Source organism: Tachypleus tridentatus, chromosome 6, assembly GCF_004210375.1.
Source record: "Tachypleus tridentatus isolate NWPU-2018 chromosome 6, ASM421037v1, whole genome shotgun sequence".
NCBI lineage: Eukaryota > Metazoa > Arthropoda > Merostomata > Xiphosura > Limulidae > Tachypleus > Tachypleus tridentatus.
The window spans coordinates 63,716,925-63,853,488 of NC_134830.1; the positions used below are offsets into that span (position 1 = coordinate 63,716,925).

The window sequence follows — 136,564 nt, forward strand, 5'->3', positions numbered from 1 at the left end:
TCAAAAAAAAATTTTTTTTTTCTTATTTTAATCAGTGTTCTGTCCTAACACACAAACTATTCATTATGGTTCAAAAATGACAAATAGTGCCTTAGATCATTTTTGTCTAATGTAGATTTGCCAAAACTTCTAGTGTTTGAAAGATATCAAGAACCATAATAATAAAGAAATCAAATTCTTACGAGTTGTAAAAGATTTATTCAAAAAGACAACTACCAAAACAAGTGTTGTCATTTCTGATCATTAGTTTTTATTGTAGCACAAGGTGAATAGAATAAGGTTAGTCATCCTGAATTTAAAAAAAAAATCCATCTCTTCATTAGAGCCATCCACATCATCAACAGTACTCTTACCTTGAAGGATGGAGTGGTAGAATGGCTTGCAGTCATCTGGGATGAGACACATTAGGTCTTTCAGATCATCATGCTTAGCTGCTGATGCTTTTTCTTCTCAGGCCACAGCAAAAGCAAGAGTTTAGTGAAAGGACAACTAGGGCACCTCCTAATACAATGTGCACTGTTGGGCTGCTGGGTCACATTTTGAAACAAAGAGGTTCTCAGGAATATAACACTGAGTTCAACTTTCCTGAGCTGTATATCACATGTTTTAAGCAGTTAACATTTTTAACATCTGCCTACTTTTCTTTGACAACTGCTTTTCACATTGGTAAAAATAAAAGAGCAGACATCTACTGTTAGGAGGAAGGAAGACATCAAAGATATACCTGATCCTCACTGGTCCAACAAAAGTAGATTTAAAAATATGATACAGTAAATGATGATAATATTTTGCAACTGATGTTAAAACTTTGCATTGTGTAGTGCTATTCAGTAGTCAGAGGGCAAACCTGCATTGTATTTTGTACATTTTCATAACCGTTATAATAACTTGATTCTAAAATAAATACTGTTATGGAACTTGCTTTCAGTCACCAATCATTCTTATTTGTAAACTCAAACCAGTTGTACAATATGTTAGGGTTAAGGGTACTTGAAAGCACATTTTTTCAAATTTGAAAAAAGTTCTCTTGAACATTGAATATAAAGATGGTACTGAGATGAGAAAAGTATATAAATATCTACATACACATATAAACTTTTACAAAACAGTTCAACACCTTACCTCTTACCATTTTCAAAGTTGTTCTGCAAAAATGATCTAACTCACATAATGTCATTTTTGCATAACTGGTACCCAAGAGTGTGAATTGGAACTTTCCTGTCTGTAGCAGCAGTCTAAAGAGATTGGGTTTAGATATTTTTTTTCACAAAATTTACCAACACTTGTTAGCTCAGTAAATATTAAAAAAAGTTTTGGGGATTTTGTGGGTTAGACCACTTTTGCATAACATTATCCATGTAACCTTAAAGTGTAACTAGTAATGTTCTTATAACATTATTTTTTTTGGTCTGTAAAAAAAAAAAAAAAGTGTTACACAAAATAGCATCGTAGGTAGATATGTGATTTGTCTGATATGATTACTAGTTTTGTGTGAATGTTTCAATGACAAGACAGTCCACTGTATGTTCAAGATTGACTCGTTCATCCATGTAACTAATAAAAGAAACATTTGAAACCTGTGTTGCAGTATTAGAAATAATTCTGTTTATGTCATGTGAAGTATATCTTTAGTAATTGCATTAATTTTTGCATGTGTTCTTTGCAAGTAACAATTTGTGTGAAATTTATTTTTATTTTAGTGTTAATTTTTTGATGGTAAGTTTGGCTTGTTTGGGTTATCTTTTATTGTGTGTGATAAAAATTAATATGTACATGGTGGGGTAAATAGAAACTATTATGTTTTAAATAATTGATTTATGCTTTTTTCTCAACTTTTAGAAAGTAAACACTTTATTATTATCTTGATATGAGTTACATAATGTATCTGGGTTATAATGGTGTCTTTACTGCAATAACTGTGTTGACCAGAAATATCCTAATATCTGTAATTGTATACTATCCTTTCTTGAACAGCAAGACTATTGCATTGACTGCCTCTTTGCTTACCAATCCAAGCTTATTGTCAGCTAGCGTACAGCCTACTAAAAATGACGGGGCAAGTACTTCCACTCCTTCCCCATAGTAAATCTTAATCTCAACTTTTATAGTTGAAATAAATAAATTTTGTGAAATCAAGCTTTACAAACAAAGAGGCAGAAAAGTGCAGTCAGGGTAGTCAAATGTTGGTAAATTCGTTTGTGAGCCAATCAAAAGTAAGATCATTCACAAAATGAATTTGTGGTGCATTCGTGGAATAATTATTGATAAAAATTAGTTAGAATAACAACTTCTTATATACAGAAAAGCTAGTGTGTCTTGGTAATGCTATGTTCCATTTATGGCTTTTATGTCATGTTTGTTAACAAGAAAAGTATAACTTAATATTGTTGTTAGTCTGTGAATTGAAAGTATAAAATGAAATGTATATACAACAAAACTTGGAAAATATTTGTTGATTTTTGAAATTTAAAGTCTTCATTGATTAAAGAGATTTATTTTTATTAAAAACATTGGTGATATAACACAACATAGCTTAATTCAGAAATGATATGTTTAATTAATGTTTTTACTTTCTTGATAAATTTTATGCACTTAGCTCTAGGCTAGGTGATGCTACTCTGTCTTTACTGTAGGCTTATTACACTAACATTCTACACTTATAAGGTTTCCAGCGCTACCACCTCTCATGGTCCCCTTTGCATCCTCGTCACTAAAACTGTAAAGAGCATACAATGATCTGGATAAATGTATTTGTTTTGATGACTCCTCCTATTTTGAGAAATCAATTATGATATGATTTGACACAAACTAGATTTTTTACAGGTTAGATTCTATATCTTTCTCTTTCATGTTTGTTCACTAAACTCAGTGAATAATCAGATTTTATTTGAAATTATTATTAGTTGTTTTTACACTCGCTTCTTTCTCAGTAGTACTCTTTTTCAGTATAGATTTTTTCATATTGTTCTTCAGTACTTTTAAGGGATTTTTTTAAACATAAAACATCTGGCTATGTGTACAGTTTAAAATTCTAATACAATTTATGTTAAAGAAAAGCTGTTGAAAACCCTCATATTTTCTTTAGTGATGTCATTGCACAATAATAATATGGTATTATGTTGCAATTTTCTTTGTCTACCTAAATTCTCTTTATTCCAAGTGTGAATCTTTATGGTAATATGTTTGAATTGGACTTAGGGTTTTTCATTCCATACATCATAAATATCTTTATGATAATATGTTTTAATTGGACTCAATATTTAAGGTCGTTACTTTCATACCATCTTAAGTTCTCACATTGATTTCTATATTTGAGGTGTATCAGTATAAGATAAAGCATATACTATTTTAAAACAACAGCATAAAGACAAGGAAATAAATTATATATAAATCATAATGTTTCTAATTTACTGTTGAGAAAAATTTGAATTGTGTGTTTATTTGTTTTCTAAGGGGGAAAATACATGAATGAATAAATTAGTCTTAATGTATAGTCCTTTACTCACCAATTATAAGCTAAAACTCTTTAGGTATGAAATCAAAGAGTAGATTAGGCTTCTGTGTCATCTTTCATTCACTTAAATTCATGTTTTGGTTTCAAAAGAAGTTGGTAAATATTTAAAATAATTCACTGAAAGCAGAGAGCAATAAAACAAATTCTGAAGAGTATCTCATATTCTTAAAAATAAAAGCAATTTAAATAAATAATTAAACAGATAAAATCAACCACAAAAAGAAAAGCAAATCCTTGCTACATTAATAACAGATAAAACATCCAAGTACTGTAGAAGTTACTGAAAAGGTGTGTTTGTATTGACGTGAGTTCATGCGCATGGCTACGAAAATATTAAATATTATTTGATTATATATCCTTAAGCAGTAGTCACCATTATGTATAAACAGCTTTTAACCTGTAATAGTCATACTATTTAATTTTTGTTTTCAGTAAGGGTTTAATCATTCCTACTAAATGAAGATGATTTTCTTTCTCACATGATCATATATCTAAGTGTTAATATGTGCACATGTTGGAAAGGTACTTTGTTAACATAATGCACAAGAAAAATAGTAGATCACTGTTACACAAAAAAATTAAGTGTCTGTGCTAATTATATATTGTTTTCATTACTGGACCAAAGTTTACACTAGCAGTGATACGACATTCTCACCAGACATGGAATCTCACTTTTTTCTTCTTTTCCATGTTTCCCGAGGCAGTTATATCACTGCTAGTCCAGTTATGAAAGAAAATTTAATTAGTAATTAGTGAGTGTACTCATTTTTTTGTTCATCAGTGATCTGTTGTAACATTCTACTCACCCATATCCATGACAGTTAGTGTTACCATTGGATAAGGAATGTCATTATGTTTTGTGAGTTGTAAGTAAACTGATATTTTTAGTAAATGAAAATGAGACATTTTGGTGTTAGGAAAATTATTTTCAAACTACAATGGGGGACAACACTTGCAAATGCATAATTAATTGCAAAGTGTTCATTATGTATGTGTACTCACATGATATTTGACACGTATTTATCTTTCAAACTTCATTTAAAAGTTTCAACAAGTTTGCTTCTGTATAAAGAATTTCATATTACTTATTGTTCTAGTAATGTATTTCAATAATTTGTACAGTCAGTCATATTATCATTACTTGAATAATGCTTTGATTATTTCACAATATTTGAACTACCTGATGACCAAAAGCAACATCTGATTATACATTATTTGTTAATTCAAAATCCAGTGATATTTTTATTTTAAGAGCACCATAATATTAGTTATTAGTTTATGGTATATTATTCATTAATATATGTGAAACCCTTTGTTTGACAGCACTTATCTTAAATATTTAAAATGTTTTAACTGTCTTGTTGAATCCTAATGGTCCAATCTTTGAAACTTGATGTTTTACTATTTGTATCTTTTTTTAGGAAAAAACGTTATTGGAATTAGTTGGTAAAGCATGGTATAGATACGAGTGCCTTTAAGAACGTATAAAAGTTAAATTTTTTATGTACCAAACATGTTATGTGGATGTTGATTGTTTAATTGTTGCAAGTTTTTGTTTGTATCTTCAAGTCTTATTTTGTGAGACAATGAATGTCATGCTCAGAAGAAAAAAATTAAATGGGATTATTAATGTTATTTAGTCCATCTTGAAAATACAAATTTTTTGCTGTTGATTTAATATTTAAGTTCTTTAAAATTTTTAGACAAACACTTAAAATTAGTTATGAGGCTACTTTTAAAATTTTAGCTTTTTGACATGGAGAGTTCATCATTTGTGACTTCTTGTTTTTTAAAGCTCCATGATTGAATAATGTGTTTCATTTAGTGGTTTGTTATCAGAGTATTGGAAGGTATGATTATTTAACAAGCTTCTTCTTCCAAGATTTTGGAGAATTCAGAGGCAATAAACTTTGTGTATTTGAACCAGTGCAAGGGAAAAACCTTTTTCACATGAGTGGCTTGTATAACCAGAAAGGCTTGTTTCAGTTAAAATATTTTCTGTTGAAGTTTGGTATTGTATTTTTGTTGGTGCTAAGAATAAATTTTATGATTAGTAATCACTTAAATTTGTATTGTTGTTGGTATTTTTCAATATAATGTACAGTTTATACTTTTAATTAAACAGGTTGGGTAGACATAACTATTTTTTTTTTTGGGGGGGGGGAGGTACTGATTCTGTACTGTTTCAGTGACATTAGATAAGCTGATACAGATTTATATTAGTCCAGAGTTACTCTATGTATTCAGAAGTATGTAATGTGAATCAATCAACAACCATCTGTGAAATACATGTTATATTAAAATGATTTTGAAAGTGCAAGCCACATGATAATGATAGCTGATTATATAAAGTTGCAGTGGAATGAAATGTAGCTCAAGATTTTAACATTGTTTGGTGTTATGAAAGTAGTGTGAAGCCACCAAAAAGTTTTTTTTTTTTTTGGAAGGGTAAGTTACAGCTCTTTCCAGTTCAAAAATATTTTCCTCATTCAGATCATAAAGGTGTGTTCAGATTGAAGGTTTTTTAGGACTTTTGCAGAGATGAAATTTTAAAAGGCAGAGTCTGTACTCTCTTAAATGTTTTAACTACCTTTAGATTACTATAAACTAAATGTGGGAAAAAGAAATAAAATTCATAGTTTTAACAATCCAGTGATCTGAAATACATAACTTGACATCTTAACGTGCTAAAAATAAATTGCATTTTGAGAAAAATGTTTAATGATATAGGAGCTTGATATTTATGTTGATGATTATGACTGTGATTTTCCAATGCATCAAGAGAACTTTAACTTTTTTTTTTTGGGGGGTATGTGCATTTTATTTCTGTTTGTTGTAGAAGCAAAAATTATGATTACAGTTTTTTTCCATATTAACAGAAGCTACTAAATTATCTTTCTTTTACTTGTAGAATTGTTTTTTAAACAATTTCAAAATTCAAACTTTTTATAGTATTAGAAATAATTATGGAAAATATAATTGCTAATGCCATGCCTTTATTATGATAAATGAACTTCATGAAAATATAGTCGTATTGGTAATTTATATTGTTGTAAGCTGCCATGCAACCAAGGAAAAGTTGATACAACAATATAGATTCAATAAAAGTAAAAGCAGTCATACTATATTCAGTAGTAGTTTGTGGTTCCAATCATGACTCCCAGGTCTGAAAAGCTAGATGAAATGTGTGTAGATATCAGCTGAACGATAATGTGTGTGAGAAATTGTTTCAAGACTGTGTTAATAGTAGCTTTATGTAAAACGGAAGAGGGTATGTGAAAATGGTACTTGGAGAAGAAAGCTTCACCATTACAAAAGTAATGTTAAATATATTTTTGAGGTAGATGACCATTGAGTACAGATTACTTTGTAAATCAGGTGTGACTGCTAGTTCGTGAACAGCAAAACACACACTAACAAAAAGTGGTTTTAATAGATGTGTAGCTACTGGACAACCATTGCTGAAAACTGACCAAACAAAGTGATTGATAGGGGTATTGGATTACAGTCAATGGAATAATCAAAGTTGATTACATATGTTATTTACAGATAGATGCAAGTTCAGATTGTTTTCCAACAATCAACAAACATTTGTTCATCAGTGTAGAAAAAAATAGTAATACAGTCAATGTAAAGTATTTTAGTAATGCAAGGTGGTGTATCATAGGAAGTTTGGGGCTACATTTCAGCTAGTTGTGATATACAAAAAACTGATGGCACCCTGACTGCTGACTAGTACACATGGGTTCTGATCCATCATGGGATTCATGTCTTGGGAACATGACTATTTTGGTAAGACTTTGATCCCAAACACATAGTACACCCAGCCTGCAAGAATCTCAATATGAATATTTTTATGCTATGTGGGTTTATTTTAAAATTTATAATTGAAAATACTCCAGACTCAAAAATTTCTAAAGTTTGTGGCAGCATGAAAACGAGTTTTAATGCTCTGTGAAAAGCAAAGTATTTGCACACATTGTATAAGTGTATTGCACAAATTGTTTGATTTTCTTTTGTATTTTATTGTGGTAATGTTTGGACCATTGATATATTTATCACTTAGTTTCCATGATGAATTTTTGAAATAATCATAAATATTATAATCTATAATATTATTAGGCCCAACATGGCTAAGGGGTTAGCATGCTCAACTTGTAATCTGAGGATCACTGATTTGAATCCCTGTCACACCAACTATATGCTTGCCTTCTCAGCCACTGGTGTTTTATCATGTGATGCTAAATCCCACTATTCATTGGTAAAAGAGTTGCTCAAGAATTTGAGGTGGGTGATGAGGCTTTCCCTTTGGTCTAATACTTTTAAATTAGGGACGGTAGCAGTGCAGGCAGCCCTCATGTAGCTTTGTGCAAAATGAAAAAAACAAACCAATAATATTAATGCAACTGGCCAAGGATAAATCTTCATTTAAATATTTAAAGCTATCATTAATAATAGATACCATAAACAGCAAAGGAGAACATCATTATTTACATAACATGCATGAAGGTTCAATCAAATACTTGTATGATCTTCTATGGGTAAACAATGCATAAAAGCAGTACAGAGAAAGCAAATGGTTGAGGGCAGCAGCAAAAATAAGTGTTTTTCTCTTTCATTCTCTGTATTGCTTATCAAACAAAATAAACCAGTAATGAAGACCAAATTTATGGATTAATCAATTGCTCCTATCAAAACATTATAGATTGGTAAAGATACACCCAAAATTTGGACTAAGACAATGGAAACAATACACTTTTGTGCCAAAAAAAGAACAAAAGGAAAGTTCCCACACCCTATATTTTTCAGTTCTTTCGCCTAATCAGTGCAATACACAGCTCTGCCGGTAAAGATTCTTCAATCATTCTCCACTCTCATCTCTTCAAAAACGTTTTATAGACAAACTGGCACATGGAAGTAATGTAATAATGTGCACCTTAGAAAAGATTGAATCACACAACCAACTTTATAAACATCTCATTAGATAAACATTAGTGTTAGGACATTGAAATGTTTACTTATAACTGTAGATTTTGTTTTAATATTTAACTAAACTATGCTTATTATGTTAGTTTTTCTACATAGAATTGTAGGTCACTGTTTATTGTGTATTCAAAATTAAATGGGTGATTTCATAAGCTCTTTAAAAGTATACAGACAGTAATATCATCATTCTGTGAGGCAATGGTCTTTCTTACTTTCAAGGTAAATGTATTAAAGCTGAGCTGGGAATGGCCCATTGATTAATGTACTGTGGTTTTGGCCAGAAGATTCAATTGTTGAACCACAGTTTGCTACTGAACACACAATGTAATTTCAACTTTGGAGTACCTAGTTGATGGTGAAGGCTGGTGATTAGTTGTTGTATTCTGATCAACAGTTCTAAATTAGAAATGACTATTCCTGAATATTAGATGCATCCGGCCTGATTATTTAGTCCATATGTTGTATAAGGCACTATTCAAGGTGGTATCTAGCCAAGGGCATTATTATAAAATGCATCCAAAGATGTGTCATTATATTCTTGACACTGTAATAACCAACATGGAAGGCATCTGCTGCTAGGAAAAATAGTGGTTTTTTTACAACTAATTGAATGAATGAAGGAGGATAGAAAAGTGTTGTACATGTCAGTTTGAAACTTAATTGACTGTTTCCTTCAGCAATGCCAAAATTTGACTATCTCCAAGAATGCCACGGAAAGGATATTTCAAACATTTTCCTCTGGCATATGAAAAATTTGGTAACTGCTAATCTTGTATGAAATGAAGAAAGAACAGCTTAGATTTTGCAAGATTGAAAAATTTGGACAATGTGCAATAATGTGGTTTGATAAGCCACTTTTCATAATTTACTGACAATAATGTAAACAAATATGAAGAAAATCACAATACATTTAATATTGCTTTTGTATTGTTCCAGTAGTGCAATACAATTCAGGTGTTAAAATGATGTATATTTTTTTAGTTCTGTGCTTCTTTTAGAAGAGATAATAATGAGTAAGAGTACACTGTTGTCACTTAGGCCTACCCACACAGTTGCACTTCAGTCCTGATGAACAAAGATATTCAAAGGTGACTTATAATTAACTGCAACTTTCAAATTCAGTGAAATTTGTTCAATATTTTGGGATAGAGTTAGGGGGAACAAAACCATCTAGGTGTATTTGATGTATAACCCTAAAAAGATTGTGAAAGGAAAAATGTTAAAATGATGTAGGCACACTTTTTGCTAATATTGTGTTTCCATCAGACAACTAAATACTATTTTGTTTCAAATCAGTAGAAATTATGTGTTGAAAAGCCATAGATTTGAATAATCTTGCCATAAAGCATAGTTTACCAAATCCCAGATAATAATAATACATTAAAAAAATTAACCTGACATTTGGGAATTTTTAATGATTTATCGTTAAAAGCTGAGGTTTTGATATAGATATATAGTAATACTTGTAGTATAATTAAACATCACAGAAAAGACTGATACACCCTTGTAATTTCTTATGAACATTGAAATTCTGTAAAGGAAGTCCAACATTGCATTATTCTGAAAAGACATTTGGGTTTCTGATATGTTACCACTAGCCAATAAACACTTTTCATAAGTGGGTTCTTATATGCCAAGACATGGCTTAGATGATTTGTGATGAGAATGAACATATACAAAATTAGTATTTAGGTAATACATTTTGTTGGAGCTTCACCCATACTTCTCACTGAGTTAAGCTACTATACTTGCTCCTAAATGTCCTGTTGCAATTACAGCCATAAATTACCTTAAATATTATAGTACATGATGGTGGTATGTGTTTGCTCTCTTCCTTAGCAAAAATATAACATTTTTCAAAATTACTAGGTTTTTAGTTTAACTTTGGGGATATACCAAACTGATAAGAGCTTTTGAATAATACTTACTTTATTGTTATCAGTTCAACATGCCTCAGCATTTTGTTTGTTGTATAGTATTAAACTTTTGATTGTGAAAAAGCATCTGTTCCTCATGTATTGATCTATATTGAGTCTTTTTTTTTCTAGACAATTCAGTTTGTATATCAGAGAGATTAATTCACTCAATAGTCTGGTATTTTCCAAATTTCCAGTCAGTAGGTGTGACTGACTGCTCTGTGAGAAAAAAACCCTTGTTCAAGAAATATCACAGTATTGTTCTTTGGTGTTTTTTCCATCTTCATTATGATTCTATGGTAAAATACTTAAATATGTTAGTACAGTTAATAAGTGAATAAGACATGAAAACATTTTCTATTAATTACACTATATAACACAAATTTTGTTCCTGGATAGTATGTGTTATTTCTTTATTGTTTATGTTGTAAAAGTGCAGAAAATGGTCATTATTCCCTTCAAACTTTGTTTTTGTGACCTGGATAATGAAATTTAGAAATTAACCTATTTTCTATGCAAAAATGGGCAAATTTGCACATTTTCATTTACACAAGGACTGAGTAAAACAACATATGAATCAAGATTTATATGTATTTATACTAAAGTTATACAAAATGTTTAGAATTGAGTAGTTTTTGAGATTTGCATCTGTAATGTAAATCACTTTCACGTATAAGCCCCAAAATATAGTGTCCTATTATGTTTTTGTTATACTATCCTTGGTAGCAGCATTCAAATTCCAGTATATCCTGGTGGAAGCGCTCGCCTTGCTCCTCTGAGTATGCTCCCATGTTCTTCTGGAATTTATCAAGATGAGTGTCAAGAATATGGACTTTCAGGGACAACCTGCAACCCATTTTGCGATAGTTTTTCACCAGAGCCTTGGGTTCCAATTGCCTCGCACAGACCAGATACATTGTGGCAGAAGCAGAGCCCATCCTGAGGAGTAAAAAAGCCTGAAAAATGTCAGTGATACTTCCTCTGACTTGTGACTTGCACACTTTCATCTAACAAATTCCACTCTTTGAGCCTAGATGTCAAAAGCTTGGCATTCAACTTTGTTACACCAAGATCTGTGATCAAGTCATTGAGGTCTCTTTGGTTGGGGTAGTATGGGTTTCCCTTACCAGCTGCCCCTCGGTGTGGATTCCTGTACATGGTGAGGGGACCTCCCAGGGAAGGTTCTGTTCTTTCTGGTTACCTCCTCTGGGATCTAAACATCCACCCACGCGTTTGCCATGGGTAGCGACCCGTGAAGGGGAGGAAAGGATCCTGGTGGTTGAGGGGTCCAACCCTAACACACCACTTTAGACTTGAATTCCTGTAGACGGGCAGCCTTTGGGTGGCCCCCTTGGGTCAATCGGCTGGTCCACTTGGGCTAGAGTCAACCAAGTACCAGTGTTGGAAGTTCTAAATGGGTGTGTTGTGGACATTGTGTCTGATGCTGGTGTTTGGGTATAGTGCTCACGAAACCCTGGCGTCGCTGTACTGTTCTTGCATGACATTATAGTGGGTCCCCTCGTAGGGCCCCATGGTGGGTGGGGTCAGTGGGTACCAAAATTTTCCTTTTTTCCTGTGGATCCTCCTATGAAAATTTTAAATGAAATAGTGAAAAAATTAATTTAAAAAAATTAATGTTAAACATTAATCTCAATTTATGACCTGAATGTGATGAAGAAAAAGGAAACTAGACACAATGTAAGTGTATAAATAAATTATTGTTTCTCACAGGCATGGTGATAGCACAAAATACAGACGTGATACAACTCTCTAAGGACAGGTGAGATGCTTTATCTTATTAAAAAGTTGAATGCAATTTGAGTAGACCAAGAGACACGTAAAGCCATCTTATTTACAACATATTCTCCAGGTGGTCTTCAACCTCCAAATAACTAATCTTAATGAAAAACACAAAGTTATTGTCCAGCAATATCTCATGTGAGAGAGTTTAAATATATCAGAGGACTGATCATAAGCAGTGTGTAACTAGTGCAAGAATAAGGTCCAGATGTGATTAAATGTACAACGGGTCAGTACATAAGCTTAGTGTGTCTGTGTGAAAAATTTCAAAATTTTGATAAACTAAAATTGCTCACTTTACTAAAAAAAAACAAATAAAAAAGGTATCACTTTCCTTTGTCTTGAAGTTAATCTGGTCATCAGAAATTCAGATTTTAAAACCAGTGAATTACTCAAAAAATGAAAATGAGAAACTGGTTATACATCTGTCATGTTTTATTCTTATGCCATACGAGTGCTTTAACAGTACTTCATATAGATTATACAGGCAAGAAAACATCAAGTTATTTAACACTGATAATTTAATTAAACAAAAAATGCAGAAAATACACTCACGATGATAAAAACATCCCACCAAGATACTCATTGTCACAGAATATGAACTAGTTGTTGTGAATCTGAAGTAAACATTTTGCTTCCTTGGATTTACGTGCATTTATTTTACTGTGACATCAACTAAAGCAAGTGGATTGACTTGATATGACATCATGGTTCTGGTGGCTGTCCAGGACAGTAAATGTATTTAGCTTAGGTGGTTCTAAATATATATTGATACACATGGTTGTGATAATACCAGTATTAATCCTGTTTAAGAAAACTTTTAGTTTGATCTGAAATATACTGGTGAGTATTTAGTTCATGTTGACAAGAAAATGAATTTACTTTATTGGTTCACAGATTGTACCAAACGATGTAGCCAATAAGGAGAGAGTTAAAAGTACTTGACCATGCATAACAAGTCAGATGAAATGTTAAATTTAAAGGCAGGAGATGGCTCCTATTGTCACCTGAACTGCTATCAGTAGAATGACTAGCATATCAACAGTTTCCACAATTGACTATGATAGCTCATACTCGAGGAAAAGAGTGTTGCAACCCTTGTTTTCTGAACTATTCTGCACTATTGTACAGTAAAAATGTATGCTCTATATCATATGATTACCTTTTGATTGTTATCTGGTTGGAAAGTTATGCCATCAAAAGATCAATGATATAAAGGAAGTGGTGGTCCATGCTCTCAGTGCTACTGGATGGAATGTTTTGACAAAATGTGTAAACTGCATTTTGGGATTACCACTTGATTATTTGCAGGAAGAATGGTTTGTTGATCTTAAAATCATTCAGACTGGAAGGGTTTAGTGACCCTTTCTTTCAGAGTTATTGAGCAGGGTTTCACTACAAGAGATATTTTTAATATACTTGATAAAAGCTGCTTATATGTTACACAGTTTACAATGATTGGTACTAATGGATGTAACATCTAGAACATCAACAGTTTCCACAACTGAAGATGAGTACCAGGAGATCAAAAACTTGTAAAGGTATAATGTTATTTATTTTCTGAGCAACTGAAGAATTTTCTGTAGCAAAATGTAATCTTATATTTTATGAGAATCACTCCTCAAATCTGATTGTGTGGTGGGAACTTCACAAGGCACACTGCACAATCCTCTATAAATTCTGTTTAATACACTTAACTATATATGATGTCTCCATATGCAGTACAGGAGTTATGAACTTCTGAATGTCAGTTGACAGGTTTCATGGTAGAAGCAGGCATATTAATCCTGGTTGGCAAGAATTTTACCTGAAAAAACTTTAGTTCCACTCCATTCTAGTTATTTATTTTGTGATGGCAAACAATTGTATCGAGTTTCATGGTTCATAAATGGCAACACAATATGCTTCTGCAGCTATTGAGACAACTAGAGAAAATTGGTGGCAGTAATTGTGCACAAATCAGGGGCACATTGGTGATGCATAATGTTAATAAATGTGTGTAGTAATATATGTGTGTATAAATATATGTTTGTGGTCTTGCAGTCATGCATGAATGTTATGGTTTGATTTGATTTGTTTGGAATTTCACACAAAGTTCATTGAGTACTATCTTTCCATAATCTAACAGTGATAGAGAAGAGAGATGGTAGCTAGTCAACACCACCCGCTACCAACTGTTAGGCTACTCTTTTATTAATGAATAGTGGGATTGACTGTAATGTTATAATGGCCCCATGGCTGAAAGAGTGAGCATGCTTGTTGACAGGTGTTCGAAACTATGACTTTTAAATTGATAGTTGAGTGCCCTAGCTACCAGGCCATGCAAATGGATGTAAATGCAAATAAATGGTTTGATATGAATACTAAGAACCAGTTTACTGTGATTGTTCCTTTGTTTTTTGCATTAATGCTAGAGAGAGGATATTTCAGTTTCATTATTGGAATGCTCAGCAGGTAGTGGAATTTTTTGGAAGGACATCAGTAATGACAAGTTTTGCACTATGTATAAGAGAAAGAACTGTCTGACCTGGAGTTGTGCATTATAATAGAGCAACATTTCTTGACTGGATTAAATTGAAATATTCATAAGTAGGTGAAATTATTTACAGTAAAATAAATTTACTGACAGTTACTTAAATATCATATCAAATGTAAATAAACTTTGCATACCCAGTGTTTTATTTTGTTATGATGAAGTATTTTCTGTCCTGCAGAACAAAATATTTAGCAAGCACCCAGTTTTTAAAAATATTTTCTTAACATTGTTTTAGTACAAGGTATAGTTCAAATGCAGGCTGTAAGTCTACTGCTAAAGGCAGTAAGTAACATCCTTGCAGTGGTACTTTATTGTCTTCCTGGCTTGTACTAAACTTGTATCTGAGAGAAGTGCCAAGGGAAAAGCTGTGTGAGTGTTGGTGAATTTTCAGTCTAAGGTTAAGACAGTAGGGTTGTACACTGGCTAGCTTTGGTCAGCTATTGTGTGCAATAACTCATGTACACAGTCTCAATCCTATTTATTTCCTACTGGACATGGAATCCATTTATTTAACAACCGTATTGTTGCAGAGGGACTGTGACTGGGTTAGAAGTTGTGTTACTACTGTCATGGCAATGATGACAGTGGGCATCACAGATATACACTGCTGGGCACAATCTTAAGGCCAATGAACATAAAAAAAAAAAAATGCATTTTGCATTATTATACTCAATCACTTATTTAAGTAGAGCTTCAAAAGATGAAAATAAGAAAAGGGAAAATAAAAAACTTTTTTAGCATTTAATAAAGAAAATGTGAACACTATGAAATTAGTCTAAATACTAGCTGATCAAAAGTTTAAGACCATACCAAAAAGAAGTCCTGAACAGAAGCCCTTGTTGGGTATTTCCTACCCTATTTAGGTGAGAATTTCCTACCCTATATTGTGAGAAATATTGCCGTAATTTAAAAAATACTGTACATAAATTGACAGCATTTTTATCCACTGACAAGTCAGATTATACAACTTTTTTTTTTTTTTTAAGTGAGAGTGACCACCAATCACGTGGATAGTGCGTACATCCTGAAAAGAACGGTACTGTTGTAATTTTTTATATATAGTTCCACGTTTTCAGGAACACCTCGGCATGGCCTGGCGGTTAGGGCGTTTGACTCGTAATCTGGGAGTCGCAGGTTTGATTCCTCATCACATCAAACATGCTCACCCCTTCAGCCGTGGGAGCGTTATAACGTTAATAAAAGAGTAGCCCAAAAATTGGCGGTGGATGGTGATGACCAGCTGCTTTCCTTCTAATCTTACATTGCCAAACTAGAGACGATTGGTTAGCGCAGATAGCCTACGTTTAGCTTTGCCCGAAACAAAAAACAAACAGTCTGGAACCGTATTAGATTTAACAGATACACTTGATTTAAAGTAAAGATTCCAAAAAATACAATTTTCTTAGAACTTTAGTTGTTAGGCTGAAATAAGTATTTTATGAAAAAAGGTGGTAGTTGTGGCTGGTTAATATCTTGTTGTGTACGTACTACATCGGACTATGTGCATATGTATGTATTTTGTGGTTCATGATACAAAATGTAATATCGATTGCTGTTTTTAGCCGATTATGATAGTTTTGCTTTTTTTTTTTTTTATCAATGATTACTTTTATGATATTGTTCAACTTAGAGTAGGTGTTTCGTTCGGCACGCGCAGAAAACATGACTGGTGATGACGTCGGTCGCCAAGAGGACCAGTCTAGTTGCTGAACATTTCACACTGCAATGATGTAGCAATGTATTCATCGCTGTGACAGTCGAATGTGTTTACCTGCCACATATTTAAACCAGTTAATGTATATCCAATTATGCATTTGAATGTGACATATATACATCTTCAAATAATGAGATGTAATCGATACTTTTAGTGAGAAATGTGGTCGTTAACTTAAACTCCACTGAAATATAAAACACAGAACTTGCTTTCTTAATGCACACAAATAATATAGACAGTTTGCTCCCAAATTAGAACGAGCATGTATAGCTTTCACTGAGACAAAGACGTGTAGTTACTGTTGTACATTACAGAAACACATGGTTGTTTGCTATTTTTACTGGTATGATCAAAGGAATACCTTTCAGTTTTGGTGACTGAAATATTTTTATATTATATAATTCTGTCTTTGTAACGTAATATCACGATCTAATAGCCTGTTTGTTCAAAATGAAAGAAATCATAATATCTGACAGTTTTGATTTGTATGACCGAACAAATTCTAAACTTTGACAAATAACTGTTTTGTTATTTTTATTAAACAAAACACTACTAATTCACAAACTTTTACGTTAACTACACTTAATTGTAGTATTATTAATATTATTTGTGTTTGTTTGTTTTTTTGAATTTCGCACAAAGCTACTCGAGGGCTATTTGTGCTAGCCGTCCCTAATTTTGCAGTGTAAGACAGTAACTAGTCATCACCACCCACCGCCAACTCTTGGGCTAACGAATAGTGGGATTGACCGTCACATTTATAACACCCCCACGGCTGGGAGGGCGAGCATGTTTGGCTCGCGACCCTCGGATTACGAGTCGCACGCCTTACGCGCTTGGCTATGCCGGGCCCATATTATTTGTGTGTAGATCAAATAAATATAATCCTAGATTTATTTGTAAAATAATATATGATTTTATCTGTTTATTCAAATCATGTCTAATTGTGTTAGAAAACAAGATGGATTTGTGAAAAGAAAAACCTTCAAGGTCAGAAAATGTTTATTGCTTGTGAAGTAGTTGGCTTAACATCAGTTATCAATGTATCTTATTTTATTGTACTTGAGCGAATTTGACAATTGAAACATGACTAATGGTTCTACTGTGCTGTTTATCCAATCCTTCTTTTTGGTTCTGAAAGTTGAACAATATCATCAACTATGAAGAAAAGCATCCATGTAGTAGAAATGTGATTCTTAAGACGAATGCTTAACATATTATGGAACACACATGCAAGTAATGAAATCGTTCTGAAGAAGGCCAAGATAAAACGAATGTTATAGGAAAATTTAACAAAAAGACAACGGAATTATTGATGACGCAAACCACTTGAAATAAAAATGTATCTCAGAAAGGCTGGTATGGGTAATATAAAACTTTTATTGATAAAGAAACAACGTGCCCCCCAGTGGCTCAGCGGTATGTCTGCGGACTTACAACGCTAAAAACCGGGTTTCGATACCCGTGGTAGGCAGAGCACAGATAGCCCATTGAGTAGCTTTGTGCTTAATTCAACAACAAGAAACAACGTTTCGACCATCCTAGGTTAACGTGAAGATGAACTCAAGTACTAGATAGAGTCCCCCACTACTGACACAGCAGAATGTCTGCGGACTCACAACATTAGAAATCGGATGTCGATACTCGTGGTGAGCAGAGAACAGGCAGCTCATTATGTATTTTTGTGTTTTACTTCAAACAAACAAACAAACAAACAACCAAACCAGACCAGACAGAGCCGCCAGGTGTAGTGATGTTTACGATGTCATTCGAGAAAGTGTTGTAAGAAAAACAAGTACCAACACAAAAATAAGAGTGAACTATGACTAGTGTTGACTCAAGGAAATGGTCTGTTTTTGAATTTCGCGCAAAGCTACCCGAGAGCTATCTGCGCTAGCCGTCTCTAATTTAGCAGTTTAAGACTAGAGGGAAAGCAGCCTTCATCACTCCTAGCCAACTCTTTTACCAACGAATAGTGGGATTGACCGTAACATTATAACACCCCATGGCTGAAATGGCGAGCATGTTTGGTGTGATAGGGATTCGAGCCCGTGACCCTCAGACTACGAGTCGACTGCCTTAACCACCTCGCCATGCCAGACCCAAGGAAATGGAAGTTAAACGAAGATAAGCTCCGGACGAGTCATATCCATTAAAGTAATTAGACCATTTACTGGACTTAGCTCTGATACTTGAATTTTCGAAGTCGAAGCAAGCATCATATTCTACTTGAAGCGATCAGGAGAGAGGACAGACTGTGGTGGACCAACGAAAATTGGAGGTGTACACTTCGTAGGATGTGTTGATTGTGTACGTGGCCTATACAAGTTCTGAAACAAACAGGAAAAGGGTCAGAAATCTGCACCGAGTAGCCTAAGTTGTGTTTTGTGAATACCCTGCGCACATTCTTCTCACTCAGATGTACCAGTAAATCTTTGAGAACAGGGAAGTACACTTCTTCTTTCTTTTTAACCAAACAGGATCCCATTTGATTGGGATTTGCGACCATCTTCAATCGGGAGTTCGGGTACCTTGCACCCTCCTAAGGGCCGATCCTGCCTTTACAAAACAAATTACGCAGTAATACTGTAGAGCCTAAAAACACATTTTGAAGAAGAGTTTTTAAATGTTTCACATTACTGCAAATTAAATACATTGGTTATGAATCCAAAGCCATTGTGATGAATTTGGTTGTATATCCTGGTACCCTTAACATAACCGTAAAAATAATTTAAAAAATGATAAAGCTAAGCGTTAAGATATGTTAGTTAATATCCTGATATTTAATCTTTAACATTCAGCTTACCAATTATATGTTTTAGCTTGTTTCTGAATCAGTCTATAAAACTCGTGAGAGTAATAATCCGTAGAAATACACTTCACAAATGCAAAGTAAATTTAACAGTCCAAACTCTTGGAATAAGTTTGTTAAACGATTCAGGCGAACATGTATTACGACTTGCATCGATAAATATTGCATATTCGATTATTTCAAATACTAGCTTGGATAGCACTTCACTTTCGTTTTGAAAATAGAACGGATCAGCCAAAAATGGTTTTTCGGTAAGTCTGACAGCTTAAAATTCTAAAAACAATTTTGATACTCGTGGTTGGTACCGAACATGTATGACGATTTAAATTCAAAGTGTAACAAACGTATTAAAAGTTCATAATAATAATCTTTTACATTTAATTAAAAATAGCTTTTAGTTAAATTGAATTTTTTTTGTATATGCAAACAAATTACTGCCAAATCTCGATTACATTTACAGGAATAAGCAGTTGCTTGAATATTCATTTATTTATTTGTTGTATTATCATGCCTAAAAGTATGCAATATTTGTTGCCAAAAAAAGTTTCAAATCAACAAGTAACTATTATAAAACAAATAAATAGTCTCTCAAGGGAACTGTTCTCTACTGACGCCTGGTGAAGGTCATTTAAACAAAGTCTTAACAGTATATCAGTATTATCTTTGAACATTACGTTTCTTCTTTACCTGCCATACAAACCTACGTTTAGTAACAATTTCTGAATAGTACAGTGAAAGTAATATCACTTAATGAAGCAGAGCATTACTGGTAGGTGATTAAGCAAGGGATATTAAACAAAATATATTCTCAATATCTGACAAAGTATTTTAATCAACAGAGAACAAAATTTACAGAAATTTCTGGAACAATCGCTTTACGTTATTATTTTTTCAATATTCAAGACAATACGATATTTCAATATTGAAAAATTTGTGAAATTTAGTTGCAATTTTGATTCTCGTTAAACAAGATTTGCAGCGATGAAACAAAAGTACGTCCTTTGAATAAATAACCTGACGAAAAATGTCTTGTTGATGAAAATCTGTCTTAATCTTTTGAATAAGAAAGGTTTAGTTAATGAATCCAAATAAAAACACAATAATGGAACTTTGTTTTCTTTATTTTTCTAATTTTAGGACAAACATTTAAGGCAATTCTGTTAAAATAACATTTGTACATCATGTTGCTTCTGCATTACGCAATCCTCTAACTGCTAAAAATCTACAACACATTCAGAAATATTCTTTTATCATGTAAGTCACCGGGAAACCAACACACACACACTTAAAAATATAAATCCACTTAACTCATTAAAGGATTTTAAAAAAATCAAATATTCACTGTAAAACTTTGACATTTCCAAATACTAAACCATCTGCGACAGTTTCTTGCTATGGGCTCTTCCTCCTTTAGCTGTATGCTAAGGGAGCCTTCAGGTTTATGGTGTCTTAATGGTAAATACAATTTAGAAATAGCTTGTTCACTCAATTTATTTTATAAAATTTCTGGATATGAGGACCTGTAATATCATAGTGATAGTAAAAGTGTAAGTGTGGGAGTGATGATCGCTGGTAAAACGTCTTAAGTTGCCCGCGACGTTCTTTTCAGACCTGAACCTTTAAAACGTTCGAGATTAAGTGAAATAGTTCCAGTGATAAGCAATATATACATACGAACTGTTTGGCTGCATATTTAAAAGATACTAAATTCCACAGTTCATTAACAGAACTTTGCCTAAAAAGCAACTAATTAGATATATTATTAATATGAACCACTTACTCATCTTACAATAATAATAAATATAAATACATAACATCATCAAAAGCTGCAACGACTTTCTTAATCAGCCTATTCACCTCACACAATAGTCTGCACAAAACATATAATTATACCCAAATAACTTTTATCAGCTGCTAAATATACCACACTATCTTAAAATGATCACATGATTAGAAAACGTTTGTATATTCTCAAAAGTTAAAATACAGAACCTGCAAATTTAAATGTTATTCAATACCATGAGCTTATATTTTCCTGGTGCTTAAAAACTACACATTTTATTTCCTTTCACCTAGTTCATAGTGTTGAAACAAATTAAATATTTTTGATGTTCCATTTGTCTCATAATATGCATAAATTATTTCTTGGAAAGCTCAGTTTTCAGAACAAATTAGAAAAACATAACAAATAGTTCTTTAAAAAAATAAATGTTTTCAGAATATATCTTTTAAACCAGTTATAAGGAAGTAATAATAACAATAATAGATAACATTTCAACTGAAACAAGTTTATTACAAATCTGAAATATGTTTTAAAGTGGTCGATATGTATGTCAAGACAAGTCAATAGTTTTCTCCTTCCTTGTCTTTTCTTAACATTATTTAATTTACAACAAGCTTTTGGCTACATTTTCAGTAGGGTGTTTATGCCCATATTATCTAAAATTGTTTTGGAAAGCTCATGACTGAAATAATACTAAAAATAATGTAAAGAAAACCTCAATGTTATGTCATAATATACAAGTTTATTCCACCAGGTGTTATTATCACTTGGTTAAATTATTTAATAATTAAAATTATATACGTGAAAAACAAAATAAAATAATCATTTAGAATTTTGTTAACATAGGTAAATACCTATTTATTAGCTATTTCTATTTTAAGTAAATTATTTTATTTTTGTCAGTTTAGTGTACCTGACTCAAGACCTAAAGCTGTGTACATAAAAAGGATTAAAAAAACCCTAAAACATTACTAACTTTTTTCACTTGTAGGTCACTAGTTCACTGAAGATCGAATTGATATCCATTATCAGATATGGTATTTGAGCAACATTATTAATTTCTTGTGTATGGATTCTGAAATTGTATTTGATTTGTTGGAATATCTGTACAAATTTCTGATTGCAAAGGAAAAATACAGTCATCACAACAAACACCTGCACACTAACAATACAAACCTATGAAACACCAAGCTAAGTTTACTTAATGTTATCTGAAGAAATTCTGCAGATAATAAGTATACACAAACTTTATATACAAAAACTGCATTCTAAGTTAACGTATTCATGGTCTTAAATAAAAAACATCTGTTCAATTAATTTTAACATATACTTTTCTGAAGCTCAGTTACCTTCTTTTTCTTTATTAGTTATCCAGCTTAATTGAAAAACATTACAATCTAATAGGCCATCATGAATACAAGGACATTGATTATTGCAGTATATTTTTTTATCAAACATTGTAAAAAATATTACATTTATTTCACTTTGTTTGAATGTTAATTACACAGTGTTAAAGTGACTAATTTATTTTGTATCTCACAGTAACAAAACAGTTTTTAACCAAAGTAACTACTAGTGACTAACTGTCTTAACTTCACAGAAGTCAGAACTATGATTTTTGACCCCCACCATATTATTACTGAGGGAGGTTTACTCTTCTAAGAGAAATAATAAAATCACTGTCCAGCTTGATATTCTATTCTTTGGAATATAAACAATTTAACAGGTTTAAGTGACAAATTAAAATCCTTCCCTTTAGGGGAGATCTAACAAATTCCTTCATGATGTAATAGTTACACAAATTTCAGCATAACATAGAAAATGAAACATAGCTTGTGCTGATTTCAAGCCTTATTGGATGAAAAATATAAATCAATATTATTAGGGAGATAAGTTTGAAACATCACAGCATGATAGATACTAAGTATAATGCTATTACTCTGAAGTCACCAAACTTGCTAATCTTAATGTTTCAGAAACTTTGTCTATATATATACCATAAGTCATATTACCAAAATGAATTAACACTGTGAGAACACCAGAAATGTGTGAGAATACCTTCTTGATATAGATGTGTATTGTTCTTTGTACATCTATAAAAAGAATACAAAATCTTCACACCTTAATGCACTTCTCATGAATAACACATTAAAAGGTTTCACCTAAGCATAGTTAGAATATATTAAAACCAGCATCTTTCACACATTCTCTGAAGATTAAACAGCTTAAAAATTGCAAAACAAAATATTCAGCAAATTGTTTTATTAAAAATAACTAGATAATTACTTCTATACTAGAAATGAATAAACAAGCCTACAGATAGATTTACAATTCTTGAAGCTTCTTTTACACAAACTAGAGTTTCACAAGAATGCCACGAAAAATAATTAAGAAGTGAATCATTATCACAATTTCATTTACTAAAATATTTCATCTGCATTTCCTCAGATTAAGGTAATACTGGAATTTACACAAATACCTTTGAAGAAAGAATTTTAAATCTTGAATCATTGTTACTTTTTATATAATTACACAATATCCAATGATACAGTGAAAATGTTAATGCAGTTTCACAGTACTAGCAATATCAGACTTGCTAGTTCTGAAACAAATAAAACTAGTATTGGAAGAGCAATGCCTCTGGAGAGGAACATTATTGGACCTCTTAGTAAGCATTCTATATAAACCATTTATCTGCAGACTTGTTTTGGACTGTAGTAGATTAAGATTAAGGTATACAAAAATACTTTCATTGCACCATTGTATAGCATATTTAAAAATTAAGAAACAGTGAAACAGCACTAAATGATTACTTACTAGTGATATGTACTAGAATTTGTTTTTGCTACATAACTAATATTTGCAGCTTTTACTGCAACATATAAAATTATACTATACAAAAGTATTGCACTCAGATTTCACTGAAAGCAGGATAGAAAGAACACCTTTATTCTTCAGCTGCAGCCTTAAATTTGGGCATTTAATAAAATTTCATAGATTTAAATGCATAAAGATATGCAATATACAGTAATGAACTAACACAACTGAGCACAAATTACTTTCACAAAATAGAAAAATTTCTTAAAAGATTTATGTTAAGGACTTGCAAACTTAATTGAACTTTCAACTGTTTTTCCTTTTGCTTAAAAATACAAGCACAAGTAACCTCTAATTTAGTGTGGACTATTTTCACTAAAATTAACTATTCAGTCCAACCAAATTAAACTGTTAAAAAACACCTTAATGACTAGTTACTAAACTCTGTCTTCTCACAAACAAACTGAATATCCTTTGATTTAGTAAAGTTAACCTGAACATAAGAAAACTGATGGTCTTTAACTTATCTAGATCAAAAGGTTGGCTAGAGAGCATGGATAGATTCTAGTGTTTTATATAATGCTATGGAATAAGAGAACAAAGTCTGAAAAAAATGTAGTTCAACTCAGATTACTACCTACTGATAAGGAGTGTGTGAACTATAAGTAGATAGCTTCAGCTACATTTTATGAAACTCTTGCTTCTTTTGTTAGAGAAAACTGAGGTGATACTGGTACAGGAATGTTGTTTCCAGTACTATTTAAAAAAAAAGAGAGCTTTCCAAGAGGTTCAGTAGAATTGAACTCTTGTGAGAGAAGTGATTTGCTTGTTGAAACTTTAGTGGTTGATGAGTGTCTGTGCATGGATCAAGTCGAATTAGTACAGCAACGAACGTTATCCTTACAAGAGGGAGAGGAAATAGTTGCTGACTTTTGTTTTGTTATGGTTAACTGAAAATATATTTTAGGTAAACCAGAGCTACATGAAATCTAGTTCATGGCACAAAAAGTATGAAGAAAGGCTGTGGTGCAATGTAGGCCATTCATTCACAGTTGTTTGCAATTTAGTCATAAGTGTGTAAAATTTTATTGACCGTGGCTATCGGAGATGAATTCTTAGGAGTAGCAAGTTAAATGTTCACACATTTTAGAATTCTGTCTGGTTTGAGAGAAACAAAAGGAACAATAACACTGCATTTTATGTACCAGTGGCTACAAAGCTTGTGACACAGGTAGCACATTCCATGCCCAAATTTGTACATTATTCCTGAGAGTTCTGTGAGTATACCAAGCTCAGATTTGACCAGACTGTTATTGTTTACTGGTGTAAATGCATGTCCAACAATCAAGGCTACATTTCTGTTTTCTAACTGGCTTACACATTCATTCCAAACTTCTTAAGTTCACTGAGTCTTGAGTATTTTTTTCTTTACCTTTTTTGTTCTTAAGTTCAAATATATTTTTCATCACAGGACTCTGTATAATGTGGTAAGTTTTTCACAGTTTTGTAATCTAATGAAATATGCTTTGATTTTAAAGTTTGTCACTTGCATCAGATCTTGTCATTTTGAGATAATCCGAGATTCTGTTCTCTGCAGCCACTTCTGCATAGCTACCATTATTACTGTCTCCATAAGACATACAAACATATCCATTTTCATCTTCACAAAATCCATGCTTTACTTTGCTGCAATCCAATGAGTTTCTTCTTTGACTAACAACATGCAAAGTGTTGCTTTTTCTGGATATTTCTTCACATAACTTGGAATCTTTACGCTCTGGTTTTTCAGCAAGTTCGGCTAATGATGACATTGGTGAAGCACCAGAAGAAGAGCGACTGTTGGATCTCTGTCGACTGCTTCCAATAGAGTACTTTTTAATAGGTTCAGTTTGCTCCTGATCTGTAGTTACTTCTACTTTTGGTGCTGGATTGTAGTCCATTTCCATCAAGTCTTCACTGTAACCTTCTTTGTTAGCAGAAGATTTAGTTTGCCAAGGCATACTAGGTAGAAGAGGTGCACTAGAGGACTTCTTTGAGACTATTTCATTTACAGATTTTAAAGTTCCAAGCTCAGACTCAGCTGTTCCCTGATTCTTAGATGCTACTCTTGTGACTTGACTCCCAAGAGAAAAGGCACGAACTCTACACTGGTCTAGATGGGCTCCTAGATGACTCTTCTGTAACATACATGAATGGTAAAAAACAAAACAAAAAACATTTATTAAATCATTAAATTCCTGTTTACAAATAAAATGAAAGAATAAATTGAGATTTAAGACTATTTCCCATTTTTAAAACATGCACGACAGTTTTCATAATATTATATTTAAAATATTTTAAAGAATTACATTATTTGCTGATAACAGCCAAAAAAAACAACAACATATTCTATTTAAAATAAATTGTTAAAATGCAGATTACATAATTTGAAACAGTCAATTAAACTTTTCATGGAAATGACTAGCTAAAAAAATGAGGAGAGGTTTTGTAGAAAAATAATCCATGCAAGTTGTAAGTCTGAAGCAAAGGATTTTGCTTTATGAAAGCATACATGTATAAAAAAATGATGTGAAAGAGATATTACATTGAAGATTTTTATAAGAGAATAATGAGAGATTTTGTGATTGTTAGAGGATGCAAGAGAATGTTTCATTAAAATTCCCCTTCAAAAAGTCTCAAAAATACAATCGAGGGACAAGAACATTGTATAAATATTAATGTAACTTGTAAAAAAAAAAAAAAAAAGAGTTTGCAAGAACCATGAAGTTCCAAGAAAATATGAAGTGTATTACATAATTCACTAACTTTGTCTAATTAATTCTTATTACAATGTATTTTTTTTATAACATTAAATTGGCTTTAATGAAGATGATGAATGAAATTTATTATTTAATTTAGAAATTCCCTAAAAGGCCAACTTACCACCTCTGGTATGAAAGAGAACATACAGAATATTGTATAAAATAAGTAAATCAGTTCTTGTATTATGACATTTAGGCAAATGACAAAGTTTTCACTACATGGAACATTGATTGGTTGAGTTTTGGATATTCTCACAAAGTTTCACAAGCCTAACCTAACTTTTTAACTGATGGACTAGAGGGATGATAGATAGTCAACAGTACCTATGTCACTTGTTTGACTACTGTAATCAAATAAAAATATTTCCCCATCATTCTTATTATACACTCATGGCACTCAAGTGCAGAGGGTAATTTTGAGATGTGGCTCATGGACCATTGGATTCACATTCCAGAATACTAACCTCTAGACCATTCACAAACCTTTTTGTGGCAGTGACACTGTTTGAGGTCACACCATGGAAAACTGTGAGATGAGCTAACCATATAATGTGAATGTGTAGAGAGTTCTCATGGTTGAATATGAAACCATGTATCCATTTATAATTTTTGTTTTGGTAAATCATCTGGTTCTGAATCCAACAAATTAAAGTTTTATTTTTGCATGTAAGGGAAATGATCCAGCCATTACTCAAAAATATTTATTTATATTAGTACTGTGCATTTATTTCATATTATTTTTAGTATTATTAATTAAAAACAACTGAATGTTGAGCAACTTACTTTAAGAATTTTTTATCAATGCCCTTTTGTTAATGTTATTGCATTGTGTAATGGGATGGTTTGATTAATGATAGGTTCAATTATCATTTTTTTACACAGGTTACAAGGTTACTAGACTTTTACCGTTTTAATATAATCTTATAAAAACTCAAATTTATCACCTAATGTCATATGCATGATTTTTTACATCTCACCTGGTTTACTGGATGTTATATTTCCAGTGAGAAAAAACACACCACAATAACAATAACTTATTTAAAATTGCGTACATGAGAAAGACTGTACACCACTAACTCATATTATAATAAACACAATTACTGGATTATTTCATCATAGAACAGGATGATTATAAATAAATGGCTTTGTAAAAATTATGCAATTCATCTTATGTGAAGAATTTTCTGGTGGATAAAACTAAATCAGTTTGATAAAATTATTAGACATATCTTAAACAAGAGCATTTGTCTAGTAAGAAAATTATATCAGACTGATAGAAGAACTATTATATGAGACTTACTGCCTTTAATTTAATAAAACCTCACAACTCATTTTCAGAGAATTACGGAATAAATTCAACAAGGGCTAGTATTAATGGACCAACTTATCCTGCCTCCTGAGCACAACTGCTTTTGGAATAAGCTTGACCTGGCTCAATATAATAAGTCATTTAACTGAAGGACAACTGCTATAAAATAAACTCAAACTAGTCACCTCCAAGAACCAGAACACAATTTAGATTCTTTATTATAGGCTGTGCCCTGGTGATTTGTTCTAGTTTTGCAGTTTTATAATTTCATTAAGACTTGTTTCTTATTATAAATATGATCTACTTCATCATAGGTTTCATCTTGCTGTTTTTAAGGCAGTCCTTTCATTTGATGTAAATATCAACTTAACTGTTTATATAATGTTTATGTTTACATTACGTATATAGCTTGATGTAACAAAATCTTAGAGTTATATTAACTTGAGTGGCCAGTAATTAAATTAAAACTGCTTGACATAATCATTTAAATTATCTTACTCATGTCTGAATAAGCTTGAACTGCTTAAAGCTGGGATTACCTTACAGATACTTTCAGACTAAGAAAAAAAAGTATTTTAAATGTTATAATCTACTAAATTTACCATATGATGAATACTTAATGGAGTGACTTCAATATTGCTTACAATAACAATCTAATAGACTTTATCTGACCTTAGCCACCTAATGAAAGAGTATTTTATTAAATAAGGTTGACTAATCAAATTTTTGAATATCTTACCTGAGGCCTACTGCCTATTGAATAGGCTCGAACTGGCTTAATATAACCATCCAAGTCATATTCTGATGGAGAAAAATATGATCTAACCTAAAATAACAATGAACATTTGAAATAATAAATACATTTGTACATTCACAATATAATTCCACTTAAAGTAGTGTTGAAAACTAAAAACCTGCAAGAAATGGGCTTACAGTTTCAATAACAGTAATGTAATTAAATCTCACTATTCAGAATATTCAAAGTTAACCTACATTCAAGGAACAACAAATATTCTCTAATTTAAAACACAGTTTCTCTCTGGTTCCGGATTACCTGGTGATTCTGAAGTCAGTTGTCCTTGTTGGTTGATCACAACTTTGCTAAACATAGAGTCAGGTTTTGTATCAATATTAATATATTCAAACAGGAAAAGTGTACTTCCAGATCACTTTAGAACATTCTTGTGTAAAGGTTTTTGTAATCTCAAACACAAATGTTTCAAATAACTATTATTTTAGCATAACAGAAGAAAAACTACAATGGTACTTGTTAAAACATAAAGATGTGATAAGCCTAATTTTTTTTTTTTAATTGTTGTACTGCACTAACAAGTTCACCCTCTAGTATCTTGTACATTTTACCAATGTTTTGTAAACAGGAACATTTAATAAGATTAAATGTACTGAATGTAAGAAATGTGCTTTAAATTTCCAGATAAAATTAGACTCAAAATTCCACAAAGATGTATTTTAACTGTTTGATACTGAATCACTACTGGATGAAAGTACTAAACACTGTGCTGGTTTAATTTATAAAGATTATGATGTAACATGCAGTAGATCAAAAAAATGCATGTTTATTAAAGTAATGAAATGTGTAACTAGTTATAAAAGTTTTCTATTACATGATGAGACTGATAAAGTAGATAGGGATTCTTGATTAGTTTCTGTTTTATTTAATTTAATCTTTCTCTATGCCTTCTTTAAAAAAAACTACAAACATTGGTTAAAAGATTGTATTCACAATTTTAATCCTTTGTATTGCTCTTATGTTGATGACATAAAATTCTGAACATATCAACAAGCTGCTGAACCACATGAATGGTCATATTAATGGACTTTTCTTGTCTGTTTCTAAAGTGAACAATGTTTTGACTTCTATGCTTGACTGGTACCTATTGAAAAAATTTCTGAAAAAGCAGCATCAGAGATGTTGTTTCACAGGTAGTTTATGTAGCACAGACAGATTTAGTTTTAAAAGGTTGCTCTGGGCTATTTATAGTAGAGTGTAAAGGAAGGCCTCAGTATATAAAATATGGACAGGAGCTGTCAATTAAAGCTCAATCTCAACTATATATGTATACAGTATAAAATATCTTTGAAACAATAAGACCATATTAAGTCTACTATTGAATGTCAAAATAAATAGCTTGATTCACAGATCTGAAATAAAACTGGTAACTATTGCATAATATAGATACTTACTGTGTAATTATGAATATTTTATCTAAGCAGTTCTATAAAATAAATTACAAGTGTAAACATACACACATCTACTGACAACCATTTCTTGATTTCCAGGGTTTCCACTCTTTGTCCATCTTGGCAATGAACATGCTGGTTCAAGTCTTTTATACCCCACTAAAATGCCCTTGCTAAATTCTGATTTGCAAAATTCTCCACTAATTTTAATACACCCCCTATATATGTATTGTATACAAGTTTCTAGTCACTGGGGTGGCAAAGAGAGGATTTTTCTCCAGAGTGTTTGAGTGTGTTACTCCACTCTTGGAGTAGAGGGCAAAGTTTTGGGCCCTCCTACTTGGGTCAATGGATGTTTTTCACAGATGTCAGTAGGAGTGCCATGAGGTTCCATGGGAGTCTACTTGTAATTTTGGTTTAGATTTGACATGAGGCTATCTGGTTGGGGAATGCTCCTTCCCTTTGATCAGTGTTGTTTTCACATATTGTTCACGGAAGTATATCCACTACCTCCTCAAAATTCCAAATGTGAAGTAGTCCCATCCTAGGTCCTTGGTTCTGTATGGATATTACATGCATCAGCCCCTACACTTTATCAATATGGGATTCTAGCTATATTGTCAACATAGGTATGCATGTTTTGGAAGTTAACATTTTTCTAAACCAATAATACTTACCTCCTCTGACACTCACACTTCCCCCTAAGAGCCAGTTTATGTCTCAAAAAGTGATTACATTATCTCAATGAGGTTCTTATATATAGCATCTAAAAAGAGCGAGCATTGAAGTTGATGGAGAAGTTTGCAAATGAGAATTTGCCAAGGGCATTCGAGTGGGATATAAAAGACTGCAGCAAGCGTGTTCAGTGCAAAAATAGGCAAAGAGTGGAAACCTTGTCAGCAGAGGTAAGCATCATTGGAAATACATTTTCAGTTTAGGAAAATGTTAACTTACAGCATTTATACAGTTGTCAAAAATGTAACTACCACGTTTTTCAGTCACATGATGTAATGAATGAAAGTTATTATGAATGAATAATGAAGTGAAAATTAGTGAAACTATCTGAACACAAATATTCTCAAATAATTTTCTGAAGCCAACACTAAACTCAGAAAATATCTTTACATCCAATGCTAGCATTCCAGTTTTAAAGAAAAGAGGAGTTATAAAAACAATAAGTCTACCCTGTTTACCAACAGGAGTATATAGGGCCAACACCAGATCTTTCTTAATTCAATTAATGAATAAAAACCTTACTACATGCTGCAGGTTACCAAAACACGTTATAAAATCATGGTCAAGGAGTGCAAACCAATGACTTTTGAATTACTGGATCAGCAATATAAGAAAGAATGCTCTGGACTAGTGACATTAAAAAGTTTGAGTATTTACTTAACAATGGTAGTCTGAATACTTAAATCTAAGCTGCAATACTATGATTGAAACTGTAAGTGAACTACTTATAAAAAGTTTGTATTTTAATTCTACTTTTAATTGAAAAGAAGAATAGAAAGGAATATTATACGAACAGAAGAGCAAACTGATAGAGAATGAACATTTTTACATTCAGATAAAAAATAATGATTATTGATTAGATGATACAACATAATTATTTGTGACAGTGTTAGTACAATTATTTTAACATTTCAAACAAATAAACAAAGTACTTACCTTATCCAGATGAAACCCTGACTGCTCTGTAGATGTTGGAATGGTCTGGAAGGTGACATCTTGTAAACTCTGAGTATTTTTTTTAGGACTAGCCATTTCTATGTAGCCCTCACCTTATGAAAAGAAAACACAACAGACTTACACATTCACCAGATAATATAAAACTCTGTTTAAATTAAATAATGATCATTTTCACCAAGACATGCTTATCACAGTAGCTGACTTGTTGTGAAATTTATTTTAAATCTGGTAAAGGTCAGTTTCTCTGAGACATGCTTAAATACTCACTGAGCTTGACTATAACAATTTTGAATCTGCAAACAAAATAATTAAAAAAATTATACTGAGAACAATGTAGCATTGTACATCATACAATAAATTAAACTTGTATTTCTATTGGTTATAAATCACATAATAGCAAATTCCAAAGAGAATAATACTAGCAATCTGTGAAAGATAGAGCGTAATAGAAAGATGTGCACCTCCCTTTTCGCTCTGTATCTCCAAAAACAAAAAAAATTGTTATAAAATTAAGCTATGCCTTATTGATACTCCTACTATAATAAGTAACATATGTTAAATTCAGAACATCAGAGTGGGAGAAGGGAAACAGAAAATGGGCAATTCAGAACAAATAAATGTCACTTTTCAAATGTAAACTGAAAATTCATTTACATACTTTCTTTTGAAATTCATAAAATGAAACTTATATAATATCCAAATTTGATTTATCAAATGTATTTTAATGTCACATTTATTTGTATACAGTGATAAAAAAAAACTAGTTTAATTAAATTTGAATACAACTCTGTAAAAAGTCTTGAGTACTTTTACTTATCTGTATCAAAATTAAGTATATGTTAAGTAAGTGGAGTATTTTGAAAAATACACTTTTTGTACTTATGAAAATTATAACTGTTTAGATGCAACATTTTAGACAAAAAGTGTCTATTATTATTATGGAAAGATCAAATACTGTAAGTGTAAGAAAAACAACAACCTTGTTTCTGAATTTTAGACTTAATATAAATTATTTGAATAATTTGTTTGTATAAAAATACATTTGAAACACATGGGATATTTATATGTTCAGTGTTAATAAAATTAGCAATTAGAAGTATGAAGTATGTAGTTTTTCCAGACTAATGGTAGTATATACTACCATTAGTACCATATATATATATACACATTACTACCATATATATATATTCAGAACTAACATAACTAAATATCAAACTTGTTTTTCATACACCAATATGAACAATATTGATAGCACTAGAAAATGTTTCCAATGAGGTAAAATAAAATAAAACCATAAGAGGTACTAAGATAAATTACACTAAGAATGAAACCTATAATGCCAATTAATTTCTGTACAGTCCCAAAATAATAACATCATTTAGAAAACTTATCTTCCTCAGACTCTTGTAATATACTTGTGCTTATCAGAAATCAATCATTTAGACTCAGCATTCACAGATTACATAGGCCAGAAAATTTAAACTTCATAAAGATTGTTTTGATTTTAACAGATTATCCATAATTCAGATATGCAGATCAAATAATAATTTTGTTTACCACAATGAACGTTTTTTAGGTTCTAGAATGATCCATAAGACTCTCACATCATGACTGGTCTAGAGATATCTACAGTCAGCAGTTATTAACAATTTAGGCATAAAAAAACATGACTTCATTTCAATGAAAATGATTCACTTATGTAAAATTACATAAATGCTTTGTAAACAATCTGTACGTGATGGAGAAAAATGGATATTACTTCAGATTCAGCATGCAGGAATTACTGTACAACATGTAAAAATTTTAAGACAATAAAACCATCACAGGCCTGCATTATTTAAGTTTTTTTTTATTCTTACTTAAGTACTTACTTAAAATAAAAAACTTGTTAATGTAAAAAAACAACATAAGTACATACTCTGGCTGCTTGGTTTAGGAAGAGAAGAAGACATAGATCCCATTTTCAAATAACCTTCTTCTGCAACACCTGGAGAAGTATACATTATATTTTTGGGGTAGGTTTCTTTCTTTGGTGCCATAAATAAATAACCACCTGATATGTCTGCTGTTGATGAGTCTATTATAGGTCGCTCTGAATCAGTACTAGAATAATGGGATGATCCTGCAGAAGCAATCAGCTGCTCTAATGGAAGATACTTTCCAGGACTCATGGGAATGTATTCTTGAAATAAAAAAACACAAAAAAATTGACATATTTAATCATCTGAAATTAAATTTCCTGACATATTTCTGTATTATCTAAACTGCAAGTCAAAAGTTTTCCGATTATTGAAATTTTTAAACAAACACCACAGTTTGTGCCTCAAATATATTATTTTTTAATTGTAAGCATTATTCACCAACAGACAAAACTAAAACATAACATACAAATAAGCTCTTAGAATCAATATTTTTTAACTATATAATTTTTCCAACAAAGAAATAAAATGCAAAATGATTAGGATAATTGACGAATTCTAAACTTCCAAATAATTCTATAACCATGTTTTCTCACTTTTATTTTAAATAGTTTCAGTACAGATTGGTGTTATAAATATTTTGACACAATGTCACAAATTAACATGTCAAACTACAACCAACTTGATAGTAAACATTGATACATTTCTTTCTTTTTCATATAAACTCTATTTCTTAGATTAATATTACATTTAAAGAGAAAAAATCACAGTATGTAACAAAACACAAACTTCTTTAAAATAAATAAAACAAACACTGACACTCTCCTACACATACATATGAATATATATATTCTTGCAATTATGTTTCAAAATATTAACCCTAAATTAGCATGACTTGTCGTAACAGCAAGTCAAATCTAAATCAAGTACCTTAATTACAACACAAAAGTTGGACAATCTACAAAGATACACACTTTATGTGTATGCATGAGCACATAAATTGTTCGTACATGATGAAGTTAGTCATTTTGCAAAATATTTATGTAAATAAAGGGAAAAGCAGCACTTGTTATAACTTAAAAGATTATTTATATTTCTACCTGAAGAAGCTGGTATTGAAGCTGTGGAGGGAGAAATCATATCTAGGTATGTCCCTGAAGCTAGTGGTGATATAGGATTTGAACCAATGCTATGAACACTGGAGGAGAATGATAGGTTAAGAGACATGTTGGCTAATGATGATCGCTGAGATGTTGAAGTTCCCATCTCCAAGTACTCTGGTGGCATCAAGTCTTCTACAACATTAAGAAAAAGAGGTATTGGGAAGTTTTAAGCATATTACATGAGCAAAGTCACTCTTCAATATCAAAATACTTACAAGCTCTAGTGATGTTAATGGGGGGAAACAATACTGGAATACTTGTTTATTTGTCTGCTATCTTATAAAAAAAATAGGCTTAATATTGTTTGTTAAGTTTTAAAATGTGTGAAATAGAAAACAGACCCTGATAATAACAAGCAAATTTTAATAAAATGTGTAATCATAAGGACTACTTAACTCAATTAATTACATTTGAACAATTTCAGGTTTCAAACTATATATAATATTATATACTGAACTATATATTATTGTTATACACACACCACCTTTTTTTTCTGTAGAAAATTGAAAGACCTGGTAATGTGTTTTGTTAAGAACTCTTAAACCAAATTTGTTTTTCAGACTCTATGAAATACTATATTGAACTAAGAAAATGCCATCTTTAGTCTATGAAACACTGTCATAAGGCAATGAAACACCATTTTTAGTCTATTAAATACTACCACAAGAACCCAGCATAATTAGGTAGTTAGGGTGTTCGACTCATAATATGAGGGTTGCAGGTTAGAATCCCCAAAACACCAAATATGCTCCCCTTTTCAGTAATGTGGACATTATAATATAATGTGACAGTCAATCCCACTATTTATTGGTAAAAGAGTAGCCCAAGAGTTTGTAGTGGGTGGTGATGACTAGCTGCCTTCCCTCTAGTTTTACACCGCTGAAATTAGAATGGCTAGTGCAGATAGCTCTCATGTAGCTCTGCATGAAATTAAAAAAATAAACAAAAAAAAAAAAAAAAGTACAACACTACTACAAGCTAAGGAACTACCACTCTGAGTCCATGAAATATTATAGCATGCTAAAAATATTTTTATGGCCTGTGAAAGAGTGTCATGAACTAAAGTAATACCATCTTTATGCTATTAAACACTATCATAAGCCAGGAAAACACTAATATGAAACTAGGAAACATAATCTTAAGTCTATGAAACACAATCTTAAATTCAGGAAACACTCTAGTCTACTTTAAAGCATATTAAATATTACTTAATTAAGTCTGTAAAAACGAGTGTCTGTGATTATGCAACAACTTTGATACGTCAATTTGTGGTTGTTATTACTTCAGTTTTCTTCCATACTTTGTCAACAAGCCTCTTCAGAATTATTTTTTGACTTCATAGCACATAACATTTGCATTGTTTAAGTAATAATTTACATGTATGTTTTTCTACTGGCACAGCTAATAATCTTCAGTTATTCTGAAACAAATATACCTTCTTTATATCATGATAATACATTCATTTGTGTATTTTATTTTAAATAAAACATTTTCAAATGATGTCCTGAAAATTTGTTAAAATAACACAAAAGGAATCTCCACATACATTTTCATAATTTTGAGATCATTGTTCCTAGTTGGATTATTTCTTTGTAAATAAAACACAGCTTTCATGGTGGAATGATATATATATCTTATCTTTACTAATGAAGGAATTTACAATAAAAATCTTTATCACAGAAGGCAAATGCTTCGAAGATTGCCAGTATTCAAATAAAGTTTTCAAACTAACCTTGGCCTGGCTCCATCAACAAATAATCATCTGACACCTCTTCTGTAATTGGAGGTTCTGTGTGTAAGCCCAGCTCTCCAGCAGTATGAATGTACCTTCTTCATATATAAAATATTCATTATTGAACACAGAACACTGAAAAATAAATGTACTTAGTCTGACCTTTGAAAGAATAATAATAAAATATCTGTTGTTACAGGAAAAAATAAAATAAATGAGCAAACACTACTGCAACATACATTCTAAGTAACTTTGTTAGAAGTGAATGGTGAAACATTTTTGTACTTTACAAGTACAAAGAAGGCAACCACAATACATTAGTTTTTGCTAGTTCTCTGCTCCTTGTGTTTTCAAATGGAAACTTTTTGCTTTCATTATCACATGTTTACTGGGCATTGATAATAAAAGCACTGTCAAAAGGTGGCTCTTAAAATATCTTATTGTACTATCTTAAAGTTGAACTAAAACACTGTAATTAGTTTATTGCTGGTTACAGCTCTTTGAGTGAGGAAGAATGTATTTTACAACAGGTATGACTTTTGGTCATTAGTGCGATCACTCTCAAGAACACAAGTAAGAAACTTTATTCATGAAGACTTTATGACCAGAGATAATTCAAACTAGGTTTTAATGCCGTTAAGACAGAAAATGCAAGTAATAAAACACTTTCTATGATATAATGCGAAAGTCAAGTGGCTTTTGCATTTTATTTATTAATTTCGCAATTAATATAGGAAATTCTATACCCTAAAAAGTTATTTTGTATACATGCACATATGTTGAAAATGATAGCATTATGATTAAAATGTCATGCCTGTTCTATAAAATAATCTTCCTAACTATAAAAGCTGTAACCTGTAATAAACTAATACTTAATCAGTAAGTAAACTCAAAACAAAACTAATAAAACACTATTACATACACTTTTTTATGGCAGTCTCATTACATAAGTGATAATACAGATATAAATAAAGTTGGAATTTTTACATCATGAAAATCTATGTACTGGGAGTTATTAGCACCAGGTTTTATTTGCACAGTACACTGTCTGTGCTGTGCTCACCACAAGTACAAATATGTTTTGTATCTACTCCTAAATGAAACAATACAAGCAGAAAAAGAAGTCATACACAGAGCTTAAAAGTAACCCAGTCATAGCCAAACCTTAATGATAAAGTAAATATGACCTTGACTAATAAAATATTATACACTCAGATTTTTTAGCTGTATTAAATATTAAAAGATCAAGCATTAAAAAAAAACCTGTGATTGTTTCATATTTCACTCATTGAACACTTAAGTCATTCCAGATTACTGCTGTGGTTGAATATGAATGTAGATAGAATGAAACTTACCCAAAATGGAAGTCACTGGGGCTCCCTTCATATTCATCTGTTGAAAACTCACTACCAACACTATCTGTTGAATAAGCTCCTGTTAAACTGAAAACAATATAGTTTTTTTTATAATACCAACATTTTTGGTTAGGCTTCTTCACCCCTAAAACTTGATCTACTACATAAAGTAATTTATACAAACACAGAAAGAACAAGTTACGAGTGTGTAGATCAAGACTGGGAATAAATATTTTTGTGATCAAAATTCTGTTGAAAAATACTTGGTACTAAGAGAAAAAATGTTAAGAAGCCCAAGGTTATACTAAAGTTCAGTAATTTGTAAAACATAGATAAGTAAATAGTGAAACACCATCTAGTGTTTTTGTAAGAGACCATTTAATGGTTTGAATAACTTGAAGTTTGCAGTTCTGGATTAGAAGAGCTTATTTATGTTTTCTTTCCAAGAAAGTTGTAATGTGTGATATAATTTAATTCTAACAGAGAAAAGGGTGGCTCAGGATGAAGGAGAATATGTGTGCTCTCATTATATTTCAGTAGTGGCCTTGGTATCTGTCACAGATAACGTTCTTACAGTTTTGATATGTTAACTGTTCTATGAATTCTACTTGTCATTTACATTTGATATAATCAAAGAATCCTAAATGATTTTGTTTTTGTAACATTTTTGTTTACAGTTTAGTCAAGCTAATTTCTTTTTTCACATAAACTTACAAAGGTTTTATCTATTAGAGTTAGAGTAAATTTAATAGCTCTTGTTGACTGTTTAAAAAAGTCATAGAATTTTAGAAAGCTGTCAAGGCTGTGTTTCCAATAAAGTGACATTATCTGTCAACATTCTGTTCTCTATTTCTTATCATTGATATGCAAGTGGTGTGAAAATGACCACAATGGGTATGCATGCACCTGTGGTCTGCAAAAAAATCTCTTCTCTACATTGGAAATAATCATTTCTTAGAATGCACCCTCTTAAGTAAATCTGAAGAATGAATCAACTATTAACACTATATATGTCAGTCCCAAGAAAATATCTAATAGTTTGAATGCTCTCTTTTACTAATCCCATGATGTCATTCCATTCTTTCTTTTCTTAAAATTTCCAAGTACAACACTAAGTATCATTCTCCATAGATTTACTGATTCACATTAAATTTGCAATTGTGAGATCATTTTTTTCTTTCCCATTTTTCAGTAATGCTGTTTCATTTGTTCCACATTTTCAAGAGTTTTTCACATCCTCATTAAACCAATAGTCAAACAGACATAGATAATGAGATACATCTAACATTCTTTTATTTTAAGCTTGGCTGTATTTTCTTTGTGCTTAAAAACAGCAGTGCAATATAAATATTGTTCATGAATTAGGTTTCTTATAATACATTTAGCATATCACATACTCAACAAAATACACTTGATACACTTTCAGATAAGACAGATGTTAATTCTTCAAAAACAATTATCACCAATTTTGTAATTACCTTATATTAGCACTGTCTGGAGGAGAAGACGACTTTGCCCGAGCATAAGCACTCTGAAGGCGAAGATTTTCACCTCGATTGTTGGCACAGCTTGGAGAAGAATGCCATCCCCCAGACTGAGGACTGTATTATTAAAAGAAACCAAATTAATCTTCAGGAAGTCTTTATATGCCATACTGAAAGCACTTAGAAAATTATAGAAAGAAACTTTCTTTAATTCAGGTAACAATGCAACAAAGAAATGGTCACTTAACATAGATTTTTTTTTTTAATTTGTAACTTCTTCCTTCATATTTACAAGTAAAAGATATGTATATTCGTATAAAAGGTAAACTGACAGTAATAATTATGGTGCTCTTTTCCATCACAAAACATAAATTTATAATTTTTATCATCCTTACTTAAAGTGCATAATAATCAACATGTCATGTTATTTTTGGTTAGACTATATTTTTTTAAGGTACCTCCCACAAAATAAACTTTTGGGTTAGTAATCATAGGTAAATCATGTTTGGAATATAAAAAGGAACAAACATTGAAAAACAACATATACTAATCTAGATAAACTGAATTTTTAAATAAAAGATAAGAACTAAGTGTAAACAGAACTTAAATTCATAAATAGGTAACTGTTATAATAAACACCACTATAAAAAAAACATATATTAAAAACATCACTAATCCATTTCATTAGAATTACACAAATTCTTAAGTAACCATAATTACCACAGTATATTTAACAACATAAAACTTTTCTTAAGAAACAAATGCAAAATATATAATATATAACTTTGTAAAAAACACACAAACAAACAAACAGGAACATATTTAAACAACTGGCCTTTATTAAAGCAACTGGAGTTTCATAAATGCATTCCATCACATTTGGTCTACTATTCTGAAGAGATTTAGAGAACATACAAAACAATTATACCTTGATACTCTCAATAAGACATTGCTAATTTATAGTCTTTTGCAGTGTTTGCATTACAGGGATTGTTCAACAAAGAAAAAAAAGAAACTAGTGAAGAAAGTGAAATATTTGTTTTTATAAAATATATTTTTATTTAGTTATAACACTTGTTTTTTTCATAGATGTAAAGTTTCTAGAGAAGGCATGATTGGAAAGATTAACTTATGAAAGTATATAATTAATGTGTGCTCTGTGCTGATAATTAACATGTTATAAAGCAAAAGCACTTACATAGGTAATAACAAACTGCACTATTATGTTTATTTATGCAAAATTCCATTCATTATTAATAAGGACTTCTGAGCGAAATTAAAAGATGAGTGCATAAAATATATCAACCACGGTATTTCCGGAACTAATGAGTCTCATCTCCAGTGTCAGGGCTCTTTAGGTTGGTGGGTTTAGACTAACACAGTAGTGGCTGTAATGCTACTTACATTAACAAACTGTTTGATTACAACTGTTATGGTGGGAGCTAGATTAAATTGGTTAAATATAATTTTTTTTATCAATTTAAGTTATGTCACAGCACATCATCATCCACTTTTCCAAGAACTTGAAATTGTTCTCTACTTATAGGTTTATTTGATTTATTTATCTCATGCTTCTTAATGCTGGAAAATGATAATTTAAAATTTCATGTCTTGCACATGAGTTTGCAGCCACCTAATAATGGATCCAATAAAACTAAAAATACCTGGGACATAGTACTCTATGAAGGAGATTTTTAGGATATCAAGAAGAATGAAAAATGAACAAGGGTGTGCCAAAACATTATTAAAATACTTTTATTGGTACTGAAATCTAGCAAATACTGTATTTTAAATGAACAAGGATGTGCCAAAACATTATTAAAACACTTTTAAAGGTACTGAAATCTAGCAAATACTGTATTTTAGAGTTGAAAAATAATGTTTACACAAATAATCCACTCATATTTTCACAACCTGAAAATAAAAATATTATGCAGTAACATGCTAACTGGAAGACACATTTCATACTTCATTGCATAATTACTGTGTGCAAATGTTCCATTGTTTTCACTAACATCTTACCTTGGGTATTTTTTGAAGTTTGTTGGTTGTTTATATGAAAACCTAACCACATATTTATAATATGTGTGACCAGAAAACACTCTAAAAAGAAAGTGTTATAAAATTTCAAATGTGCTGCTAGCAATATTATCAAATGTTCAATACAGTATTATTAGTAACTCTAGAAGGTTGAAAAAGAAAAAGCTACAAAGTAATTTATTTAGTTTAACACTAGCCTTTGCAAACAATTAAATACTTAAGACTAGAAATTTATGTGAAAATGCTAAAATTCTATCATTCATTATGTTTAAACTAACCTGCTGCTAAAGAAATCATGGTAGTTTTCACTAGTTGTGCGTGCTCTAGTTGGCATGCTATCACAGCGTTCCCTGATAGTTGAAATCACTGGTGTCCGTTCTAAACTCATACTCTGAGGTTGGTAAGGAAGTGCACCTCCATGTCGACGAGATGATATTGGTTTGCTGTTCTCACTGGTTGAAGCACTTCTAGGTCGAGCTATAGGCCCTAACTCATCTTTTGTTTTTGAAAGCTTCATAGCTCTGATCATGTAACATTTATATATATATATCATGAAAATAGTAACACTAACAGTGTATCAAAAAGAAAATTACACCAACTCCTTTTTTTTATAATGTTATTTCAATATATCTCTGTAAGCAACACACAGGTCCTAAGTTGCACTTAAGGCAGCACTGACCCTTAAAAATGGGTGCATTTATATTTTAATAAAACATTGTTAAACACTTCTTATAATCTTCAAGTTGAGCATAAAACAAAAGTATGATGTTGCAATCTCTGAAGATGTGTTTTCAGTTATATACATGCCATACTCATAATTAATATGACAGGAGTAAAGAAATACATAAATTGTTTTAATGCCATAGCTTTAGTTATGAAATGACAGAAACGTGAAAGTTGATACATATACTTCAAGTGAACATCCTCATAGCTTGAATTAAAAAACTTTGCAAATTTTTTGCAATTTTAACAATCTAGAGGCAATTAATTTTTCAATTAATGTCTTTGTTGTGGTAATTACACTCAAAACAAGACAAGTGGTAAATATTTTTCAATTAAGAAAAAACTTAAGCTATGGAAGAGTGTAATATAAATGGGTGTGCTAACTTTCATGCTGATACTGGCTTTAACGGTGAAGTTATCATGTTAATAAGCTGAAGAACTGAGTGATAATCCTTAATGGTGATCATGCTAATAAACTGGTGATCCCAGTGTAAACTACCTTTTCAGAAGAATAATCATTAAGGTTCTTCTGCATTTAAATGTCAGTAATTTTTTAGTAAATGTGTACAATAAACACATTTAATAATGTTTCCTCATTATGTAAATTTGCCCAGTTTTAAGGGTCAGTACTACCTTAATCTTTGATTAATTCTTAACTCTTCACACAAGCAGCACAGATGTTATGTCCTTGGTATTAGTTGTAAATATAAATTTTCTAATCTACAGTTAGTTCTTGACTGTTACTAAATGTACTGACATACAATTATTTCACACAGTGCTGAAAAATGAGCATATGCTTTAACATATGTTCGAATAAACAATTGTTTATATTTGATTACTTCAACAAAAAATACAGGCCCAACTGATACTTATTCCATAACAACTTCCTACTATGCAGGTGTAAATGATGTGGTATGCAAATTTCAACAAATAGTCTAATATTTGACATAAAATACTGGATAAATATAAAAGAACAATATAATATGAGACTTTAAAATACAATACATTCAACTCTTAGAAATCTGAATGTATCAGAAAACAAACCTCTATACATACACTTTCAAGAAAATTCAGATTAAAATAAGTAATACAGTAAATAAGGTAAGTAAGGTACAATGTTTCAATCACTGTTATAAAAATAAATCTTACTCATTGTAAAAGCTATAACTCATAATATATTTAATCAGTAAGCAAACTCAAAACAAAACTATTAATCAAACATTTTAATTCTAAGGGTGTAAGGTTTGTCAAAGTTAAATTTTAGTTAATATTTTATAAATAACTATTTTTATTTATAAGAACACCTTCATGTGCCATCTACTGAAAATAGCTTAAGCATTGTAGTACAAATTTGTAAGCATGATTACAAAAATAATGATTAGATTTTAATACAAGGGGAAAGGAACAAAAGTAGTTAAATGGAAACAAAGTCTCAAAAAACCTGAATTTATGATAACAGTAAACATGAACTATTAAAGTTTGCTGCCTAAACAGTGATGTTTAAACTTTAAATATTTTTATTTAATCTAAAATACTGTGTATTTTGTTTCCAAAATAAGAGAACAGTAATCCATTTATAAACATTATAATAATAAGTTATCTAATACTGATAATATCATATATTTTCATGACAATATAGAACCTGATCATGTATATTATCATTAAATAATGGATGTGAGAGCTTTGAAAAAATTACAGTAGCTTAATAATTATAGGTTATTTACATTTTTACTATTCCATGTTATCCTTTGAAAAACAGAAAAAGTAAGACACATGAAGTAGATTTAGAATATTTTAAAAACCATCTTTAAGAGTGAGTTTTCAGTCCTTAAAAAATCATAAACACACAAAATAATAAATTTTAGAAGTAAAAATATGTATAATGGTTTGATAATACAATTAGCAAATATTTTGTACCTCTTAAGCCAACCAAAAAAATTCAAAATTATCTCATACAGAAGTTAGTTTTCTGGTTAAAAATTAGTTTATTTGAAAACAATTTTCGAGATATTACCTGAAAAATAATTTGTTGTTTGCAACTTTAACCAGTGCATATTTAATCAAAAATATAAACCCTTTTGTTCTTCAGAAAAGAAATCATTTTTATATTCCCAATTTATACATATGATCAGTGTCTGTATCTCAAATTGTGTTCATTATAATACATGATCTTTACATATTTACATGTAACTCTACAAGTTATTACTTTATGCGATGAGTTGCTTCTCATTGTTACAGGAAGGGTAATAATCTATAAAATATTGTTTTTATTATAATGTTGGGGGCTTATCACTAAACAGCCCATTTTCTATTTAATGGTAACCTTTATGACCAAGCAATTACTATACCATGATTCCAATGTTAATAATATTTCTGTACTATTCAACGTTTTTTTAATATATAAAGCTTACAATGAGATCATAAAGTCTAAGTACTGTCATTTTTTCTACTTGAAGATCTTTCTTTTCTGGACCTTAATCCTATTTCAATAGTTTAAGTCTTTAGATGTTAAAGAAATTTAATCATGCCTACAAAATTTCAGAGGGTTTCCATACTTTTTATTCTGAATTTGGAAACAAAAAAATATTCTTGCAGGAAACCAGCTTTTCTCTCAATCAAAATGCCACTTTTTTTTTTTTTTAAGTTTCTTAATTGTGAGAGACATGAGTTCCTGTATAGAGACATGAGTTCCTGTATTCCTGTTTGCAATCAAACAATTTTTGATATTGGAAATAAAACTCAAGTGATTCTAAGTAATGTTTTAATTTTAAGGAGAAGTTTTTTTATGATCGAATACATTTATTTTTATGTGCAAGTTGACATATCCCTGATGTCAGTGGCCTGGACTGGTCAGTGGTTTATCTACTATTCACCTAAAGATATATATAAAACATCTAAATTGAGTACACTGATCAGTTTTGTATCTACAAGCCTACGGTGTTACTGTGAATTTTCTACTAGTAACTTTGAAAAAGTAAACAGTGCTTGAGATAAGTAAATTCTCACTGTACATTAACTTAAACCAGAAACCAGTTTAAATAAGGATATTGTTTTCTTACTATTGGTAATGTATAGAAATCTAATTTTTCAACTTGGTGTGAATCCTATCAACAAAGTTAGAGACCAACTTTAAGGTGTTATAACTTAGACTATTTATTAATTAACTAAAAATTATTTTTTGCCCCTTTTCTTACTAGGTACATTTAAAAAAAAAGCACTTTCTAATAACTTTGGTAAATATTAGGAAATAATATTATAATCCTGTAATTATAAAAGTCATGCCAGTTACATTTAAAAATCCAGCGTCTTTTATATACTTATATGGTACTTTGACAATTTTTTGTTTAGTATGTAATAAAACAAATTTAAATATCATTTCTTTGCAAATAAGCCACACCTGTTGGGCAGAAATTTCACATTTAACAAATATTTAGTCATTCATTAATTATTTCACTAACAGATCAAAATAAATGTATTTATTCAAAAGCTTTTAACAGTACTTGAGTCAACTTTATTGTAAGTAATTAAACAGAAATATATAAACAGCTTTCAAAACTGTCAAATTTACATTTTCATCATAATTTGGTGATCATGTTTTCTAACTGCCATAAAATCAGATTTAAGGTCTCAAAAAAAAAAAAGAAAAGAAGCTTGCATTTCCTTTTTGACTATTACTGAAAGAGTAAAAAAAATCACAACTTTGATTTTTTTACGAACTTGTAAAACAAATGTGTGTTTTCTTATAGCAAAACCACATTGGGCTATCTGCTGAGAGCACTGAGGGGAATCGAACCTCTGATTTTAGCATTGTAAATCTGTAGACATACCGCTGTACTAGTGGGGGGGGGCTCTCTCGTAAGAGGACAAGAGAAGTTTTTCTATTAGATTTTATACCATAAAATACCATTTCATGATTATGCCAAATGTAATTTGTCTTTCATTAACCACAATACTTTTATCAGAAGGCAAACTAATAATAAAATACTAATCCTATTTTAGAATATTTTATGAGTCCAGAATACCTAAAATAACTGAAATACAAATGTCCACTTACCCTAAAATAGTTTCATGCATATTCTGTGCTACAACTTTGTCTTCTGCCTGCATCCACAACTCTCCTGCTCCTGTTATTGCAGATCTACCAACCTCCATGAAGAAAAATGAATCCGTGTGCCCACATCTTCTTATACTCATCAGCTACAAGATTACAATTTTAAAAATAAACAAGAGATGATGCTCTAAAAATATAGAACAGCAAATAGATATGAATCTGAATTTTTTTTTATTAATTCAGTTTGTAATGGATTTGTTATACTGTAGGCCAAAATATAGACCAACATGTAAGTAATAATAATCCAATCATAATAATAAGAAGTTTAGTAAAACTCATGAAAACATTTACAAGGTTCTCTCCAGCATTTAAGAACTAGGTGCCAAATACCCTTGTAATCAGATTATGAGGGTGAAATGTTGAAATACTTAAAATTGTGTGTAATTATTAAGCAATAGTTGCAAGTTCAAGTACACATCATTACTATAAGAAACAGGTTGATTGCCAATTACCATTCACCTTTAAAAGTACAACAGTTAACAGCTCATAATCATTTATCAACCACTTTACTAAAAAGATCATGATAATCTGATTTAAGTCACATTTCTTCTGATTGCAAGCTCTGTGGGTCTGAAGGCTAGGCTAACAAATTGTGACCAATAAACAGGACATCTTCTTGACTCTCATCAATGAACTTGCAATCAATCAGATATTATTCTCTCATTTCAATTAAAGTAACTGAAAAAAAAAATCTCTGCATAAAGGAAATCATATGACATCTATAAGTTCAGTTATTTATTTACATGGGTAAAGCTAATTTGCAATGTATACTACATACATTCACATAACATCTGCCTCAAACGTGCTTGATATGGTATTGACAATTATTCCAAAGCAAGTAACAGTTTTAGAATACTAAAAGTTTCAAAATGTTAGCCAAAAATCTTCATGTGTGTGTGAATTTATCCAATGTACCAAAAATTAATGTATTAAATACTTGTGGTTTAGAGTTATACAGAATCCTGTTTGACTCGACAAGAAATGATTATATCAAACAAATGATAAAATGGCTCAGGTATCTTTAGCAGCACTAAACACTGATTCAAGTCGGCTATTAAAACTGGAAGTAAATATACTTGATTTGATATGCAGAAAGGGAAACCTCATAATTTTAGTTTGCTTGGGGTTATATTTTGTACTCCAACAGATGAGTTATCTAGGGCAGTGTGTCTGCAAACCCATCTCAGACTGAATCTGGCTAGAATTGACCAACACTACAGAACTTGTACAAGGTAAAAGATTCTTGGACTGTGTTCTTACTATTGTTGATTTGTAAAGTCATTATCACATGTAGTTCACCCTCTAAATAAGTGTCATTGGACTGCTGTTTGTGAACAAGCATTCATTAAACTAAAAGAAGAAAATTAATCCCTATTCATCTGTTAGCACATCCAACTCTTGAAAATCCACTTGTATAAGATATAGTTACCAGTGATTTTGCAAATACAAATACAACAGTGAAATGAATATGTGATTTTCTACTATAGCAAGGTTATGGATGATGAGTAAAAGAGGTATTTTACAATTTGAAAAGAGCTGCTAAGTGTTATTGGAATCTTAAGTCATGTACATCATTACTTGTATGGACAAAAGTTTACACTCCAGACAGATCATGCAGCACTGAAGTGGTTGATGAATTTTCACAATCCAGAAGGTAAGTAGCAAGGTGCCTCAATAAACTTTACTCATTATGAAGACTACATTATGTTAGTGAAGCATGTAAACACTGTGAAAAGAGAAAAGCACAGGAAACCAGTAGATTAAGAACTGTGCAGAACAACTCTTGTGGCAAACAGTCACTCCATACAAAGTCAAACATGTAATGGGCAAAGATGGCTTGTTATGTCAGAAATGGTAAGATACTAGTGAACAGAAGCTATGACTACAATTGATTCTTTCGCATGCAATAGTCAGGAGCACTTTATCATCTTCAAAAATTCCAATCAGATTGGACACTTAGGTGTTTAAGGTACTAGAGGGAGCAAGATAATGCTTCAATTAAATTGGGTGCCAGATATTTATAACTGGTGTAAATGCTGCAAGTATTAAAGGTCCACAACAGAAATAACATGAATAACTACAACAGTGTTATGTTGAATCATCATTTGAAGGAACTGTCATCAATGCACTTGGTCCTCTCTCACAGAATAATAGTTAAAATAACTATGTCATTGTTATGATGGACTACTTTACCAAACTGCCAGAAGCTTATTACATTTCAGGAAGCAGAAACTCTAGTAAGAAAACTAGATAATGTATTTATTTCAAGATTTGAGATGCCTATGGATCATCACATGATCTAATTTGTAGAGATGTGTAAAATTTACAAAAACCAAAAAAATTATCAGAACAATGACTCTTCATCTAGCTTTTGACAAAAAAATGAGATATGCAATAATTATTATATTTCGATAATAATTAACTATTTACATTGATGAACATCATAAAGTATGTGATTAAGATCTTTCACTGTTATCCATAAATTTCTGAAACAGCAATACATGATACAACAAAGAAGATACCAACATCACTGATGTTTGGGAGAGAACTCACAAGTGCCAATGAACCTCCTATACTCATATCTTGAGGATAATTCTTCAGCAGTCTTGTACTGAATATGCAGAGAGAAACAAAGAATCACCAATAATGATGTACATGGCTTTACCAGAGAAAGACTTAAATCAACTAGTGATAAGATGAAAATGCTTTTGGTTGTTAAGACTTAATTAAATTTAATGGCTACACAATACTTGATGCAAGAGACTTCAAAGTAAGTATGTGGTGAGAGAAGCTATAAGTTGCAATCAAAAGAATCAAAGATGTGGTATACAGAATCTACAAGTTCTGCGAGCTAAGATCATCCACTGTGACCATCTTTCACAGTATAACAGTGAGAGAACAGTCAACTAGTTAGCTAAATGTAGAAAACTTTTCTAATGGTAAGTCAACCTGCAGAAATCACTTCCAGAGTAGTGCCAAGAACAGATCAACAAGAAGATTATCTTAAACATCAACCTGAAGTCAACTTCCATAGTAACAAGACAAGTGCAGTTAAGTGAAAAGAAATCATCTTATATTAATACCATAAACCACAGACAATAGAGCAACTAAAAATATTAGATAAATGGACAGCTTAGACACAGTAAACAAGATAATGAAAACTTTGTTTAGTACATTTAATTACTGATACGACTGTAATGATTATTTATGAATATTAATTTTTGTTCATTATACATAGAGATTATTCCAAATTATGAAATTTTAAAATAATTTGTCACGAGTGATTTTAAAGCCAGAGATATACATTACAGACAAATATTTATGCAAAGTTTCTCCAACAGATACAAAATAGTAACAGCATTATGAAAATTTTTTCCATGCAGAATTACCTTTTTGGAAGTTAAAGGTTTGTTTGTTTGTTTTTGAAAGTCTTGAAAGTGTTCTTTTGGATGTCTACTACTATTGTGTTTAATACTGGTAAATAAAAAAGTGAATGTTGAAATCTTACCAGTGATTTGTGGAAAAATCTAAATGAACATTTCTTGTCTGAAATGTGCTACTTCAAAAAACATTTTCAGTATGTTTCTTACATTGTAATGCTAAACCTATTTGATGTTTAGATGAATTCTGTTAGTATACTGTGACAGCACTTATAAAACTAAGATGTTTTAAATTTGAGAAATTGATGAATAATTGAAATATCAACAGCAGGGACAGAACCACAGGTCTGAAATGTATCAATATCAAAACTTTCACACTTAATAAGCAAGGTTGATCAGAAGCCAATATTACGTGGAATATAACTAGGAAGACAGTGGAACTTGCTAACTGATGGACTCATTAATCAGTTAATGTATAACACTTCTTCTACAACTGCAAAAATACCTTCATAATTGTTACAAATACTGTCTTATTCTACTATGGTATTCACTCATTTTGAAAAGAAAAAAAATGTAAAAAAATCTTTTGGCAATTTTTTTTCAAAGATAATTTAGAAATTTCCTAATTGGTGAGTGAATCAGTAATGTCATCTAAATACTAGTGTTTTCTTTTCAAATATATAGTAATTTCACACTAATCTTTTTAAAGTCAAATAAATTGATACTTAAATAATAAAAATGTTTTACTATCACCAATATAGGAAATAATATTTTTAAGAGGTACCCTGACTGCAATTTAAGATTAATTAACCAATTTATTTATTTATGTTCTCTGAATAGGATAAATATAATAATATTCAGTAAAGATGCTAATCATCAGAATATTTTGCAGTTATCTACCATATATATTAAACTTATCTGATTTGATGAAAACTGTTCTACTTGCTGAATATGGTATAAAAAATAACTTGTTTATAAACATTGCAACTCATACACAAGTTGCACAATTTTTTGAAAGACATCACAGACCCTACTCATCAGTTTGTCTAGTAAGTGACAAAAGAAAAACAAATATCATGTCAGTGCTTACAAGTCTGTGTTTCATGATAGTAGTAAGGTTTAAAAACCTGACACCTAAAGAGTCTACTTTAAAACTTGCTTCAATCAATGAAGACCTACATGCAGCAATGTTGCATGTAGTTTCAGAAGCTATTAATAATTGGATGATAATATCATAGTAGCAAACAAAATATTGTTTACTTGGAAACCAGATGAGGATCCATCAAAAACATCAAACCCAATAAGTGAAGAAGACAACAAGTAACATTTTCCAAAACTTTACCTCTAGAAAGAGTAAAATAAAAGCTCTGGAAGAAACATCAAGAGAAAAGTACCTAAAGTCATAATGTTTCAAGGTGATAACAGTTTCAATGACAACAAAATTCTAGCAGTGTTCGAAGTACTTCACAATTTAGGGAAGTTACCATGTTGTGGTTAACTTTTATGATTAACATTCAGATAAAGCTTTAAGTAACATACTTTGGTGAGATTGAAATCAAACATAATTTAAGTTTTAACCATTTTGAACAACTTAACTGTGTAAATATCTGAAAGAAAGAAACCTGTAGTAAACTTTCTAGAACTTATTATGAGAGAGTTGTCTTACAGCTTAATTGTTGTATAATAAATAATTAATTTCATATTTTTCAAACAAATATGCCCAATTCATTTATATCAAAAATAAACTGTTGAAATCCCATCATACACCACACACTTGCACATTACTTATATGCAACACATTTGGGCATTACTTAATGAATCAAGAAGTACAATGCATATCTTTATGTTTTACTTACAGGAAACTCTATGGTTTCATTCTGATCACCATGTGGATTCATTCTGACCAAGTTGAGAGAGGTAGTGGTTAGACACAACCAATGTTGTCCAGTGATATTTTTACTGCTTTTCAGAGTATTGGGCTTTACTGTCACTTGCCATATGTGTTCTGCAAGGAAGAAATAACTCATTGAAACAGAATACCTTTGCATTTAACAGTTATTTCTCACAACTTGGTAGATGCAAAATTATTTGAAAACCTTTTTCCAGAATTTTTTTCATACTAGTAACAAATAGTATTGGAGAAAATACAAAAAACATTATAAATATTTGTGTTTATTATATTTGTAATACCCAATGAAATCTTTTCTTTCTACTAAAAATCATTACTCATTTGGTGTTTTATCTTAGAGCTAAGAGAAGTACTTTCTGGAATTTCTCAAGGCATATTATAATGCCTTTATCACTATAACCAGAACACAACTTAGAAACTTGATTTACTACAACTTCCACATATTAATCCTAAGCTAAACTTTCAATGAGTACAAACTTTTTAAAACCTGGTTGGTATTTGACTAATGCTGCAATACCATTCCACTGAAAATGTCTTAAACCTGTTCATTGATATCCAGATTTTTGTCTTAGAGATTTTCTCCCAGTATATGGATGTTTATGGTACATAACTTAAATTTAACTTACGAAACTAAGTTATATTATGACAAATAGAGATAAAATATTTATTTATGAATTAAATTATTGAGGCTGTTAAAAAGTATACTTTTAGTGTAAACCTGTTCTGATTATTTTGAAACATTTACTTTTTCAAAAGTTATTTGACTTAATTCAAATTATATTTGTACTATGAAACTTTAAAAATGATATTATGACTTAAACTTGCTGAAAAAAATTTAGAAGAAATTTCACAGACCACTGGAAAAAAATCAATCTGAGCTTCCTGTTTTTTAATCAGTCAATTATTAACTGGTTCTTACAGGGATGGTAAATACCAATCATGAGATATGTTGTTTTAAAAAAAAAGGCATTCAATTCTCTGAAGTTTTGCTTCACTGTAAATAACATGGTCTAGGATTATTGATGGAGTGATAAATGTAATTATTTAACATAGTGCTCAGGAGAAGGGACCTATTGATCCATCTTGGCTTTTCCACCCTCTTTACCAAACTAAAACTATTAAATAAAAAGAAGTATTAAAACCAGCCCTTATATTTCATATATTTATCAAGCTTTCTTTATAAATTCACTCAAATTTACTGCCTCCATAACATACAAAAGCAATCCATTCCATAGGCCAATTGTCCTATTTGAAAAATAGCTGAAAATGGCTTCTACCTTGCCTAAATCTATGTTTATGTCCCCTAGTTTTATAATTCTTGCTGTTAAGTATGAAAATTGTTGATGCATTAACATTATCCATGCCTTTTACAATCTTAAACACTTCAATCATATTCACTCCAATTCTTCTTTTTTCAAGTGAAAACAATTTAAGGATATTAATCTCTACTCGTATGACAACCTTTTCATCCAAGTTACCACTTTGGTAACCCTTCTCTCTACCCTTTCCAACAATTCAATGTCTTTCCTGAGCTTGGATGGCTTAAAAAGAAACTGATCAATCACTACACCAAGACCCTTTCCTTTCATGACATTGTTAAGGTTATTCCCATCCAAATTACACTTATAATTCAAATCATGATAACCCACATGCAGTATATTGTATTTATCACAATTAAAACCCATCTGCAATTTATGTGTCAAACTCACTAAATGATTAAAATCCTTTTGTAAATCAGCACCATTCTCTTTACAGCTAGCAACACCTAATATTTTGATATCATGGTCCTAAGACTGAGGCCTGATGTGCACCACTTGTGACATAAACTCCATTTATAACACCTTCTGCTTTCTTTCATCAAAGAAAAGAAATATAGGGTTGCAAAAGTTGCAGTGGTCAAGGGCTGATCCCATCTTGAGACCAAATAAGAAGACTGCAGTTTTCTATGTTTATTTACTTTTAAATTAAGAAAAAAACTCATATATGATATTAAAATTTGAACTATAATCTACAATTTGATACCAAACTCATTGACACAAATTCATAAAACAGTAGTTCAATAAAATACTGAATGCAAGTCAACAAATGAGATGATGCCTTTAACCCTTGACCCAGTGGGAAAGTGTCAAATGCTATGGTAAATATACTGGCAGATATTTGCTTGTGTAGAACTGCTGAATGATCCTTTTGATCCTTTTTTGTGAGATGATGCAGCCTTACATTGTACTGCCATGCAAGATTGTAACAGATGCTTTGTTTTATATGTGATCAACAAAAGATTTTATTAATTCATGCCACTGAAAATTCTTTCATTAACAAGCATAAAAATAACAGTAAAGCAGCCTGTGACAGGAAAAATCACACACACTGCATAAATAAGTAAAGAACAAGGTACAAGTTTATATTACGAATCCTAATTGTTTAAAATTACAAGATAATTAAACTTTTCAGTTTTTTTACGTAAAAACGTTACACTAAAATTAATGCTGTCAAGAATGAAACTTGCACTGTTAAAAAGCAAGCAAAATACTGGTATTTGTCAAAAATACATTATCATGTTTATGAAAATTGGATCATATAATCAGGTTATTTTACCTGTATAGTAGTTTACATCAGATAACAACTTGATAACATTTAAAAAAAATAAGAATATGTATTTTGTATTTTAATCCATAAATACTTAATTTTGTGGTTGTGTTTTGTACAAGATAACAGAAAATGTATCCAGAGCATAATGAAATGTATACACAAAACAAATATTAGAAAGTTATCTATTTAAGATAATATATTTATTCATATGCTTATGAAACAAGAAGAGGTTTACAACTTTTTCACTTCTAAGATTTGTAACACAATTTTTAACCTCACTTTAGTCAAACGTCAAACACAATTAGCAGATTAAAAATACTTCATGTAAATAAAAAAAAATGAAAACCCTGGCAGACATTTCTTTTTACTAAACTGTACTAAGTGTAACTTATACTTTACAAAGACATCAAATTTTAAACCCTAAACATCTAAGCAGTGGAAAATATATTGATGATTACAATTATCAAGATGACTTAGTAAACGATATGCTATTGATTACATAACATCAAGGTCAAAACCATAACAACATCTGAAATAGTCAACACCTTGGCAGACTATCAAATCTTGAATTGAATATACTTTTTTTTAGGTTTACTATGACACACACAACTGGGATTATGTACAAGTTACATTTTAGTTTTCATTACTACATAATTAGCTTAATTTTGATCAGAAGTTGCTAATGACTATGTTTGTAGTATATATTTGTTGCTGTGATCACATGACTTGCTTTGAATGAAAAAAACTAATAACCCACTTTTGTATCACTTCTGTATCATGGATAACAAACACAAAAATAATGTTGATTTGATGGTACAAAGTTAATTAATGCCTGCACAGTTCATTCAAGTATCATGATGGCAGTAAAAGTATATTTGCCAACCCACACTACTCAGTTTAATAATGGTAACATATAGTCTGGTGCCACAATTGGTTCCAGTGGTAATCTTATATATAATTTTAATCAATGTGACAAATATTTTAATATTAGGATATGCAATCAAAGCAACTTTTTAACCTTTAATCATATAGTGTAATGTGACACATCTACCAGCATTATTACTAAAAAATCTTTACATGATTATAAGTTATTAATTTAAGCTACAACCTGTCTCTGACAGTTTAGTGTTGAAAATGCATTATTATTGAAGTTGCAACCAAGCTGTGATGTACCATATGACAACTATGAGGCTGCTATTAGTAACAAACAAAGCATTCCCATAGGTTGGAATGTTGACACACAACAGCAACAATGCAGCAAATAGTTATATAAATAGATTTTTCCCGATAGGATGTGATGCAAAACATTGTCATAAAATCACAGCTTCTACAGGTTGGGGAATGTTATATTAGTGTGTAACTTGTGTTTTATCTGAGGCATAGAAAAAACCTGTGATTCTTTATTATGTAAACCGGCGTTAGATACACTGCTATGTTATTGTTACTTCACAAGGTTACTTCTGTACTAACGTGTCCAAGAAGAATAAATAACGTTACCTCATACATCAAACAGCTAAAAACAAATTTAGAAGAAAAACAAACACCACTATGTTTCATCAAGTTAACGCGATTCTTAATATTTTAATCCCTGAAAAATGATGTCTGTGTTATTCTCTTGCGGAAGTAGCACAGCTAATGACCGTTGCTATGACAACAGTTCATCCAGAAACGTAGTTTATGCCTCCACTCTTACACGATCGATAGATACATCTTGTAAACACGTCACAAATTTACAGAAGAGAGAGCATGCGTGGCCTTGGCATGTAAGGCCGCAGTAGCCTCGTGGAGTAAACAACTTAAAATTAAACATGCCAGCCAATATTCGATGGTAATAACCGTAATCAGGTTGACCTGGATCTCAGAGATCTTTCCTGATTTGCTAGTAACTCCACATTCCTAAGACCCCATCACCTTTCAAGTTCATACTGTGTGTGTGTTGTAACTTTTAAAGGCTAACAATAATTATACGAAAATACCACAAACAGTTCAGTATGCACGATGACACAACTATTTATTGTCTTGCTATTTTTATTCCGATGAAAAACTTCGTGATCACGTGAAACGAATTTAATAAACAACTCACCTGATAAGTCACTAATGAACTTAATGTAAATCCTCTACAATGCTACTACTATAATTTACTTTGCTTCGAAAATTCATGAAAATCTATACAAAATCTATGTTAAATTGAGCGAGAGAAAGCAGCTAGTCAACAGCACCCACAATCAACTCTTAGAATACTCTAGTCAAATAATGGGATTCAACTGTTCTAAAACACACGTATGGTCTCAATGTGTGGAACAGGTTTTGGATGTAACGAGCTGCAAACTGCGAACCCTCAGATTCATAATACGGCCTCTTACAACAGGCCATACCAGGCTACTACTGTTCCAAATGTTTTCTCTAAAATGTGTGTAAAGTACTATTATTAATCCTGATACATTAACTGCAAGAAGTTACAGCATTAGAAGGAGACACGGATACAATTTAGTAGTCAACATGTTTTATAATAGATGGAACCACACTCGAGCCTGGTTTCGTCAGTACGACCAATGATATTTATTTAAACTTAGTCACGAAATCACTTGGGGCATTTTAAAACACACCAAAGGTCGTTCACCATGTAAATTCATCGTAAAGTGGTTGAAGTTTTACTGTTCCAAAACAACAACAAAAGCAATTCATATAATGCCTAGTAAACATAGATCAATTTTTCACACTAAATTCTGTACAATAACACATTAATATGACGTGAAAGACGCGCTGATAATAACTGCGTGGAAATGTATATACGTGAATAAAAGAAAATACAATCCTATTAACTAATAAATTTCTAAAGGCTCAGGAATTAATTACAAGTAAAATATTATTTAACGTTCAGAATCACAATATTCTCTTTTCAAATCATGCATCAATGACACATACAAGTATTTGTTTGAAGTTAAACACAAAGCTACACAACAGACTGACTATTCACCACGAGTATCGAAACGCGGTTTCTGACGTTGTGACTCTGCAGACATTCCGCTGTGCCTCTTGGAGGCTAGATAGAAGTAACAATCACTTGTATACAGACACATATATGTAAGTTAATAATACATATTAATCACCACAAAACTGGATGAAGAGGTAAAGAAATATGAAACACGAAGAACTGATAAACCAAATAAACCATGGTGGATTTTTTATCTATATACACATTTTTATACTTTTCGACACGAAAGTAAAAGTGCATCATGAGAAACCAACAAAAACCGACAACGTTATAAAACAAGGTAGCGGTTTCAATATATGAGAACGCACCATTTTTAATTTTATTGTTTCTCTGGAATTAAACACGAAGTTCACAATGGGCGATCTGTGTTCTGTACACTGGGGGTATCGAAACCAGGTTTCTAGTGACTTGAGTCAGCAGACATATCGCTGTACCACTGGGGGTGCTTGATTTGATTAAGTTGTAAAGTTAGGGATTAATGATATAGAATAACACAAGTTATCTGAGTTGTTATTGAAAAACCTTTATGACTATAATATACTGAGTGAAGCTGTCCTTTGCAGGAAGGCCTGGCATGGCCAGGCGATTAAGACACTTGACTCGTAATCCGAGGGTCGTGAGTTCGAATCCTCGTCACACCAAACATGCTCGCCCTTTCAATCCCATTATTCTTTGGTAAAAGAGTAGCCCAAGAGTTGGCGGTGGGTGATGATGAATAGTTGCCTTCCCTCTTGTCTTACACTTCTAAATTAAGAATGGCTAGCCCTTGTGTAGCTTTGCACAAAATTCAATACAAACCTTTCTGTAAATTCGACTTTTTAACTTTAAACTGTCCTGAATATATTACTACTGCTTTACGCCTGCATACAGCTATACTGTATAGATATTCATAACGTGCGTCTTGAGTCCACATATGATGATTTTCTATTCCTTTACGCACCGACAGTCGGATTAGCTTATAAGTGCATAAATATAAACAAATGTTGTTTTACAGTTAAACGTGCCCGTTCAAAACTCTCTTAAAATCTTAACAATAGCCAAAAGTACAGAGTCTTGGTCAAAAAACAAAGATAATGTATTCAGAAGCGGAAGTGCCGAAATTTAAGTTAGCTCTCTAGCAAATGATAATAGTGAAAGTGCAACTTATAAACTTTGTTATTTGATATATTAACTTTCGGACCTCACATAAAACACGTGTTTTTCTCACGTCCATTATTACAAAAATGTTCCGTTGTATATAAACTACCTGTTACTTTATGATATAACAATTAAGACCCACAAAAGTTCTATTAACGTCCATTTTTAAAACATCGCTTGCGTGCACATAATTAGAGCGTGCAACAGAAAGACACAGTTTCCGTACACGTAAGTTTGTAATTTTATTACGCCTGAGTAAGTTTACAGGTTTGTTGATAAAGCTACATTTAAGTTTATCACATATCATGGCAAAATTAATTAGTTTATCTTTTTTACCATACAAATATAATAATCACACTCTTTCGTTAAAATCTATTATTCAAATGATTTGCAGGAGGATTCACTGGATGACCGAAAATATACGATCATCTATATGCTTACTGGGATTAGGATGGATCTCGTTTAGCTTGGATGACTGCTTCAGTGAATACTTGCAACAAAATTCTGGTAATAAATGTACGTGGAATAGATAACAGTTCTTCCTACAATGTAAAAAACCAGTCTGTAAGAATCCAAGCAGAGTGGCAAGGAATAGTGTCTAGTTGGAACAGCCAAGGTCCCTTTCTGCAAAACTGCCATAGTGCTACATTATTTACGCTTTTTTTTGGAAGTAAGATGTTTCTTAATATCAACCGCTGGACAAAGCTGTAAGATTCTTTTACATTCAGTACCACACAGTCAACTTTATGAATTTCATGCAGGTATTGCAACACTCACAATTACTCATAGGACATGGACATGGTAAACCATGACAACACTGTGTTTAGGATATTCAATGCAAGATTTTAGGAGTCACGTTTTGATGACTGACATGATGAGACTTGTGGACTGCAGCAAGACCATAGAAAATCACAAACTAAAACAGTCCAAGTTGAGAGAATGGATTTCTGAACAACTTCCGTTATGTTGGTTGGCACACTGATTCAGTGTTCATTTGGATCCTGGCACGAAAGATTACAAACTAACTTCAAGACTTCAAGTCTTCCTATTTGTAACAACCTCCTAGTTCTGAGTATATTTAGGAATGATGTGCTTTCCTGACAAATAGTATCTAATAAGCTTTTCTTTGTAGTAATCCATTCACTTTTGTTGTTTCAACATTGTACCAGGAACTGCTATCCAGACAACTATGGTGACATTTTACACCATTTGGGTCAATACCATTCACCGGTGTATCACTAGTAAATCACTATACCCAGAATTAAGAGAGGTCACTTGGAATCTGGTACAGTTAATATTAATTTTTTGTTAGATTTGAAATATTTTGTTCACAGTTTACACAGATATTCTTAATTCACCCTTATTACGTTTTCTAAACTACAGTTGTCATTTGTGCTCTTTCATCATTTACTTCCTGTTGTTTGTAGCCACTGTCACACTACTGCAAAATCCTTCAAACAAAGTGATTTTCAATAAACTCATGATCCCAAAGGATGAATTGTTGAATATCAGCTATTAACTTTTGTTTCTTGTCTTGAACTTAAGAAATGTAGTTATTAAAATTTAGCAATATTTGTAGCCAATTGGATTATCTCATAACTAGCATTAGGTAACAGTAGTCATAAAAAAACTGAATCAACTGATAACTAATGGAATATTACATACTTGCCACAAACTAGAACAACAGCAAATAAGATAATACTGCTCGCAGCTAGTTAAGGATAAATGACTGTATCTTGTATGTCGATGAAGTAAATTTCAAAGCTTTGTTTAGATTTGTATCGACCTTTTATGAACAACCACATGACAAATCTTGAAAAATTTATTTCTGACTCAAAATTTAGAAAACTGGCTGAATTTGTCAAAAATAACAAATTTTGTTGAATTCCATTAAACTCATATCCTGAAAAGGTTTTAAGAAAATTATTGGGAGATGAAGAGTTTTGTTCTTCACATTTTTCAGAGCAGTTTAAAGTACCTTAAGATTTAGTCCCACTTTACAAGACTTGTGGGATGTGAATCCTAATGACATAAACCAGTTTTGTTTTTTTTAATAAGAATTAAATCCACTGAAGAACTAAACTTTGACAATTTCTATGGAATGTTTTATACATATTAGCTTGTAACTAAAGTAAATCACACTATAATTTCTATCTTCTTTGGCATGTTGGCTCCCAAACCTATTTTGCAAATACTTCTCAGGGTCCCACCAGTTATTTTACAATTACTTTTTTAGAAATAGTGTATATGTAGCCATTGTGTCTCAGCCAATAAGTGGCCCTTTAAAAATAAAATAGAGGAAAACTCATTAGTGGGTCATGCGGGTCTCACTGGTGGGTTGTGTGGAAGCCAACATGTTAATAAATCTTGGGCATCAAGGTTTTTGTTTAGGAATTACATAACAAAACATCTTTATTTAAAATGTCTTCTTATGAAGTTTCCAGAAGTTATACGAAAAGAAATGAGGCATTTAAAAATTTGTCTGTTTTTTGAGCAAACATGCAAAACATGATGAATAAAAACAGGAGAAGAACACTTTATGCACAAGAAACACTTTCTGAAAATTCTGAGGATGGTTCAAACTGATATAAAGCTTCTGTTTCAAATAAGCTTTTGAAAAATCTCTTGAATCAAATATTATTCTTGTATAAAATTAAATGAACAGGATTGAAATTCATCATTCAGGAGCAAAAGTTATCTTTTTTTAATTATGTTGGAAAGAAAAGTCTGTTTATAGTTTCTCAGCAGAATAAGAAACCATTGAAACTTGTAACTTAGTTGTGTCCTAATTTTGGATCAAAATATGACATTCAAAGTAGATCCAGTCTTCTAAATTGACAGGGCACAGATAGCCTAGCTGCTTTGTGCCATATAACACCAAATCAACCAACCAACATTGACAGGCCATATTACCAGAAAAAACCTTTATAAAGGACCTCTCTACTGATTACACGTGTAAATTAAGTAATCATAAAATGGGTCATGTGATCACTCCTGTAGACTTAGCCTGATATGTTAGGGTAGGGGTCAAAGTGTGCATGCCATGACATTCTCTGAGTGCCATTCAAATTGGTATTACATATTTGATGTCAGGTTAATCAGTTATTCATTTTAACCTACACTGCTGATTCAGTGACAGTTCCTGACAGAAAAGAGTAAATGCCAAATTGAGTATACTGAAAAACTATAGATATATATTTTGGAGGTTATGCTTATACAATATACAAACTGTAAGATGGACAAAATTACTTTATTCATCACATGAACATCAACTTGTATTATGACTTGTCACAATCTGAGCTAGACTGACATCATGAATTCAAGGTCACATCTTAAGTACAAATACTTTGTAAGAAATCCAGTTTTATTTATATGTTCTTCAACAGAACTGTACATATTACTGAAACCTTGCCACATCTCATGTAAGACTATGCATCATACTAAATCTAGAATTACAGTCAACATTCCTTCTCCAACAGAGAGTTGGTCCAGTGAACCAACCCTGTGCACATTTGGTTACAATGAGTGATACAGTCACATTACAGTTAGGAATTCTATGTAATGGTTGTGAAAATCACATTTGTAGTGGACAAGCTTCTGCAGGTGTATCTTTATTAAATAGTTTCCTAAACTATTTGGGTGTTTTGAGTGGGATAAACGAATTCAAGCAGTTTTTTATACTAATGCCAATTTGAATGTTAGTCATCATTGTTTCAGAGAACAAGACTGCTCAGATACTGAATGATATCCTAGTAGGCTTCTGGGTTGAGTAGATTTGAATCAGAACTGTGATAACAATCAACCAGCAAACTAAGATCAGCTCCCCTTTTGAAACAGAATAATTATTTGGAATAACCATTCTTATAAGTACAAGTCTCTTATTAGTGAAATGGATTCTTGAAAACTGGGAACCAAGATGTATTTTATGGCTTTATTGCTCTTGACAACAATAATAACTTGTATATGTATTTATTTTTCTACAGAATCAGTCCAAGTTACATAGTTCCACTACAAACTGTATAATAACAATGTTTAATAGGCTTGCACATGCTAGCTGTTTAAATTCTAAGTCTCAAATCAATCATGAATATGAGTTTAGATTTCTGTTTAAAATTTTATTCAAATGCTCAATGGAATGCAGTATGTATTCTGATATTTTTAACTGAATGATTTTCATGTGTAGTGTAAAATTTTTGCAATATTTAAATCAGTAATGATAACATTAGTTGTTTATTTCATGAATAACTACTTTTCAGACATGCATCTTTGAAAAATATTGAAATTAGTGTACAACTTCATATTTTAATTGCTTTCTGTCATCATATCCCTTGGATATGCAGATGTACAAGATATCTAAATTATCAAAATGTAGGCATATGTAATATAGGTTTACAATTTACTGCACACTAAAAATGCTCACATTTCTTCAAATACCAAGACCTGGTTATCATTTCACACCTCAGTCTCATATGGGTCACATTTTATCACACCTTGAAATACTTACAATTCTCAAGCTAGACTGATCAATCAGATCTCAGTTTCCCAAAAGCGAACCACCAATACTCGGACTGACTGTCTGGGCATGGTAATTAGCAGTTTACTTCTGGTCCTATTTAGTTTTGATTTCATATGACAATAAGGAAATTTCAGCAACAAAGTGAATGGTGTTTTAATCTTGTTTTTAAAACCTAGGGAGAGTAAAACTGAAACCACAGTATTATTATTCACATGTAGTACTTACCGAGTGTAATTTTACTGAACTTTATTACTTTACTGTGAATAAGTACTTACTTTTTTTGTACATTTTTAGATTATGATAAAGTAAGAAAAGAATATATATATATATAAAACTGCAGATTCATAATCAGACTGAGTTCAAGAACCTAGTGATTCCACATTTGTAAAATCAAACTTGACTCTTGTATTATATGTCCTTAGGCTACGTTATGCATCATTTACAGCTAGTTTTCAACTGGACAGGTATTTATTCCAAGTTTTCTGTTGTGATAAATATGTAATTGTGGGGAGGTCTTTCTTGTAATTTCAATTAACTGTTATATTTATTTATTTCAGGATTTGCCTTTTGCAGATAAAATCCTTTTTGGTTAAATCTTTTCTTTTTAATATTCTAAAATGAATTTATTATTTAGTACAGTTCGACTGTAAAAGTTTTAATTATTGTTAATGTACACATAATGTCCATATACACACTGCTATATTATTTTAATGCTCAGTTGGTTTCCTATTTGTAAATTTGTCTACAGATTTCATATTTTCAGTATTGCATGCAGATAAACAAAACAGTTAAATATTGATGAGATTTTGTTTTCCTTTGTCAAAAGTTTGTAGTGTTTTAATATAACTTCAATGGTCTGAAAGAAGTGATGCTTAGATTATTATTCATCTTCCCATGCTGTATTACAATATAGCAAAAGTTTAGGCAATAAGTTTTGACAAATGATTAAAAATATGTAGCTATGAGTGACTGACCTGTTGACCTAATGAGGTTATAAATACTCAAGTTTCATGCTTAGTATAACATGATCCGTAATGCAGCGCATTCACATTTTTTTTTTATTAACAAAGGTAACACTCTCGCACGTGAAATGTTCTGATGGGACAATTTCTTTGTTCGTGTACAAAATCTTGTATTTTCATACTGACAGTTCAACTTTGATTTTGCTTAAATAACAAGTAAAATATAAATAATTTTGCCTTTGAATTACTAGCTTGTTTATATACTATTTGTAACTTGCAGGATCCATGTATATATGTATATATATAGCATCAGATTGATTAATTCTATGTTTCAGTTTGTTACCACAGTCAGAGCACACAAAGTAAATAAAAATGGGCCAAAAGAAGTGGGTGAAATAATTAATTTACTAAGGAAACCTGTTAGTAATTAGCAGAATTAAATGCAATGTTTGTGATACATTTGTTTATATTTTTTTAGTGTGATTTGTGCATTGTTTAGTCTTTTACAAGTAGTTCAAAAAATGCATTTCATCTTTGGGTTAATACTGTTTCAACATAAATAGTTTACACCCTAAATACACTCATTTTTAGGACTAGAAGACAAATTACAGAACATATAACCAATTAGATTAATAGCATTATTTAGCACAACCTGTTTCTTGAAAAAAACATTATGCAACTTGATCAACAGATTTTCACATATGCTGGTTAGTATGTGTGACATAACACACATGGTAATCAAGGCTTATCCTAGTTGAATTGTATATGAAACAACTAAAATACAACTCATGCAGTGTATCTTTGATTTAAATTTTAAAAGGACAAATATACAAAATGTCATTTTTCTGATTCTCTTTAAACATCAGTGAAAAATGCAAAAAAAACAACAACAAAAAACTGCCTATTTTTTTCCACAACATTTAAGGGCTGTAAGAATCCTAAATAGGTAATAATGGGAGAAAATTAAAATGCAGATTGATGAACAGTTAACAAATAACCGGCTGATCTTCACATACTTAGCAATATCTACTTTAAATAATGTTCTAGTAGATGAACAATATAAAAAAAAATTACCAATTCTGAAAAGACATAAACAGTAGTAAATTTCTCAATGTTCTTTGCATTAAAGTTTTAATAGACTTGACTTTCTGTTTCTAATTAAACTTTCTAGCAACAGTAGATTCAAGCATTCTACATAAAAACGTTTCGGCATAAAAAAAAAAAGATATGTTTGCTTGTCTAACTAAATTCAATTGTAAGTTTATGAATATGTTAAATTAAATTTTACCTATAACACTGTTAGTTGATATGAATGCAACTATAATATAGTAAAAATAGTGCTACAAGGTTTCTGTGCTAAAAGATAAAATCAATTATTATAACCACAGAGTAATAAATAGAAAAAGCCTGTCAGCACCTTCTTAAAGACCATGTGGTCAGTCATCTGCCATCACAGTCACAGATGGTTCCTACAGCAAGAAAGAAGGTTGAATATTCATTATCTCAATGAGAAACAACATTCTGTATAACTGCTGAGGGAGTATTCAAGCTTCCCACATGAAGGATGAAGTTGGATGTCATAAAACAATCATTCCTTTGGATTGTTGAAAACAACAAATTGCAAATAGATATTTCCATCAACATAATACCAATGACTCAAGGGAAATGCCCTTGAGTGGTTGATCTCCAATGGATGGCAGAAAGCTAACTAATTTGATGGCACTGCCATCATCTGATAGTGTGCGTCAGGAGTAAAGCAAAAGGGGAAGGCAGATGACAGGTTCATAAATGGAGCCTCCAGCACCACTCTGTTAACAGGATATCAACCTCCACTAATAAGGCCAATGTGGCAAACATGGAAGGTATTAATTAACATTCAGAGTGATTGAGATTGTTGGAAAACAAAGTACCTTATGGTGTAGCGAAAAAAACAACAGATAGGATATCAATAGGGTAGTAAACAGCTACAAAGCAAGTGGTTACATCAACAGAGGAGCTCTCTTCTATCTCCTGAGAGGCAGCTGCTCTCCACATTAGAGACAAAAACTTATCAGTGAAATTTGTGGAATTGTCAGCTAGTGCTCTACTTAATTGTAACCATAAAAAATCAGTAATACAGATAAATAATGAAGACCAGGTACAAATGATTAAGCAACAGAAAAAAATGAATGACATTTATATAATTCCTCATCATAACTTACAAAGTGCTTTTTCTTGGCATCCAAAAACCTGTGAAAAAATAACAACAGAGCCTGCAATCTAAATAGCATATTTCAATAACAATGAGTCACTGCACTTCAGTAACAAGTTTTTGATACTTAAGAACAAACACATGGAAACCACAAGCATACCTTTATATGAAGTCAGTGGTTGAAGGTAACCTTGACATTTATAGCAGACAGGAAAAAAACCCAAAAAAAACCTGTCATCATGACACAAACTTGAAACTCAATTGGTTGCTCAGTGCATGAAATTCTAGTCTTTTCCCTACAGAAATACGAGATCAATACGAGTTTTTGACGGTATGTCTTATGAATACTTGCTTAACTATACCTTTTTATGGCATCCAATAAGATATAAAACCAAGTAAATTAAAAGGCAAAATGAAAGCAACTATCTGTCATACACAAAATAAATTAATTTATTGAGCTTATTTCAACAGGCATTCAATTTGTGTGTGTGTGTGTGTGTGTGTATATAATTTGTTTGTTGAAATTTTACTGTTGATATATTCGTACAGCTCCACTTAATAAGTGATACAAGGTTTTAATATAATAATCCACATTTTTATAAATCACAAAATTACTTTTAGTTAATGTACACAAGTTGAAAGTTACAAAAAAAATCAATCAGTCAAAAGATATATGTTGAGAATATGTCTACATGTATATTTCAGGAATAATGTTTTACATACAAGTAGAACAAAAAGATGCCATAGGAGGTTCTGGGTTAGACAGCATTTTAAAAGTACATGGGCGTAACTAAAATGTTATCACTTCTATAATAAATTGGTTCCAAGAACTATAGCAAAAGTTGGTATTCTGTGCTTTGTATTTTTGCATAAACAAAAGTTGATGAATATACTACTTATTGAAAATAAAATTCTTCATATTCTACTCAGACATCAAAAGGTAAGAGAATAATAATTGAGAAGCAAGAATACCTAAATTGACATAAACTATATTTGTGGCTCATAAAATGATTGCACACTATAGAAACAAAAATAAAATTCAAAAATTATCAAAATACATAATGGTTTTATAAGAACTCTGGGCCTACAAAATGATGTATATTAAGGTCAATGCATTGTTACAAAATTCAAAAGCTGTTTGAATCACTGTGTAATGTATTTGCATATTATCTTTAGTACAATGTACAACTTTCAAACCAAGAACTTATTTATAGAAATTACTTGATGTTTTTGACTATGAAAGACAAAGCTTGCATATTAAACCATAAAGGTTGCAATAAATAAAATGTAGATGTTCAATAAAACAGGAAAGCCTACAAGCAAAAATTATCAGCAGAAAATAGTAGTAGTAAAAGACTTGTATGCAAACTGTGTTACAAAACATTATATATTAACGTGATTAATTTTTGTCTTACCAAAATAAGGTTTGGGTTTGCTGTCTCCAGTTGCATTACTTCCATAATGCTGGAGTTCCAAGAGTGTAGTGAGCCATTCCTCTAACTCCACTTGGCTATTTGCCACTAGCCCTAAACAGTCATCCTTTGTATAGAGGGCTATGACAAATTTATGTCGTGCATCAAATTTTCTGTTAATATTGAAACAAGTCTTGAGGATAATGCTCCGTTTCGGGAGAGCTCCTGCTTTCCACTTCTTTTCTGTGTCATAATATTCTAGTTTTGCTGGACTACAAGCAGATTCTGACTTCAGTACAAAGAATTTCTTCTTCATTGTCTAGTATCAAATACAAAAACAACAACCATAACTTTGCAAAAATGAAAACATAAATATTGAGACATTTGGAATTTTGAAATATTTCTATCAGCAAGGAAATCATGTAATAGGCATGACATTATTTATTATTATTATAAATTCAAGGTTGAGCTATTTTATAAATTTTAATACTTGGCCTTACGCTTGATATGTAATGAATAAAATGAATTAGATAAGCAATGCTATTCAACATTTCTTTTTATATTATTTTATTTTAAAAATATAAAATACAAAAAAAATCAAGTCACACACTTATGCTGAAATACTTATCACACAACTTCAATAAACACTTAATCCAAAGGATACAAGTTAGTCACAATACACAGTATAGCTAATATAGTGAATGTTTTAATTGTTTGAACCAATTACTCCAAATAAAACTGCACAGTTTTATTCACAAAGTGAGTGCTTTTCTGCATAGTTTCAGCTGACTAAAATATGACTGGTTCTACAACACAAATTTAAACAAACGGTGAATGTTTTTAGAAAGTTTCAGACAACCTAACAATAACTCAAAAGAGTGGTTCTACTGTACAGCTTTACTCGTACAGATAGTGTTTTAGCTAATCTAAAAGATAACACAAAAGTGTGCTACATTTTCTTTTAAAGTATTATAACATTATGCTCAGTTTTTCTAATGTATTAACCATGAACAGAAGTATTTTAGGTTTAGCAAATGATATATGATGAATAAGGCAAAACTTCACACTTTTTCTTGTTTCATGCACCTATAACAATATAGATATATATTCTTCTGTTAAAAGTGACACTGAAAAGTATCTGACTATGTCACTACTAATAATTAAATGACTATTATTTCTAATTCCACAAACAGGCATCAGTAATATTAAATTAAAGACTGGTGAAGACATATTTAACAACATGCTCCAAATAATACAAGAATAACTTAAAACAGTGGACAATATATTAAATTTAGTTATTTTCACTTTGGAATTTTCAAAATATTACAATACAATTTAGTGCACAAATGACGACAACTTTTTAACCCTATGTGCACAGATGGGGGTCAAGTGTGCTTGCTATGATCTTTTACAGAGTGCCATTCAATATGAGACTATCCAGTTGATTCCAAAGTTATCACCTATTCATTGTACCCAACACTGTAGATTTAACAGTTTGCAGTAGAAAAGAGTAGATCAGATACAATATTCAGAAATACTGAAAACAAAACTGTAGAGATGCATTTTAGAGGTTATGCACATTGTACCTTGGAGAATAGTATTTCACTCTTCACATGAATATCAACTTAAACTTGTCACAGCCTGAGTCACACTAATACTATCAATTCACAGACACACCTCGAGTACATGTATTTTTATAACACACCTAAGAAACTTGTGTGTGACAGGATAGCACACTTTACTAAAAGCTTGCCATATTTTGTGAACATAGAATGGACCAACCAAGTACACACTTGGCAAAGTCCAAATTTCATAAATTTACCAAACAATATTTAAAACACTTTGAAATAAAAAGTCAAATTAATTTTATTTCCTAAGATATTAATTACTAAGTGCTACAGTTGTCCCTGGAAATGTGAATGTGGAATCCTTAAGATATACATTAACAGCAATGTTTACTGACTGTACGTTAAACACCACCAACCTCTGAAAAAATCTATACACATGCTACAGTTTGTTTTTACAGAATGAAAGATGGCAAATAAGTTGAAATGGCTAAATATCTCACCAATAACAATGACCTACTATTGAATACACACCAGTGTTCTTAAAAGTTTGTGAAGAAACTTACAAATGAAAACCTGAAAGACTTTTTAGTACTTATGATGGTAGAAGAGCTGCATTTGATACAAGCATTGCCCCCAAATAGTTTTTATAATAGTTTTATCTCTCTTTTGTATAAACTTGAATTTACTTTTGAAACAGTTTATCTTATTGTTAAATTTCAAACTTAAATATTTACTTGTTTCACTGTGCTGAGAAATTTTCTTGTGATGTTTAAAATTTTAATAATACTTAGAGCTTTGCTAGAATATAGGTTTCAGTTCAATGGGTGGTGTATGTGCTTGAGAAATGCTTCAAACTTATTGATGCAAATGTTGTTATGCACCCTGAAGCTGTGAAAAATACACTCACTACCCACAATCACTTGGAAAGATTGCTGGTAATGCACAAGAGTACTACTCAAAATAAGTATTTTTTCAGCGAGTTTCTCTGAGTCATGCATGAATGAGTCATTTACACACCAAACTGCAGATTGAAAGGTTCAAAGTTTGAGCCATGATATGCCGATGACTATGTTCCAGCATTCAACTGAAGGGGCACTGTATCAGTGATAGCCAATCCAGATATTCAATTAGGGTAGATAAAAAGGTAGAAGGTGCAACTGACTGGTCTCTCTCCTTCTGTTGAGCCCAGCTTGGCCAGGTGGTTAAGGCACTCCTCTCATAATTTGAGGGTCATAAGTTCAAATCCTCCTCACACCAAACCTGCCTGCCCTTTCTGCCATGGTATGTTATAATGTGATGGTCAATCCCAATATTCATTGGTAAGAGAGTAGTCCAAATATTTACAGTGGGTGGTGATGACTAGCTGCCTTCCCTCTAGCCTTACACTGCTAAATTAAGGACAGCTGGTGCAGATAGCCCTCGAGTAGCTTTGCTTGAAATTCAAAAGAAAAAACCTTCTGTTGAGTAATTACAAATTAAGGATAGCTATGGGTGAGAAGTTAGATGATATGTTGCATAAAGTGTGGTTAAAATTGGATATTTCAGAACTTCATTTTTGTAAAATGATTGAATACAGACAGATGAATTAAAGAAATGTTTAAAAAATTTTGCCAAACTCATCTGATGTAAAGTTATACCATTTTATTAAAATGTGTTTAAATATTAGATGGTGTTTACCTTGTTACGAGTTATTTTGAGAACGCTGCACATGTACAAACACTTTTATGAAGTACCAGCAGGGCTGGTACATACAAATTCCAGCTATAGAAAAATTTATTGAATTTAGAGATAAACACTTACTTAAAAGTTGGATGAGCCTGAATCGTTTTAACAATCCTTACTGCAAGCTATGGTTAAAATGAATTTGAGAAATCATCTAATAAAAAGGAAGCACATCAGGATGATGGGCTCTGCTCACCAACGTTCTTCTGTATGACATAAAATGTGATACAACTTCGTCAAGGTCATGGTACATTTAATCAGTGGGACGACTGTTGATGGCTGTTATCCTTTTTTTTTTTTTTTTAACTTATGGCTGGTCCATTAAATAATACTTCCAGGAAAACACATTTCTGAATATATATAACACAAGTAAGTACAACCCACAATTCTTAACTGCTTTAATGTACATTTAGTGAGGTAATATGAAAATTCTGGATTGTTCTTTGTTACATACATTTTAAAAAATCTATTCTATATACTTGAAATAACGCCAAAGTCCTTATGTATTACAGAATTGTTAGCGCTGACTGCTTTTATTTTCATACTTTCACACGTATATAGTATTATTTGCTTAACACAAATATTTCACTATGTTTTAAAGCAAAGTATAAACGAAGCCTCAGCTATACTGACAGCCGTCACCAAAGTGCATTTTCGATAAAAGTATTATAAACAAGGAATTAGCTCGTTTCATGTGGTTTAATCACTATAAGTGTAACATATCAATCGCAAAACGTCACATAAAATGGATGCTCGTGTAGCAGACATGACACCACGTCACCTTGCACACGCTATAAATACGTACGACCTATTAACTTTTGAAGCAGGCATCATTTGTCTAATACTTAAGCTACCTACATAAACCCAGTAATTGAGAAAACTGGCTTTAAATTAAAAACACGTAACAATTAAAGTTAATCATGAGAGGTTTGTGCAACGCTTGCACTATAAAAGTAACCTGCTTTTAATTCTAAAGCTATACGAGTTTATCTGATACAAGTTTACGTTCTATACGTGCGAAGAACAAGACGAATGCGTTATTTCGTGAAGCTCATGTTAAAATTACATGTTCAAAGCGTTCTTATTATTAAGTTCTCCAAATTTTTTCTTCATATTTATTATTGTCTTATTATTTTTTTTTAAGTTTGGTTTAAATAAACAAACCACTTTCTTGAGTCATTCGATTCGCAACTTGAGGGTCGTGGGTTCAAATTCTCGTCCCACCAAACATGCTCGCCCTTTCAGCCACGAGGGCATTATAAAGTTACAAACAATCAATTTCACTATTAATTAGTAAAAAAACAGCCCAAGAGTTCGTGGCGGGTGGTGAGGGCTGGTTTCCTTCCCTCCAGTCTTTCACTGCTAAATTAAGGGCGGCAGATGCAGATAATCCTCGTGTAGCTTTGCCCGAAAATCCAAATAAACCAAACCACTATATTTTGCTAACAACTCAAACAACTCCACGTGGTAGAGGCGCAGACAGCCTAGTTGCTTTGCGCCATAAAGCGCCAAACCAACCAACCAACCAATAATGTGGTGGAAGTTTTCGAAATTCTTAACCTTAACAGTATGGTAATAAAATAATGTCGTCTTACCTTGCATAGAGTAATCGTCTTAAAAGTATGGAAGTCAAAATAAAATAGGTAGAAAGTATACATTTTTAGTTCTTAAACTTCGATTTTTTATTTATTTTTACAAGAGTTTAGAAATATCAAAGTTTGTTTGTAGTTACTTGCAAAAATGTATAAGGCTGTTTTTTTGTTTTTTTTTCAATTACAAGCTTTTAGCTCATAGGTCCATTTCTTGACCCGATTCGAGATCAAATTACAGCCACGACTATTGATGATTCCCACAAGTCGGTTTCATGGTCTTTCTTCCGTACAATGTTCAATTTCTTAATTTTTTTCGTTGTTTGTCACTGATCTATTTTCAAAGATGATACTACCAAAGCATTTGTGCTTCTCTCGTTAGTGAACTTCAAATAAACATATGTTAGTTTTAAATGTTAAAAAACCTATCTCCAATGGAATATAGGTTATAGCAAACTGCGTACGGTAACCACTTATATACTGAAAAATATTAAAGCGCCCAAACTTACAATGTAAGGCAATAATCTGACAAGAAACCGACATTATTTTAAGCCAGGGCCAGAGAAGGCCCTTTAAATACCACTAATAGCTCGAGAGGGGTTGTCAACCATTTAATGAAGGACCACGAATAATATGTAAAAAGTTCTTAGTAAACAGCAGACACACCCCAACAGAAATACAATGTTCGATAAGACCTGCTCTTACTGTATTAACAAGTAGAAGAGTAAACACATTTGAAAGTGAGTGTATCCAAGTAACTGTGACTGAAACGTAGGCTAAATATACCAAATAGGTGATAACGTTGAGTGTACTATAGAGTGTTGCTAAAGTTTCCTTCGGAAGTTAATCATTGGTCTTTGTCCTGGAAATTGGTTTTAATTATCCTAATAATAAAATAGAGAGCATTCAGCAAAAATTATATTGCAAACTGGCTAATGGCAAAAAACGAAGTCGTGTCAGAAGTTTTCGGAAGTTATGGGTAGTATTTGTACAAACAGGCCGCTACTACTTTAGGATCCAAAGTCATATTATGGGTATACTTAATACATTACCGTTAATCTTACATTTATTTTCAGCATTAAGCCTTCAGCTGAGTTTTATCGGTAGTTTAAAACCAACTGCTATTCTTTGAGATCTTGGAGACAAAATGTCGTTAAGCGATATCCCTTGACATTCTGTTTGAAAACCGGCTTGAATATATTTTTATTATCAAAAAACACGCATATCTATTTAACACATTTATGCAAAATATCAAAGGCAGATAAGGTCGACGGCCAAATCATTGCCTCGTAATGTTATTAGAAACTACAACTAATATACCTAACCGCTCATTTTATCAAACATGTTAATCAGCAATGACGTCAATGTAAGACCCAATAATTGCAACAAAGTTATAAACCCCGTAGGAGTTAACGTAGAACAATAAGTGGACCAAGGACCTTAAATCCACGTGTATAACAGTTGAATTTATCTCTAGTTACAACTAAATTTGATCTGTGTCCATTCAAATTATATAATTATTACTAGAAAAATTAATTAACGTCGTTTTATACATAATAAAAAGAAGTTGCTTATGTGTTATATAAAAACTACACATTTTATAAAATTTATGAAATATTCAAGTTACAAAATAACGCGAAGTCCACGTATTAAAGCACATTTTGTATAGCACGTTGTGTACTTCACACATGATATAATATTATTAGAGCGCAAACTCTGAAATACAACTGAACTTCGAACAGTTTTACTTTGTCATAAAGGAGATAAGCCATGCTAAGCTTGAGAAAGTGCTTTTCACTTTGTTACGATAATCCAAGTTTGCTGGAATATTAAAAAAATAAAAGAACGCTAAGTCACCGAGATTTTCTTCGTTATATAAAAGCTAAACGTTCGAAGAAAAAAAAAAGCTACATTATTATACCAGTGTACTTTTCTACTGTTTGTATCAATGTTAGACCTAAAAACATTACAACGATCTGATTCAGTAGACAGTATTACCAAAACACTATTGTTGTGTAGGCATTCTTGTATTTTTAAAATATATTATTGTTACGTTCTCTTTAATGTTTTAATTTTATTTCGAATTTACTCATTCAAAGGGGCCTTCTATTTATTGCTTCCTTATTCATTGTAGACATTTATTGGTCATTCTCTAAGAAGATTTTAGCATCATCGGTTCCAGTAAAATATCGAGAAAATTAACAGATATGTTTTCCATTTTGCGCATTCTGATGCCTTACGAATTAACAATTGGGCTGTTTTTCATCTTGACACAAATAAAATGTTACTCATTTGCTAAATTTTCCTGGCCTTACTATTTAATATAAATAGAAATTGTTGTTGTTCGTAATTAAGCATAAAACTGCACATAGGCTATCTGTGCTCTGCCCGCTACGAATATCGAAACCCGCATTTTAGAGTTGTAAGTCCGTAGACATACTGCTATGCCACTGGGGAGGGGAAATAGGAGATTCAACCGTTGAAAGATGTAATTGTCCCCCTTTTCAGACATTGACAATTGGTACGTATATAGCGTAGAGCTTAACTAACAGCTACATCGTTAGAAAGTTGGTCTTAAAAATGAATAAAGAATTGTTGGATATATTGAATATGAGAGAATCACACGATCCAGTTCGTTATTTATTTTTTTCCATAAGAAGGTATATTTAATATGGAGTTTCAAGAGGCACAGCCAATTTTTGTGACCTCAGTGGACTTACTTTTATACATAGGAAAGCCTTTGTGCAAGTCCTTTCATATCTTTTTTTTATAAAATACAAAATTTTAGTAAAAGGATCACAGTTAAAACAGAGCAAAGTTCGATATATACTTTACTTAAGATGACTTCATGTCTTTTACTCGGCTGCTAGTTCGATTTCTCTCTCTACCTAGTAGGAGATATGGCTGGATACGTCCAAAATGAACGTTCTTCTCTCAAACCCTTGGTTACCCCAAGTTATGAAAGATCGCATGTGGTTTCCACATTTCAAATGCAGTTAACTATTTAATATTTTATTATACATCTGAAGTAACTTATGCTACCCTTAATGACTTGTTGACATTGCTGTTTCTATAAGCACGTGTGAACTACATAAATTAATAATTCGTTATTTATTTCGATTCGCTCTTCGTTTCGAAAACAACACGTACGTAAGGTAGGTAGAATCGAGTATGTTCACTTTGCAGTCTCAAGGTTATAAGGATATCACATACACGGAATTAAATTTTCCTCTTAAGACATGTAGATCAAACGAACAGTTGGACAAAACAGGTTTCATCTCACATCTGTCTACTACTAAGGTTTTTACTTGTATTACACCGTCCTTCGTTTAAATAGGTCAATACCAACGTAATTGTTTTCTTCACTTGAAACGAGAATACATTGGAAAAAAAAAAATCAAGGAGCAGCTGAATACACATTAATCCAAAGTAAGATATGTTCCCACTACCATTTTACAAGTCCTAACAGCTTTCTGAATATAGTATTACTTTAATATAGCAGATATTTCACATACCACAACTCAGAAAAAAATAACCAAAAACAATACTGAAATCAGTTGCACTTTGTAAAAACCGATATTCCGTACTGCCTTATTACGATTATCAGACTGAATAAAACCTACGTTGAACGAAGTAGTTTTAAAATGGCAGTAGACCTTATGCTCTGGTTTTCTTTCGGAAAGGTTGTCGAATGAAGCTACTGCAATTCCAGGTCTTAGGGTTAACCTTCTGATGAAAATAAGTGGTTGGTTTTGAGGTGTGGCTGGAAGCTTACGAGTTTTCGCAAATTCAAAAATCTACGTTTATTACTTTGTTAACACTTCCAGAACACATGTCTAGCTTCATCGTAGTTTCTCTTCGATCCAAGGGTTCTCTTTATTGTATCATGATTTTTATTTTGTAAATGAGGAAACTGGTTTCAGAGCCAATTGCTGTAGTAAAAAAAATCTAATGTACAAGTTTCCAAGCTTCGGTGGAGAGCACTGAAGGTCTCTTGTTTTGATATGTGTTTATATCGTTTGATAATCATGTTGTGTAACACTTTCTACGGGCAAAGTTTATATACACAAATCTCCCAAAACAAGTCTACCCGTGGGCATAGTGTATTTTTATGGTCAGGCAATTGGCATTAACAAAAATATATAGTTGTTGTATTCGTAGTGACGGCAAAGCTACTAAGATTATCTCCTGCCGTCACTAATTTTGAACTACTGACCACAGGGAAGACAGCTAGTAGAATTCTTAACAACCACCATCCGCATTGTGGGATTGACTGTCACTTTTATAACGCACCCACAACTTTAAAGGGCAGAGTTTTTTTTGTTTTTTTTGTATGATACGGGTTCAAACACGCTTGCCAGCTTCAAAAATCCACAGCTCTAACACAGGGCCAACCCTCACACCTGTCGGTGCTAAACACATCCATCGGCCGTTAGTTCACGGCTCACACCAGTAGCAACATGCCCTTAGATTAACACTGTTCAAATAATGAATTGTTAGCTTATGCATCAGAATGGGATTGACGTACATACAAAATAAATTAATGTTCATAATTTCTTTTCCGAAATTTTTACATTCATTTTCGAGTGAATTTACTAAGACATATGATATAATTACTATAGAAATAGACTAGATTTGCAAAAAATAAATCTCATTTTGCTGACGCAACAACTTATTTGTGTGTAGTATCATACATGTGGCTGCCATCCGTCGACAATAAGAACACGAGGTATATGCGAACTGAGCCGTGAAGAGGTAGTAAACACTCGAACTTTGGGTCAAAGTTTATGCCAAGAGATGCTCGACAAATAACAATAAAACTGTATATTCAAATGTAAACAATAAAAGTTTTTACATATACACTTTTAGAAATGGGACCAAAATATATTGTAATAAAGTTTTTAACAGGAAAACAGTTTCCTGTAACCTAATTACCTCAATAACAATAATAAGGACGAGAACAAAACAAAGCGCTTTGGAAAAACAGTTACGAAATAAACATAACGAGAATTCAAAACAGTCTACTGTATTATGCTAAACTCATTTTATCTGAATTTTTTTCTGATGTTGTAATAGGAAGATTAAAAAGGAATGAAAACAGCTGAAATCGCTAATTTGGCAGTGACATTAGTAAAAAATAAAAATATTCCTTATCATTGTCCACTGTCTACGATTTAATAAACATCAAATACTTGTCTATCGGTAGTAATATACGTAAGAGGTTTTCGCAAGCCATATGAATGTTTTGGCTAATTTGTTTCCCGAAGCGAAAATAGAATAATTTTAACGTTTTCTATTCATTATTTAACCTATAAAATTACTTCAAAGCTAAACAATTCCTGCTACAATATTACTTAAATCTACCATTTCACGATAAAATAAATTTACAATAAGGAGGTAAAAACTATAGATCGACAGCGTATAAAACTGTGTTTTCAATTTTGTAATCATATTGATTTGGTTACTTTACATATTTAATAGAGTAACGGTTTTATAAAATATTAATAAAAACCACGTCAGAGCTATACACATAAAGAACCTAAGAAGACAATTTCTTTGCGTATTTGACTAGAAAGAAAAAGTTACTTTGATGATTTTATTTTGTGGGTCATCAAAGGACTCATCTATGTTTTTCATGATTTAAGTTGTATTTTTGTGTGTGTTTAAGGTTGTATAGAATAATTCTATTTGCATTACACTTTTATTCTCGCTTATCACAGTTTGCCACATTATATTTTTGTATAATTGTCAGCGATCGTATTACTTATTTTCTTTGTATAGAATAATTCTATTTGCATTACACTTTTATTGTCGCTTATCACAGTTTGCCACATTATATTTTTGTATAATTGTCAGCGATCGTATTATTTATTTTCTATAACCTCCAATCAAATAGTAGACTTAGAAAAAATAGTACTTCGACATAAAACGGTGAAATTTCATCCAGGCAGAATATGCATGGAAAGTACATAGTACAATGGTTGCTATAATTAGTATTAATTTTTATTAATTTTCAAAATGCTCTGGTAAGAAACACCGAGCCAAAGATTTACAACAGGTTTTCAGACGTACGAGTTAGATATTTTAGGGCTTTGTCCCGTTAAAGACTGCTCCAAGCGATTCTCTGGATTGACTGCTTTAATACCAACAGTTTGCAGACAAGTTCCCATTTTGCTTACGTATGTAACGATAAGGCTTAGTCCCAAAGCATGCACGTCGTCTGCTACAACAGCTCCACCACAGCCTGAAAATTACTTTTAGATTATGCCTCACAGGCATACTGACGTAACTGGGTTGTTTGTCTCATCAGACAAAATACCGCTACGTCAATAACTCTCTACACGCGCGCTCCTTGCGTGAATTTTTTATGTTGTTTACCACTCGGCTAACACTGCAGACCGAATTCTACTTGCATTGTATACCAAGCTTAAGATAAATATTGTAGCGATTAAAGTAACATGATATACATTGTTTATGAATATTTTTGGGGTAACAAAAACGTGACTTATGCAAATACTGGTCGTCTTAGTTTCTTTGTATCAATAGAAATACTATCGTAATCGATTTAAATACATCAACTGAACTTTAAATGCATTTGTGTTCGTGTGTGTGTGATTAAGAAAATTTACGTTCGTGATAAAATACAAATGTACAGCACATTTATTGCAACAATTATTTCCAAGATACCAATTTTTGCCTCTAAATAATAACATTTAATATATATGCTGTATAGCACCGAATGTCTGGACTAATTGGGACCAATGGTGGTTTCGATAATCAAAAATTCTGACAACTGAACATTATTTAAAAATCATATCTTGAACATAACAAAACTGTATCTCGAACAATATTTCTCTGGTAGTTTTTGTAAGATTCATCTTTTTAGCTGCGGTATATCGGCTCATGGATGGCTCTGAGTTTGCTTTTTTTTTTTCTAAGTACAAACTTTTAGCTCATAGTTCCGTCATCTCTTGGCCATTTTAAGATCTAACTACAGTTTTAGGCTCAGAAGGTCAAACCCTTTCGATTGATGTATTTGACCATGCCAAAGGTATCACAGATTATTTTACTTTACTCCAGCCTAAAATACCTTCAATTTGAGGGTAGACCAATAGAGATCGTGATGAGTAATAAAGTTGAATCGGGTATACGCGAGCCCCACGCTTGATATTGCTGGCAAACAAAAATATAGCCAATTAAAAGGGAGGGAAGTATAGATTAATTTACTTTACTACCGCCTGAAAGAATTTCAAGTACCGCGGCTATTGAGGGCTCCCTCTGTTTTAATTTGTTCATAATATCCACTTCGTCACTAAACGTAAGAACCACTATTTTATGTTTCTTCAGACATTTTTACCACAACAAAGAGCGACTTTGATCAAACAACAACACTTTTTATTTGCTTTAAAGGACAGTTTGTTTATTTATTCGACTTTGATCAAACAACAACATCAACAAAGAGTTTTATTTAAACACATAAAATGTAAAATCAAAACTTACAAAATCAATGTAAAGTTCTATTATCATCAGTATTTAAGGACAGTTTGTTTATTTATTCAACATTAATTGGAAAAAAGATATAAATGTTAACATATTAAAGTTTATCATAGGAGGGAAAACGAAATCGGTATCAAGCCTATGTTAACATTTTAAAGGGAAAACGTGTACGGCCATAGCGCCCAAAAGCATTAGGGATATTTAGTCTTCATGCATAATCAAACAACACAAGTGCACAACTAAAAATTGGCTACAGATTCAATAAGACGTTGGAATTCAGGTGTTAGAAGTTACAACACACCAGATCCCACTCACACACACAATTTCTTTTACTTCATTTACTTTATTTTTGAAAACTGTGAAATAAATTATTTCTAATTTTCACTTAATAAATTAGATGCAATTTTTAATTAAAAGGATTGTTTTTTAACGATAAAATCCTCAACTGAAAATGAAAGTTTATTTTCATAAAGATGTACAGTTTGGCATTTTTACTTACAGCAAAATTTCAAGGAAAAAGAAGTTTTGAGATAAAACAAAGGAAAATATATACTGGAAAATAACGTGGCTTTAATAAATATTCAGAGCAGTTTTCATACAATTTCTGCCATTTACCAGACATTAAATTACAATGATAGTAATCCTAATCTGATATATATGTAGTCTTTGCTAAATTAACTTTTTGCTACTGCTTATATCAATACACAAAAGTATAGTTTACAAAAGAAATAACGTAAAACTATTTTTGTAATTTGATACAGTACAAGTATAAAAATCCAATTAAAGTTTCGGTTCCTCTCAGATGTGTATAGAAAATGAAAGAGGAAAAACAACTATCTAACTTGAAGCTGTATTATAGCGTAGTCTAAACTGATGGAATTTGAAATAGATGGCCAACAGAGTTTCTTAATAACTGGTACAAATTTCCATGAATAGTTTAGTCTACTTGTTTTGCTCGCACGGTATCAATTGTCTTAGTTTTATTCATGTAAGTTAACTCGATGGCAGACGTATTTTCACTACATATAGCTCAGTTTCATAGAATCAGAGCAAGAGGTCAACGTCAAAAGAATGCACCTTCCACAGACGCCCCAGAAGTTCAGAACATAAACTGAGATATAGAGTTTTATCCCCCCCCCCGGGAAATATGCCATTCTTAAAATGTGTTTACTATTTCTGATTTACTGATACCATAATTGTTACAACACTATACAAAAACAAACAAAACCAATAATTTTCATCGTAACTATTTTTTATGGACATTAAGCATTAATCAAGTACGCGTTTAATTTCATGTCATACGCATTACAGCTCGAGAGAGAGAAGTTATTTACAAAGATAAACCCACGCAGGCTATTTCTGTCTAAGACTAGAAGAAAACAAGTATACCTGTAAAGTATGGTGCGTAAGCCTTGCGAACGAACAGACTTAAATTGAAATACGAGGAGAGGAAAGCTGGTTAAGTTCACTAGAGTGATTGCATTTTGTAAGACTTATTATTCTGTTGTTTTTTGCTGGTGGAACAAAAGGAGTCAATATGTTAACTTGGAATTTTTCTTTCATTATTAAAATGAAGCTATGACACTTGTAAAGATTTTAAGAAACAAATAACACACACAAATACATACTTAATAAACTTAATAGTTTCGTTGAAAAGAAATGTAATACAATTATCAATATACAATGTTCTTGAGGTATGGTCACAACTTCAATATGCAATACATTCTTAAGAATATATTTTTATTACACTGCACCATAATGGCTTCTTATATTAGAGTTTGTGTTTCATGTTTTTTTTTCTTATAGCAAAACCACATCGGGCTATCTGTTGAGCCCACCGAGGGGAATCGAACCCCTGTTTTTAGCGTTGTAAATCCGGAGACTTACCACTGTACTATCGGGGATCCTTATATCAGGGTTCCAAAACATTTGTAAAGAACACTATGTGCGAGTTGATTCCTCAAGCTTTATAAATTAGAAGGTTTGGGATTATCACAATTATAATTAGTCTGCAAAACAAAAGGTAAGAATAAGTGTCTCTCCGATTTCTAAAACAGTGCGATAATTGGCATCTGTGAGGTATGGGATTAAAGACAGTTTCTTTAATTGGCCAAAAATAACACTATATAACACAATTTTGTTCCTGGATAGTATGTGTTATTTCTTAATTGCTTATGTTGTAAAAGTACAGAAAATGGCCATTATTCCCTTCAAATTTTGTTTTTGCTTTTAGAAATTAACCTATTTTCTACGTAAAAACGGGCAAATTTGTACATTTTCATCTGCATAAGGTCTGAATAAAACAACATATGAATCAAGATTTATGTATTTATACTAAAGTTATACAAAAATGTTTAGAAGTGAGTAGTTTTTCGAGATTTGCAACTGTAATGTAAATCACTTTTACGTATCAGCCCCCAAATATAGTCTCCCATCATGTTTTCGTTATACGCTCCCAGGTCACAAAAGCAAAGTTTGAAGAGAAAAACAGGTCTCTTCCATTTACTTAATGGTATAAGCAATTGGGAAATAACATTTTCTGCCCAGGAACAAGAAAAAAAAATTGTTACATACGTCTGCTTCTACGATACTTATGGGATACTGGTTAGGATCACCTACTACATATGTGTGGTATACAGTCTTATCATGCGTTTTCTACCTTCTTATTTTATGTAAAAATTTTCAGTTTTCTTCGTTTACCCAAATGTATTTGTACTTCTTGCGTAACAAGTACCTATGAAAGTCATTAAAGTAACTTTCTTCTAGTAACCTTTGTTCTTTGTTATTCCTTGAAGAAGACACTTGGTTTACCCATGGGATGTAGGGTTGTAAAACTGCATCTTGTTCACGAAGGTCTATAGTATTGTGCAAGGAAGCACACGATGTTCACAGAATAAAAAGATGCCAAACAAAAATTAATCAGCACAATACAGTGATTTATTTCGGGGGAAAACGTGTTGCATATTACGACAGAACATCGGTCTGCCTTCCACAGGTATGTTCTTAAAAAAATACAGATAAAATTACTATGCTTATAAGCCATAGTTTGACCACTTATTATTAACCTCCCTTGTATTTTAATAGGAATGAAGAGTTACATGTATAACATTATTCTTTCTGGGTAACCCTGATGATACTCATTCAACAAAGTAACGTGAGGTTTAGTCATCATCTGTCACCTTAAGGGATTGTATCAGTTTGATTAATCCACAACTCTAGTGAAGGCGACTGTCTGTTAAAATGTGCAAATTGATTGACTGGTTGGAAATTAAGCACAAAGTCACACAATGGGCCATCTGTACTCTGCCCACAGTATCGAAACTCGATTTCTAGCCTTGTGAGTCCGCAGACATACCGCTGTGCCACTGAAGGGGGGAGGGACTAAACTGTGCAGAACAAACGCTATTGTTTTATACCATACAAATAAAAAAAAAATGATTCGTTGTGTATAGTGCTATACCATGCCCAGTCCATTTATTTTTCAGTACAGATTCAATTAATTCTAGTGGGACGCCATATTACTTCACAACGTTATACAGCGGATCTACGTGGCTTGCCTTTCAGGAAAAATTCGTTTTAACCCTCTATTGCACACTGCACGTGTTTACGTAACAAATTTAGCTCTATTGCTTAATACACACACAAATGCTTTAATTATGTAGTTCTTACTTCCAGGTAGCAGTCTATATAAACTACAGAATTATTTTTATTAGTTCTTCAATCGAACAATGTAACTAACTTATTAGTAACATAGCCACTTATAACTTACTCGAATTCTAATAAAACATTTATTGTGCAATACAAGCCTATTTAAATAAGAAATTAAAATAAAACATTTTCCATCGTATTTTCAATAATGGGTGCAACAAAGGTTAACTGATGGTAGAATATTAGCACATCGAAGTAATTCTACAATCGACGATTAATGGTTCCTTATGGACGATTGCTTGGCATTAAGCCCACACCTACACAATGGGCTATCTGTGTTCTGACACTACGGGTATCGAAATCCGGTTTCTAACGGTCAGTGTCTACAGACATACGCTATGCCACTGGGAGGCTACGACTACACTACCGATTTTTCTGTGTGTGAAGAAAGTGACGTAAAAATAATCTTTTACAGATGCTTTTTATATAACAATCACATCACCTATTAATATAAGTATTAATGAAATGTAACACACCGTGCACATTATGGCCGAGCGTGGACTCGTGATTAACCTACCCAGGTTGTGAACGAGTGATCATACTGTGCGTCTCGTTGCCGCAAAATTGCACTCCGCACTTTGGACTACTGATATGCTTTAAGAAACCGTCAGATTCCATTATTTGGCCAGATAAAAGTATTCCGAGAGTAGATGGTTGGAACAGTTGACTGTCCGCTTTCCTTCTAATCTATCAGTTCGAACTTAGGGGCGGATATACGCAGATAGCCCTAGCTTTGCATGAAATTCCTAAACAACAAATAAACGTTATATTCACAATTTAACACCTATGTTTAACTACTTCCACAATACGTTTAATTCTCTAAACACCTAAGCATCTCTCTTACACGGTTTATGTACGCATAAGTGATAGGAAACGGCAAAATAGAATAGCCTTGAATATTCGATTCTTGAAGTGGCCATGGCAGAGTCCACCTTGACTTTTGACTTCAGTTGCAATACTTGATACGTCTCCTGGAATTTTATATACACATGTATAATCTATAACAGAATTTGTAACTTAACCCTGTACATAACCAAAATTATGCTCAAAAAGTCACTGTGTACCGAAAGATCTATTTAGATGTCACTTTAAAAATGAATGTAATCGTCAAATTAAAGATTAAAAACCATCATACCACTACTGACAAATTAACGATGTCTAATTTGACCAATATATCTTCTAAAAATCTGTATAGATTTTACACGTTTATATGCGTAAAAGAATAAAGTTCTATTGCAGTACGTTTCTCTAAATGAAAGTTGTTTTTATGCTCTCTGATGAGGAAGCAGAGACATACCTTTTATATCCTAACTCATCATACGTTGCTAAGCATGTTTATACTTATAACTCCTATATCATTAATATTATTTATACAAACTTAAATGTAGTCTACTGGTTATATTTTGATCAATTTGGTTATGCCATTTTAAGATAAACAATTTATAATTAAGCCGCAGACAAGCTATGAACCTACAAATCTAACCAATTTACAATATACAAATAACGCGCTGTTCCCTATCACGTTCTGACTTACTGGCAGCGTAACAGGCAAAAAATGGAGACTCCTTATCTTGATTTGTTGAACCATGAAATCTAATACAACTGTAGTGTTTATATTGTTAGAGTCCTAATCCTGATCGTTGAATCTGTATAACCTAACGTAACTGCAGTGTTCATATTGTTGCACTCCTAATTTGATCGTTGAACCTGTAAAACCTAATGTAACTGCATTGTTTATACTGTTGCTGGTTAGAGGATTAACCAGTTTACAAAAAATTATTTAATCACCATGTTAAGTGTTTACATAGCAAGAACCAATGCAGCAAAGCCCAGTGGTTCGCGTGTCCGCACTGCCAATCCGAAGGTGCATGGCTCGCGTCTCTTTTTTCAAGAAACCACGCTTCGCACTTTCGGCCGAGGGTGCTCTCCAAAAGTGACGGTAAATTCCAACAATTAGGTCAAACAAATGTTGCTCAATAGTCGGCGTTGGGTGGTGTTAACTAGTTGTCTTTCATTTAGCACAGTGGTTCAAAATTAGGGGTAGCCTATGTTTAGACAGCCATTGTGAGACTTTGTGGAGTAATTCTAAAACAAGCAAATATTGTTCTGGAATAATTAGTTTCGACTCACTTTCGTCGACTTGGGAAAAATACAAACGTTCCAGGATTTTCTTTCAAATGTGATACAGATTTATCAATAGCTTGTCGTTTTCAGTGATAAATGTCACACGATCGCTATTACAAATTAAAAAAAAGAGAAAAAAGACAACTGAATTTATTAGGTAGAAACAAACTTGTTCACAGTGTGTCAATACAGTTAAGGCTCGACATGACCAGGTGGTTTAGGCGCTCCACTCGTAATTTGACGGTCGCGAGTTCGAATGCCTGTCACACTAAACATGCTCACCCCTTTTAGCCGTGGGGGCATTATAATGTCACGATCAATCCCACTATTTGTTGGTAAAAGAATAGCACAAGAGTTGGCGGTGATGACTAGCTGCTTTCCCTCTACACTTATACTGCAAAAAGGTACCGCTGGCGCAGATAGCCCTCGTGTAGCTTGCGCGAAATTAAAAAAACAAACAAACAAACAATACAATTAACTGACTTCGGTGTTTGAGTTACTCAGTGTTATTACGAAACTTTAATAAGGCAATTTAGCAAGTGGAATGGAATTTATATCATGGAAACGTTTTTCACATGGAAAATGTATTAAAAAAAAGATTAAAGCGAAATTCTTATTCAGTGCAAGCACAATTAACCACAATAATTTTACTTAGAATACAGATTCAAAGTCCAACTGTTTCGTATTATTTGATTTAAGTATATTACGTAATTATACGCATTTACTATTGTTAGTTTTCGTTTGCAGAACTTCACGCAGAGCTACTGAAAGTTATCAGTGTTAACAGTCCGTAACACTGAAGTGTTAGGCTGAAAGAAAGCAGTAAACACCATCCAATGTCAACCTTAACTACACTTTTAACAAACAAATGGTTGGATTGACAACTAGATTATAACGCTTCCGCTGCTGAAAGGAAGAGAATATTCGACAATGTGGTTCGACTCAAGCGCCCTGACCACCAGGCTTGCCAAAGTGATCCTGTTAAGTTGAATACTATGAAGACGTTTTGCAGGTTTATGTACGATAAAATTGTGGTCTGGGTAACACGAATTAAATTATTTTCTAGACTTGTAATCATTATGATAGCGACCTAAGTAATTTCCTGACTTTCCTAAAGTGAATTATCGCTTTACAATTACAACATATAGCACGACGCTGACACTAAGAATATTTATATTTTCGTTACTGACCATCCGTTATTTAAAAGGAGGTCATCAAAACAAGTAGTAAAAACAAAATCATATGAAACTCGCGTATTGTGCAAGTCAGATTATAATGAGAACAACGGCTACAAAGTAAAACTCGAAACATCTACGAATAATAAAACAATATACATTATCCTTATGTGTGCAGTTTATAGAATAAGTGATCAATAACTCGTTGCTGAGTTGCATGAATCAGAATATGCAGATATTTTTTGTTAAACAACAAATCAAATATGATCAATTTTATCAGGTTTCAGAAGTAGGAGCTCTAATAAAACATACACATGTGGCGCATGTTGCACGTACAAGTTCTTTTGCCCATTAACCTAAATGTAAACACCATTTCATGAGTTTGGCGTGCTACAACGTGTACCAGGTGATGTGTAAACAACCCAACAAATACGGTGGAGTTAACAGCAACAACCTAAAAATGTTGCTGTTTTGAATGATGAGTTAAACCGTTGCATCCGTTATTGAAAAAATGAAACATAAATACATCAGTCGTGTGCAATGCAATCATTGAATAAACTCAGCGAGTAGATACATTAAACATGGCTAATATTGAGAATGAAATATTGTTATTACATCGGTAACTGCATTCTCACTACGAAACATCACAGATTTAAAGTTAAAAAGTAAACAACTTTTTCTGAAAGCGGTATTCATACTTTCATTATGCCCTTGCAGACAACAAATAATATATTGAGACAATACGTGAAATGTTTAAAAGCTGGTACCAGCAAGATATCACTTTTGGAAAAAAAAAACCAACAACAACAAACAAACCCAGCAGCAAACAAAGAGTAGTGACTATAGACTTGTTAGATGTGAAGGGAAGTTTTGAACCAGTTTGAATATCCAGCTTCAATGTTGTCGTAGCTTAAAAGTCTGAGAGAGTGTCTGCGTGTTTTCTTACAGCAAAGCCACATCGGGCTATTTGTTGTGTTCGCGGACGGAGGGGAGTCGAACCCCTGATTTTAGCGTTGTAAATTCGACGACTTACCGCTGTCCCAGCGGGGTACAAAAGTCTAAGCGAAAGACGCCTAAGATTTGGGTATAGAGAACCGTCTTTAAGATTTAATTACAAGTCACAAGAAAGGCATCCAATCAGCATTAACTACTGTCATAAGGATTCTGCTTTCTGAACCGAATAACAATATTAAATGTTTTGTGTTCAACGAAATCATGTTTCAATACCATATGCTCCTCAGCCTGACACGTTAACCACTACAGGCCACGGGCGGTTGTCTATCAACTTCTCATGAGAATCACAAAATGACTGAAAAGCGAGGTAAGACTCTCGCCATCGATAAAACGGCTACACTGTATATTAACAGAGTGAAATAGATGTAACTATCGTCAATGTAATCCGGTGCATAAACACACTGATGGAATGCGCGAATGTAGATGATAAAGGGATATTTAAGGTCTGTTTTCGAATAGCTTAGATCTAAGGTAAACACTTTTTTATAATTACAAAAAGATGTTTCAGGATATCTTCCTTTGTTGCTTTCAAAGACTAATGAATTATAACCAACCAAACAAGCCGAAAAAAGAAACGCAGTTCAAGTTTTCTTTCTTATAACGTGCGGCTATTTTACAATATGTAGCTTAGATACGCCATGTAGATCCTTATATCTTGCCCCTGGATTATACGTTTACATTTAGGCTGCAATTCTGGTATTTAATTTGTATATATTTACCATCTATCTACCAATTCAGTTTATATTACCACCAGGCATATTCATATAATAACAATACTACAGATGTATTATCTATAATGTTTATATATATATAATTATCGTAAGTCTCTATATTAAAACACACAACTATTTTAATATTTAAAAAAAAAACATTTGAAACATACAGTTTTAATGCTAGAAAATACTGTAACTACAGTTTAAATTTATTTTACAATATGGGTAAAACGGCCCCCAACTACAAAAAGTTCATTTAAGTTAGAAAGAAGCTGTGGACTTCAAAGCACAGTTTAAGATAGTTCGAATAATATCACTGCAGAGTTGCTCATAAATAATAATAACAGTTAGCTCATGGCTACATCTAAAGCTTAAGGCGTTTGATTTCTTTTATTTTACATATAGCACGATGTACCGTTCAGATTGCGAATGTTACTGTACACAGTCATGTAAGTCACTGACAGTGATATTGCACCAATAGTATCACACCATTCAGTTAACTCAAGTGTCGAGTTTTTCAATTTGTTCTTGCATAATGCCGCTTATTACGTTAAATACAAACTGCTCTTCAGTAAAACTTTTATTAAAAGAACTTTACGTTCAGACACAACTTAAAATATATAACACATCGACTCTACCCGACCGTTAATAATTAACATCTTGATCTCAAAAGCATATATTGATTTGGAAGTCCATAGTTTCAAAGCATAACCAAAGCTGGTAACCCAGTTACATTAAGCTTCACGTGATCACCTTTATCTTTAGTCTTTCTTGTACTTACACCTTGTTTGTGTTTGTTTGTTTTTGAATTTTGTGCAAAGCTACACGAGGGCTATCTCCGATAGCCGTCCATAATTTAGCAGTGTAAGACTAGAGAGAAGGCAGCTAGTCATTACCTACCGCCAATTCTTGGGCTACTCTCTTACCAACGAATAGTGGGATTTATCGTAACTTTACAACGCCCAACGGCTTAAAAGATGAGCATGTTTGGTGTGAAGGGGATGCGAACCTGCGACCTTCAAATTACGTGTCGAGGTCCCTAACCACCTGGCTGTGCCGGGCCATAAATAAATGAAACGTTGAATTTAGCCGTTGACTTGACTGTAAAACTCGAACTACTTAACATTACGGTTAAATTATTACTTGTTGAATAGAAAAATTGTTAACTTTAGGCCATTGACTCACTTATGAAATCCATAGGGACTAAATACGAAGTCCAGCTGTGTATTTTTTTTTTTTTTTTTACATATTATGGTTATACTAGTATTAACGTTTTATTAAATGAAAGGGAGTTTGTTTACCTTAGCGAGTCAAAGACCGAAAAGGTTGTTTTTGTTAAATTTCATTCAGATCTACTCGATAACAACCTGTGCCTAATTTGGGAGTGATAGACAAGAAGGGAGGCAACTAACCGACATTACACACACCGCCAACCTGTGGGTTAATCTTATCAGACCAAACAGCGACATTAAAAAATCACTCTTATAACTAGAACCCATTGACCCAAAGTGTGGAAATGCACCCCCCCTTTTTTTTTTTAGTCATGACACGAACCAGTCTGCTAACCACTGGGTCATGCTCAACAACAGCTATTCAATTCTAGTCATGTTTTACCTTTAAAGACATTATGGTTATATAATTCTTTGACAATAAAGCTATAATTTAACTTGACCTAATTGTAATATTTATAGAAATTACGTTAACCATGCGACTCTAATTATCCTTTACTTTGCATAGTGTTATGACGTCAAGATACCAAGTTGTTTTGTAGTTTTTATCTTTCATTGCGAGTTTATTTTAAACAAGTGAAACTTAACTTAGGCCGTTAGCTAGGAGATAAAATGAATAGCATTAACTATAAATAAATACGAGTACAATATTCTGTTTATTACGTTCACACAAAAATATGTATTTCAAACTGTGGTGTCTATCCAAGCGTTCGTTTGTTGCCAACTTGAAAAGCTGTGCACGCAGACAAAGCTCAACACTCACTTTTGAAATGACGGGACAACAGACATGAATAATGTTGATTCCAAATTTTATTTTGTAACCAGGATATTGTACACTAAATTGTTAGTAATTAATCACTCTATCATTAACGTTTCTAAATGTAACGTAACATAAGGAATAAAAAGGCAGATTTACCATATTGTACAGTCGAGCGGTCTCTAGCATGACTGAAATGCTCAACAATTACCTTTCGCGGTGGGCGTTACAAGTTATTCAGAGCTTTGACTTTGATTGAAACTAAGTGTAATATAATTAACCTTTTAAAAGTCCATTAATTAGTTAAAACTGATAGATTAACTTAAACTTCTTGCATCACTGGGGACGGATAATTTTGCTTATTCATACATACAACACTAGTTCTATATTTTACAATAAAGTTGCATAATATTATCTAATATTTGAAGTTTGTTAATTTTGTTTGTTTTTGAATTTTTCGCAAACCCACAAGAGGGCTATCAGCGCTAGCCGTCCCTAATTTAGCAGTGTAAGACTAGAAGGAAGAAAGTTAGTCATCAGCACCCATCGCCAAATCTTAGGCTACTTTTTTACCAGTGACTAGTGGGATTGACTGTCATACTATAACACCCCCACAACTGAAAATGGCATGTTGGTGTATAGGGATTCGAACACGTAACCCTTATATTACGATTCTAGCGCCCTAACCACCTGCTCATACCGGGCCTTGTTAATTTAAATTATTGTTTCAGTTGTTAAAAAAACCTTATTTCCTAACCTGTATGTGAGAAAGCTAATATAGTTGGCAGAAGGTTTCTTGCCATGATGTGGGGATGAGGGCAAACCAGAATTCAGTATGCCCTCTTACAGATGTTGAAATCTTAACTTCCAAAAAATTCGTTTATTCAAAATACAATCTGTATTATGCAACAATAATACCCCCCCAAAAAAAAATTACTGACACCTTTTATTCCCAATTGGGGTTCGTCCCTCCCATCTTTATACAAATTTATCAAAACATTAGTACCACCTTAAACATGTGATGATACTATACAATAATAAAAAAACAACAACGAATATCTTATTAATTTATAAAAGCAATTCGAATTTGGTTCTACAAAGCCCGACATGTCAGTGTGTACACTTTTATTAAAATACGTTAATTTGTTGTATTTCGTCTACACGAACTGCCACAAATAGTTCGGCAACAACTGGCCATGACCATCTTAAAGTGAAGTAACACAAAACTCGCACTTTCCTTGTTTTATAAATTCTTTATATCTCGGGAATACCGGGAGACCTATAACTTAAGTCCTTCATAAATCTTTCTCAGTGCAATTAGTACGAACTGAAACCTGGCATCTAATCTTCAATAAAAACTGGTATACAGTCAGTGCATTGTAATTGGATACATTCTCTTTTTTTTTAAACATAGCATGTGTGTGATGGGCATGACATCACTAGGAAGTTGGCTGAGTTTAATTCTAGTACTATAATATATACTTACGACTGACTGACCAATAAGACAAAATAACTTGTCAGCCAAATACATTACAGTTTACAAATTGTTCCCACATATTCGGGTAAAATCCTGATTTTAAATTCCCTGATTTTTCTCAGATCTTTCCCCAAAAAATATGCCATTCTCTGACCATTTGACCTATGTTTGTAATGTATCATTACGTACAATAAAGTATGGAACTGTAAAATATTACAGAATAGACGGTTAAAAAATCCCAGCTAACTTAATGGCTATCTTGTAAAATTACAATACGATCAGCCATGCTGTTCGTGAATTATTGACACTTCATAGAAATATAAACAACATTAGTTTATGTCTGCCAATGCACAAATACGTTATTACGACATAAACAATGTTAAAGATACGGAAGAAACATGTTGATGTTCACCGTTATAAAAAGGAGTATTCTTTAAGAAGTATGCTTCTAATACGGCAAATGTTTATGAAAGCAGCACTTCCTGGCGGGTTTGTTTGAACAAAAATTTATAGAACTTTCATTTGCTAACCATTTCTTGCAGTGAACTTGTATTTCCAATATATGATAAACACGTCAACGAAGTCATTCATAGGTACAGACCACACTGAATTATTTTCGTACGTGCTTTGTAACCGTGCTTATCAATTCAACTGTAACAAATATACTGAACTAACACGACCAAATATTTACGAATAGATCATGTTGCTGAAAATGTTTTCATGTTCACACAAGTTTTGTTTGTTCGCAAAATTGCAAGTTTATTGATACTTAGAAACAACTAAGTTGTAAATTATATGATCCATATTGGGCACTCCATATATGGGGTGAGACATACTGCTAAAGTTCTCGCAACGTTTACAATTGCATCATTGATACGTCATCACATTGTCCCATAGCCCTCGCAGTGGCTACGGAGCCTGGCACAGACACAAACGTTATTGTAGTTTTTTTTTTTCCTTATAGCAAAGCCACATCAGACTCTCCGCTGTGTCTACCGCTGAGAATCGACCCCCCATTTTAATGTTGTCTAAGGTTAGATCTTTAACAATCAGCATATGCACCAGGAAGGCCTTATCACAGTGACGATCAATCCCCAACTTTCAATGTTTTGTGGGCAGTGGGTGCTACTTACTGGTTGCCCTTTCTATCATAAACAGCTCAAAATTAGTCATGGCTACATCTAAAGCTCAAAGCGTTTGATTTCTTTTATTTCACATATAACACGATGTACCGTTCAGATTGCGAATGTTACTGTACACAGTCATATTAGCCACTGACAGTGACATTGCATAAATAGTATTACACCATTCAGTTGACTCAAGTGTTGCGTTTTTCAATTTGTTCTTGCATATTGCTGTTTATTACGTTAAATACAAACTGCTGTTCTGTAAAACTTTTATTAAAAGAACTTTACGTTCAGACACAACTAAAAATATATAACACATCAACTCTACCCGACCGTTAATAATTAACATCTTGCTCTCAAGAGCATATATTGATTTGAAAGTCCATAGTTTCAAAGCATAACCAAAGCTGTTAATCCAGTTATATTAAGCTTCTCATGATCACCTTTATCTTTAGTCTTTCTTGTACTTACACATTGTTTGTGTTTGTTTGTTTTTTGAATTTCGCGCAAAGCTAGATGAGGGCTATCTGCAACAGCCGTACCTAATTTAATAGTGTAAGACTAGAGGGAAGGAAGCTAGTCATCACTACCCACCTCAAACACTTGGGCATCGCATTTACTAACGAACAGTGGGATTGACCGTGACATTATAGCGTCTGAAAGGGCAAGCATGTTTGTTGTGACGGAGATTCGAACCCGCGACGCTCAGATTACGAGTGGAGCGCCTTAACCACCTGGCCATGTCTTGTTTGTCATTTGGCAAACAGTATATTTTCCTGATTAGTCAGATATTTGATGCATTAAACTATATATTATTTGATAAAACAGAATATGTTCAGTTATTCACTGGTGCATGTTCAACAGTTTTTTAAAATTTGTGGATAATGATGTAACAAAATGGCACCCAATTTTCGGAAACAATTTCATATACCATATTATTAGCTGATGTCAATGAAATTTTATATTTCATATAAAAATACAAAACCTATTTTCCTATTCTATACTTCAATATTCTGTTATTCGATTTTTACTCAAAAACTTGATTCCAGAACTACTGATATTTCACACTATAATCCATCTTTTAATTTAGACGGATTTTCCTTAACTGAAACTTGTGATATTTTAACTGTTTCTTAGAGATATCGCCTGTCAACGACCCTTGCCCAAGCTGTACTACGCATCGTGACGTAGTGTGCTATATTCTAGAGATAGGATCTCGAGATCACGTCTCGGTCTCGACTGCTCAGATCTGTTTTGGTCTCGGGAGGTCGGGTTTCGACACTATCTCTACAAATAACTCCACACACTGATTTTATTTGCGAAATAGTCGATCTTACTGATCTGTCTCATGGCTAGTGTTGTGGTTCCGAAATATAGTTTTTGTTTGGTAGGATATTGAGAAATGAAATCTGCCTTAAGGAATAGTATTGCTTTTACTGTTTTAAAAGAAACAGATAGTATTCCTGACACAGGACCAATTGAAAACGTAACCAGTAGCACTGTTATACTGTAGACTGACCACGATAAACACATTCTGTCCCTACAGAAAGGCACAAATCCAAATCTTTTACAACATATGAAAGCTATTGGAAAAAATTCTCAAGGACCTAACCCTAAGCCTACAAAGAATTTTCTCTTGATTTACCGATTTTTGAGATGCTTCCAACACTATCAGCAAAACTATATCCAACACTATTCTATTAAGCAAAAGCCTTAATAGAAGTTTAACAGAAAAATGGCACATTTTCTAAACGTCGTTCACAGTACGATACCTTTCAGTATCAGCAGCGGTTCTGGAAAGGGTAATCAGGCGTGGAGGGAGTTCACGAGGTCACAGGAAGCGAGAATGTTACAAAGATTTCTCTTGTCAATAGCGGTTTTAAAAGGCAGTAATCACTTCCAAGAAAAGGTTATCACTCTTTAAAATATGCAAACAAACACCAAGACTAGTAACAATAGTGACAATAGTTGATACTGAATGAATAAACAGATATCTACTTCACGTGTACATCATATTCAATAATTATTGACAGTAATTAATATTTAAAAATAATCAAATCCATTTCATTAAGAATAACAATTCTGTTATTAGTAATTTTTTACTGTGCATTGCTTTTAGTCATCTGTTAATGTTGAAATTATCTTGTTATTAAAATATATCAACTAGACATTCATATAGGAAATCTGTTTAATTCTTGTTGACTATTCATTTGTTGTCAATTATTCATATAATTCGTTGTCAGTTGCATTTCAGTTATATTTTGCTACTTCAACCTTTTATAAAATAGAGGCTTACCTTGTATATATAAAACAGCGTATTTCGTAATAATAATTTTTAAGGACCTTTAGTTTTACCCCGTAGTAAAACGATCGTCTGTGGCCTACTTCAATGAAGATCACACAAAGCCTTTTCCACAACCCTCATGCTTCGATTAGGCGGGAAGTAGCTATTGTTTGCGTAGTCTGTTGAGGCTGCTTTCATACTCCATGACAGTTAACAGTGAACAAAGACATCGATGTAGACAAAACGATATTTATGCATAAAATACGCATAATAATGTGCTAAATGCACTACGGTTAACCTGTACGCAATTTGTTTTTGAGATAATGGTTACTTTTTTACCATCCGTGTCCTAGAAGCATCACCAAATCATACAAAATTCCTTAAATATTCCCGCTTTTTGTCTTTCAAATGAAATTTCCTGTTGTTTATCGGTCTAGGAACACAAAATAGTAAGTTTATCGACTTTTCCCGGTTTTCCTAACCTGGGGGAATCATGTATCTCAAGACCTGAAAGATGACCTAAGGAGGTCGAAACGTTGTTCTCTACTACATTTTAATAAAAAAAGTTTTAACACCAGCCGTCTTTAGATACATTTTTACTTCAAGTGGGTTTCTCGTCATTACTGTGAGAACCATGTTTATAATTTTAGTTCCATCTTCATACAAAACTGTTTGAAAAATACACACTCTTTCATTGATATCAGTTACATTTTCTTTATCATCTCCACGGATAGCTAAAAGACAATCCTGTCATCTCCACAGATAGCTAGCTAAAAGGCAATCCTATCACTTCCATATACAGCTATAAGACTTTTGATCATAACAGTATTGACATTCTATATGCTGAAGGTAAATTTCCTTGGTGTAATATGAGGTTTCATCTACTTTAGCAGATTATTCCTTAATTGAAAATCTTTGTCTGGTTAGGCCACTTCTACACATAGCCAACAGCTACTTTCTCACTAAAAATAATGGCGATCAACAATTTTATTGAAACATGATACGCCTCAATATAAGTTCTATCTGACGTTGTATATGGAAATTCCCAGCAAAAATTCAATTTTTAAACGTGCTTTTATTAAAAGCAAACATACAAACAGTGTGTTCAAAATAAGCTTGTTGGCTCATTCTTAAGGCAACTGGATGAATATACAATAGCATTTTCAATTCCTGAACAAACATAAGGAATACTGGATGATACTAATAACTACAGCTTCAGGTGTTGCAGTTTAGATGGCTTTCGTTTTCTAATTCACTTGCACAGATTGCTGGTCCAAATGCTATATATATATATATAAAAAACATTGCTTCAATTAACACTTGCATGAAGAAAGCCGAGTTAAATGTTTTTCTAATTTTTAAGCATTTATAGCCTTTACTGCACACTGCTTATCTACAATGTTTCATTTCTGACCACAGTGAAGTTCTGTTGATATTCTAAAGACATAAACTGTGAAAGACATTTTGTTTTACTTCACACTAGCTCATTGAAGCTTTCTCTTTTCCTTTTACACTTTTCTTCTGTTATGGTGAAAAATTTCAAATAGCATCCATTAGTGACTGATTTTTCCATGGTTACTTTTATTATTATTATTATTTTTTGTGGTTTGGGAAGTGAAGAGTTATTATTAATCTAACCTTTGGTGAGAAATACTTGCATGCCATTTATATCAGAAACAATGTACCTGTATTGGAAGTCATTGAATATATAGTAAATATAGTTCCAAACAGCACTGCTCTAACAATTTGGTTTTAGTGACTAGAGTAGCCTATGCAAATGCCAATTTTTCAAGTGTTCTTGCTTCTAGTAACAGCACAACCACTGGATGTGATTAATATTTAGGCATTGACTTGAAAAAAAATAAAAAAGACCCCATATCCACAATGTAGATGGTGTTGCTTAAGTTGCAGAAGGCATGGCTTTTATAGTGATTGGAGTAGCTATGTATATGATTTGTTCATAGGATCATGGTTGAATGACTGAAATAATCTACATAAATACTGATTTTCTAAGTCTTTGTACCTAACATAATGTAATATCGTGATTACACTCATAGCAAAAGACTATGAATAACAATTGGTGGAGATGGGTTATACTCTTGGATAGCTCAAAATTATATCATGGCCTTGTTAGTCATAGGTCCAAATTTAAGTCCAGGTCATGAAGTCTTTTCCCTTATGGCTTCTTCACTTAAATATTTAATACTAAACATTGTGAGATAACAATATTACTATGTTCTGAGTTGGCTAACAATATAAACAATTTCCAGTACAACTAAGATAAAGTATAACTTAAGTAATTTGTTGTATTAGATCTAAGATCTAATGTGCAAGTACATGATGATAAAATTTTATTATTAATAGATTTTCGAATCATCTGCTAACCTTGAAAGAATCCAGTTAAAAACATGCTGCATATTAGTTTAACATTATTCATAGCTATGATGATTTTAGTATACATTTTTAATAAAAATGTGCAAGTTCTTCATAAAATATTTAAATCATGTTATACCACACTAAATGTCTCAGATTTATACCATAATTACATCCACTGAAACTGGCATAATCTATAACTGCTAGTCAAATTATTGAAATTGGTTTACTAAGTCTATGAAGAACCATTAATAATGACCTATTTATCCATCTCCTTTTTTCTTTATTATGCTTATATTTGATAGTGAACTGTTTAATTTTCTTTAGTAAACATTACTAACCTTCACTAATCTGTAAAATAAATTTGTTTCATTACATAATTTAGTTGAAGCTCCCACAATTCTTTGCTTTTGATACAACTTTTACTGTGAAGTTTAATATACAGTCATGCATGAGCCAGCACTAGCATATGACCAGTTAAATAAAAAATAAACTATATTTTTCTGTGGCTCTACAAGTGCAGCTCAATAGTTACACATACATAATTAAATACTGCCTACATACTTGTTATGGCCTATTGTTAGTAAAGAGTGATAACAATCAAAAGTCCTTGACATACTTTGCTCACAATCATTCTGATGAAAACAAAGCTGTAATACCTGCTTTAAGAACACATGCCTGTATTTAAATATTGTACCAAGATACTGGTAATAATAATACTACAAGAAAAAATTTCTGTCCTGACCATTAGTATTTACACAAAATTATGAAAAAACAACAACAAAACAATATGACAAAAAGCCATTTAGTTATTAATTACCCATTAGAGTAAGTAACATCAAATTTCAAATTAAGCCTTTCGCATTTTAAATAGGTTTAACAGAAATAAAAGTACGTGCAATATTATTACTCAAAACATTCTTCTAACTTGTATTCATTAGCTTTCCATTTTCATCATCTAAACAAACTAACTAAAGAAAAACTTTCAAGTTTCTATTTTTAAAAGCCTAAATTATGTCAAATCTAATTTTTTATGCTCCTCAAAAAACAAGTCCATATTTGAAGCCTCTAACATACATTATATCACTTAAACAGGCTCATTCCTGAATTTCAAACATCTTAAAATGCTATTTCAATAAAGGGACCATATAAACAGTAAGCACTGTTAATTTTCTGCATAAAAACAACAATATTTTTGATTTTTCATTCCAAATTGCTATAAATGTAATCCAAAACCCTGCAATGTGTGATGGGAAGATATACCATAAAAAAAAAAAAAAAATCTAGCTGCAAATTCATTCCAAATCTCTGTATCTCAAGTTCATATGTTACACTTCTCAATGCTGATATTTATTTGAATTTAATTTCATATATTCTGTTGTAGTAAACAAGGCTATTACAGCCTTTCTGAACTAAAGCATTCTCAACACAACGTAACCCTTCCTCAGCAGCATCTTGGTGTCATCAGGGCATTTGGGAAATTTGTTTAAAATGCTAATCAGGTTGTTGACATAATGGATAAAAAGGTCTTAAAATAAATTTCTAAGATAACCTATTGATGACATTTTCACATATCTTTTATGATAAATTCCATAAATATCCAGTTTATTAATTAATTATTTTGTGAGACAAATTATTCTTTTAATTAATACTCACTAGAACACTTTCATTCATAAAGCAAAAGCATAAACAAATAATCAAAGTTGATAAGTTGGGAAAACACTTAACTAAATGTGAACTTTTCAAATGATTTTTTAAACTTTTTTACAATGAATTACAAAACCACATTAACTAATAAGCCTAATGTTTATCAGACTTTCTCCCAAATGTTTCTTTCTAAAACTGTATTCACAGTGGTAATCTTACAATCAACAGGAATTTGAATTTTTCCAGTTTAGAGACTTTTGAAAACAAAATCCATACACTCTTTACTAAGATTCTTCGAGATTTAGCATAAACCCCATTATGTCAGGAAGATACTCTTAACTGAACAGTTTTTCCAAACCTTTTTTTTTTTTGAAGGGGGGGCTCTTTTTTGAATGTCAATGTTTGGAAAAAGCTCCCTCATCTTTGGAAATTGTGGTGGAAACTTTGTCTTTTCCTTCAATGCTTATATTGGTAAATTTTGTTTCTTTGTAATGTTCTTTAATAACTATATTCCTCTATTCATATACTTCAAAATGACACTGTACATGGAATGCAATAATTTTAAGGAATACATTTATTTTCAGACAATTAATTAAAGTAACATGAATATCTGTATCTTCCAAACAAAATTCAATTTGGATTAACTACCTGGTCTTTGACAATTTGCAGAAGTTAGGTTTCCAACAATTGGAGATATTACTATTACTGACTTTATAAATGGTTTCAAAAAACTAATGGTAATAATGTAATTGTTCTTAGTACAATGATTTTAACTGTATCATTCTCAACTGTCACTAAAATTAAAGGCTTTTATAATAATACAACCCCTCCTACCTTCAGTAGCATTTCACTAATCTGCCTGTACATATTTTTATCAATTAAACAGTATTGTCAGAAATCTCGTGGACAATGTAAACACAGTTATCTTGTCTTCCTCTTCTTTCAGGCATCCAACACAAACCTTCTATATCTTCCAAATTCAGTAATATTTTTTCTCTTATAAAGCTTTCAGCCCACTTCTTAAAACTAAGATAATTTTATGTTTAACTTTGCTATGTGATATTAGGTTTACAACTGAAAATAATTGTTAACAGTGAAGGTACCTTACAGTACATTATAATATTTATAACTAAGAATATATGAAAGGTATATAGAAGTAACTTTACTGACTACCAAGCTGAGCTTTATTTTTGATATGGGTAGACTTCTTGCTCCAGTTGGAAGTTAATATGACTTATATATATATATATTATATATATGACAAATTTGCCCCATCTTTAAAATCCATGATATGACATTAAAAGTCACACATTTTATTTAATTATCTTTAATAGACATTTAAAAGTTCTTACTTTTCATCTTAATTAAATAGAAGCACCACATATGACCACCTTTCCCTTTACCTTTAAAACCTGTCTTGCAGATCTTACCAATTTAACTGCTAATCCAAATAAACCTCTTATAATTTCTTACATAATCTTTACACCCTGTTCTTTTTCTTTAAACCTGTATCTATTGTAATATATGATAAAAACATAGTCTGCTTGGAACACTGGTTGAAATTACTGGGTGATCAAAAACGGATGCTAAGGTCCATGGGTACTAAATGAATCTTGTAATATGTGTTATTTTAATCTAGATCTAATATATTTTATGTTGGTCTCTCACACCTGCTACACCTCACACTTCTTCAGACCTGCCATTTACATACAATAAAATAATCAGAAAATGTTCTCACCTTCAATTTTTTCAGATAACCTGTTTTTTTCACATCAATATAAAGGCAACTATGATCTTGATTCTCACCACCAACTGGTGTTGTACCATCTTTTTTGGTTTCTTTCTGTTTCTGAGACATTCTGGCAATAACCATAAAGTTGTTGAATTTTTCTCAACTTCTTTGCAAGTCACCAAGTTTACTTCATGCAGTCACATGCTTATAAGTGGAAAACATATGATGTGACTAATGTAAACTCATGTTGATAATGCACTAGAAATGGAACACCTGTAAGAAAAAAAAAACACACACACACACAAATAAACGTTATTCTATAGTTGTCCACTGTTATTTGAACAGACTTCAACACAAAGTTCCATTTGCATAAGTGAAACAGCATACATTCTATAGAATTTATTTATACTATATACATGAAATGTATGTTTTCTTCTTTAAAAACTTTTAAAAATGTCTTTATTCCCACTCTGTAGCTTATATACCAAGGATTAAATACATTTATCCAATGGAAACAATTTCAAAATGGTCAGTTAACCTCTAAAATAAGACAAAGTTAAGGAGTACTGTACAATGTACAAAAACACAGTTCCTTTCAGCTTTGTTACAATTGGTTTTCACTACTTTTTAATTTAGTTTTAATTGTAATATATTTATCAACTGGTTACTCACACAAGTAACCATCACTGACAAATTAAAATAATTTCAATACACACTAAAGATATTATTTAACACACACTTTCTAACAGAGGCTTAAGAGCAGTCTGACCAATTTCATTTATATATATAAATATAGTGTCTACTCAGTATTGAAAATTATCATTAAATTAAAACAAACACATTAAAGTATCACATTTAAAGAATGAACTTTTTTCACCTGTTTTCTTGAATGTGTGTTGCCAAGTAAGTATTATAATTTAAAGCACCCAGACAGATGTAAGTTTTTCTTAAGATTATTTAGAAACAAACATTCAATAAAAAATGAAAATCAACAATTTTCAACAAATCAACAAATTTCAGCAAAGTTATGAACACTATGTATGCATGTTGCAAGCTGTATTTACAGTATTTTAATTTGGATGTTGTTGTAAGCTGTATGTACAGTATTTTAATTTAGACGTAGTTGTAAGCTGTATTTACGGTATTTTAATTTAGACGTAGTTGTAAGCTGTATTTACGTTATTTTAATTTAGATGTAGTTGTAAGCTGTATTTACGGTATTTTAATTTAGATGTAGTTGTAAGCTGTATTTACGGTATTTTAATTTAGATGTAGTTGTAAGCTGTATTTACGGTATTTTAATTTAGATGTAGTTGTAAGCTGTATTTACAGTATTTTAATTTAGATGTTAGCTACAGCAGGCAAGAATCTCAAAACTTCCCATACATAGAAGTGAGAGTTTGGTACAAACACAGCCAGCTAGTGAGCTAGAACTTGAGAAATTAATCAAGTAAGAGTTAGTGATTAGGTAACCTAGTTAGTAAATTAATTGATATTTACTACTAGAAAATGTCTGTTAAACATTATTAATATAGCAGGTTTACAGTAATTTCAGAGTTTATGTTGAAAAATATGTTTGTGCTCTTAAGCCTCTAACTTGTGTAAAAGTAAATGTAGCCTGTAGAAAACATTATTGAAGAAACAGATTAATCTTTTCTTGTTACATGCACTGTACTTAGCATTATTTTTACTGAAGAAACCGAAAGAAATCACCTAATGATTGAAAATACAACAACACTGGTGTCCAAAAACAAATCACCTAACAACAGTGGTGTCAGAAGTGCAATTATTTTAGTAAACATACAACAAAACTTTGACTAAACTGGAACTTGAAAAGGCAAGAGAGATCATAACACTGCTAAAAATAATGAAACAACTAAAATAAGGCCAAGAGAAAAAAAGTTCACCATAAAAGACAAAGAAAATCAAAAGAAAGAGAGAGAGAAAATTAAAGGCCAAAAAGAAAGTTTTAGAAAATTAAAACAAAGATGTAAGGAAACAATAATTTAAGAGAGGAGCTAAAAAAAATAATATTTGAAGAAAAATAAAGAAATACAAATTAAGGCAAATTTAATGAAACTAATAGAGAGATTAGTACAACAACTCTGAAGATATGCAGTAAAATTTTAACAATGAACAAAAAAGATGTGATGACAAATTTTCAAGAAGTATAGATTATAATGACAAAATTGTAGAAGTATAGAAAGAGATACTTAAAAGTAGAAAAAATTGAGGGAAGTACATGAAACAAACTGGCAAGTGAAAAATTTAAATTAGCCACATTTCTTTCTGCATCTTCCCAAGAAATCCAACAAAAAGCACAATATACTACAAAATATGAAATAGGAGAATTTGTTTGGTCTACAAATTTACTGAATAATTTGATAAGTTTTTTCTCAATGAACAATTACTCAATCATTCTCTACTTGTAAATATACTGAACTCTCACTTCTACCAAGTACAGAAAGTTTCTAGATTTTAGGACTATTTTTATCAATATTTTTTAATCATGATTTCATACAACATACAACTGATACCTAAATCAAAACATTGAAAATATAGCTTAAACAAGCAGTGTTTTACATCTCTTTCTGAGATGTAAAGTCTCTTGAACAATCCTATGACAAAAATAAAAGACTACACTAAACGGCCAATTCACCAAAGCTTTTTGGATAGCCTTATTTTCCAAGGATTGACATACAAGCAAATAAGATGGCCTCTCAAACCTTATTGGCACTTGTTGCCCTCTTCTTTGAAGCATTCTTTATGGGTATGTGCCAAGGGCCACACTGGTGACCTATTCTTGATGAATTTTTGAAAATGGTCTCAATAGGAACCCTATGATCCTCAGCTGGTTAGCTTTCCACTGGTAAATTCTTCTCTGAAGAATACCCAGTTGGCAGTTCTCTTATCAGTTTACTTACAAAAACAGTCATGGAAAAATAACCTTTGGCTTGGATTATCTCTCCCTCTGAATTCTGTGAACCATATCATTGATTATTTTTAGTACAACATATGACCCCCTCTTGCACCTGCTTAACTCTGTAGCTGGTTCTTACTTGCACCAAGAATTTTACAGCCAGCTGTAACACTTCACCTTGAAATCCAGTCTTATTAGCACATACATCATAGCAAGTTTTCATTTAATCACTAGCCAAATTAAGTCCTTCCTGAGTAAAATCATTTATAACCTCAATGGTGTTCCTTGTTTCCTCAACATACTCAGTTTAACTGTTTAAAATTGCTGAGTGACACTTTTGAGTTTTCTTCTAGAAATTAGTGGTGATGGTGGGTTGACTGTATCTTCATTTACTACATTAACATAACTCATAAGTAGCAATGGAATATCTTGATTTCACACATTATGATGTGCATTCACATAATTACCTAATTAATGTTTTAGTATATGGATGTATCTCTCTACCATGCTGTTGGAAGATACAATGTTGTCCTGATCTTTGCTGATTCTAAAGATATTACATATTTCTACAAACAGTGCCATTTTGAAAAGTTCCAACCCTGAGCAAATTTAAGTTTTATAGATATACCAAATTCTGAGACAGAATTGTTGACAAATCTCCATGCTAGAGATTATGCTTCCTGATTAGAAACAACATATGCTTTTGATAATGTGTTTGTTTCTAGTGGTACTGTAACACAATACTTCTGTAGTTAGCCATACTGTTTATTTCATGCAGTTTTATGCTCTTAATATATACAACAATTGTTTACATATTCCAGGCACTTAACCAATAAAAAACACTCTTACTCTGTTTAGTGCCTTTAGCAACTAAGTGCTCAGCTATTGGGAGGTTGTGGAGATCAGAGTATGCTAGCTGTAAGACCTCTGCAACTCCAGTCATACAAATATACAGGTGATAAGTTATTCTCATATGAGAATAAGACATCAAATTTCAAACATCTTGCCTTAAAGGTGATTACGTCTGATTTTTGATATGGAAGTACTACTGTGCAACTTCACATTGTTCACTATCCAACCAGGACTTATCTAAAATTTTATAGTTCTTTGTGTTTATAACTTAATCTTGTCATTCACATTCTTCAGTTCCATGAGAGTTCTTCTAATCACTAATCCATCAAGACATAGTGGAGTGTTTTTTCTAATATTGTCCAGTCAATAACTAACTCCATTTTTCACAAGTTTTAGTATGAATATTTTGCTTCTTGGTTGAGCTCTGGGTTGTCACTGGAAGTTCAACCTCTTATGTAATAATTGTCATATTGTGCACAAGTATTTTCTGGTCTGAAATTTGAGCTGTTTAAAGCGAGTCTAACCCCACATCCCTGTAAATGCATGAAGTCGGATCCCAATATACACTTTACCTTGTTGTCAGTCACCCACACATCGAAGGTCTAAAGAAGCTTGCTACAGTAAGTTCAATATCCAACTTTTCCTTTACCTTCACTTTTTGTTTGGCTCAATCCATCTTTCTGCATCTGGAGGCAACTCCCTACCTTTCATTACCAAGTCAGGTCAAACCACTGTACTTGTAGAACCAAGTGAGCTCGTGGTCTGGTATCTTTACATAATGAACTTCTCATCTCATTTGGAGGATATGGAGTATTTTCAGTTGAACTTTGTCCCATAAACCCAAGTAATTCTTGTTTTGTATTACTATTTAGTTAGCTCTTTGTTATTCCTTTGATGCAGTTGAGCTCTTCTCCATGATTGAATAACATGGGAATCAGGTAATTAGACAAGCCTTAATAAATCTTCTACAGATTGGACCAATGCCTCTTTTTTCCTCTGTACACAATTCAGAAACTTTGCTGTGAATACTTCAAAGTATTGCTTTGTTAATCCAATGCTTCTGTAACTCAATCAGTTACCATTTATTATCAACCAAGACAATTTCTGTTAAATGGTTAAATGGTTTTATGTTAAAAATTATTTTTTGTGAACTTAGACCTACAACTTGCATTAAAGTGAACATAGCCTATAGCAAAAATTATTGAATAAATATGCTAATTCATTATTATTGTGTATTATTTTTATCAAATAATCCAAGGAGTTCACCCAATGATATGACAGGTTACAACAATATTATTTCAAACAGATCTGGAGATTCAATACAAGACAAAATCTTTATATATAAACACACATACTAGGTTTTTGTATTCAGTAACTTTAACTTTTGATGATGGTTCAAAAGCTACAGCCTATATTTTTAAGATTTATAATTCTCAAATTATGAGAAACATAAATATAACTTCCTACGTTTACCTTGTACAAAATAGCATGTTTATTAAACTTCATTAAAACACAAACTGATAGATGACTACTTAGTTTTACCAGTAAGCTTCACATAAATCCAAGAAGTATTAAAAGAAAACACTATCAGTCATAGGAATTGCAGAAACTAATTAAGCAATTAGAAAATGTGATTATCCTACAGATTTAATGTTTAACATTCACAATTTAGCAAAACATTGGTTAAAACACAACTTCTTATATTATTCTACCCCTGCGGAAAGCCTTTTTTTTCTTAAAGATACCTCAGCTGTGTGTCTTAAAAACTAATGGCTATAATTTTATTATGAAGTATAGTATATAGGATTTCACTGTAACTTTCTTTATTGTCAACAGATGGCTCTTGCTATAATTTTTGATACTATAATCTGTTTATGCTGTCCGTAGGCATACATTTCAGTATTTGAAAAATAATGTAAGTGCAGAAACCTATAGAATTATGCTTAATTATTTTTCATAGTACTACTGTAAGAAAGGTTCTAGTGATTCCTTCATATATATAAGGATAACTGTTTTCATGTGTCCTTTCATTCATAACAAAGGTCAGTAAAGAAGTTATAAATTTAGAAATTCAAGACATTAAGAACAATCTTTTTCTGTTTAATAACTATATTGAGTGTTACGTTAATCACTGGAATTATTCACATAAAGTGGTACATTTAGTAGATTTTCTGTTGTAAATTTTATTCACCAAAAGAACACTATCATTAAAAAGAAAATTACACTTTGCCCAGAGGATTTTAATTTCTTAAATAAGAATGATCTCTTTTATACATTAAACCTGATAACATGATTTTCTACAATATACTTCTTTTTCTTTTCTAAAACTACTTACATTACCAATGATTTTTTTCTTTTCTAAAACTACTTACATTACCAATGATTTTTTTCTTTTTTAAAACTACTTACATTACCAATGATTTTTTTCTTTTTTAAAACTACTTACATTACCAATCATTTTTCATCAGATGACACTTATCTTGAATTTCCTTTTGATTTAGCAATGCCAATGAATAAATGTAAATTATATAAATAATTTACATGAGGTATACAGAACAGGAGTTTAAAGAAATTTAGGTCCTAATATTTCATTTTTTTTTTCTGGAGTGTTTTGGAATCCTCAGAAGTATCAGCAAAAGAAATATGTCAATTTTATATTTAACTATTAGATTTGGTTATAAGTAAATTTTCAAAATAATATAAAGAAGAAGAAAACTGAAGAAGTAACTCATTGAGGGTCACAATTCTCAAAAATAACTTGTAAATATAGCATAAACCACATGATGATAAAAATATGACAATTCTCTATTTACTTCATCATTATATGTGTATAAAATCTTAAACATAAAAGTAAAAAGGATCATATGCTTGTAGTTGTTACAAACAATTTTTAAATTAACTATAGAAGCAATGGTTTTCTTCTCAACAGAACAGCCACATTTACGACTTGAACGAGTATATAATAAACCACTTTTTCTCACTAAATAGGTTATAATTATGTATAAATTTATTGTATTTTAACATACGTCGTTTACTTATCACCAAACAGGCTTTTGAAAATATGCGCACAAGAAACATTACACAAAGTTATGAATGAAAATTAAACAAAATGTCTACTACTAGTAGTGGTAATAGTATTGAATGGTCGGTCGATTTAATCATTTCGTATATTTCGAACCTATTTCAAAAGCTTAATTCAGAAATTGGACGTCTTTAAGAGTAACAATACAGTTAACGTCTCCATACTCCTTGTTATATTTATCCTTATAGTTATATAAAGTTCACGTGTATCTCAACAATTCTTTCCGCGAAGTTAGTAACTTGAAACAATTACTAATTCCTACTTATGACCGTTTAAGGATGCATGACGCGAGCAAACCCACTTTTCACATCTACCGAGTACCGTATATCATTTTTAATTTTTATGAACAGGTAGAAACAGACTACTAACGCTAATAGTATTATCAATATAAACAACTTATATCATTATCAGGAACTGAATACAAGGCTAGCGACAAACAAAATGTGCGAGCATAAACAAAGGTTTGGAGGTAGTGTAAAAAAATGACTTGAAATCTTCAACTTATCTACTCTTTGTCAGTTTTCCGAATTATCGCATACTCTGAATATATAATATAAGGATTAAAAATAGTAGAACGTGAGGTTCCAATAATAAAATAACTGACCTGGTATGTGAATTGGACTAGATTTTTTTCCCGCCACAAAAGTAGAAATTATAGTAGTACAACGAACGAACCACAGTTCGAGGAAATGCTTTCACGTAACTTTCAGTCGATTTTTTGTTATAAATAAAATTACACTTAATGCACGAAATAGTCCCTCACATCCCAGCAAAGGTTTAATTCCAAGCCTGTTCGACGACTACAGCAAGTACTTAAATTTTAAAAATGTGTGTAATTAACTACGACTTGCATATTTCATTACACTCACAAACTACACTGTAATCCGAATAAACACCCGTAGATTAAACTAGTCTACACTGACCTCTGCCGCGTGTGGATAGTTGTTTACAACATTGGTTTTAAAATTTGGGCGCTAGAGAGCACTACTACCTAAGGACGTAAATTCCGCATTACCAGTTGGAAAATATATATCCTGTACGGTTGCAGCCTTTTGTGGGGCAAAGGAATTTAAAAATGAAATTAATCATTAATATAATTCTTTATATATAAAATTACAGATACGTGTAAAAGAAAAAAAAATGACATATGTGTTTCAGATTTATTTAGCAAAGAGTTAATAGAAAAAAAAACCTTTTTACATGTTGTCAATGCAACTATTATGTTCGTTTATCTGTTATTTTAAATAAATGGTTTCTATTACACCAAACTTCACCTTCATTTTGTAAGACTGTAATATTAAATGATACAAAAATAAAATAATAAATCGGTAAACCATGATTATAGTTATTATCTTTTTCTGTTACATATTTTAAAATATAATTACGATGACTTATTTTCTCGTGGAATTAAAAGCGAAAGTAAATTTAATTTAACGTAATGTTGTTTTCGCTCACACCTTCTTCAGGATAACACGTTGTACAAATTCTTGGCAAGTACGCAATCATTCCTAAAATCCTTTACTTAAAAATATGATTATCTATATTAGTTGGTTTGTTTTAAATTTCGCGCAAAGCTACACAAAAGCAATCTGTGGTTGCCGTCCTTAATTTAGCAGTGTGAAACTAGAGTGAAGGCGGTTAATCATCACCACCCATGCCATCTCTTGGGCTACTCTTCTACCAACGAACAGTGGGAGTGACCGTAACTTTATAACACCCCCACTGCTGAAAGGAATAGTGTGTTTAATGTGATGGGGAATTTGAACCCGAGTCCCTCTTATTGGGAACCGAGCGCCTTAACCACCTGGACATTCCGGGTCATTTATATTAGTAAAAAGCACTCTCTATGTGAAGTGCGTTAATTACTTGTTAAAACGTTTTAGCCTTGACGAAGTCTAAAGCTAGAATTTTGGTTATTAATAAGTAAAGTTTTTGAGCTCCTAGATGCTCTTAATTATTTAACACTTGAAATAAACTTTGAAACGGAAGTATGCGTTCCTTTTTCATAGGTTTTCTTTAAGTATGACTTGTGATGTATAATGATTTATCCCATTATTTGAATATTTGAAGTTTAATTGAATATGGTGATGATATACACTATATAAAAAAAATAATTTAGTTTAAGAAAAATATATGGACGGAGTTGTGCCTCGATAGGTATGTAATTATCTTATTGTTGTTGTCTCAAAAACCAGAAAATGTCAAGCCTTTACCAATAAATATGATAAGATTTTGTTGTTGGGCGCGTATTTTTAAATTGCATGGTGCAAATAATACGAAGTCCCGTTAATTTAGCAAATTAATTTATTTTATAACGCTTGACAAACTACGTTCACCTTCACATAAATGCAAAAAACAACATTTCAACACTGACTCCAACGATCAGGTGCTTGAAGTACTCGACTCGTAAATCGAGGGTCACGGATTCAAATCCCCTTCACACCAAACATGCTCGCCCTTACAGCCGTGGCGGCGTTATAATGTGATGGTCAATCCTACTAATCGTTGATAAAAGGGTAGCCCAAGAGTTGGCGGTGGGTGGTGATGACCAGCTGCCTTCACTCTTGTCTCACACTGCTAAATTACGGACGGCTATCATACATAGCCCTCGTGTAGCTTTGCGCGAAATTCAAAACAAACCAAACTGACTCCAAATTAAATGTAGGTCTAACTTCAAATACAATGTTTCAATACAAACTACGACACATAAGTTTAACGTAAGCAGTTTTATTACATAAACAAACATTTAACTCACCAAGTAACTGAATAACATATGTTGCGTATTATAATGTATTTTGGACGCATCTTTAATTTATTAAATTAGGTATTACTATTTCAAATAACCGGAAATTTTAATTAAAATCAAGTAGCGAGTTAAATGTTAACATGTATTAAATTTACGTTAATTTCCAAAAAGATTTATACACGATTTTCTTTTTTAACACAAATATGTTTTAGTATACAAACGTAGAAACAATATAATTTATGATAACGGTTATTACCAATAGTTATTACAAATGATGATTGATATATGAGTATTACAAACTTACAGACAATACTGATTCGTATATCCGGTTTAGAACTGAATATTTTATTGACGATCCAGGTCCACGATGAGCAAATTAATTTTGAATTGTTACACCTCGCTTAAGCTAGCTTGTGTCACGCAGTGGCGGCGCCAGGATATTTTCGTTAGGGGGGGGGCTGAGGTAAACTGTGGAGATAGCTTTCCAAAATGTCATCAATATAAAGTATAGATGGTAAATTATAATAATGTAAATGCCAAGGTACATTTCAGAAAAGTGTGCTATTTTGAACTGCGTTTTCAATGCACTTTTCATTGGAAACTCATACTCCGATTAATAATTCATTATTACAAATTAGAAATAATCTGTTTATGAAAATATGCATATATGTAAAAGAGGAAGCTCACGTAAATTCCACTCAAGGTAATACATAATAATAAAGAAAATCAAAATTAGCTTATATTGAACATTTAATATACCATTAAGAGTAAAGTTACAAATTAAAAAACAACAACATAAAGACATAGTTTATATAGCAGAAACGAATTATCCCATATAAAGTTAATACACTCTGAGGAAAAGTAAGGTCACTATCAGGCTAACTATCTTTCATCTTAATGAAGACGTTGAGTTCTACAGATCTATGTCTCTTTGATGTTAATTGTTAAGCAACAACGACGATTGTGTTTTCCATATTTTATGAATATATGTAGGTAACAATATTGGGGGGGGGCTGAGGGGGGCTTGGCTCATTTTGGGGGGCTCAAGCCACCCCAAGCCCCCCTTGGCGCCGCCACTGTTTGTGTGGTTGTTCTCGTGAAAATAATAACGCCCGAAGTAATTCACTGGAGTTGAACGGTTTGTAATGTTCCAAATCTATAAACGTTTGGATTAAATTCTGTAGTTTTCTGATTAATAGCTTCCGACGCCTATAGTACACTGATTGTAGCTTTCCAATAATAATAATTGTAAATAATAATGTCTCTCAGCGAGTCGGGTTTTATATATCAATCGTACGAGACTCTAGAATATTCACCAAAGTTCTCTTGGCATAAAACTGTCAATCACTAGTATTATATACACACCTAGTACATTATTGATTCTTACGCTCAAAAAACCTTCTATAAATTTCGAGAACAGGCAGACTTGCGAAATACACAGCCAATATTTTACGTCACATGCAAAAAAAAGACTATATAGAAACAAACATAGGCACTAAAATAAATATACAATAGTAAGTCTGTTACACGCAACGGACATGATAATTGTCATTAAACACTTCACATTTACTGGCACTGACCGTATTTCGCTTGTACTTATAATTAATGCACCCATCTAGATTTTAACTTCATGTGACTTCTAGCTAACATCTAATCTAAAACATTTAAAACGTTGCTTGAAAGACAACGCCTTTCTTTGTTGTGAAGTCCCTTGAACAATTCTCAATACAAAAAATAGATAAAATGTTTGTTCACTAAGCCCTTTTGGTGATTTTCTTTTCTGTAGTTTATAACATACAGGTGAGATTACCGCTTGTTTTTTGTCGTCACCTGCTGTCCTGTCACTCAAAGTCTTTTTTTCTGGGCAGATGATCGAGAAAATCCACTGGTGGCTCTAACGTTGATCATCTGGAAGTATTCTCGACAGAAAACATTCGACTTTCTTAGCAGGTTTTATTTCTGTTCACAACTTCTTCTTTGGAGTTACTCTGTTTGCCATTCTCCATTCTCTCACTGAACGACTTTAAAAGACAATCATGGTGGACGACTTTTGGTTTGGATTGCTTACCTCTCTGGGTTATGTAAACCAACTTACTAATTCTTTTCAGTTAACTCCTGGTTAACATTGGAATTCATTCTTTTTTACACTGGGGATTGTACAACAATATTATATTGCCTCAATGGAATTTGGACATAACAATATTAACATTACAGGGATTTTTTTATTATATCACAAGCTGGTTTAAGTTTGCACTAAGTGAAGTCATACGTGATCTTTCCCTCTACATATTCCGTGTAAGACTTTTCTGATTGATTATTTTCCCTATGTGCTCAAAAAGGTTAAAGGAACTTTAAGGTGTGCCCCAAACACCTGTGATGATGGTGTGCTACCTGTATCGTTATATACTGCTGTTCGAGAAATCATAAGTAGCAGTAGAAGATCTCGTGCTTACATTTTGTAATAAACGGCAAATTGGTTTAACAATATATGATTGTATCCTTGCGCTCTACAATCAAAATATGGTCTTTTTTTTGGTTCCAAGAATCTTACATATTTCCGTAAACAGAATTAACACAAAGTTCCATTCCTGATTAGAGTGGAGTTCCATAAGCACCTTGAATCTTAAAACAAATGGTGTAGTTCCTGCTTCCTGATTAGAAACGATTTATGTTTTTGACTACTTAGTGAAACATTCCTTAACGACCAAGATGTTTTTATTACTATAACTCTGTGACAGGAACATCGGCAGCATCTTTCTTAAGTGTTGCTCCAACACAATCCTGCTCCTGCTGTTTCTCTCATGGACCTTTATGCCTACAGTATAATTCACAGGATTTACATCAAGTATTCCTGATACTCAATCCAATAAAAACATACTCTTAATTTATATAATGTCCTTTTTAAGATTGAAATTGAGTGTTGGATCATATTAGTTTCATCATGAGTTGTTTTTAGGACTTGGCATGGCCAGGTGGTTAGGGTGCTCGACTCGTAATCTAAGGGTCACAGGTTCGAATCCCCGTCACACCAAACATGCTTACCCTTTCAGCAGTGGAGGCGTTATAATGTTTCGGTCAGTCCCACTACTCCGTGGCTATGGGTGATGATGACTAGCTGCCTTTCTTATAGTTTTACACTGCTAAATTAGGGACGGCTAGCGTAGATAACCATCGTGTAGTTTTGCACGAAATTCAAAACAACAACAACAACAAAAAATCCAACTGACTCAGTTATAGTTTTTCGTAAATTTGCATATTCACTGATGCTAGTCAAAATGTCATTAAGTTTTTTTCCCAGATGAATTTATAAAATTCAAGGGACAGATATCTCCCATCTGGCATTTCATTGAATGCTGGTTTTCAAGACAGTTTTTAAAAGTTTTGATATCTTAAAAACGGAGAGCTATCTTATGTGATTCATATGTTTTGTTTTTATTAAAATACTAGGGCTACACTTACCGATTAGTGTGGTTTGATCGTCACTCTTTCAATGCATCCACTGCCTCAAAGTGTCGAATGCTACTTTATGGCAAGGGAAACTCTGGGATTCACAGTAGGGCACGTTTCCTAAAGGCCAACTTCATGAAAAAAAAAAAAAATCATGTGGGTGCTTCAGCCCATATCTCACATTTTACTGCCTTTTCCTGCATGCAGCAATAAATAATGGAATATATTACATCAATAGGGGAGACAGCAAAACTTACGATTTGTGTTTTGGTGTTGAATGTTTGTATTGTGGTCGCGATTTTCTTTTCTCTTTTTATTGATTTACATTTAATTGTGTTCATATAAGTTTTGAATATGCCACAAATGATCCGTGTTGTCTTTCCTTATGATGTAGTTTTGTCTTTAGTTTCTTTTTTGTTAAGTTTGAGGTTTCCTTAATATATGTATACATATGTGCAAGTTTCGAATTTGGTTTTGAAATTGTTTGTTTTTCAATTTCGCGAAAAACTACACGAGAGCTATCTGCGCTAGCCCTCTCTAATTTAGAAGTGTAAGACTAGTGTGTGTTTGTGTGTTTTTCTTGTAGCGAAGCCACATCGAGCTATCTGATGAGCCCATCGAGGGGAATCGAACCCCTGATTTTGGCGTTGTTAAGTCCGTAGACTTACCGCTGTACTAGCGGGGTGCGTGTAAGAATAGAGGGAAGGCAGCTAGTCATCACCACCCACCGCCAACTCTTGGGGTACTCTTTTACCAACGAATAGTGGGATTGACCATTACATTATAAAGCTCCAACTGCTGAAAGGGCAAGCATGTTTTGGTTCGACGGGGATTTGAACCCACTACCCTCAGGTTACGAGTCGAATGCCTTAATCACCTGGCCATGCAGGCTCTTTTGAAATTAACTGAGACTTGAGAAATTATCCATTTCTTGTTATCTTTCAAATAAAACTATTTTTGTTACCAAGGAATTTTGTTCAGTTTATATGCGAAGTATGACGCTATTACATTAAAACCTTTTTCAAATTTCTTTCGATTTCTGGGTTATCTCTAACAAGACATTTAAATGTATTCAGTTGTATAATTTCAGTATCACGAGTGCAAAAAATAAATTAGATTAATAATTATTTCATATTGTGATTTACCATTCAAAAGAAAAACAAAAAAAACACGACTTGTTAAGTATTTGAATAAGTAAATATAAGACATGTTTCATTATGTCTTATTGACAGAAATACGTTATCAGTAGAGATAACAGCAGAATAAACAACTAAAGATTAAATACGTGTTTTTGATTTGTTAAAATAGACAGTGACAATTGCTTACGTCTTTTATGACGTAAATATAGACACTGCTATGTTGATAATTTTTGCCTAATAAACGATAATTTTAGGCTGCGCTTTGATGGCCATTGTATCGTCTTAAATGTTTTCATTGAATGGTCCCCGCTAAAATCATGGCTTTGATTCCCCTCTGTAGGCACAGCAGACAGCCCGATCTAGCTTTGTTATAAGAAAAACACGCACGCGTTTGTTGAATGTGCCACGTTTCATTTGTTATTCACACTTCCTACTTTTCGACTTTTCTTTCGAGGAAGGTTTTCCGTTTATGATGCATTTTACTTGTAAACCTAAGACAAATTCCATTCTTTAAATACAATTTAGCTAAACACCCATCTTCATAACCTTATGGGAACAAAGCATTAACTTAGAAGTGTATTCTCTAATTTACTGATTTAATCTTAAATACATAACAGCTCACTTTTTTATAAATAAAATGTATATCAAGTTATAACTAAATTATAAATGTTCAATATAAGTAACACTTGAAAGAAGCAGTGTAATTTCTTTATTTGTTAGTTGTTTTTCGTCATTTTTAGTAATAGTCTAATTATTAACAATTACCAACTTTAATATCATCAAGTCATTAGCTAAATGTGTGAAAAAACATAATCGTCATCCAATGTCTCGGCAATAAGTCTGCAGGCTTGCTACACTAAACTTTAGGTTTATATAGCTTTGTGTTTAAGAACGACCAAACTAAAGTACAATCAAAATTTGATTACAAGACAGCATTTTTGTTTCCTTAGTAAGTTATTATCCCTAAATTGTTCAGTCACCACATCATTTTGTTAGTTTTTCTTTGTGGTTAAGGGTTCGAAGAGAAATGATGGGATAAATGATTTTTATTCATTGTCGCTGATTACAAGTAGATGTTCAAGGGAATTCACTAGTAGTTTTATCCATGGTGATATTCTGGAAGAACCTTCGTATCTTCACCAAGTTGTTTTAGCTATTAAGCTATTAGCTTATTAAGTTAACCACTTGATTATTCTACCTCCTACTACTTTAGAGGATAATTACAATAGATAACATTTATCTTGGACAACCTAACTTTCTGGATTTTGATTTGTTGCAATTCAAGTTGGATGTCTTAATTATCTAGTGCTCATGAATTTATTGTTATTGGAAGTCGAGCCTAGTCATAGACCGTGCAACTTTTTAAAGGTATTCTATTTTACCATCAGTATCTCTAACTTTCCTATCGGTATACAATTTAGGCTATTTGCAGTTAGAATCAATCCATCTTCCTACTTCGTCTCCAAATGAGATGTTTCAGTTTTCATTGCCAGACTAAGTTGAACAATGGTAGCTGTAGATCTAGTATCAATAAACGTGTTGCAAGACTTTTCATTAATGTACTCAATGAGTCGCGGACTGAATTTTTAAAATAATGTTCTATTTATTAAATTGAGGCAGATGGAATATTTTCATTTTCAGGGTGTCGGCTCCTGAGCTTGTTATCAATGGTTGAGTAATCACAGTCTTGGATATGATGTCCATAGATTCCACACTTATGACAATGCTCTTTTCCTGCCTATTCCTTTTGGAGCACTTTATGTCCCATAAATGCTTTTGTCCACATTTTGCCTTTTTTAGCTACTATTGAAATATTTTCTGTTCTGTGGTTTACTTCCTTCATTCTCAGCAAACAGTTTTATAACTAAGGCTTTACCTGTAGTTCCAGACAATAAGCTTTTTAAATTTGCAATTCAAACAGCTTCTGTCCCGTGTTTTATTTTCTCCATTGTGAGTTAACAGTTACTTAATTAATGGTTCGAATTCTTCTAGACCTTTGTCACAGACTGTTGGTGTTTCTTATCTATTTGGTCTGTTTATCTCATAATTCCTAAATAGTGTTTAATGGAATAGCTTCCCTTAAAGATGTACATCTATTTTACTTTAGCGAAATTTGAAGATCTTCTTATTCTTTAATGTCTATGAACTAGTAAGATTCCAATTAATACACCACTTTACATGGAGTATCTGGATAAGGTAATAACTGGACAAATATTTCTACACTTTCCGAAAGTTTGGCTAAGGTACCATTGCTTTAGAAAATCTCTTTCGATGCCAATCCAAACTGTAGGTAAGGCGGTCATCAATACGGGATAATTGTTACAAACCTCTTTTGGAAGGTTATTTGATGGTGTTAAAGTTGATTCCCTTAAATGTGCATCAAAATGAATAAGTTATTCTTCATTATTTCATACATTCATTTTGGACATTTACATCTATTTCGAACAGTACCTGGTATGTCTCTCATGATAATTTTCCATCACAGTTGCCTGTTTCTCGCTTAGTCAGTATTGTTTAACTGGTCAGTTAAATTAGGAAACTTAGTGAAGTGCTATATCTGTAATAGTCAAGTCCTGCAGTAATAAGTGTTTCAACAGTAGTAATAATAGGTACAGACCATTTGGATTTGTCTGTTCCATTGTATAGGTAATGATGTTTGATGTTGGAATCAACGAGAGATGCAGATAAAACTGTGATTAGTTCTTGGTCCTCACATGTGGTAGTTTAATTTCTAGATGTTTTACCTTTTTTGTGTCATTTACGGCTTCTTCAATTTAATTATTATCGTCCTTCTGTTTTGTATTTTTTGTCAATTTTGTTGTTATAAACATTCTGTACATTCTAACTTGTTTAATCTTACACTCGACCTAACTGGTTTGGTTCGTAACTCTTATATAAATTTCATGTCTCGTACTTGTAATTTCTTTCTTAAAAGCCCCCCAGTGGGTCAGCGGTATGTATGAGGACTCACACCGCTAAAAACCAGGTTTCGATACCCGTGGTGGGCAGAGCACAGATAGCCCATTGTGTAGCTTTGTGCTTAATGAGAAAAACAATATCTTTCTTAAAAATATTATTCACTTATAGCATTAAATACTTTAAGAAAAATGGGACAAGAGAAGTGTATGTCTTTTTATAGCAAAGCCATATCGGGCTATCTACTGAGCCCATCGAGGGGAATCGAACCACTAATTTTAGCGTTGTAAATCCGGAGACTTACCGCTGTGAAATGATAAAAAGAAAGAGATTTTGTCATTAATAGTACTGTTCCATAAAAACTTCAACTATACATATAATTTCATCAAATTGCGATGAACAGGCCTAGCGATAAAAACCACACTTGACTACAAATATACTTTTTTCATATTCTTATTAATTTGTCTACCACGGACTGCAAAACAAATGTGTGTTGAAACAGTATTTGATATTTATCTTTTGTCTACCACAAACCACTGTCCAGGATTTCTTTCGTTCAATATTAGAACTTGTCAGTTGAGCTGGATTATGATAACCAAAATTCTAACTGAAACCTAATTTATGAAACGCAGTATAAGTAAGATTTAATGTCCGATGGGAAATTAAAGAGTAATGTATGATAAATATCACCAGCTAATTCGTAATGTTGAGAAACCCACTTGAAGTAAAAACGTATATTTAAGATAGCTGGTATAGATATTAGAACTTTAATTAAAATGAAGTACAGAACAAAGTTTAGACCTTCTTAGGTCACCTTTTAATTAAAGTTCTAATAGTTATAACAGCCGTCTTGAGAATATACCACCAGTTATGTGTGATTTTATCACTACTACTAAGTCTATTGATAGTTAGTTATTCTAAAGTGGAAAACATTATATCTTTTGCAACTTAATGAAAATAGAAATGTAAGATAACAACACCTGAAATAATACTACTTATCAGCAGTTTCAATACACCTGGTAAATAACTGAAAACTTGTAAACTTTAAATAGTTTGCTCAAGAAGAGGGGGCGAAAATATTTGATCCAAGAATAATATTAAAACTCGTTTGTTTTCAGTACTACACCAAGTCCTCAATTCAGATAAATTAATAGGTTAAAATAAATGTCTAAATAGAAGTGTTAACCTCCCAGCTGGTCAAAGGTAAGTTTATGGTCCCATAACGCTAAAATATGAGGCTCGATTCCACCGCAGCGGACAGATTTCGTATAGCAAAATTAAGCCAATAAAAGCTGGCATTTATTGAAAAATGTTGGTAAAATAAATTAATGATGCAATAGTGCATAATGCTAATTGATATACAAAATAATGTTAACTATGTGAAAGTTTATAACGTTAGGTGGAAAGCTTTAGGCTACCATTCATTATTCCCTCTACTTTTGATTCAGTTGTAAACCTGCCGCTAAAAATTAGGTTTAGATACCATTAGTGAATAGCCCATTGAATAGACTTGCGCTTAACAACAAACAAACAAAATTATTAGTGCTACTTGTGTTTTCTTTGTTCTTCCCAATACTAGTAAGTCAAAATGTTAAAAAAGTGCATTCTCCGTTACAAAGTTACAAATTTAGATATTAAACAGCTAGTATTATGTTACGTTCAACTCATTTCACTGAAAGTTTAAAAGACTGTATTTGCTTATGTTTATTAATTAGCTGAAAATGTTCTTTCTATTATATACTCTTCAAAAAAAAAAAAGAAACGCAAAAGGGATATTTTTTTATTTTAAAGAGAAATATATGTAATAACGTTACAAGCTCAGAGTATGTGATGTTACACGTGTTAAGGCACTGATTGTCAGACCAAAATGACAATAAAAGATGTGCACTTTGAAAACGGAGGAAAACATCGGATTTTTTGCCAAAACGCATTCGTGTCCAATAAATGTGTTTGAGAGATCTGCATGTTCTGCAAGTGCAACATGTGCAAAATCCCTATAAAAGTGACGGGTTCTCGGTTTCCATCGTTCAGTGTTAAGTCACCGAAACGCAATACAGTTACGCCAAGACTGACTGAAGCACAACGCAACAACGCCATTGGTCGCTTGGAAGCAGGCGAATCTCGATCAGATGTTGTCAGAGCTGTGAATGTCCACCCAAGCACCATCACAAGGCTATGGAATCGTCACCAACAACATGGATCAACTCGTGACCGTCCACGATCTGGCAGACCTCGTGTGACCACGCTCGCACAAGATCGCTACATCCGGTTACGTCACCTTCGGGATAGGACCATCACTGCGACGTCTACTGCCTCAACTATACCAGGGCTGCGTAGGATTTCCGATCAGACTGTACGCAACCGTCTACGAGATTCTTAGGCCCCATGTACAACCCATCATGGTGAACGTCAACGACGGTTTTCAAGATGACAACGCCCGTCTTCACACAGCCCGACTCACCACTGTCTTCTTGAGACACCACAACATCAACGTTCTTCCCTGGCCCTCCAGATCACCAGATTTAAACCCCATCGAACATCTTTGGGACGAGTTGGACCGACGTCTGCGACGGCGACAACCTCAATCGCAGACTCTACCTCAGCTTGCAGCAGCTTTGCAGGCTGAGTGGACAGCCATTCCACAGGATGTGATTCGTCATCTCATCGCTTCCATGGGCAGGAGATGCCAAGCAGTTATTGATGCTCACGGGGGGGCATACTTGTTATTGACGTTGAGTGACGTTAAACTTCAACAAGTGAGCGTGGACTTCGCCTTTGCAGACTTTGGATGTTCAGCAGTGAATGTGCAAAGTTTCACACATGTCATACAGAACTACCCGGGATAAACTTGTTAATAAACTTTTGCGTTTCTTTTTTTGAAGAGTATATGCTAGACATTTTTTATTATTGTCGTAAATTTTAAAATTCTGTGTTTTACATTTGATCATTGAAGCTTGGAACAATTTAAAAAATAAATAAGTTAGCATGTAATATAAATGAAATCTACAACTCGTACAAGTCATCAACGTCCTGTAAAGAAAGAACTAGTGTAGCACTATGGTTAGCGTACTAAACTATGAATCCACAATTCGCGCCTCGCTACAGCCTAAAAAATTTTGCTGCGCATTTTGAGGTCGGCGGTACGTCAGAAGAATTATGGTCAAGTTCCATTCTTCAAATAAAGTAGCCCACGAAGTGGCGGTAGATGACGTTGACTATCTGCGTACCCTCTGGTCGACCCAATGATTTTCAGCCGGGGGGTACATGTAACCCTTGGAGTACAAAATTACATCCAGTAGGTATAGGGTAATGGTTCGACTTACGTCAGCGCAGCTCAAACAACTGCTGATGACGTCACTGTGGAGTTACATGATGACGTTGGAAATTAAAAAGGAAATATTAGTAGAAAAGATTGAGAATCGCTATTCAAATCTATCACTTCACAATTAGGAACAGCTAGTGCAAATATATACAGCCTTAAAACGTTTCAAAAACAAATAAAATTTGCATTAAGAAACCTTCAATTTGCATTATGCATAATTAATTTATTTTACCAACATTTTCAATAAATGCCAGCTAACCAGGTAATAATGAATCTGAGAACGGCTGATATGGGCATTAACACTTCTATTGATGAGGAGAGAACAACGTTTGGACCTTCCTAGCTCATCTTCAAGTTCGCAATGAGAGAGTTTGCAACTGACAGTTGCTGGGCACATGCCATAGGGACGAGAGTATAAACGGCTACGGGATTGTAGGGGGCGTTGCAGCTGGATGTTAGGTTATTAATTAGTATTGATATATAGGTGTTCCTTTTTTATTGGTTTAAATTTGCTTTTAATTGTTGCATAAGTAGGGCTTCTTTGATTTTGCGTTTGTTTATTTGTTTCCCTACTTAGTATCTAGGTGTTTTCTATAGTTATGTTTTTTTTTATTTGCAGTGTTCAAAAACGTGTGAAGATTTTTTTTTGTTCTTTGAATCTAGTTTCCATTTTTTGCTTGTTTCTCCGATACAGAAGTCGTGGCAGTAGTTGCATCGTATTTTATAAATTATGTTGGTGTTGTGGCTGTCAGTCTAGTTTTTACATAGTATGGACTTTAGTTTTGCACCTGGTTTTTGAATAAATTCGATGTTTACTGGAATGTTGTGTTTTGTTATGAGTTTTTTCCAAATGTTGGTTATTTCTTCACTGATGTAGGGAACATATGATATGCAACAGTGTAAGGTTTTGTAGTTTATTGTATCTTGGGGTTTATTATTCTTTGTTTGTTGTTAGTCTAGGTGTGTGTGTATAATTTTTCCCAGGGTGTTTGGAGGAAATTTATTGATGTTGATGAAGTGTTGTTTTATTTTGTTGATTTCATCGTTAATTTTATCGGGTGAGCATAGTTTTATTGCTGTGTTTATTTGGTTTCTTAATATGTTGAGTTTTTGTTTTGTTTCATGTACTGAGTCCCAGGGAATGTATAATCCAATATAGGTGATTTTTCTGTGGATTTCTGTTTTGAATTGTGTATCAGTTCTAGTGATCTTGAGGTTAAGAAATGTTATTTAATTAGTTTTTTTTTCTTTTCACAGGTAAACTTAATGTTGGGGTGTATCGAGTTAAAGTGTGTGTTCTGTATATGTGAATCCAACAATTGTATCATCAACATACCTGTACCAGTATAGTGGTGGATGTAAGGCTGAATTGATCGCTTAAGATTCAGTCTGTGTCATAAAAATGTTGGCTAGAACTGGTGACGTGGGATTACCCATACTTAGGCCATTTATTTGTAGGTAGTTTTGGTTATTGAACATAAAGTTAATTTTTTTGGTAGTGAATTCTGTCAGGGTTGCTAACTAGTCGCTGATGATGTGTATCAATAGGATGGGGGTCTTTGATATAAAGTTCTAATGCTATCCTGCAGGCTTCAGTGGTTGGGACTTCTGTGAAGAGAGAGATTACATCAAAACTGGCCGTAAAGACTTTATGGTGTACTTGATTAAGAATAGATTTAAAGTTAAAAGAGGCTTTGGAAAATGCCCACGTCATATATTTACCGAGGTTGTAGTTAAATGGTTAGTAGAGGTTGTTTTTTTAGTTTTCTTTTCTGTGAAATTATGCTAATGGTTTTTTGCAAAAATTCTTTGAGAAAGTTGTTCACGATACTGTTTTAAGGTGTTTTGAGGAAATAGATGTTTTCAGTTCTACCTGGAAAGATAGGTTGTTGGTTGTCGGTGAAATTGTTGTCGAAATTATCTTATTTCTGGTGGTTGTTTTCTGTTGGTTTGTTGGTGTTTTCAATTTGTGTAGAGTGAATCCCCAATCTTCTAGCTAGGTCTTTCAGGCAGGCTTTCATTTCGATAGAGTCCCTACCCCTGTCTCTACTCCAAAGTTTAAAATCTGTAGTTCTAATATTCGGTATAAGAAATACACAATTTTAGATGTAAGAAAAAACAACAACTTTTAGTTTTAGAAATTATGGTTTTGCACAATTAATAACATTTTTAATTGAAGAGTTTTAGTTTTCTAACATATATAGGATTGTAAATTATCTATTATCCATAGTGTTCAAAGTCTGTTCACATTGAGATACTCTACAATTAATGCCCTTCCAGTAACACAATGGTATGTATGCAGGCTTACAACACCAGAAAACAGATTTTGATACTCGTGGTTGGCATAGCAAAGATAATCTGTTGTGTAGCTTCGTGCTTAATTACAAACAAACGAGCAAAACTCTAACTACCGTTCAAAGTGCTGTATTCGTTAGAGCATGCTTTAAACCTTTTACTTATTTTATTTCTCCATATATTTTCAGAGCCATTATCAAAATCATAGTTTGTGTCATTTTTACAACTCTTTTGAATTTCTCTCGTACTACAATATTCCTTGATTTTTTTTATAGACCCTCTTTTGAGACCAAAGAGAGAGTCATTTACTTTCAATTGTAGTGGGCAGTCGTTGGGTATGAAGCTTTTCATAACTGAATAGAATGTAAGCCTGGTAGTTAACTTGGTTCATCTGCGTGTAATGCGAATCATAGTTAGGAGGTATTTTCTTTGTTTGAGTTTTTTCTTTTTATTTCACTATTTTGCACGAGCTTCAGCCAGTGTCTCGCTGATACTATTTTGATATACAAACTTGATTGTGAACTTTGTCATGGTATCACTGGGTTTCATTTTCCAGTACTTGATCAGTATGTAGTTCATCGCGGGTCATCTCGAGTTGTTTCCGTGAGTTTGCTGAACTTGTCTTGGTTTTTAAACTTTTCACATACGTCTGATGCGTCTTTTATAAAGCTTTCCAGAAAGTTCTTTGTGAAATAAAACGCCAGAAATTACGCTAGCTGCAACAAGAATTCCAAATAAACCATATGATTTGAATTGCTTATTGATTGCTATGACAAAAAAAAACACCACTGTACGAGGAATGGACCTAGGGATAGAAGAACAGTTTTAATCTGTGTAGGATTCTCATGTTTCAACTGTGTACTCAGAGCGTACGTTGGCTAGTCTCCAACAATTTGAATAAATAGCAGCTATTTCGTTTTTGGTCCAGCGATTAGGTAGTAAGTATGTCGCTTTATGTACTACTAACTTGTGGGGAATGTTTTTTGAGGCCAGCTTCTGGATAATGGTTTGAAATTCAGCAAATAATAAAATATTTTAGCTAACTTTTAGATCATTGATTTAAGTCCAGCCAATGCTAGAATCTTCTGGTTTTCGGCTGAAATATCTTTGCCATTGCTATCGAGACAAGCCAGAGAATGGATAATTTGGCCTTGGGTACTTTATGATGAGATACATACTTTACATCATACTGATGGTAGACCATATTTGACAGTCTTAAAAGATTAAATTTCATGTTGTCCTGCGCTGATATTTATCATTTTAAGAAGCTATTGAATGACCATTATAGGATTATTTTCAGTGGAAAGTTTAAGTTCCCCTGTGTGATAGCGGTAAGTATATAAACTTACAACACAAAAAATCCTGTGTTCGATTCCCAGAAGTTTACCCAGCAGGTATTCCAATGTGGCTTTGATATGAAACAAACAAGCAGACTTTAGTGGCAACATCCTATAGTTAAACAGCAAATTTGTGCAGTGAGATGCCTCTACTGCAGCCATTATGTCGTTCTTAAAGTCATCACTGTCTAGAATAGCAGTTTCAGGAAAACTGCCGGTAAGTTCTTCATTATAGCTGTCATTCATTTCAAGTTAAAACTTGATCCATGCACCATATAGGTTAAGAACTTTCTGGTTACGTATTCTGAGTGATAATTTTTATCATGTTTACAGTCTCGAAGTCCTCATGATGAACGAAACTGCCAGTGGTAAGAAGGTTATAATCTGAGAATCCAGGCATGTATCACTTAAGTCACGAGTAGCAGGTTCTTTATCTAAGTGAGGAAGTTTCGTTACTCAATATTAGTTTTTTTTTTTCTGCATTCTCCAAATCACCGATATGTGGAGGTCAGCTTGTGCTTGAACCCTTGACAACTATTTTTCAAGCATATGGTAATGGTAATTAACAACTGTTTATCGCTCACTCCACAAGAATAGATTATTACTTTAACTAATTTTCGACTGTAAATGTGTCATGTACTGTGATTCTTTAAACTTTGTGCAAAGACCAAGAAATCCATTCCTGTCTGCAAATACATTTTGAATTAATTGAGCTTGAATTTTCTTACTTTTATCATAACTACATTTCCTTAGCAGGTTTGAAGAATATTTTTCGCATTTTTTACATTACGAACCTAAATTAATGGTTTTGTCATGCAGGTATGTTACAAAGACAAAGATATCTGTTGTACAATCAATTATGGTTAAGATACTGTCATCTATTATAATCTCTTCCAGGTACATTGTGTCAGCATTGAACGAGTACCATTCATTAATTCGGTTGGAGAAGACATCGCTAATCTCTGTCAAGATTTAGTCTGTCTTTTGGATTCAGGCACCAGATGCAGAAATCCCTATTCTTTGGAGAACGCCTTGAAAGTCTGGTAGGAGGACCAGATGCACTTTGAGATATGTCATATGCAGTTCGGGATGAAAGGATTTCCTGTAGCTTTTGTTTCTTTTTCCTAGTTTTGGGCTGCCCAAGCTTTCTCTTACTTGTGAATCCAACTTTATACAGATTATGAAAAAAAAATGCCAGTTGGACTATCATGTCAGTTTATTTTCTCAAAAAGTCTTTCGTATTATTCAACCCTCTCCATTCCAGTTTCGAACACTTCATTCTGTTTCCTGGTTTAACTGTATAGTCACTTTGGCTTCCATTTCACTCTTCATCATAAAACACGCAAAATTCTTTAATTGTGTCTATTTTCTTCTCTTCTTTCCACTCGACTGTTGTACTAGTTGTATCACTGATGTCGACATCTTTCTAAACAAAAAACTTTATTTGCGCACACCAACTAAAATGAGGGCAGAAATATTTGCACACTTATCAAAAACATACGCACGCAGACAGACATGCACACGCATATATTCGTTCAATAAATAATATTTGTGCATAATAAGGAAAATATTGGAGCCTCAAAATTTCCATTTAAATAACAGTTATATCTTTATATGACAGTTATGAACCAAGAAATGCCACCACGTTAATTTTGGCAGCTATCTTGAATGTGGCTATCTACTTGAAATTAATCCAAATCGTTGAGAGGGTTCCCAAGTTAATCTTATTTAACACCATTTATTAATATAAAACTACTTTCAAAATCGTGTAATGGTAATTTGGTTATGAATTTCTATTATTTTATTTTTACTGTATTGAAATAAGTCCATGTACATTGATTTCAAGTTTTCAAAGAAAATTACTCATAAAGTTTGTCAATGACAGATCTTGTAAGTTAATAAAAAACAATTTCTTTTGATATATAACTTTATAGACTCTCAACATAAGAAAAGCAATTTTGTCATGTTTAAAAAAATCAAAAACAAAACATTTTAATCAAGTGAAAAGCAAATTATCTGACCTGTCTGAAAAAAGTTTAATTGTGATACTGAAGACGGAAGCATAAACATATGTTTAATTGTGTTTTAAAGTCATGATTCAACTTATTATCTGCCCAAAATACTATCACATACATGAATACGGAAATTTCTCCTTAAAATATAATATGCCAAGATTCATTTAGGGCTGATACTCTTATTTTTAAACTTCATAGTAATGATTTCATGGGCTCTAGATACGTAAAAATTATAGGTTTAGGAATTAATTAAAAAATATAAACAATTTAGATCTAGCTTAAAATTGTGGGCCTGAAGTAAGAGGCTACTTGTATATTCTATTTTGGTGTATGTTTCTAACTTCTCACATTATTCTGTGTACTGGAACCAAACTATGATTTAATTAAGAAATGTATTTCGAAGACTTAAACAGTTATGGGAAAAAGGATAACAAAATCAATGCAATTGTTTTCATCAGGTAGGTGGTAGTTTTGCCTATGTATGGATGTCTCGAATTGTTTACTGTATTGGTATTTTAAATACCTCTTCAACAAGTCATCAAAACTTTATAATGCTATGTACTGCTTCCTTTTATAACTATATCCATGTAAAGACAGAGTCACAAATTTTGGTAATGTCTCTAAATATCATTGTAAAAAGTTTGATTTTTTTTGTTCTTCTTTCTTATTACATGATAACTCAAGAACCAAAGCAATGGTGTCAACCAATTTCACTTAGGTGGCATTGCTTCAAACAGAGTATCCACTCTTATAAGTATTATAAATAATTATGAGTAAGTGAAAAGTTCATAACTCTAGTGTAAACGATGTTATCATTACCCCTTGAAGTTAGCTTTCTCGTAGACATTCGGGGTTTATTTAAAAGCTTAGGTACAGGGTGAAAAAGCAATTGCTAACCAATAATAGATAAACAATAAATGTTATAGATGGAATATTATTGTATTTAGAACTTTGTTATAACTACAACCCTCCTATCTCTATCTAAACACTGCATTAAAAACAAATAAACCAATAAGTAAAGAATTTTTTTTTCTTCAAAAAAGGAAGTAAATGTAGGGATGGCTAATGTCAGTTTTTCAAAAATGATGCAAACAACATAGTAAGGATAACAATTCATCTTCCATATATAACAGCAGAGGCGAGAATTAACATATAGCAATATATATATATAGCTGTTCAATCTCAACTGAGTTTAATTTACTTTATTTTGTCTGTTAATATTATACAACTCTTCCTGCCTGTGCTATTGTGTTGGGATGTAGCAAGTGGCGTTTCTACTAGAGATATGTATATTGTTTACATTGTTTTTGAAGGACTGGTATTAGCCGTCCCTACGTTTATTTACTTTTATGAAAAGTTTTTGTTTTCTTTACTTGTAAATCTTATAGATGGATGATAGTTCTAAAAACAAAGAAATTATGTTGTTTGGAGTCCACATATCCTCTTTACATAGATAGTATTGAAGGCACAAAAGAGTAATGAATGTGTAACATATATAGAATTATTAATTACGAAATGCATGCTCCTTACACTAAAAAACGAAATGTTTCCATGGCTATTTAAATAAAGAACTCTTCCAACAGATGGCACTAGTATTATCCTGGAGGCATAAGATATTTGTTTGATGTTTTGAATTAAGCACAACGCTACACGATGGACTATCTGTGCTCTGCCCACCACGGGTATCGAAACCCGGTTTTCAGCGTTGTAAGTCCGCAGACATACCGCTCAGCCACTGAAAAGAAAACCTCTCAAGAAATAAGTAAATATGCCAATAAACATTTATAAGTTTATGATTTTTACCGGTTTTCAGTTCTTTGTTTAAAAAAATAGTTGTTCAATGAAAACTCATTTTCCAAAACATCACTATAAATTATTATTATATAATGTTAAGAAACATTTATTGTTTTCATTGTCTGTTTTCTCACTCGAAACATATTTATTGTTCTGGATTAATAAGCTTACAAAAATGATCACTTTTTTATATGATTATCAGTTTCTTATTATCATTTTGAGTTACGCAAAACTATTTTAGGCCTAGCAAAGAACTTTATATTAATTTACTAAATGTAATATTTTATATTACCGATTTTTTAACTACTTAAAGTTTATAATATACTTTTGGTTTATTCAAGTTACTTACACGTAAAAAAATTATGTTTTAAATGGCCCGGCGTGGCCAGGTGGTTAAAGAAAAAAGTACATAATCAATAAAGAAAAAATATTAACACAAACACAGTTTTTGAAAATTGAGGAGTTTAAATTGAGTTGAATCACAGGTAACAGTTTTAAGGGTTTCACTGACAGATGCTGTCCCGACTAGGCCAGGTGGTTAAGGCACTTGACTGGTAATGTTAGGGTCGCGGGTTCGAATCCCCATAACTCCATACATGATCCCCCTTTCAGTCGTGGGGACGTTACTATGTGACGATCAATCTCACTATTTGTTGGTAAAAGAGTAGCCTAAGAGTTGGCGGTGGGTGAGGATGACTAGCTGCCTTTCCTCTAGTATTGCTAGGGACGGCTAGCGCAGATAGCCCTCGTGTAGCTTTGCGTGAAATTCAAAGCATTGTTTGTTTTGGAATTTCGCACAAAGCTTCTCGAGGGTTATCTGTGCTAGCCGTCCCTAATTTAGCAGTGTAAGACTAGAGGGAAGGCAGCCTAGTCATCACCACCCACCGCCAACTCTTGGGCTACTCTTTTACCAACGACTTGTGGGATTGATAGTCACATTATACGCCCCCACGGCTGAAAGGGTGAGGATGTTTAGCGCGGCGGGCGCGAACCCGCGACCGTCGGATTACGAGTCGCACGCCTTACGCGTTTGGCCATGCCAGACCAAATTCAAACCAACCCAAAACAATTTCAAATTTCACGGTCTTCAATAGTTTGTTTGATTTTATACGGTGGTTTTCCTGTTTTATGCTGCTTAGTATATATAAATATATATATATTAATTTAAATAAATTGCTAAACATAAATTAGCAACCACTATTCTTTTTTTTTTATCTTTCTTTTATTTCATCAAAATTACTTTAAGTTGATTTATTACCATGCTTGGAATCCACCCAACATTATACTTTTGAACGAATTTGTTTGCTATACGTGTGATTTATTCAAAACTCTGGTTTTAATCTATCCATCATTGTTGTAATAATTTTATCTATACGCTACTTTTGATTTCCCAATTACCCGCACGTGTTTCTTTAATAAATTAGTTATTTAATCATAGCAAAACATGAAATCTTGCTCACAATATTCTTCCTAAAGCTATTGCTTAGTGTTCCATAAACGTCTTAGCGATAGTTGTAAAAGCGTTTATGCAGCTCATAGTAGTTCTAATAGCTGCGAAAATCTTAATTGTACAAGATAAGCCAAAACAACAATAACAACAACTAAAACACTCATACTTGGAGGCAGTTTTTCTAACATCCTGCAGTCACAAATACCAGAACAGTTATTTAGCAAATCACCAGAAGTGTGATGTTGATTAATGTTTAATTAGCACTCGGATATAGAGTATTGTTCCGATATTGGGGGATGCTCTATGAGGTTAACTAGTAAAGGGAACATTCTCACGATAGGCACGGGGGCCGCTTGGTTCTCTGTATTAAACTCATAATACTCAGCTTGTGCCTAAATACTTTTGCCGATCAGATACATCCCATAATGATGTATTTTTAATGTGATGGATAAATATAATAATGCAATAATCCATCACACTTGTATTGTCAAATCTAGTTTGAAGATAATGACCGAGAACTCTCTCATTTAATTTGGAACACTGGATTTCAGCTTAATCTTTGGGATAAAGTTGAACTTATTTATCTTTCATCATCATAATTATTTACCACCATCAGCGATCTAAATGTAGACCACACTTCTCAACCAATTAGAAACAGTCGGATAAACACACACACACACATATTTTTCTCCATCTTATGGTGTTCACGACATGTTGCATGATCCAATCAAGTATTAGGCGGGAATCATGATAAGCTTTATTCATTTCACAGCAATTTTAAATTCAGAACGAGTTCGGAGAACAAGATTTCACAGCAAGAACTGGGAACGAGAAAAAAAAAAAACTTGCCGAAAGAGTTTGACTTTCGGTCGACCACGCTACCTTTATTTACTCAAGATGATATCGATTCATGTGCCAACATAGGTTCAATAATCCCACGAGGTAAACAACAAACTGATTACTCGAATTTTTCGTGGGATATGTACACGACATCGAAGGAAGTATAGGTAGATCTTTTAAATAATACCGATTGTGACACAGACGTTGTTAAATTCACTTTCTCCAGAGTATAATTTGTTAGTCGTATCATTGGACTATTGCATTAAGTCATTCATTTTTGAGCTCTAAATTTACTGCCGATACCTTTATTTATGAGTAGAAGGACTTATCGCAAACGTGGAACTGAAGGTCTGTCTGTAAAACCGAAAAATAATATTCATATAAATAAACTGAAGTTTAATCATGATATAGTTAATTCGGGCAAACAATTCCTCGACTTATTTTAAATTACTTGTTCGATTTTGTCATGCTATTTTTGCCATGTATTACGATAAGCTGTGAAAAATCAACAATAAACGAAATTAAAAATATTGTCCTTTCTTTTCAGCATATTTCCAAAAGACAAACAAACAACAAAACAAATCTGACATGAAAGGGTTTAATAGAAAATTCAGATTGCTGAATTCAAGGAGTAGAATTTACGAAATTCGTGGTGACAATCTATCTATTAAAAAACTAACTAGATTAAACCAGGATTAGTGATGCGCAATTACTCTTATTTTCAAATAGGTGTTATTCTATATCTTCGTGCGATAATACATAACATAGAGTTTACATTTTGCATTGATTTACGAGGAATAATTCTTAATTCTTCTTTATTTACGAATATATTGTTTTCAGTTTTATATGTTTGGTTTGTTTTTAAGTTTACGCAAAGCTATACGAGGGCTATCTACGCTAGCCGTCCCTAATTTAGCAGTGTAAGACTAGAGGGAAGGCAGCTAGTCATTAACACCCACCTCCAACTCTTGAGCTACTCTTTTACCAACGAATAGTGGGATTGATTGTACATAATAACGCTCCCATGGCTGAAAGGGCTAGCATGTTTGGAATTATGGGGATTCGTAATTGACCGTCACATTATAATGCTACAACAGCTACAAAGGCGGACATATTTGGTGTAACGGGGATTCGAACCCGCGACCCTCAGATTGCGAGCTGAGCACTATAACCACTTGGCCATGTAGGGCCGAGAGTCTCAAACTGAAGAATCTGGAACCTTCTTACTTAGATTACACCAATCATCTTCAGGGTTCTCATAGAAACACTAAAAGAAAGTTTGAGGGCTTTCTAATACATACTCAGATAACACTGAGTTCCTTAGAGACTTTCTGAAATTTTGAAGAAGCATCGAGTTTCTGTGATAAAATACTTTTAAGTAATACCAGTTTTTAAAGGTTGTCTGAATGAGCCTACGCAACATTGATCCCCTTAGAGGACCAATCGATTGGTGCATTGAATGTGTAAGAGGTTCTCTGATGGTTATACAAGTAACACTGGTTACCCAAATGACTCTTTGTAAGGAATCCAAGTAACACTGATTTTCTCAAATATTATCTGAAGGTTAGATCTGTAACAATGATTCTTTGAAAGACTCTTTGACGAGTACCTAGGCAATAACAAATTTTCATGAGGGCTCTGCTAAGGCTATACAGTTAACAATGTTTAAGGGTTCTCTATACTGAATCTGGGTAATATGTTATGGCACGAAAAAGTAACATATCATACATTTTTTTAAACAAATGCTCCATGAAAACTTTTGTGATACAATGCAGCAGCTTTAAATTAATATTGACTATTAGCTGTAGTAATATGAGTTTGGGTTATTATTTAGTAGTTTCTTTGGGAAATTGTTTCAGTTCGGTTTAGATACATGCTAGTTTTTTCTCTAATAGAGATATTTATCTCTTCCTCTGGATGAAAAGAATTGCCTGAAGTTTATTTTTCAGTAATTTCAAAAATCATCAAAAGTTAGAAAATTTTAACAAATGAAAAGGTTTTATTTAAGCTAAAATATTAAACTTCTCATCATTCCATCATTTTATTTGAATTAAAAGCGTCAACACCTTCTGAAACACGCTGTCTTCGAATAGGTACGTTTCTATATTTTATCAAAGTACGAGACATGTTCTACGCTATCACTCCATTAATGAGTATTTTAAGTATTGAAGCTCATATAGATTTATTTTAAACCATTGTTTTACTGATAAATTTTATTTGTTGACTTGTTTTCATGGTTTATCTTCAGAAAAAAGGCATATTCGCTAAATTGATGTGTCGAATGCTTATGATAATAGTGTTTATTTATAGCTAAGCACAAAGCTACACGTTGGGATATCTATGCTTTGCCCACCACGGGTATCAAAAATGAGTTTCAAGTAATGAGAAGCTACAAAAATACCACTATGCCACCGGGGGAGAGGCGGTAATAGTAATTCATCATCATACTATAATATTTCTATTGCTTAGATGATACTGAAAAACCTTTTTATTATGCGATATTCAACCTTCAACTTCTCGATATTTCTATCCTGTGTACGTATAGATTTGCAGTAGTTGGCACGATTTTTCTTCTTTTGTCTTCGTTTTCCGTCACAGAGAACTTAATTTTTCTCTATTCTTAGAGTGCAGATGTGACATAATGAACGCGGATCATATTTGCTGGCGCCATCTCTATAAATAAAATAGTACTGTTTATTGAATGTCCATGTTTTTGCTCTTTTTTATCACTACTTTCATTCTATTGATGAATCTTCACCAAATTTGGCATGAAGGTTCATTGGGTCCATGAGGAGATAATGCAAATTTACGATTTCACATTTTATGTTTTGCTGTTTCTATGGGCATTTTGTTTTTGTTTTTTTAAAATTATATATAAAGGAAACAACTTTTTATGTCTAAATACAACCTTTTATTAATCATATATTTACATAACTCTCGTCCAGGGTATGGGTACCCCAGCTAGTACAAAAAACAAATAAACAAAAACTATGTATATTATTAACATGAACACACTTAGAAGTATATTTCATATATTTAATTTCTATTGAGGCAATGTTTCAACAAAGTGTAACATAAAACAAATCTTTTTTGTAGATGATTTAAGCAGAGTCTTCGTAATTAATAAGAATGAAATGGGCAGAAATTGTTTAGTTCAGAGTGACACCAAGAGAACGTCTTGGAGGACTAATCTATAAAAGAATGACGTGTCGAAGAACTATTTTTGTTTTCTGAGGTACTTTTCAGATAAGTCAGTCAAGACTTTCTCTTTGAGTGTCACTCTGGACTAAACATTTGCTGCCCATTTCATCTTTGTTTATTCAGAAAACAAATCTGCTAAACGAACTTCAACTCAATTCTTTGGTGTTCTGTCTGAGTCAACAATGTTCATTCTCTTTATCAACAATAAGATTCATAAGAAAACTGGTGGTGAATGAGTTTGTTTGTGTATCATTCTATATAAAGGCACATGTAACTTAATAACATGAGTTAATTATGAAACATTAATGTTTGATAGTCGAGAACTTATTTGGTGGTCAGAGCACTCGACTATCAATCTGCGAATCGGTAGTTCGAATTTCTACATTAAACATGCTCTACCTTTTCAGTGTTATAATGTGACGTTAAATTTCACTATTTGTTAGTAAAGAGCAGTCCAATAGCTGGCGCGAGTGGTCTCAAGTAGTTGCCTTCCCTCTAATTTGTGGTTCAAAATTTAAATCTTGAAAATCAAAACTTTATTAAAGTTACTTTTGAATGCACGAGTGCAAAAAATAATAAGCAAAAATTAATATATTAAAAAATCGTATGTGAAAACTTGATTGATTTTCTTACTACCGCAAATGTAATTCTTTTTTATCATTACTGCATTTTCCAACATTTCACGTTGTTACAACAATGTATATATATCTGTGGTATGAATAGACCTAGGTGTTTAAGATGCTATGTCTTTTTCAAAATAAATAAAACCTGAAATTTAATTAATTTAAAAGCCGCACTTCCTTATTAAATTGTATAGAAGATTTAGTAAGTATCTATTTGTTTGTTTTTTGAATTTCGCGCAAAGTTACACGAGGGCTATCTGCAATCGCCGTCCCTAATTTAGCAGTGTAAAACTAGAGGGAAGGCAGCTAGTCATCACCACCCACCGCCAACTCTTGGGCTACTCTTTTACCAACGCATAGTGGGATTGACCGTCACATTATAACGCCCCCACGGCTGGGAGGGCGAGCATGTTTTGGCGCGACTGGGGCCCGAACCCGCGACCCTCAGATTACGAAGCGCACGCCTTAACGCGCTAGGCCATGCCAGGCCATCGTACGCCTCATGCACCTGGACAATGAAACAGGTTTAAAGTTTTCAAGTTATTCAAATAAAGTTGACCGTTAGAGTTTCTATGAATTTGCTTGCTATCGGACTGTTGAAATGAGTGATGAGAAACCATCATTCTTGCCATTAGACGTATTATAGAAAGATGTAGGGAGGAAAGGTCAACTTTGAACATGGCAGTCTTACGAAGAAGTTTTCTATAATCGAAACTACGCTGTAGGGCTATTGTCAACTTGTACGATCATCAGACAGAACATGATTGGACGTAATGATATGGAATGCAGTAATGTGATGAGGCTACAAAATCGCTTTAATGTTTCAAATTCAAACTTTGTTCTTTCAAAACTCAATAGTTCGTAAACAATTTCTAAGTCTATGTAGCTCACGCATCAGAATTTCAGGAGAAAAAAACGTTAAGTGTTAAAAGCCATCTAACTGATTTAAGTCAGAGAAACTACAAAGTGCATATTATTTAATTATTTCTCTTTGAAAAAAAAATTATAGATCCATATGAACTTTCAGTATTATTCAACTGATTTTGAAATATTGTTTAAGGGTATTTTCTGCATTTAAGAAAGTCCATCTACAAGTAATTTGATTAGCATTCTATATTCATATCTCTTACGGGCGAAACATTCATCTATGTAAATATTAATACTTATGACTACAGATAATAATTTCGAGTATTTTAATGCTATTCTGAGATATTAGGTGTATAATTGAACTGTATAAATATATTTGAAGAATTTTGTTTTTATTTTATAAGGCGCGTTTTCACGTACATGATCATGTTGCATCATTATATATAGCTATAACGTACAGAACTTAAAATATATACTATTAA

General features: G+C 32.3%; 2 protein-coding genes across 5 annotated transcripts in view; one reads left to right on the forward strand and one right to left on the reverse strand.

Moving 5' to 3' along the window:
* The window catches only part of LOC143252687 (F-box only protein 9), a 48,671-nt gene extending 43,091 nt beyond the window's left edge, over positions 1–5,580 (forward strand). For 2 of the 3 annotated variants that reach the window (XM_076505216.1, XM_076505217.1), the window contains exon 13: positions 1–5,580. This exon is cut by the window's left edge and continues 1,221 nt beyond it. The gene's annotated coding sequence lies outside the window, so the exon portion shown is untranslated. The other variant, XR_013029105.1, reaches the window with a different exon arrangement.
* A 14,801-nt stretch (positions 5,581–20,381) lies between these two features.
* Positions 20,382–109,010, reverse strand: LOC143252688 (insulin receptor substrate 1-like). 2 transcript variants are annotated; one of them, XM_076505218.1, is made up of 14 exons: positions 108,695–109,010; positions 101,243–101,509; positions 67,504–67,819; positions 51,646–51,794; positions 46,353–46,495; positions 41,854–42,096; positions 39,530–39,652; positions 38,052–38,138; positions 36,697–36,794; positions 34,902–35,096; positions 33,801–34,064; positions 31,862–31,974; positions 28,728–28,814; positions 20,382–26,055 (listed from the first exon to the last, which is right to left on the reverse strand). In XM_076505218.1, the coding sequence occupies exons 2-14, from the start codon at positions 101,375–101,377 to the stop codon at positions 25,411–25,413; spliced, it is 2,598 nt and encodes an 865-aa protein (XP_076361333.1). In that variant the 5' UTR covers positions 101,378–101,509; positions 108,695–109,010; the 3' UTR covers positions 20,382–25,410. The 2 variants fall into 2 exon arrangements, with proteins under 2 accessions (XP_076361333.1, XP_076361334.1); XM_076505219.1 differs by lacking the exons at positions 101,243–101,509; positions 108,695–109,010 and adding an exon at positions 70,869–70,958.
* Between the last annotated feature and the right edge of the window lie 27,554 nt (positions 109,011–136,564).

What these genes read in the sequence shown, in the direction of transcription:
- LOC143252688 (XM_076505218.1), bottom strand. Translation starts at nt 101,377, where the DNA reads ATGGTTATTGCCAGAATGTCTCAGAAACAGAAAGAAACCAAAAAAGAT. An exon ending in CAAACCCAAACCTTATTTTG is followed by an intron (nt 51,795 to 67,503) that starts GTAAGACAAAAA and finishes TCTTCCTTGCAG; the next exon opens with AACACATATGGCAAGTGACA. An exon ending in GTTGATGGAGCCAGGCCAAG is followed by an intron (nt 35,097 to 36,696) that starts GTTAGTTTGAAA and finishes TTAATGTTGTAG; the next exon opens with AAGACTTGATGCCACCAGAG.